The following is a 109,871-nucleotide window of genomic DNA, read 5'->3' as shown; positions in this document are numbered from 1 at the left end:
AAATGGTGTGCTTACTGTTCAAACCCATATGATTGCTTTCCTAGCTTGATTAATATCTCAATTGTTATCTACCCATGTGTGCTTGAAAAGCTGAATTAATTAGAACATTTGAGTTGAAGTTTTCAATTTTAACTAGCTCTTTGTTGCCCTTCTTTCTTTTAGTTGAACCCATTTGATAAACGTAAGATAAGTTTATTACTTGAAAGAAAATTAAGATAAAAGTTAATAAAGGCAAAAGGACATGGGTTCACCCTTTCTGTCGTTTCTAGTAATAAAGTTAAATAGTAGATAGAATAAAAAAAAATAAAAAAAAAAATCAAATAAGATTGTGAGTCATCGTAAACCTAGAATTTAGCCCACCTATAGAGAATCCATTGCAGCCAAGGGTGCAGAAGTTTCTTAACAAGCTGAAGCAGCCAATATTAATTTAAATGGGAAATGCCCTTGTAGTTGTCCAACTGGTATTTTATTACCAAATCATTTGTTTGAAACCATTAAATTAAATTTGTACAAAATTATTGATTCTAAATAAGGGGAAAAAAAACAAAAGAAAAGGGAATTTGTGGTAGTGAGTAGTCGGTTGCAACATTGTCTACACACGAGTGAATAGGAATCTTAAAGCTTTTATAAACATGACACATCTTCCAAAAGAATATGAGATGTTTCAAACTTCCTGCAAGAATTGGTTATATTCATAATAGGAAAAAGTAATTTCCTTTTTCGATCTACATGATATGTTCCTTGATTTCACTTTATTTGTCAGCGTAAATCAAAGGCAATTTTTTAATTTAAAATAGTAAAAAATTATCAAGATAAGATTTACCTGAAATAACACAAATCTGAATTAATTAAAATATCAAATTTGGATGAAAAAATCTAAGTATTTATATTTTAGACAAGATAAATTGCATATGTTACACAATTTATAGATTAAATTATTAATTTAATTTTGATAATAATAGAATTGAATCTTTAGGGGCATATTTTTGAGAATGACAAGTCGCCTCTTAGACATGTCTCGTTCACTACAAAATGAATATATAGTTTAGTTATGATATGATATTTAAATAAAAAAGTAGTTATATATATATATATATATATAATTAATATTAATTATTTCATTCACGTGGGCTTTTAGCTATGCATTTTTATTTTTTATTTTTTATTTTAGCCATGCATCTTTAAATGCTACATCCTTTTCTGGTCAAATTATACCTCGTGTCGTAATCCTTCCTTTGTATTCCGTCCCTATGAACGGTTACATTGTACATGCAATATTACAGGGATATGGTTGATCTTTATCATTTTGTGCTTTTTCTTTCATTGGAGAATAAAGAATCAGCACAAGGCCCAAGGGCCAATTACAAAATCAATCCCTAATAAATAAACACAATCAACCAAAGTCCAAAAGCAGCTGAAACCCTAGCTAGGCAATGCGTGCGTGATTGAGCCGAATGTTTCATGATCAATCCTAGAAAAAGCACAAACAGGGAGGCCTCATGGCTCATAGAGCTTATATATTTACAATCTAGACTCTATAGCTAACGAGGCCCCTGATTCAAACCATCGTCTAAATCAACACGATGTTGAACCATAAATTTAGCGTTGGAACTCAATCTCAGACACCATCATTAACCATTGGGTTCAACAGTTACCCTAATCTTTCAACAAACAAAACCTAGTATAGATCCTCCATAATATTGCCTCTTCATATACTCAACATATCTGTAAAATACACAGATCCGAGGAAACCCTACTCTCTTAGCAGTCTAATTCAGAACATGAAGATAGTACACTTTTATTAGAGATGCACGTGGTAAGGTATAAGCAAAAAAAAAAAAAAAAATCATTATGTTTAAATTTAAATTTATTAATAATTTCAAAAATTTATTAATCATATAATATAATATCTAATATAAACATGTTGAATTAATGAAATATTCATTATATACAAATGAACTCCACTCGATTAAAATAAATATTTTTTTAAAAAAACTGAATTCATCTCAAATTTCGATTTTTTAAAATCGGAATAAGACGCTTTTACATTGAAGAATTTATATTGTTCAACCTTGAATTGGAATCCGCTTCCAAGCCAATGTTGAATTTTTTTTTTTTCATTAAATTTAATCAAATTAAAACTGAAACCGAGAACCTGTGATTTCAGTTCTCGTAAAATTTGAACCGAAAGTCTGAAATAACATCCAAATCAGCTGGTAGGGCACCAACTACATTAGGTCCTCCACGATTCTTAAACTTTAAATTCCAGCCCATTTCACTTGTTGGGCCTATCTCTTATCTCCATGCAACTTTCACCTAAACATGCGGAATACATGCCCGATTATTTTGTATAATACTTGGTAATCACGGATTAAGGGAGATTATTTGGTTACTAATGCTCCTTTCTGTTTGTAAAAAATAATTTATACTTCTGAAAAATATTTTTTAATAAAATAATTTATTTTTATTATTTAATTTTAATTTAAATTTTTATTATGATTTCTATGAAAAAATATTTTTCGTATTTTTTAAAAATATTTTTAATAAGAAAATATTTTATAGAAAAATAATTTATTTTTTATTATTTAATTTTAATTTAAAAAATAAAATTTATTAATAAATTTATATAGAGAAATCTTAATTTTTAAGGCGTAAAAAATGATTTTATTTTTTTAAAAGATAAAGTTATTTTTTTTAAAACGACTTTTTTTTTTAATTAAGAAAATATTTTCATTGATTAAATTATTTAAATGTTCTACATATTATAAAATATTAAAAATATTTTCTGATAAATAAATGGAGTCTATAAAATAAAATATATTAATAAATTTAAATATAAAAATCTTATTAGATTATTGATTAAATTATCTAAATGTTCCATATATCAGAAAATATGAAAAATACTTTGTAGTAAATAAATGGAGTCTATAAAATAAAATATATTAATAAATTAAATATAAAAAACTTAATAAAATTCTTGAAAAGTAGGAAGTGGTTTTTTATTTTGAGAAAATAAATTATTATTTTTAAAATAATTTAATTTTTTTAAAATAATTTAATTTTTTTAATTAAAAAAATGTTTTTCATCTATTAAATTTTCAAAATATTTTAAACGTCAAAATATTGATAAATATTTTTTTGCTAAATTTAAAATATTAAAGCAAGTTTTGTTATGATGATATCTTAAAAAATAATTAGTTTGCACTACACCCCATTATATCTGTTTCCTATATCTCCAAAATAATTTCACTCCGCCAAATTTTGGCCACACTTGAAAGCTGCCGGGTTTAACTAGGGATGTAAACGGGTAAGGTACTCGCAAAATTGAGAGTATCCAAATTCAAACCCGATTATGTATAAAATTTTCGAACCCAATTATGTATAAAATTTCCGAACCCGTCCCAAATTCGTTTAGCATTTTAATTTTACTACCCGTACCCGTTCTAAATCCGTTTAACACTACCCGCATAATACTCGAACCCGACCGAACTCGATTTTTTATATCCTTTTTAAATGTGGAGAAGTCAATCTTATAATCAACTTTGGATTTGAGAGAGCCACAAAGGAAAATTATCTTTGAACACAGCTAACTTATGACATTATCCTCCATTTTCAGCTTATTCTTTTCCCACGCTGCCCCCACAACCCCAAACCTTGTTTTCTTCTTCTTTTTGAAGAAGAAAAAAAGACGGAAGAAAAAGTAATAGTAATAGTAATAAAAATAATAAATCACCCCATCATAACTGTAACGACCCGGAAACCGATACCCCTCTGTAACGGCCCGAACCGCCACCAGCGCTAGGATCCAGATCGGCTTAAGGCCGCCGGGACCCGTAGTAAGCCAAACATACCTCCTATCACCTGGTCAAATCCCATACATGATCAAAACTTTAACATAAAAACTCAAACATCTGATGTACATACCGAGCCTGACTTGTATGCGACATAACTGAAAACATAAAGAAACCCCCCTACTAGAGCCCTCATCAAAACTCCAGCTTGATGTTTCCATGCAGGATGGATGATCTATTGGGACAGCTAGTAGGAGCTGTTTGTTCTCCAAGATAGACCTGAAATCCGGGTACTACCTGTGAGAGTTAGAGTTAGTTTTGGGTCAGAAGTGAGAAGAAGCCAGTTAGTGAAGATGGAGAGAAAGAGTAAGGATCAGAGTAGCGCAGCGGAAGCCAGTGGAGTTCAGAAGTAGGTTGGGTACTGCTAAGGTGTTTCTTTTGGTAAGGGTGATTTCCTATGGAGAAGTCCATTCGGATTTTCGAATTCCTGTGTTATGGAAGCTCGTGTCAGATCCAAGTGAGGTTCTTAAAGAACCAAAGTTGGAGATCTCAAGGGATCTCACCTATGTTGAGCAATTAGTGCGGATCATGGACACATAAGTCAAGAATTGAGGAGCAAGGAAATCCTGATGGTGAAAAGTTTTGGAAATCACCACTGGTTGATAGTGAGTGTTTGGGAGACCCGGGAGTTTTACTCCAGCAGTGCCTGTGTCTCTCTTTCAGGAGAGAGATTTTTAGGTTTTGCTTGCTGGTTTGCTTGCTTGTTTATGTATGATTGATGCTATGATTTGAGATGCCTGTTTGTTTGTGGAACATTCGGGGACGAATGTTCTTAAAGGGGGGAAGAATGTAATACCCGGCTAGATTCCGGCATCGGAATCCCTACCTTCCGGCGGAATCTCCGTTGGAACCTAGAATTCCGAAGATGCCAGAGGCTTCTAGAGGGGTAAAATGTGTTTTCTAAAAGGTTTTTACTGATTTCATGGTTTTAAATGAAAAAGAATTGAGTTTTAAAAAAAAAAAAAAGAAAAGACCAAGGAGGCGTTTGCTAGGTTCTGCCGCCGAAAGTGAAGTTCGGCCGCCGAACATGGAAAGGCTTCGGGAGCGCCTTTGGCCTCCGAAAGTCTTGTTTGAACGAGCCAAGGTTCAGCCGCCGAAAGTCAAGTTCGGCCGCCGAACATGCATGAGTTTAGGGGGCACGTTAGGCTGCCGAAAGTCTCTGACCAGGCCACCTATAAAGGGCCCTCAGATCGAAAATGGGCGAATTTTCTCCCCTTTCTCGAGTTCAGGTGAGTTTGTGTCCTCCCTTGGCCGTTTTCATGTTTTTCTTCATCTCCCTCATGTTTTCATGAGTTTTATGGCTGTTTTGAAGAGTTTTCAAGCTTAGATCGAAGTTTTGGGAGCTTGGAGCTTTTGGGGCTTAGATTCTCCACACCTCCGAGTTAGAGATCACGCAACCCTCGATCTTCAAGAGGTAAGTGTAGATCTTTGCTTTCCTAGTGTCTTTTGAAGTTTCTGAAGGTTTTAATGGTAGAGTATGGGTAGATATGCATGTTAGGATTTATGTGGGTTTTATGCCCAATGTATGTTATGTGATGCTCATGTATGTTTATATGATGCTATGTTGAATGTTTAGGCTAGGTTATGCACGTGGGAGAGTGTATGCATGAGTGGGAAAGAGCAAGTGAGATTTTGGGTGGTTTAGTTGGTTTTGGCTTATATGGGTCATAAGCCATCTAAGTATGCTTTTTGATGTTCTTTGTTGGAGTTTAAGCTTGTTTAAACTCCATTGTGCATGGTTAAGGGTTTATGCATGTTTTGGTAAGGTTGGGTGCTTGTTTTGGGGTGTTTGGAAGGTTTGGGAGGCTTGAATGCATGAGAAGCTGAGTTCTGCCCTTCTGGGAAGAACTCAAGTTCGGCCGCCGAAGGTGGTTTCGGCCGCCGAACCTGCCTTTGGATGCATGGATTGGCCGCCTAACCTTGCCCCCAAAAGCTGAGTTTTGGCTTGAAAGCAGACTTTCGGCCGCCGAAGGAAGGATTCAGCCGCCGAAAGTGCCTGACTTTCGTCTCTGGAGTGGGACTTTCGGCCGCCGAAGGTGCAGCCGAAAGTGCCCGAGTTTCGTCTCTGGAGAGAGGGTTCGGCCGCCGAAGGTGCCGCCGAAAGTGCCCTGTCCAGCCTTTTCAAGGTTGTTTTCTATACATGTTTAAGTGATGTTTTAGAGGGTTTTATGGGTCGTTACAATAACCGTTAACAGTATTCAAATAATTAAATTAATAGTTCATAAATTTTATAAATCTTTAATAGCAACTAAAAATTCTTTAACAATATGCACATAAAAGATCTTGATTATCAAAAAATTTGATTGCAAACCTGAAGAGAGTTCCAGTCAAAAGAGATGTCGCCGACGCCGACACCGATTGGGGAGAGGCAAGGGTTGTCTCCGGCAGTCGTCAGTGAAGTAGGGTGAGAAGCGTCAATTGGAAAGAGTTGCCGACCGGGGAGAGGAAAGAGTTGTCTTCGACTGGAAAGTGGGAGATGTGGCCATTGAAGAGAAAGAATGAGATATCAAGAGAAAGAAGATTTATTGTCGACTGGGAAGAGAAGGAAATGTCACCGGTGCCTGGGCTGCCGGCAGTCGTCAGTGAAGCAGGGGAGAGAAGCGGGGGAGAGAGGTGCCAACGAAGAGAGAGAAGTATGAATCAAGTAAAATGAAAAAAAGCAAAATTAGAGATTAGGGTTAGTTTTGACATAATATAACTAATCGGGTTCGGGTAACGGGTATCTGATTATCTAATCCCGAACCCTACCCAAATTCGAGACGGGTAAAATATTTTAAACCCGAATCCACCTAAATCCATTTTATAAAAACTCAAATCCGTTCAAATAGGGTTTGGGCGAATCGGATATCCGTAAAAACCCACCCGCCTGTAAATCTTGTGGGGCCTTATGTTCAGCAGAACAGGCTTTTAGGGCCTGCAGATGAGCTGTTGTCCAATATCATTGCTTGGAGGATAGAAACTGAATTTTGAGTAATAATTTCTTTGATGGACATTTGCCACATCTGACATACTTGTCTTCATGGGAATAAGTTTGCAGGAGAGATTCCTCCAGAGCTTGGGAACACCATGCAACTTGAACACTTTGATATTTCAAGGAATATCTTATCTAGATAAAATATGTACCCTCGTTAATCTGGCAGAAAACAGTTTGCAAGGCCCTGTATCCAGAAATGGTATTTGCAAAATTTCACTCGCTGGCACGTGTCATCCCTTGCATCATCCACAGGGATATTAATATCTTGCTTACGAAGATTTTGAGCCAAAAGTTGCTGCCTTTGCTGGCCAGATTGATCATATTACTACAAAGATTGCTGGAACTTGTGTACACATTCCACCAGAGTATGGACAGATTGGGAGATCAACTGCAAGTGGAGATGTCTACAGTTTTGGTGTAATTCTGATTGAATTGGTGAATGGGGAAGAGCTGGGTGTTTCAGAAGATTAAAAAGGGCCAGGCTGCTTCAGTTATAGATCCAAGTGTTTTCAGTGAAGATTCAAAGCAGGTTTGAAGTGCTAAAGATTGCTTCTAGTTGTCTGTCCGATAGCCCTGCTGCTGCTGATAAACGTGCTATTCTTGAAGTTCTGGAATTCCTGAAAGGGATAAAAGATGAGCAGATGTGGAATTGACCCCATCCCCACTGAAATATTTAGGAAGAAATGTTAAAATCTTCTGTTCGCAAATCTAAACTGATGTAGAGTTCAAAGAGAACTTTTGATGCTTTTTGTGCAAGTATTTCACGGAGCAATAGCTGTAATAAAAGGTCTGGCGAGCGGAACTCTCCTTTTTCCATTTTTCTTTATTCCCGAGGTCTTAGGAGGCCTCAACAATCAAGACTCGTTTTTTTTTGGGTCATAATAACAGAGATCTGTAGAAAACCAGTATCCTATTTTCCGGATTGTCATTCTCCTTCAAAAGTCCACCGAGTCCTTGGCGGGGGTAAATGAAATTATCCAATGGAAACAACGTCTTTCTCCGGAGAGAGACTGACATCACGACTTCAATTATAAGTAATTCTTTTACTCGCTCGACTTAAATTTCCGGAGGGAAAAAAAAATTATATATTCCTTTTATACTATGGTTAGATATGTAGAAAATTGGATAAAACAAAAATAACTTGATAGAGAGGAGACAATTAGAGAGAGAAGAAAAATAACTTTAATTTTTTGTTTGATATTTTCTCTACATTCTTCCAAAAAACAAGAAATATACTTTATAAATTTTATTTTAAAACTATATATGGACAATAAAAAAATAAAAAATAGAGGATATAATGAGAAACTATAGAAGAAGAAATATTATTTTCCTTTTCTAGAAAGTTCTTTCACCTTGTTATTTGATTCAGTTACACCCAACAAATTTATTAAGAAATCCTTTCCTTAAATTGATTTTTATGATAGCTATCTATTGAAAATAATAATAATGATTAGACATATATTTTTTCACTCATAAAAATTGTAACTCACTAGAAGTACGCACAAGAATATTCCATAATTAAGAACCTAAAATAACAACGAAGTGATATTCACATTTTAGAGAAAAACAAAAAATTATTATAGAACTACGGAAAAGGGCACTTCCGTAAAGCAACCATGGTTGGTTTATTTCTCATCCCCAAACACACGTCACCGTCCCCTTTATCTTAATTATTAACGCAAATCACATTTGGATTCCGACGCTTTCTAGAAAGTGAGAAATGCTATTAAATCAAACGCAGAAACAAAGAGGGGACTTTTCTAAAATAAAGATTAGGACCTCCCCAGCAAAAAAAAAAAAAAAAAATAGAAAATGAAAAAGTTGTAAGAAACTTCTTGAAGTTGGTCTCGGTCCCAGCAAAGGTTCATAAAGCTCGTGACCCATTTCGCACGTGCCTCTCCTTGTCCGTGACTTTCTCATCCACTGCCTCACTACAGCCTCACCACCTCTAATTTCATGTTGTAATAAACATTTCTCTGTTTTTTTTTTCAGTTTTTAAAAAAACAAATCTAATTCTAATCCTATCAATTACATTACATAACCTTCCGATTATATTGCAGTTCAAGCCGCGGCTAGTCTTGATTCATCATCACCATTCATAGCGTTATTCTGACAATCAAGCGGCTCAACCTTCACCGAATTAGCTCTCGGTTGCTGCAGCTGCAGTTGCAGTTGCAACTGCGCATCATTATCCATCGCTGCGCCTTCCCCTTCCCTCGCCCTCTTCACACCAATCGCCACACCAAAAAGCCTCGCACTCGTGTCGTCTTCTTCACCGCCAAATTGCTTTTCCTGAAGGAAATCTACCGGCTTCACCGTCGAAAAACCTCCGCCTTCCGACGTTTGAAAACCACCTTCTGATTGACAAACCGCATAATTTGACACCAGACCAAAAATATTACTACAAAGATTCTTCATTTCCGTTAATTCTTTTGATAGCTGCACGTTCTCTTTCCTCAATCTCTCATTCTCGTCCAAAAGCTCTGTGCTTGGTCCGCTCACTTGAACTCCTCTTGATGGCGATGAGTTCGTTGATATCACTTGTCCATCACCAGAATTCGACGGAGATATCATAGGCTTAGCCGTTGGAATTGCTGACGCCGCTATTGCCACCGGCGTTGGCTGTGTCGCCGTCCCTACCGCCTGTGTCGAAATCTTCCTTCTCTGTATATCACATAATAGAATTTTCTCGCCTTTACGGAAACAGTCGTTCGAAAATTCCCATCGATCCGGTACCACCTTTCTAAATCCCTACAAAAAGGAAACGATGAAACAATAAATTAAACTTTCAGAAAAAAGAAACTGAATGAAACTTCAATTGAGACTTACATAAGTATTTAATTGGCGAACAAAGCTGGAAAAGTTGTTGTGCTTGAAGTACTTGGGAAGCAAATCTCTAGCAAACACCGTAGGGTTCCAAACAATGAAAGTAGATCCGTCATCATTCCAGGAAATCACATCGTCTATTGTTTGATCATCCACGAGTTGGTAAGTCTTTGTCAAAAAAGGAGTCGGCAAAGATCTCTGTGATTCCACGGCAGTCGTCTCTCCATTCTGCTCTACCGGCGGGGGCGCCATCGCCGACGCTTAAAAGAAAAAGTTTATTTAACCAATAAATAAAGTAGTGAGGGATTATTAGATAATCAGAAATTCGGAGAGAGCAAGGTTGAAGATTACTGGGACGAGATTTGTTATGGTAATTCTAGAAGGTTCCTACAGAATTTAAGAAAAGGAAGGAAAGGGGGAAATGGAGAAGGATGAGAGAGAGAGAGAGAGAGAGAGAGAGAGAGAGAGAGAGAGAGAAGAAACGGTAATGAAGAAAACAAGGGAATGACGAGAAAGATAGAAAACGATGAAACGACGAGAAGCTGCAGTACGTCTCTTCAAGAAACTTCTCATTTTAACCCCTTTTTGCCTCGATAAAAATAAAATAATATAACTCATTTTTGCTTCTTTTTTTTTTTTACGCAGCAGTAATTATTCGAAACTATATGGTAAAATGAATAATTTAAAAAATAAAAATAATGGACAAAATTTGTTAATACATATAAAAGATAAATAGCATTAAATTGGTTTAAATTAAACAACCATACATATATTATTCAACATTTATTGTTTTTCTAAATATGATTTATAAATGAATTATGCCTGGATAATTGTAGATTTTTCAAATTAAATTAATAAATAATAGTAACTAATAAACTAATATAAATTTAAGTAAAAATATGGTAAATTTTATATTTTATGAAAATGTAACTCTCAACTAAATATTTAAACATGGGAAAGAAATTATTTTCCTTCCATTATAAATTTATACTTTATTTCCTTTTTATATTTTCATTCCTCAATCTAAAACATATAAAAATATTGTGGAAATGCTTAACATTATCACTCGTGATATTTTTTTTATTCTAATTGAGATACTACATTAATTTACATAATAATTATTGTTTTTTATTTTTTTTAAATTATTGGTTATTTTTAGAATTTTTTATTTTTCATACATACTCTTATTTTTAAGTTATTTAATATTATTATTAAAAAATCATTTAATATTAACCTAGAAAAAGAAGTATAAAAAGTATTTTAAATAAATTATTAAATTTTTTAAAATTAAAACTATTAATTAATGTTATTAATTTAAATATACAAACCTTAGAAATAAATATTGCTACGGGAATAGTATTATTAATATTAATTAAATAATAATTAATAAAAAATTATCGTCCTAAATTTTATAATTAAAAATTATAAAAATTTTAAAATATTAAAATTTTCACTATAACTATTTTTAATATAAAATTAAGATATTAAATATAATTAAAATAATAAAATCATTATTAATAACAATCATTTAAAAAATATTAAATAAACCTTAAATTTGATTTGATATAAAGCTCGGTAACCGTTAATAACTCTAACGCGTTACAAAGTTTTATTTACATCTCATCAAATATAATTAAAATTATAGGGTTTACGGCTAATAAACACCGAGTTTTAAATTTTATATTATATTTCTATATATAAAAGCTCTTTTTTTTTTTTTGAAATAGATAAGAGCTCTTTCTTAAAATTAATCATTTACATCTGTGATAATTTCATTGCTGGACGGTATATTTGTTTTTTTATCATATAACTAGAATTACATTAAAAGCATATAGGCCAATTAAAAAAAAATATAAACTCAAATTTAAATTCAATCCAACAGACATTACAAGCCTAAATCAATAAATAAATCAAATCCATAAATAAATCACGTCATGTAAGAATCAAATAGTTTAAAAATAATTTATTAAGAATCGAATAGTTTAAAAATAATTTATTTTTATCGGTATCACTTACTGCACTGATATAATTAAATTGAAAGTCTAAATCAATAAATAGATCAAATCTGTAAATAAATCACACATCATACAAGAATTTAACAATCTAAAAATAATTTATTTTTACTGGTATCACTCATTGCACCGATCTAATTGATGATGGACCGATCAGAAGTAATAACTGAACTTGCCAAAACTCATAGTGCTCTCGTCCATAAAATAAAAAAATCAAAGAGGAAAGTAAGAATGAAAAGCGCTAAAAGACAAGACTCAAATGAAGTCGGTTGACTCCCAATGCAAGATGTCCACTCCCAATGTCTCCGCCATATTTGAAATTCAAAGAGAAGAAGATGTAGCTGAACCAAATGAACAAGCCCAAAGAATAATCACATATTATCAACTTGCAAACCTAGACATACAAACCCAAAAGTAAGACGTCTTGAGAAATAAAAGTAAAAAGAAGCAGACACCAAACTTCCAGCCATCACGAAGCAATTGCCACCAAATCAAACCAATCTTCCACTAAGAAGGCTTAACCCGTCAATCTAAGTCTAGATTTCCATATAGAACATTTCATCCCATCGAGAAAAAAAATGCGATAGAACCCACCAAGAGTCAACGTAGCGGCGCGGTCTCAAGGTGTGTCATTCTAACACATAAAAAAAAAGAGAAAAGAAAAAAAATCAGCAAGTGAAAAGAAATTCGAAGGTCGAACCCCTTTCTGCTGGCGAATAAAACAAACACCTTTACCCTTTTTGCTCTTACTCTTTTTCTTTTTAAAACTCTCTCTACATCATAAGAAAAAGTTCAATTGCTCGATGATACTCACGATTCTAGAGATATAAATTTAAAATTTTAATCTCTTGTTGCAGTCACTTTTATAATTGTTGGTGGTAAAAAAAATAAATATAAATATAAAGATGAATCTGATAACATAATAATTATGGATTCCGTTTAGATCTGACACAGTATACAAGAGAAATAGAAAAGTCACTCGCACTAGGACATCTGGTCTAACTAGGTACTAAAAGAACCTACCTGCGCAATGAACATATCAAACCTCCCATACCTTTAACTTTATCTGTACTGGCAACGAGCAAGCTGGCTTTACCTACGCTCGGAGCAAGTAAAACAGATCCCTTTAAAGCGCTCAGGATCTCGCTAGGGTCATAATTACGCATGCAGTAAAGTTGACAGAATTGACGCGTGTGATAAATAGAGTATGAGCTAAGCGGTTCAATGTTTATTAACTGACTGTCTACTATTAATGAGTCACTCGACGCATCTGCCACTACAGGTCATCATCAAATTAAAAAACTTCAATCTTCACGGCCCATAAAATTTTCAATCTTATTAATTTTTAATGACCCAATCAGAACCGTTAACTTTTCTGTAAATCAAGACGTGTCCAACCTCCTTACCTCATCAACCTCATCAAACCTCATACATATCAGAAACCAACACATAGTTAACGTCGTTTCCTTTTTTAAAATATCCAAGGTGAGCAGGCTCATGTTGTGGCTTTTATTAAAGAAAAATGTATGCTCTTTTCATTTCGTAAAAATAAATTTACTTTTTCTCTTTATCCATTTAAATTATAAATTATTTTTTAACATAGTAATTTGTCTATTATTTATTAGATTTTTAAAATAATAAAGTAACATAATTAAAAATCTATTAAAAAATAAAACTTATTCCTACTAATTATATTTTTATAATATATTTAAAAATATATAAATTTTTATGAGACAAATAAAACATTTAATTATTATTGTTCAAAATTTTTTCCGTGTCTTTTCTTTTATTGTTTGTTGTCCGTAATTAATCTCCAATAGCCAGTTTTGTCATAATCTAATAAGTGAAAAAGAAAATTTATCTAAATTCAATTTATAGACAAAATAAAATAATATGAGATCTATATGAAAATTAGATAATACTCAGTTTAGCATAGAACTGGTCCAAACAAAAATTGTCCAGGTGAAAATGGCCAAAATAGGAAGATTGTCTCGTGAATTCGAGTAGCGAAATTGTTGTAATCCAAACTTAAACTTTTAGGTCCCCCAGCAAGAAGCTAATCGACAATCAACTGAAAATTTTACGCCATGTGTACTGCTGTCTTATTTGTTTATCTCATAACAGAGGTCGGAAGAGACTGGAAAATTATCCCATCCAAGGAAAATGACATGCCTTGGTAATGTAGCTACAGGTCATTTTCCTTCAAGCAAAATTTAATCCACATATGCATTTGGATAGGAAGAACAGCCACAACCCCACGTTCACCCCTCAGTACGTTTCTTTCTATGGGTTTTTGCTATCCAGTGTTTACTACCTTGTTCCCTTTGGGGCCATTTTATTTGTTCTTATTCAGGAGTCTGCTGGTGTGGTTGTTCGCTTGACAGGGCAGTAAAACTCATCTGCTTCTGCTGGTCCTGTCTACTAAGTATAATTAGATACTACCATTGTTTATCTCTGGGAAGCACTCGCTCTTGCTAAGTAACAAGCCCTCACTATCCAGAACACTGATCTATCTCAAGTGGAAGTTTATAGATCTTGTCAGAAATACCTTTCTGGTCTGTTTCCCCGCAGCAATACAAAAGGAAATGGAAAATCAAAGGAAGAAAAATCACAATGAACTAATGAAAAAAATCCAAGCAGCAAGTAGCTTGCTTAACCAACAAAATGGTCTACAGGCAGAAGGAGAAATAAGGAATCTATCATCCCCAAGTGAAAAATACTCATCTACACTGGGTCCACAGGGACCCGTAAGGTAAATAAGCCGCAGTAAACCAAAGCATATAACCAAATCATTATTAACCAACAAAGAGTAATAACAGCCATGAAATGATTAATTACTATTTAGTATCTAACATATTTCACCAGTCATACAACTTGAAGCAAAAATGACTAAATTACCAAATTTGAACACACCCAATCTAAACGGAAAACCAGACAACAATACATCCCAATCCCATGAATGTAGTGAAAATTCATCAGGGATTTTAGGAGGAAGAAACTTGTTATAAGTTATAGAAAGTAAATATGTTAATATAGGAAGTAAATATTGATAGATGGGTCAGTTGCTTAATCTTAGAGATTGTATAATCATAGGGTTAATTTCTTTCCTATTTAGATACCGTCTCTCATGTATAAATAGGTTATAATATCTATTGTGAAATACAACAAATATTATTCTTCTACATGGTATTAGAGTCATTCTCGTAGAGATTTAATTTTTTCTCTCAAGTTTTAAAATTTTTTTTCGAGATTTAGGGCTCTGTTCATTTAGGTTACCCATAAAGAGTAACATTTGGATCTCACCATCGCCGGAGTCGCCACACCATTCCCTTGTTAGATCTGAGGTTTGTTTGCAGTTCGGGTGTTGGGTGGAGGTGTTTTAGGTACTATTCATATTCGGGGGTACTGTTCATCGGCACTGTTCACGCAGGGTACTGTTTTCTGATTCTGTGTTTCTTTTGTTGCTATCGTTTTGGGTTGGTTGTCCTTATGGCTGAAGTTAAAACTACCACCGTAATTGATGTGATTCCTATGATGACTAAAATCACGGAACACAAATTGAATGGATCTTCCGATCAAGGAATTTTGATATCTGCAGATGAATATGCACAATTCATCCAATACCAGGCATCTCTAAAATCCTCTAATTCCTCCTCTATCACTGCAATTGCCGAGTCAAGTATTTCTACTACATGTCTTGTGTCTTCATCTTCCAAATGGGTTATTGATTCTGGTGCTACCGATCATATGTCAGGTAATTCTACCCTTTTGTCTAATCTTGAGCCTCATACATCGCCTTCTTATGTTACTCTTGCTGATGGCACTAAATCTTCTGTCATAGGTTCTGGTCATGTCAACTTAACCCCTTCTCTTTCTGTATCCTCTGTGTTATGTCTCCCTAAGTTTGCATTTAATTTGCTTTCCGTGAGTAAATTCACTCATGCATTGAATTGTTGTATCTCATTCTTTCCTGATCACTGTGTTTTTCAGGATCTTTCGACGAAGCAGATTATTGGTAGAGGGAGTGAGTCAGAGGGTCTTTACATCTTGGATCAGCAACTACCTCGATCTCTGGTATGCTCCACGCGTTTAACACCTTTTGATGTTCATTGTCGTTTGGGGCATCCTTCTCTCTCGGCTTTGAAGAAGTTATATCCACAGTTTCATTCTTTGTTTATTCTAGATTGTGAGTCTTGTCAATTTGTCAAATATCATCGTTTACCTACATTGTCTCAAGTCAATAAACGGGCTTCGTCCCCCATTGAGTTAGTCCATTCAGATGTTTGGGGTCCTTGTCCTGTTGTGTCTAAGTCTGGCTTTAAGTATTTTGTTACTTTTGTTGATGATTTCTCTCGTACTACTTGGTTATTTTTAATGAAGAGTCGTTCAAAATTATTTTCTATTTTTTGTGCATTTTATGCTGAAATCCAAACCCAATTCAATACTTCCATCCGTATATTGCAAAGTGATAATGCTAAAGAGTATCTCTCTGGGGAATTTCAATCTTATTTATTACAAAAAGGGATTCTTCATCAGTCCTCTTGTGTTGCCACTCCTTCACAAAATGGAGTTGCTGAAAGAAAAAATCAACATCTTCTTAAAGTAGCCAGAGCCCTCTTATTCCAAATGAAGGTACCTAAATGTTTTTGGGCTGATACTGTATCCACTGCTTATTTTTTTATCAATCGCATGCCTTCCTCCATCCTTCATGGTGATATCCCTTATAACATTTTGTTTCCCACTAAATCTTTGTTTCCTATTGAGCCACGTATCTTTGGTTGTACTTGTTTTGTTCGTGATGTTCGTCCACAGGTTACTAAATTGGATCCCAAATCACTCAAATGTCTTCCTTGGCTACTCTCGACGTCAGAAAGGGTATCGTTGTTTTTCTCCTGATCTGAATCGGTATCTTGTGTCTGCGGATGTAACATTCTTTGAGTCTACTCCGTTTTTTCCGCCATCATCTGTTTATAACACCCAGGAGGAGGAAGATGATCTCTTGTTATACACTGTTCGCTCTCTGTCTCCTCAGACTACTCCTACACCTTTCGCTCATGTGCCAGGTCGCCCTCCCATCTTTCATGTGTATTCCAGACGCTTAGAGGACTCTGACTCCGTTCCGCTACCCGCTTCTTTGTCGACCGATCCTGCTCCCACTGATCTTTCACTGTCTGATTTGGATTTGTCCATTGCTCTTCGCAAAGGTAAACGTACTTGCACTTATCTTATTTCATCTTGTGTCTCTTATGATCAATTATCCTCCTCTTCTCGTTGTTTTGTCACTGCTTTAGATTCTATTTCAATTTCCAAAACTGTTATTGAGACTTTGTCCCATCCTGGTTGGCGTGCTGCAATGGAATACACATAAAAGATGGGAGGGCGACCTGGCACATGAGCAAAAGGTGTAAGAGTAGTCTGAGGAGACAGAGAGCGAACAGTGTATAACAAGAGGTCACTGATCCTTCACTGTCTGATTTGGATTTGTCCGTTGCTCTTCGCAAAGGTAAACGTACTTGCACTTATCCTATTTCATCTTGTGTCTCTTATGATCAATTATCCTCCTCTTCTCGTTGTTTTGTCACTGCTTTAGATTCTATTTCAATTCCCAAAACTGTTATTGAGACTTTGTCCCATCCTGGTTGACGTGCTGCAATGGAAGAGGAAATGATGGCCCTTGACACTAATGGTACTTGGGAGTTGATGTCCTTGCCCCCAGGAAAACGGGCTATTGGGTGCAAATGGGTGTTTACAGTGAAAGTAAACCCTGATGGATCTATTGCTCGCCTCAAGGCCCGTTTAGTGACCAAAGGTTATGCACAAACTTATGGAGTTGACTATTCTGATACATTCTCCCCAGTTGCCAAGCTTGCATCTGTCCGATTGTTTATTTCCTTGGCGGCTACTCATGATTGGCCTTTGCATCAAGTAGATATTAAAAATGCTTTTCTTCATGGTGATTTTCAGGAGGAGGTTTATATTGAGCAACCACCTGGTTTTGTTGCTCAGGGGGAGTCAGGTAAGGTTTGTAGACTTCGAAAATCCCTTTATGGCTTGAAACAGAGTTTTCGGGCATGGTTTGACAGGTTTAGTGAGGTGGTCCAACAATTTGGAATGAAGATGAGTAAGTATGATTACTCAGTGTTTTATAGAAATTCTGATAGTGGAGTAATTCTGCTTGTAGTATATGTGGATGATATCGTTATTACAGGAAATGACATTGCTGGCATCACATCCCTAAAAGGATTTCTTAAAACACAGTTTCATACAAAGGATTTGGGTTCCTTGAAATATTTCTTGGGAATCGAAGTCATGCGGTGTAAGAAAGGCATCTTCTTATCTCAAAGAAAATATGTTCTTGATTTGTTGGCAGAAACAGAAAAATTGAGTGCTAAGTCTTGTAGTGCCCTAATGACCCCTAACCTTCAACTTACCACAGAAGACAGTGAGCCATTTGCAGATCCTGGAAGGTATAGAAGATTAGTTGGCAAGCTGAATTATTTGATGGCGACTCGTCCTGATATTGCATATTCAGTGAGTGTGGTAAGTCAGTTTATGTCTTCTCCTACATTGTCCAGTGGGATGCTCTGGGACAGATTCTTTGTTACTTTAAAGGGGCTCCAGGTAGAGGCCTATTCTATGGTAACTATGGGCACTCAAATATTGAATGTTTTTCTGATGCTGATTGGACAGGCTCGAAAGTTGATAGGAGGTCAACTACGGGATATTATGTTTTTGTGGGAGGTAACTTGGTCTCATGGAAAAGTAAGAAGCAAAATGTGGTCTCCCGTTCTAGTGCTGAATCTGAATATCGAGCCATGGCACAAGCCGTTTGTGAAATCTTGTGGGTACGTCAACTGTTGGAAGAAGTTGGGTTCACAAATTCGGTGCCTGCTAAGTTGTGGTGTGATAATCAAGCAGTTATCCACATTGCCTCCAATCCAGTATTTCACGAGAGGACTAAACACATCGAGATTGCTTGTCATTTTGTTCGTGAAAAGGTCCAACAAAAGATAATATCAACAGGACATATCCGAACTGGAGAACAATTAGGAGATATTTTCACTAAAGCTCTAAATGGGACTCGAGTTGATTATATATGTAACAAGTTGGGCATGATTAACATTTATGATCCAACTTGAGGGGGAGTGTTATAAGTTATAGAAAGTAAATATGTTAATATAGGAAGTAAATATTGATAGATGGGTCAGTTGCTTAATCATAGGGATTGTATAATCATAGGGATTGTATAATCATAGGCTTGATTTTTCTTCTTATTTAGATATCGTCTCTCATGTATAAATAGGTTGTAATCTCTATTGTGAAATAGAACAAATATTATCCTTCTACAAAACTAATGGAAGTTGGATAGCAATGGCGAATGGGCAAATGTACCACAATCACTTGAAAGGAAAAAGTTAGTCTAAGGACTGTAAGAATAAAATCATTCAATTTATTGAGTTGTAATTGATCTTTAAAAAAAAAAAAAATCAATTCCACATGATGAAACAATATAGTATTCCACACATTCCTAGAAAACAACAATTTCAGACTCATATAGGGAATTCCGGAAGCATACAATCTAAGAAAGCTTATATAAGATCTCAGGGGAAACAAATCCATAAGTTGCATATACAATCTAAGAAAGCTTATATAAGATGAGTGGAAACAAATCCATAAGTTGCATTTAGTATGGATCAATTACTTCTATTTATTGTTTTCCCCATTCTCAATAGCAGCAGTCCTAGAAAACTTTTAAAGAGTCTCACAAGGATATGCGGGTAGTTGATTTTCTATATTAATCCAGAATGACCTCTAAAATAGCTAGAAGCAGCAGCCATCTCTAGACTGCACAGTAGATAAAATAATTATACGGAACTAAGGGGCATACAGGCAATTTCACTTACATGCACAACTGGAAATTATGTTAGGCATGGTTTACATGTGATAGATGTGAACCTTCATATTTGAGTATTCAAATATTGCAACTCTCTAACAACACAATGTTGTGGACTAAAAACTAACCTCATTGAGTTTCAAAACTTTTGATTTAGTCTCTGTATTTGCATTCAATTACTAAGAGAATTAAACAACAAGACATCTGAGCGTTGTTCTTGTCCGTGCATTGACTTGTATCAGTTAACTAGATAAGAATCTGTTACAAACAAACTCTTCACTCATAATTAGACAAAAATTGAAGTCCAAGACATAGCTTTGGAGGCCGCCAGGAAAAAGAAAGATTGAAGTCAATCAAGAAACATATAAAATACCACGGCGATATAAGAATAGACTTGCTGAAGTAAACACTGCCCATAGAAAGATAACCCACCAGGCCATAAGCAAAGTCACTTCTTTGACAAAAGCAGTACAAGGAAGTAAACTGCATAACAATTGCAATTTCTTAAACGGGATATCAATCTGAGATAAACCAAGGAAGAGAAGTGCCAGGGTTGGAGGTGCAAAAAACTGCAAGACTACAAGACATAAGTAGTGGTTGTGCAGAAAAACCTTGGCTCTGCTGAAATCCAAATCTGGAACTTTGCTGGCGTGCAACCGCTGGTACCAACACAACAATGCTTCATTCAAATACATTTGCATGTTTGGCCATAAAGCCACAATCTGCAAAAGCCCCGAGCAGAACAAGCACCAAAGTCTAAACTTTGAAAACTCTGATTGTGTAATACCGAGATTCCCTACTAACTTGTCAACATATTCGGCACTAGTATTTGAATTTGGATGTATACTTTTACTATAAACGCTTTTGTTGATAAGAATATCAGCTAATGGATTAATCCAAAGCAATGTTGTGAAAAGAGACAACAAATAATTGGCATGTAGGATGATCCTAGCAAGCCATCCACAGGAAATCATAGTCATATTAGATCTAAGCTGATCTGTTCCAAGCCAAAATGCCCGTGCATTCTTGCCCGCAGGCATGTACAGAAACCCAGCCAGGCATCCCATTAAAAATGCAACAAAAACCCTTCCATAGCCATCAACTGAACGGTAATCGAAGTCAATAACCGAATGAAAAACTCCTGAACAAATCATAAGCCCAAAAAGGAATCCCAGAACCCCCAAAAGTGCACTCAATTGTTTCTCCGACCTCTTCGAGGCAGATTTCTCGAACGATACTCTAGCTAATGATAAAAATAATTTGGATAAACCGATAAATCCCAAAATCAATGGAATTAAAGACCCAATTGCGAAGATCTCATCATGTTCAACCACATCCAAGTACTTATAAAGCAACAAGCAAGAAAGAGCAACTGATGAGTAAACAAAGGAATACCAATAATCGTGGAAGTAGAGGCGAGATTGAAGATGAGCTTCATCGAGCTTCAACCTAAAGATCTGTGCATTATTCTCATCGAACTCGAACTTTTCCTTGGATTTATTTCTCCTCTTGAAGTCAGCAGCAGACTTGGAAGACAAATTCTGATAGCCGTCAAGGCCAGAAGCTGAATCTGAGGAGGAAGAGGGTCTTCGAATAGCAGCTTTGACACCATTTTGTTGGGCAAGATTTTCAGGGTGGATGTAAGTGTGGAGGCCTTGAAGAAATAAAATGGGAACCTTGAGCAAGATAAGGAGGAGAGTGAGAAACACAGAGAGTGAAATTTGGCTGATGAGACTCTTGTAAGTTTGAAGGAATTGCAGCATGGTTGAAGTAGTTGAAGCAGTGGTTGCTAATGGTAGGGGGTTTTTGCCTTGGACGACTCTGGTCTAGGCCTCGGGCTTTGTTAGGGAAGACTGGATCCTCACTTCCTACTCCCAACGCGAATGCTTGCTTCATCAGTCATTCACGAAGGGCCAAGGTAGGGAAACTAGACGGGAAATTAGACATTGGCAGGGTACCCTTTCCAATAGTTAAGCTGCAACATCTTATATTTTTAAAATATTTTTTTTTTGTTAAAACAATTACTTTTATAAATATACAATATATTATTTTTTATCTTCGAATTTTAGAATAATATATAATTTTATTTGTTTTGAGATTAAATTTTCATTTTTTATAAAAAAATTAAAATAATGATTTTCAATTTTTAATCATAAAAATATTAATTTTATATTTTAATATTAAAAACTATTATTAATAATTAATATAATAAACTAAAGTAATAATATTCATTGTCAAATAATCTTTATAATATTAAAATATAACATCAATATTTTATTATTAAAAGATTAAATGTTATGTTTTTTTTTGGAAAAAAAAGGCAAAACTCATCTAAATAAAAAAAGTTTGGATAAATTAAGTTAAAAATTAAATTTTTTAAATTAAAAAAAAAAGGATATCGTACCAAAATTTTAGGTAAAAATGACAACTTGTTTAAAAAATTAATTTCAATTTTTATTAATTAAATTCAGAAAAAACTTAGAAATTAGGTTAGAAACTAACCTAACCTAACCAACATATATCTGCATATTTATATATAAATTCAAACAAAAATTATGAGATTATTGTCTAAATTAAACTGATAAACAAGTGGCAAATGTTTTAAATATTAGCTCATAAATAAATGTTTGAGATGCAACTATAACATAATTAAGGTATTTATATTAATAAATTATTTCGAATTTACTTGCAGACCGAACTTACTTTCTCTTGTTAATTAATTGGTTGGCAATATAATATATATTAAGAAAATTAAACATAATATGCATGGTTAATTCATTAATTAAATTATAAGAATATACTAGAATTGAGTTCACAAACTTATCCAACAAAACAGGAGTCTGCTTTATACGACTATGTTCACAGGAATGCCAACTTGCATTTCAATAGATGAGAGAAGCGAATCGTTTCGCCAATAATCACCAATATGGAATTAAACGCTAACCCTAAGCAACTACTAATGGAACTCAAAAGCCCAAGCTAGCTAGCTCTTGATTTGCCCATGTCTATACTATACGCACTAGTATATATGTACTCGTATTGCAATTCTCTGCTTCACTTGCGCTTCTTAGTCTCCCTGAAGAGTAAGAATCACTCGATCTTCACTTATTAACCATTTGCATGTGCGTTATGATGAGTGCACCAACCCTTTATCACACATATATAACTCTTTAATTAGGACGCTTTTGGTAGCTAAACGATTATTTACTCATAAAATATTAACCTATATGTTAGATTGTTTACATAGTAAGCCTATCACCTATGGATGGCAGTAGTGCTTCAGAAACTTGTTCAGCGCATGGTTAATAATGCAAGAGGCACAACAAAGTTTACCATGCACTGACCCACATTGCCAAAGATATGCAGAAATAAGGCTTTGCTATTGGTGGCCTTCCTCAACAGCTACCCCTTGCTGCAGGTATAATTATATGTTTGCAATACTTTATGAAAAGATTAAGCAACCAACTCCATCATGAAGATAAGGTTCCTGTAAAGAGACCAAGATTGACGTCTCTCCTCTTTCCTTGTCTTTATTGTCTTTATCCTCTTTATTCCTTCTCTCCTCATCCCTCTCTCTTCCTTTTATTAACCATTAAGAGTTGCAAAATCTTTGAGAATAGTCGTATGATATATTTGCAACAAAAATCTTCTCTCCCACAATTGAAATATCTTTCTTTACTATTGGAGTGTGATATTACCATTAACTTGCTTTATACTCTCTCCAACTTTGCATAGTCTCTTTGACCTTTTTGGCAGACTCTGACGAATAGTAAGAAATCTGAGGACATGGGTTTTAAGGATCTAAATCTTTTCAATCATGCCTTGTTAGCTAAACAGGTTTGGAGATTAATTCAAAATCTGAATGCTCTATGGGTACAGATTGTGAAACGTATTCACTTTCCTTTTAGAGATATTATGGATGCTAAACTTGGATTAAACCCTTCATGGGGTTGGAGTTGTCTTCTGCAAGGAAGAGATGCGTTAAGCTTGGGGTTGAGGTGGCATGTTACTAGCCCCTCATACATCAAATGTGTGGTTTGAACCGTGGATACCAACGATCAAAGGATTCAAAAGTCGTAGTGTTAGAGACTGGAATAACAATGTTTTTATGTAGCAGATCTCATTGATGTGAATACTAATAAATGGTTGGAACATGTTCTTGCAAATTCTTTCTCGCAAGAGGAGGAAGTCAAGGAAATTGTGAAAAGATTCCTCTTAGCTCTTCTCCTGCTGAGCCTAAGTGTATATGGCATTATTCAAATCTGATGAGCCTTTAGTCCTATCTATCTATTTTATCTTGAAATAATAGCAGGATAGAATCTCTACTGTCACATCAAACCTGTTTAAGAGAAGCTATGCTTCCTCCCCGATGTGCCCTCTCTGTCATTCTAAGGTGGAATCCATTGAACGTCATTTGTTTTTTGCGATCATGCCCGTGTTGCTTGGTTAGGATCGAACCAAGGTTTTATACCGAGGGAAGAGGGTTTCGGTCTTTTATCGATCGGTGAGCATCTTCGGTATCTGCTACTCTAGCTGATAAAGCTATTTTATGTTTAGCAGGTTGCATCTGTTGGCAAGTGTTGTAAGCTTGAAATAAAGTTGTTTTTAATCAACTGGTGCCCAATCCTACTCATACCATTAGTAGAACGCAGACTGTTTTTGAGGAGATACAAGCTGTGGCCACTCCACAACACCGTTCTGGGGGTCTTAATCTCGATATTTCTGATCCTATTCAATGGCATCCTCCTCCCCCTGGGGCTGTAAAGGTTAATGTTGATACAACTTTTGATCCTATTTCTCCCCATGTAGGTTCAGGTGTCATTGTTAGGAATTCTGAGGGGGTTTTGTTGGATGGATGTGTTCAATCATTCTGTGCCTAGTCTCCTCTTGTTGCTGAAATAGTTTCTCTCAGAACAGCTATGCGTTTTTGCTCTCCAGAGGTTTTGTTGGGGCTTTGTTCGAATGTGATTCTGCTATTCTTGTAAAGTTGATTTATTCGCCCCCTTCTCCAAGCTTGTGGGAGATTAATGCCTTACTGGGTGATATATATTAAGCTGCTTATATCTTCTTGTGATTTTTATGTTTATCTCTCGACAGTTAAATAGTTTTACTGATTGGGTGGCAAGGAAATTTAAGTTGAGGGAACTTCCTCTTGGTTGGGTTTCTAACCTCCCACCTCAACTGGAAGCCCTCCTCCTTAGAGACAGGTGGTAATAGCCTTTTATCAATGAATATATATATATATTTCAAAAAGAAAAAAAGACTAAATTGTTTTTTTAATAAAAAGAAATCATAGCTTGATTCTAAAACATCAACCGTTGATTAATCCAGCAGGTGCAAACTTGAAATTCACTCTTTCACTAATAGTTAATATATATAGATTTTTTTTTCAGTTCATTATGACCTCAGATACAAAATGCATGACAAGACTTTGAAGAGTTTTAAACTATGTTAAATCATATATAATCAGAGATTTTTTTTTTTTTTTTTTTTTTTTAATATGGGTAGGCTTTTTTGCTCATCAAACCTTATCTGAAACATAAGATTTTATCCTAATTTTAGCTACATTATCCGTAAAAAGAATAACAATGACAGCTAAACCATAGCAATAAACTAATTAAAGAGGTAACAAAGAAAACATAAAAAGGAGGAGGAAATGGAAAAGAAAAGAGAGAGATAAAGAATCTCTCTCAATGGGCAGATGCCACTGCTACATTAGTAGGGTCACTTTCATCTTTATCACCAGCTCTGTTGTCAATCTGCGGGACCACCTGTTTAGTAGACAAAAACGACTCCTTTTAATTTATACTTGTGAAAAGATCAACCACAGTATCAGGTACCATGTTTTCAAATTAATCAGGCACTGTACCCACCTGATCTTGAGAGAGATCGTGGCTCTGAGATGATAATCTTCTCCTTGTTCTCTTGTCGCTCCTGCCATCCCCTCTGGTTCTTGGAGTTGGACCAACCATATCTAATCCCAATACCCAAAAAGCTCAGAGCCAAAGAATATATATTTTTAAATCACAAAAGCCAAAAAGTGCATATAGAAGGAAACCCAATGCACTATCCCCACAAAAATATCTTCCAGTGGCATATTCGGCATTTTAAATGATCTTTTTGTGGTTGTTTGGACGGCTGGTCAAAAAAAAAAAAAAAAAAAGAAAGAGAGAGAAGCATTTAGCACGTTAAGTCCCAAACTAAGTAATGGGTCAAACTAACAATTCTTCTTCATTGCCATCTCTCTCGCATGATAAAATATCTTCTCAATTTTTAAAGAATTCTGATGTGGCTAAAAACCTAAAACTTGAACCTCTATCATTTTTGCAATCAATCGATCTTTAAATCGTTATAGTGAAAGTGTTAACACATTGTTAAAATTCCAAATGCCCACAACGGAAAAGCGCAGCCAACAATTTGCCTTAGCTACTCCAACAAGAACTAAACCCACCTAACAAGGAAATAAACCAAGAAAGCCAATCACGATTCAGGAGTTACACCAGAGAAACCAAGATCAGCTTGGATAGAACAACTTCAGGAAAGAAAAAAAAAATCTAATGCACCCTGGGTGTGCCCTAGCCGGCTGGGACAGAACGCCGTCATCCTATTAACATACAAGAAGATGCATAGGTGTATAGATATTTTATATACCTGAGGTGGTATGCTTTTTTCGTCGCTGTGTCTGTGATTTCAAATCTAGAGTAGACTCCGAGCTGTCCGGCAAGTAACGGTCGAGACGGAGGTGACGACCGTTATTTTCGAGCATTGTGCGGACAAAGGTGGCCTCCATTGAGTTCAAAAAGTGCAGGTGCTTCTCGTTTGTCCATGGCTCGGTTTGGTTATTAACCAAAAGAGGGTCCATTCGACCGGCAAACCGCTGTTTAAGCTCGCCGGAAAACAGCTTGATGAACTTCGATTTTGGCTTTTTTTGTTTTTTGGTTGCAATTTCCAAGTCACATTTGGAGGGTTTCAAGGCTTTACATAATAGGGAGAATTATATATATATATCATGTAGAATGCGCTGTGGGTGGCCTTCTCTTTCTTAAACTACTCTTTCGGTCGCTGACTTGAGAGTAAATTGAAGAATGTACTCGCTCATTGTATTGGACGCGTGTCCGCTAGTAGCTTTTTTCCGTTCGAACTTGTAAAGAAATTGATAAAATGAAATGAGAACTGAACATAATAACATTGCGCTTTATTTTATTAATGAGTTATGATAATTTATTTTTTTATACTTTACTAATATGAAATTTTATTTCATGCCATTTGCACTTATAAATGTTCATTTGATACTTACTAATATGAAAATGGTAAATATCATAAGATAGATTTGTTATTAAAATTATAATTTAATGTATTGAAAAAACACAACCAATAAATTTTAATAAATTCATAGTTGGAATTTTTATATTTTTAGTGTATTGAAAATAAAATCTTCACATTGTTACAAAATTATATCATGATATTATTAAGTATCTAATTGTAAAAGATAATTATGCAACTATTGTGAAAAAAATTAATTTAAGATCGTACACATTACCTTATTACATTGGGTGTTGTCAATATAAGGAGTGTTTAATATAATTTTTTATAATATAAAATATGATAATATATAAAATATAAAATTCTCTTAAACGAGTCATGTGCCCTCAATTAAATCGGTAATTGAGGAGATTTCAGCTCATTATAAATTGAATAAACTAAGTATAACATGATAAATTAGAGTAATATGTTTCTTTTTACTTGTCTTCTCGATATATCATAAAAAATATAAATATGTGTATAATAAATTAAATTGATATGATATATAATAATAAAATATTAAATTAATCGACTTCATATTTATTAATAATTATACACTATTAATAAATCATTTGAATATTAAAAATATATATACAAAGTGTTAAAAAATAATAAAAAATATATATACAATTAATCTAATTCAAAATCAAATATTCTTAACTTTCATTAAATCCATCACTATTCTATTTTCTCTTTAAAAACCTTAATATTTTCAAATTTTTTACTCGATTCATTTACTCTCATTCATTCTCGATATTAAATTTCATTTATCAATCTTAATTTTTTGATTTTCCATATCTCATTGAGATTTATAACTTTTAAATAAATATTTATATTCGCGTTTATAAATAATTAATTAGAATATGTATAAAAAGCACATGTTCGCGTTTATTAAATTTATTTTTAAATTAGATTTAACTTTGTAACAGCCCGGAAACCGATACCCCTCTGTAACGGCCCGAACCGCCACCGGCACTAGGATCCAGATCGGCTTAAGGCCGCCGGGACCCGTAGCAAGCCAACCATACCTCCTATCACCTGGTCAAATCCCATACATGATCAAAACTTTAACATACAAACTGAAACATATGATGTATAAACCGAGCTTGTCCTGTATGCAACATAACTGGAAACATAAAGAAACCCCCTTTTCTAGAGCCCTCAAAACTCTAGCCGGGTCAACATAACATACATCAAGCTGGGATACATCCAAAGAACTAGAACCTAACCTGTGCATGCATCAAACCACAAACATAAGACCTCCACTAGGGTCCTCATCCGTTACCATAGCGTGGTACACAACACATGCCACAAGATTAGTTCAACACAACTCAACATCTAAAACATTACATACATCATGTATTGAACAGGGACTAACCAAGTCTTAGAGCCAAGCACATTTCTAATCCATAAACATAACTCTTACAATACATAACATCTTACAAAAAGGATATCGAATCTTAATACATGTCCACACTAAAAGCTTACTAATCTATTACATAACCATAACCTTTACCCTTGACGTCCTCCTGGACTACTTCTAACCTGCAAAACTGGGGTTAGGGGAGAGGGGTGAGCTAAAAAGCCCAGTGAGTAGAAACAGAGAAAATAATTCATTAATTACATGCTCTCATGAAATGCGTCAGAACACAAAGAAATCACATAACCTGGTCCGTCTCGGGGCTCATGCAGATAAGTATTCCCCACGGATTGTTTTTGAGAGTTCCTTTTTGCTAGCATCCTTTACTCTCAAGGATCGGACATGACCTCAAAAATCCCTCTGTCGGTGCCCGGCTCCCCCAAAGGAGCTCACACAGGACTTTCACATACATGACAGGGTACCTAGTCCACAGAGAGCGCACAGGGACTTTCCTATATGTACTTGTCCGGCTCTCAAAGGACCTACCCAAGACTCAATGACAGAAATGGGCTATTGAAGTCGCCTTGGTCCAAACCTCCTGAATCAACATCAAATAATGCAATGCGCCATATTTGTGAACTAGTGCAATCAACCCTATTACATATAAACATGATGCATGAACATGCTTTAGGCATTTGATTTTGTATATAAAAGATTAAGTTTAGTTCTACTCACATCTGGCAGACGCTGAACTGACTCTGCAACAGCTACCACTGATGGCCTCCTCGGTCCCTCGGGTCCGATCCTACACAGGTGGACTCGAATGAGGTGCCAACACACTCTAAACAACTCATAAACAACTCCCCAAAAACCCTCTAAAACATCACATAAACATGCATAGAAAACAACCTTGAAAAGGCTGGACAGGGCACTTTCGGCGGCACCTTCGGCGGCCGAACCCTTCCTCCAGAGACGAAACTCGGGTACCTTCGGCGGCACCTTCGGCGGCCGAAAGTCCCACTCCAGAGACGAAAGTCAGGCACTTTCGGCGGCCGAATCCTTCCTTCGGCGGCCGAAAGTCTGCTTTCAAGCCAAAACTCAGCTTTCGGGGGCAAGGTTAGGCGGCCAATCCATGCATCCAAAGGCAGGTTCGGCGGCCGAAGCCACTTTCGGCGGCCGAACCTGAGTTCTTCCCAGAAGGGCAGAACTCAGCTCCACATGCATTCAAGCCTCCCAAACCTTCCAAACACCCCAAAACAAGCACCCAACTTTACCAAAACATGCATAAACCTTAAACCATGCATAAAGGAGCTTAACAACTAGATTAAACTCCAAAAACAACATCAAAACATACATAGATAGCTTATGACCCACATAGGCCAAAACCATCAAAACAACCCATAATCTCACATACTCTTTCCCACTCATGCATACACTCTCCCACAAGCATAAACTAGCTTAAAACTTCTTCATAACATCACATAAACATACATTGGGCATAAAACCCACATAACTCCTAACATGCATATCTACCCATACTCAACCATTAAAACTTCATAGAACCTCATTAAAACACAAGGAAAGCAAGGATCTACACTTACCTCTTGAAGATCGAGGGTTGATGCGACCCAAAGCTTAAGGTGTGGAGAATCTAAGCTCCAAAAGCTCCAAGCTCTCCAAACCTTGATCCAAGCTTTAAAACTCTTCAAAATAGCCATAAAACTCATGAAAACACGAAGGAGATGAAGAAAGAACATGAAAACGGCCAAGGGATGACAAAAACTCACCTGAGCTCGAGAATGGGGAGAAAACTCGCCCATTTCCGATCTGAGGGCCTTTTATAGGCGGCCAGCTAAACCTCCTTCGGCGGCCTAACGTGCCCTCTAAACTCATGCATGTTCGGCGGCCGAACTTGACTTTCGGCGGCCGAACCTTGGCTCGTTCAAACAAGACTTTCGGAGGCCAAAGGCGCTCCCGAAGCCTTTCCATGTTCGGCGACCGAGCTTCACTTTCGGCGGCCGAACCTGGCAAACGCCTCCTTGGTCTTTTCTTTTCAAAACTCAATTCTTTTTCATTTAAAACCATGAAATCAGTAAAAACCTTTTAAAAAACACATTTTACCCCTCTAGAAACCTCTAGCATATTCAGAAATTCTAGATTCCAACGGAGATTCCGCCGGAAGGTAGAGATTCCGATGCTGGAATCTAGCCGGGTATTACAAACTTATAATAGAAACACTTAGTTGTATATGAAAATAGGAGGTTATATTAAGTATTTATATTAATATCTGTATTTATTATTTTAGTTAGTGTAGGCAATATTAGTTTGATTTTAAATAAAGTGAGTTTAATTATTTTTAAATTGAATATTTATATCAAAAGTATGTATATATGTATATAAATTAATGTGTCTACATAATTAAAGTGATAAATATATTAATTTCAATTTAAGAGTTATTAAATCCCATTTTCTACAAAAATTATAAATTTTAAATTTAACATATCACTTATCATTTATTAAATTCATTATTATATTATGTAATGTTTTATTAATTAAATTATTTTACATTTAATATATTTCCAATTATTTAATTTAATTTCATATTGAAAAAATATCCATCAACTAAAATTGAAAGCAGTTATTACAATTATATAATCAGTTTTAAAAATAAAAATAAATAAATAAAACGTGGAAGCGATAACGGAGCGAGTATGCAAAATAAAAGATACTCGAGCAGATAGCGAAGAACAGAGAAGGGGTGAAAATATCTGAAGACACGCAATATTAAATTTAGAATAGAAAAGGCTTGCCAAAAAAAATAATAAAAAATAAAAAATAAAAAGAAAGGAAAGATATTTTGGGATGAACGAAAAATCCTCCCTTCCACGAATTAGAAAGAAAATAGAAAGAAAAATCTTTTGGAAGAGCCTTTGCGGGATGCTGACCCTTATCCAGTTGGCTTAATTATTATTTTTTAATATTTTTAACAATAATAATTAATATAACTATTTTATATTTTTTTAACTGCTAAAATAAGTACATTTTATTTTATTTTATATTTTATTTTCATTTAGAACAAGTTATATTATAAGAAAATTTTAAATGATTCTTATACAATATTGCATGATAAATATTTTTTAAAAATAAAAAATATTTAAATAGAAAAAAATAAAATTATATCATTTAAAAGAATTGGCATATGAAATTGAAATAATATAAAATCCTTGATTTTTTTTTAAATATTTGAATTCTCAGTTTTTTCTTCTCTTATTTTTTATGGCTAAAATTAGAAAACCAAAATTAAATGCAAGTTTTTATTATTTTATTTTATTTTCAGTTATATCTGAATTTGTTCAATTAAATTAAAATAATTTTAAATAATAATTTAATGTGATATGAATTCAATTGAAATTAAAAAAATTAATTGATTTTAATTAAAAATAAATAAAATTTTAAAATGAAGTGGTGAAGAAGATGTTGGAGATTGAGGCAACCCCACATGTCCTAAGTTTCTGCTTTCGGCGCATTTTGGGCCTCTCTCTTCCTTTTTTAACATGCATGAAGGAGTAATTTAATTCCCACTCCTTCTAACATGCATGAAGGAGATTGAATAAAAAAAGCTGAATAAAAGCAAAACATTCTTGACCAAATCACCAATGCAAAATCAAAATATTCAAAGAATCTCTTTCAATTATATATTTTATAATTAGTTTATTTTAAATGTGACTTTAATATCTTATTAAATTAGTTTTTATAAAATTATTAACATAAAAATAAATAGCAATAAACTAACTATAACATTATAAAAAGAGAACGATTTTAGTATCGCAAATGGTTAAGATAGGCAACAAGCATCACATCCCAAGGAGGACTAATTTGGTCTGGAAATGAAACGTTGGGAGCTTATTTTATTAAAAAACTGATTGCTATGGGCTAAATCAACCATTTATTTTAACTTTAAGCTTGTTTCGTATGATTTTTATTAATAAAATTTAAATAAGAATATAAAATTAAAAATAATACTTTTAAATTTTTTATATTTAAATTAAAATTGAAATAAGTATATAAAATAATAATAAAATTTTAAAAAATAATATTATAAATTATTTATTTGCAATCAATTTAAATATAGTAAATTCAATTACACTATTTTCTATTAAATAAATTAATAATAAATTCAAAATAATTTAATTTATTCATCATTCTTATTATTTTTAAACTAAATATAAATATTTATTTTTATAAATAAGAATGATTTTTTTTACATTGATTAAAAACCATTATTAATATTCTTATAATATTTAAAATGTGAACTTTACATAATTTTTTATCATTAAAAATTAAATTTTTTTAAATTAATAAAATAATATAATAACTTTTTTAGTATTAATTATAAATGCATTAAATATTAATATTTAATATTTAATTAAATTAATTTTTCAAAGATAATTATTAATTAAAAAATAAAAAATAAATTTAAAATTAAAATAAAACAAAAAAATAAAAAAAAGATTTCAAGGACTAATTAAGTAATTTCTGAAATAATTTCATGTAAAATTCTAATAATTTTACCACGATTTATTTTTAATTTAAAATCAATTATCACAATAATTTAAGATAATTAAATTCTTACGATACTAGTTTTATCAAATATAAAAATTTAAAATAAAAAGTATTTATTATAATTTTTTTTTAAAATTAATTATTCCAAAACAAAGGTTTAGAGATTGTTTTAACAATTTAGCTTGAAGAATTATCATGAGTCTCAAATAAAACGATATTTAAAATGAGATGATGCATCCAATTAATAATTTTATTAAAATTAATTAAAAAAATAATTTTATTAAAATATAAAGCTTAATAAATTTAAATCTAAATTAAGTTGTTTATGCACGCTCTAGTAATGTATTGGTTTGTAGCTTATTTTGAATTATGTAATGATTTATTTGATTATCATTGATCGGACATATCAATAGTATTTGATGAGATAGTATTATAGAATATGTAATAATTTTATATCTAAGTTAAAATAGATTGAGACTTGCATATAATTACGATTATAGCCCTTCTCGTTCCTCCCCACTCCATAGAGGAATTGAAGACACAGTGACAGTGCCAGGTCTAAAGGAGGTGGATAGGGATCAATGTGAGGCTAAAGAGAACATTAAAGCGGCTTCCGCTGCCATCCGCGTTGGAGGGGTTTCTTTTCTTTTTCCTTTTGATTGAATAATGTTTGCAATTTATAGGCGGACCAGAGGAAATGGAACTTCTGTACATATAGATACTTTTCTCCTGTGTAATCAAATTCAATTCTTCTAGAAATAAAATGCTTCCCTCATTTTCTCTCACAGCTCAGTTTCACACGTACAGACTAACAATTGCAGGTAAGCGCATGTCGCAACTCAATCAATGGGCAGTTGCAGGTTAATCAAGCTATTCAAAAAGGCTTCCCCTTTTCAAAAGCAGAAAGATTGCGCGACATCTTCCCTCTGATCAGTCATATGACTCATTTTAGGTCACTAAAAAATAGCGTGAGATATCCCAAAAAAACTAAACATAACCCAAGTTAACTAGTGCCCGAAAACACGGGTGAAGGTTATGACAAATGTTTGTCACCAATTTGCGCTTCCAAATTATTTACACAACAGCACATAGAAGCATGCAGTTCTTTCCTTGGATCGTTATACACCAAAATCCCATGAAAGTTTCAGGAAATGGCGCCAAACAAGTTGGTGTTTTAGATTTATATCGACTCAACAAATTCTAAGCTCCATTAGCTGGAGGCAAAGAAGACTCTTGACATGAAGCTGCTGAACCCTCTTCAATGTCTATATCTTTCACACCAGCACTTAACGATGAAGATGAGTCACATCTCTCATCCCTTCGCTTATTAACACCATTTTCATCATCTTCATCCTCAAAGAAAGAACCTTTCCGCCGAAATTCCTTTACTTTCCGAAACTCGTCATAGTGTGCTCGTCTTTGCTCCCTAAAACTTGCATTCCTATCTGATTCAGAATCTGATAATAGCGAAGCAAAAAGAATCCATCAGCCATATTAAGACAAGTACATTGAAACAATATCAACAACAAAAAGGAAAAAAAAGAAATAAATGGGGATATCAAAGGAGCAATCTTGTTTATTTCATGGCCAAGCATGTGGAGCTCTGATCCAGTTGCTTGGCAAGAGAAGCTTAATAAGATCATTTATAAAAAAGGTTGCTGGTACCAAGTAGGGCAAGTAAGGTGCAAACAACACCACCCTTCCATCATAAGAAACAGGAAATAAACCTTAAAGGGATAAAACGCACAAATAATAGTGATACAGCAAATGAAGGTGAAATCTGAATCATATTTGAGGGCAAAATTAAGAATTCTTTTTCCAATTGCTGCTAAAAATAATTGGTTGCTATTACGTATCTCCAGGAGCAGAAGCGTAATGCAACTCCAAAGCAGTCACACATCATTGCACCAGGAACCATTTAAATCATCTGCTCCTTTTCATATTCTTCCATAAATATTTGATTAGAATCACCATATCTAATTAGTTGCAATGCAGTGGCACAAGGAATAAGCTTGCAACCACAAAGGTGTAGGTCAAGTCTGGAAAGAAAAACCCTTGAAATTATGCTCAAGGGAAAGAATAACTAAGGAATGAAGCTTTGTTGAAATAACAACCTTCATCTTGTTCCATAGGATCAGCCTCATCCTCAGATGATGTCCAGCCACCAGACCGCCTACCAGCATTTCTACTGGAGGAAGCCACTGTATCCAGTGCAGTCCTTAACTCTTCTGCACGCATTGCTTCACCAACAACATCATCAAAGCTGCCCCGCCTAGGAGACAGAGACCCTATGACAATCAACAAATTCAGATTATTTCCAGTGGCAGTTCAGAATTTTTAATCACAAAATTCAAAAGTAAGGGTGACAAATGAAATAAATGGTTATCTTTATCCAAAAAACAATTCAGTGATCCAATAGCAACTAATGAAAAAATAAAGCCAAATTTCAGAAATGCTAGACAAAAATTAAACTAATCAAGGGCTTGTTCCAAAATACAGTCTCAGCTGCAAGTTAATGGTAGAGAAACACCACTATGTAATGCATATACACATACAAACAAATGTTCAACTGACTTCTCCACAAGGAAAAACAACATACAGATTAACTTACCATCATCATCAATCATTGGGTGATAAGGTGTCTTGGGTTCAGTTATTTTCTGCCTCACAGGTTTATTTGCTTCGATTTCCCCTATATTTGCCTCATCCCACCTTACACGAGACCTATTACCTCTATTAAATATGAGGAAATCAGCACAGACTTCAAATAATAAATCATGTTATTATAAACCAGAAAAATAATGTACTAGCAATAAATTCATAAAAGAATTAGAACGCTGAAATGGAAGAATAAACCATAATACTAGAACAAATTGGAAAAGGACAAACAGACAGCCACAAGGTTGTACCAGGAATTGCTAAACTAATTTCTGACATAGGCAATTCAATATTGTCTTCTTTCCTTTGGCCTCTGGCACCAGGACAACCAATCAAATATTTTGAGCTGAATAGCAACATTACCTATCAAGCTCTCATGCATGTGAAAAAAAAAAGGTTGGTGAAATGATTGAGTACAACTATTCACAAACTAATTCAGTTCCCTGTTGCACAGTGCACACAACTGCATTCATACATTTCTAAGATCATTTCAAGGTTTCCTGTTAGAAATGTAAAATTCTGCAAATACTCTCTAATAGATTTCTCTGAACTAAATGTCAACAATGAATGAAAATATTGAACTTCTCCATGAATAGGTATATAAAGGTTTAATCTCTTAACTTTAACTCTACTGACATTCATGTACCAAAAGTTACAGGTAATAATTTCCTAGGGGTATTGTTCAGTAAAGCAGCATAATGCCTGACGTAGCAGCAATCTTTTCTTCGTACATAATATTTAGTAAACAATCAGAAAATGAAGATGAAAAGAAAAGATCTGGAGCAGAAAGTTTGAAGTACTTCATTTTTATGAACTCCTTGCAATCTCCTCGGTGACCAATAAACACCAAGCAGCAGCTGAATGATCTGATTCCACTGAGATGATAGAAAAAGAACTTCTTTAAACTATTGATGTCAAAGAACAAAAACCAAATGCTGCATAATGAGATAGATGTTAACTGGCATGAAAAGTAATGTGGTGTGTGTTATAGCTAGAAAGCCCATCTTGGATAGTGTTTGTGTGAACTATGGGGCATAAAAGAGGTAATGAAACAGGGATAAATGAAATCAAACTAATTGAAACAAAGTGAAAGAAAACAAGTCAGAGGTACATTGTGCAAATTTAAGAAATGTGTTTCCACAATGTGGAAATGAAAAAAAAAAGATTAATATTAGTAAAGAGAATGCCTATGGGAGTTAAGAGAAAGTCATCTTGCAGTAAAGTAAATGACAAAACATTCAAGAAACTTCAGAATTCGAAAACAGCTGCAAGACTTTGAAAAGTATTGGGGACAGACAAGAATGCCGTGGCACCCATAAGCTTACATATATGTTCCTTGGAGTTGTGTTCTCACCCACCAAATTCCAACTTGAAACAATTACAGAATTTAGGGCTCATAGTTATAGATTTGCAGACCAAAACTATGCATTAAGAGTAATAAATAAGAGATGAATCATGGAAGTAGGGAAAAAATGAAGAATGCATTTCGAAGTCTTGTATTTGCTAATATAAGCCTAGACATTTTCCCAAAGACACATGATAACAACAGGAAATAAAACAGAAGAGACCTTCCAGCCAAACAACAATCTAAATTTAAAGGCTAACATAAGAGATGTCGTCAAGCATTGAAACAGAAAAGTATTTGGCTCAACTTGCTTGTAGAAGCTCCATTTTGCACTTATGTCATGTACATTAGAATACGTCCAAATTCTTGGATTTAGATTCAGCAAATTGTAAGTAAACCCTAATTTTGTGCAGGAAACTTAAACAAGCAAAGAAAGGAATCCATCTCTACAACCAACCAACTAAAAAGGAAATTACAACCATATCTCCATAAATCACACGGAGAAGTTGGATAATCCATAAATTTTAAGTAATTAATCAATCAAATTCATGAACATAGATGCAAAACGCGAGCATATAATAAGGTCACCAGAATCTAACAAATCCAGGATATTTGTTCCTTTTTTTTCTATGTTCTTCAAACAGTTTCTCTAGAATCAAACAAGAAAGGTAAATAGTAACGGAGACGCAAATGGATCAGAGAACTTTTTACCTGCGATTGTTCTTCCTGATGGCAATGTTTTGGAATCGACCCTTCCGTTTTTCTACCGTTCTTATTAACTAATGTGTTATTTTCCAATGCTACCCCTTATTTCTATGCGCAATGAATCCGATGGCCATGGGGCCCCTGATCCGGTACATAAGAGCAATGCGATCGAGTGATTACAACCGTTCACGTCCCACCGAACAAGTCAGAAACGAAAATTTTAACATTTTATTAATATTAGTTTTTTTTCAAACGTGCTTTGCAGTTATTTCTATTTATAATATATTATTTATTTTTTATTAATAAAATTTCATATTTTATTATAATAATAAATTATTATTAATTAATTTTATATAAAAAACTATTCATAATATTAATAAAAATAATAAAGTATTATTAAATTAAATTTATTATAATTTTTTTAATAAAGCACCTATCTAAAAATTTAATGATTAATATAATAATTAAAAAATTAATCAAATATCACTAAAATAATAAAATAAAATTCTAACGATGTATTAGAATATTAATATAAATAATAGTAAAATTTTTTAAATTTGAACTCTCTATATATATATTTAATGTCATCTGTATAAATTAAATAAATTTATTGTTAAATTTTTTTAATGTTTTATTAATATCTTTTAATAAATTGAATCGTATTCTTAATTATTTTTAATAAATATGATCATCATTTTAAATTTTATTTAAAATTATTAAAATTATTTAAGAAGTAAAATAAATAAGTTATTATTACGTGATAAAAAATAAAAAAATTTTGGTTTTTACGATAGAAAGTTTATGTTATTTTTTAAAATTAAAATTATTATCTAATAATTTAATAGTGTTAAAATTACATTTTATTTTAATAAATTATGTTAAAATTTTAATTTTTTAATATATATAAATAAAAATACAAATATTCATTTACTAACTTTAAAATTTAAATATATTTATATAATTATGAAAATTATATGTATAATATATTATCTAATAATTTTATAATATTTTTAATATTTATTTAATATTTAATTTAAAATTTAAAAATACAATTCTTACTATCTCGTGATTTATATAATTAAAATTATTTTTAAAAAAATATTTAAATATATTATTTAGTACCATTATGTCAAAAAACTATTTGTTAATATATATATATATATATATATATATATATATATATATATATATATATATATATATTCAAATAATTTTTATTTTAAATAATAAAATTATTTCATACTTTAAAATTATAAAATATCATCTACCTTCAAATGTAAATAAACTTTTAAAATTAATTTAAATAATAAAATCATCTTCTACTTTAAAATTTAAAATCAAAAATATATTAAGTAAACTGTCCCTTAAATAATATAAAAATATATTAAAAAATTCCATTATTACTTATAATTAAAATTTTCAATTACATCAACTCAAAATTTAATTTAAAAAAAAAAACCTAAAAATCAAACGTATAAAATTTCGTCAGATATATTAATGGAAAGAAAACTTACTCAATTTACATGAGAATAAAATTTAATAACTTATAGAATTCAGCTCACCACCACAATTCATAACCATAGAAAATAATAATAGTAACACCATATAAAATTTAACTGTAAAAAAAATAATATGACAAAAAAAATTAGTTGAAATAAAATTTATTTAAAATTAAAATTTTAAATATTAAAATATAATAAAAAATATAAATTTACAGATCGTTTATCAAATAAAAATATTTGAACAGAAAAAATATTTGAACTGAGCATTCTACTCGATAAATATTAACATTAATTATTATCATAAATTTTATAATTATTTAATATTAATGCATTTGTAAAGAATACATCAATTAATTAGTCATATAATTTTCGCATAGGAAATAGATTGAACCTATCTCTGGAAAATAAATATTAAAAAATAAATAAATAATTAAATTAAAATAAAAAATATCAATATAAAAAACTTAATATAATTACTATTAAAATATATTTAAGTATTTATTAATTACTAAATAAAATTAATTAAACTCAAAAATTGAAAATTAAAATGTAATAAATTAATAATGTGAAATTATTTTAATATTTAATATTTTAATATTTTTATTAATATTTCAATTTATTATTTTAATGTTTTTATTAATATTTAAATTTATTATTTCAATAATTTTACCTCAAATTTTTTTATTAAAATTTGAATATTATAAAAAATAATTAAGTTTTAATAATTATACTAAGAAAAATATCTAAAATTATTTTAGATGATATTTAAAATAATTTATTAATTTAAATTATTTAAATAATAAAATTATTATCTATTTTTAAATTTAAAATATATTAAATAAATAAACACATAGTGATATAATCAGCCATATAATCAGCCATCTCAATATTTTTATTTTCACTTTTATATATAATATAGATAAATAAATTATATATAAAATAAAAAATAATAAAAAAATAAATTTATCATTAATAATAATAATTCAATTAAATCAATATTAAAATTATTAATTTATTTATAAATATAATATATCATACAAAATTTGGATTCTTAAGATAGACTACTTATTGTTATTTTTATATACGAATCTTTTTTAATTCATTATTTTTTAAAAAATATAATTTAACTTACAATAAAAATTTAATAAATAAAATTTTAAAAATTAAAAAATATATTTTATAAATAAAATTTAATCAAGCACTTCTTCAATTAATTTAAATTTAAATAGATTAATAATATAATAAAATTATAATGAATAAAAATAAATAGGGGTATTCCTCCCTCCTCCCACCTTGATATAGTATGAATAAAATTACCAGTAGAACTCCAATAAGATCATGTCACGTCAGCATAATGATTTCAGATCACGGGTCTAAGTTACGTGGCGGGAGGATCTGATGCTTGACAGTATTGAATCATCACAGAAGGGGCAAAATGGGGAATGAATGACAAAAGAAAAGCAAAAACTTTGAAAACCTTGCCTAAAAGGACCGTGCTGTAAATAAGAGGTCTGATTCGCAGGCTTAACCGGAAAACTGACCTGGCAAAAGCTCTCCGCTTCCATTTCTCTCATCGCAGGCATCAATAGTAAGAATAAGTACTATAGTGAATTTGATTTCTAGAGCAATATGTTGATTTTGCTTTACATACATGCTATGGTGTCCCATTTTTTTTCCTTGTATATGTAGCAGCTGTTGTTATCACTTTTATTCTTGATCTGCAAAGTTCTGTTATGACTATCGCTATTCATGGTTGAATGTTGACAAACAAGGTCCTCTCAATTTTCACGATTGTCTTCAATTTATCGCGGTTTCATATATCTTGGGTTTTCTCTTAGACTTTTCTGATTAAATCTAATTCCTTTACTTGTTTGTAAGCTTCGCCTACTTTCTAAAATCAACAAATGTATAGAGGGAGTAAGAGAGAATTTGTTCATAAAAGGCAAAGAAGAAAGATGTGTTATTATTATTTTTTTTAATCATACAATCAATTGTGGCTTCTTGCTTTTTTTTTTCGTCTGCCTTTTAAATTCTTAAGAAGCTAGACAGAGAGTTAAATAAACTAGTCCAAAGCGTGAGTTAATTGCAAATCAATATGTTGTTATTTTTTGTGAGTGACTGAGTTTAAAAAAATCAAAATCGTGGTGCTATAGCCAGCCTGAGGATGTGAGAATAGGGTAGTAGGCATATAGTAATTGTAAACTCTAAAATTGGTATCTCTTGGGTAGGCATAATGAGAATACAAGAAAATTAAAAATGGATTGTGTCAGATGGTAAAGTGGGTAAGCTAAACATTGAGCATTGAGCGACAGTCAGGCTGCAGCTGAGGTCATTGAAAACGGAGAGAGAACATTTTGAATGGAACTATGGAAGCTGTTTTCTCCAGTTTTGTCTGTGTTTTACTTATTTCTCATGTATCATTCTCGTCAGTTTCAGGATTGTCAAGGAATGGGCATGATGGAGATCAAATTAGAATTATGAAATTCTCTCTCCTACACCTAAAGTTTTGAAGGAGCAAGTATTAATTAAGATTAGAAGTAACAGAAATGTTCTCATTGTTCTATGGTCTTTGGAAGTATATATTCAGTAAGACAGAGTTTCATATACTCATTCTTGGAATTGACAAGGCGGGGAAAACAGTAATGCTTCTTTGAGCCCTAAATTGATGAACTTTTTTCATGGCTTTGCAGAATGTTTTTCTTCTTATAGCCACAATAATTGTGAATTTTGTTTTTGTCATTTAGAACATAATTGCCATGTACTTCACTTTTCTTTTTCATATGTGAATTTGTAGACCTTTATGGAGAAATTGAAATCATTGTTCTCAAATTTAGAAGGCATCCCTCCTGATCGAATTGTTCCTACTGTTGGACTTAACATTGGTCGTGTTGAAGTATCAAACTCAAAACTTGTATTCTGGGATCTGGGTGGTCAGGTATGTAAAATTCATGTATGGAAATTGTCTTAGTTTCAGAAAATATTTGCATGGGTGGGTCTTTTCCTTTAATTAGGCAACACTCTAGTCTCATGTATATAACATTTTTGGCTAGATATCAATCCCATTCCATTGTTTGCCTGGAAAAAATTAGTTGGATTTAAGCTGCAATGGTAATCCTGCTTATGTAGGACACCACATTAATTAACAAAAAGAATAAGGAAATGATAGAAAGCTAAAAATGGGAAATTGTAAAAAAAGGTTGTACCAAATTTCGGTGGTCTCGAACAGCGACGGGGAGAAGATGATATAGCAGTCAAAGAACCCGCCTTTGGCTATACAGACATGCTATAGCGCTAGTAGTATACAAAAGTTTGAGGCCTGGTAAAGAGCCTAGGCTGAGGTCGAGTCTAGCAGGCACTTCACTTGCTAGAGCCTAAAGGCCAATTTTAACATGGCTCTAGATGACGCAAAATACATCATCTTATGAGTCATGCGTTGCCATTGTTTATCATGATAGAAAATCATATGCAGACTCTTTGTAGCCGCACATGGTGCAATGTTTGAATTAGATCATATGATCCAATTATTAGTGCAATTTGCAAAGTTCAGCAATTGAAACATTTTTTTCAAATGTTTCTGCCAGCCTGGTCTTCGCTCAATTTGGGAGAAGTATTATGAAGAGGCTCATGCTGTTATTTATTTAATTGATGCCACTTGTCCTTCACGTTTTGAAGATTCAAAGTCTGCATTAGGTGAGTGGTGTTCAGTTGTTAATATTGAGAAACAAAAAACTGCTGTAAGATTGACTAATGCTTCAAACTTGGGTTACAGAAAAAATTCTAAGGCATGAGGATTTGCAAGGAGCCCCCTTTTTGATATTAGCAAACAAGGAGGTAAGAATATTTCGATCCTTGACTTGGAATTATTATGATTTGATCCTTACTGTAGCATGTAGCTAGATCTTGCATATGATTGAGCTTAACAAGAAACTGTTCACTTAGTAGGCATCATTCTAATGCAGGATCTTTCTGAAGCGGTATCAGCTGAAGAAGTTGCTCGATATTTAGATCTTAAAAAGCTGGACGAGAGGGAGAGGGTGTACATGTTTGAAGCAGTTTCAGCATATAACGGGTAAGTGGATTTGAGAATGTAGGTACATGTCCTTTTTTCAATAGAGGTGTTGAGAAGAATATATGGAATCTGACTGTTCTATCTTCTTAACACCCAAAAGTAGTATTTTATATATGGAAGTGAAAATTTAATTGCAGGATGGGAATTAAAGAAAGCGTGGAGTGGCTTGTGGAGGTAATGGAGCGAAGCAAGAGAACAGAAATGTTGAGAGTTCGGGCAGGTGGAACACCAGGCCCTAGTGCCTAGAAGAAATTATATCAACTTACAGTTGTTTGCCTGACTGTAGTTTGTGTAAATAAACAGGTTTACATTATATTCTACATGGCCAAAAGATAATCCTTTTTTTGATTTTTTCACATATGCAGAAGTTCAGCCGAGTGGACAATATTAGCTGATATTTTTAATTTAAATTATTAGGAAAGAAGAGTGAGAGGGGAAGCCATTCAATCTGTGGCAAGAAGATAACGCATTTGTTGGTGTCATACTTTATGCATTTGTTGAATTATGCTACTTAGACCTCTGGTTTTTGAAGATTGCAAGTTTACTAACCTTCAACAGAATACTAAACACGGTCCAGCTTTTTTACCACTATCTAAATTCAAAGGATGCTAAAATCGTCCATAACACAACTTGAATTCTTTAAAGGACAATTATACATGTTATGGTTCCTATGTGGAATTCCCTTTAATGTTTTAAGATTGTGTATAAGTTCAAACGTGTGCTTGGACAGTTGTACATGTTATGGTTCTCCAATTCAAAATGCTAATATTGCATTAGCTTAACATGTAGACAAGCTAGAAAGGGATTCACAAAATAAACGATGCTTTAAGCTGGCATCTTAGGACAAAACATATTATTAAGTTCACTTTACAAAGCATGTGTTGGGAAAATCTAGTCCGGAAACTGAGAGAAAAGAAGAAGAAAATAAGAAATTGATGATTTAAGTTTGTGTTTGTGAGGTAATGGCTACGTGCAGGTGAATGCCTCTTTTACAAAATGGAACCAACCTACTTAAAAATATAATCATGAACAAGTAAGTTGCTTCATCAAGTTTTTAATCATACATCTGTAATATAATCCGGAAAATGGTAATACGCATTCCAATAATTCATTATAGTTGTCGAAATATAGGAGCCAAAATGGCCCAAATAAGGCGGGAAATCTAATATGCTGGAATGTAATGAACCTGTTTGATTATCTAAGTTGGTTTGGGGTACTAATGAGCTACAGCCTACAGGGGCAAAGGGAAGTATGTGGTCGCAGCCTTACAGGCGCATTGACTTTGCCTACACTAAACAATTCAGAAATACAAACAATATGAGCCATAGGACATTAACAATAATCATTCTTATGAAATGCAAAGGACAAGGTAGTGATCTGTGAAAGCCGAGACAAACAAGCTAAGAGATGCCGAATTATATCGACAAGCTAAAATATGAAGTTTATGGCCAGTGGAAATACAAGTAAAGGATAGAAATAGGTCTAGAAAAAAGATGTTATAAGATGAAGCAAAAGTGACAATACAGCTGCAGCATCCCAACTTGACTGTCAGAATTGTCCCAGACTTCACCAGCTAGTGGCGTGCATTTATGATTCCATTGGCAATTTGGATACTGGAAAAGGGAAAGAAACACTCGTTTCCTTCCCTTTTACGAGTCGTTTAAGGTTTTTATCCAGTGATTAAAAAAATAATTGACTATGGTCACATTATTTTTATATTTTTTTTAATCTCAAAATTATTGTTAATATATAAATAAATTATTATAATTTATTTAATTTTTATCTTATTTCTAAAATAACTTTATTATTTTTTAAATGAATATTTAAAATATATATGAGTATTTAATGAAATTTAATATTTTTAAAATGAATATTATTGAAAAATAAATAAAAAATTATCTTTTTTAATATGTAAAAAAATAAAATGAAAAAAAATGAAATAAAAAGAGTAATAAAATAACCTTTAATTTCATTAATTTTTCTCTTCTCATTTAGTTATTTTAATTTCAATAATTCTTATTCCATTAATCAATCAATAAAAAAATGAGATAATTAAAAGACATCAGCAGATTAGAAAGGAGTTTTTAAAAAATTATAAAAATAATTATTGCATTTAGTTGAGCTAAGGTAAAATTGAAAAAGAATTAATTAACGTTCTTTATTTTTTTTTTTTTTTTAAAACACAGATAATTTTGGAAAAAAAAAGAACTTTTCAAAAGTAATAGATGAGAATGAATAGAGGGAAATATATGAGACCACAAGGAATTAATTTGGAAAAGTGCAGGTGCATTGATGATCTCATAGGCGCATGCATTTTCTCCACCTAATTGTTTATAGAAATGAAATTACATAAAGACCAGAAGGAATTAATTTGGGAAATTGATTCCCATATGCTTAATTTGGGAACTATTCACGTGTAATAATTTCTCTATTACAAAGGCACTTTTGCCGCTACGCAAGATATATTTTGAAATCCGATCAAGTAGTACCTACAATAAAAAAATTAAACAAAAAAAAAAAAAAAAAAAAAAAAAAGGCTCTTTTGCTTTCTACAAGTTCAGGCACCAGAACAGGAATACTAGTTTGCATCGTGTGGTGTTATAAGCTGGTGGTGAGAGGTCCGCACGAAGCTCAGCCGCTGAGGCACAAGCACACTGCACAAGCTACGTGGATCCTCAAATTTTCTGTCTTATGGTGCTGGGAAAAAGCAACTGGATAACTAAGCAAACTAAGAGAGGAGCAACTCAAAATCACAAAAGACCTGATGTTCAAATATCTTTCCCTCAAATGAATGAGAATAAATTATCTGATTACAGAAACATCAATAGGTGAACTTTCAAGTTAACTAGAGAATTACAGATGATTTCATCCCGAAAAATAATAATGTCCAGAATGAAGTCCCCTAAACTGTACATTGAATGTACGATTATAACCGGATTTCCTACCTCTTATATTCTTTGCTTCTCTCTTCACTAAGTTGATGGTGAATGGCTCCACCCATGTATCCTAACTCCATGTCTTTTGCGTGTGGTAATGAAGGCTCCATCAAACCCCCTTGATTGTAGGAAGGCTTCTCTGAAATGCCAAACTGCGGGCAAAAAAATTCCGTTTGACCGGGCTCACCTACATTCTGCAAGGTCAAACCACTACTTTCTTGTGACTGCGATGAACTTGCTTTCTGTGGAAGACAATCCTGAATGACCATATCATAGTCTAACGGAATTGCACCTGTGAGAGTTTTTATAGCAAATTCAATGCAGGGGTCTGCCCACGCATCTGCAAAAGGCAAGCTGAGAGGGGATCCTGGCTTCTCATCTCCTTTATCACCAATGTCAAGCTCTCCAGGATGTTCTTCTGAAGCAACTATATTACCCAGAGGTTGATGAACAGTGCATCCCTGCTTCCTACGACCATCTTCTTTTATAGTATGGTCTTCCAGAGCAGCTGAGCTCCCAAATTCACTATTGTTTGACCCTGATGAGACTTGTACAATTCCAGAATTGTCGAATGATATTCCAGTGAGAGTTTTTATTGCAAATGCAATGCATGGATCTTGCCATAACTCCCCGAGTGGCAAGTCAATAGGCGGTACTGACTTCTCATCTGCACTATTGTCATTTAGAATCATTCCAGCATGTTCCTCTGTAATAGCCAGATTCCTAGCAGGTGAAACAATAGCTTGTTCATGCTTCTTATTATCCCCATTTTCTGTTTTTACTAGATTCCCTACAGGTGAAACAACAGCATGTCCAGGCTTCCCATCACCCTTTTCTCAGTTTCTACCTTCCCCACATGTTCCCTTGGAGCAGCCGCATGTCCAATAGGATGCTTGCTCTTATTTGACTGAAATGAACATTCTGTGCTTTTGGAGAGCTCAGTAGCAAGCTCCGTATGGGAAAAACCTCCACCTCTACAAGCAACAGTATCATCGGACTGTTTAACTGAAGCTTGACGGGCTCGGTTTGTTGTTTTCAATTCAGGTGTAGGATCAAGCGGAAGGCCAGCAAGTCGCTTTGAAGCCCTGCGGGGCAGGTCGAGATTCTTTTTCTTGTACTTTTGAGGTGCATTTTTAATTTCCTCCTTCATCACCCTACCTTCAACTGGGGGTTCATTTGGGACGACACCAACTGCAGTAGCTATTACACTTCCAGCAGGATCACTCCTCCCTACCGTTTGGTTTGAACCTTTGCCCTCTGGCACTTCTGAGCTGTTAGACTGAGCACCTACTCCACCTGCATCATTAAACAAATTCAAATTAGTTACAGATATCCCCTTAAACCAAATGGGATGCATCAATAAACCCCAACAGTCCCAAAAGAAATAGTCAAATATCCCTAACCAATCACGTCCTATAGCAATTTGTCAAGTCTAATACAATTCCAGTAATAACATAAAATTTTCCACTTCTTGTCCCCTTCACTTAGCTCCCATAAAATGAGCAAGGAGAAAAAAGAAAATCATGTATGTGCATATGCAGAAAGACACATTGCTCAGTGAAAAAGAAATTTATAAGTATACATTATGAAAAGACCATTACCATGCTCAGAGACGGGCATGAATTCTCCTGTAGTAGCCAAACTAAGTACTTGTTCATCCTTCTCAACTTCAAACGGCTTTGAGCTATTCTCACTTGCAATTGGGCTTGTTGTTCCACTGATTGCCAACATTTGTTTCTTTGCTGCAGCTGGTGACTGGGGATAGAGGAAAATTGTGGAAAAGTGAAAACATTGATAATTATTAAATCTGGGCCAAAGAATCATTTGAACAGGCATTTATGGACCAACGGAAACAAAGCAGAGCATTTATCATTGCTGCAAAAACACAGATTTCCTCGACATAATATAAACAACAAATGGTTTGTTTAAGTTTTCTGCTCTCGGTGTACTGTTTCTGAACTTCGGTTGATTTTACTGTGGTTCAGAATGAAGAAGACACACCCAGTAATTAAACATTTAAATGTGTGAGATGCTAATACAATTTCAATAACAGGTGCAACTGATAACAGCAACTTGCCTAAATAAAAATGCATAAGTTGCAATTGCAGATGGCTACCCAACAGTAAGCAACCATTTAGACATTAAAAATTATGTAGACCAAATATATTCTAAGAGTTATCCACACTCACGTGCAAAAGCACACACTTTTAAGTTTTGAAGAAAGAAAGCTGTTTGCAGATCACGCACATTCAAAAGGAATAGTTAAGTACAGAAGACAAAACTACAGAAAGAATTGCCCAAATTTACAGTTCAAAAGCCCACTGAACATGCGTGAGGAAAGGTACTCATCAAGCGTCAAGGCTAGTAAGACAATTTACACCTTGTCCCACTATTAATATTATCAATGATTTTCAGCTAAGGTTTCCTTGATATTCTTCACTCTATTTGTGTTAACACGGTTCAGCTCAATCATCTTATGGATAGAAATGCCTATGATTGAACTGAAGAAAAAGAGACCTTAAGCAACCTATAACAAATTTCAATCCCTTACTTGATAAAGTAATAAAATGAGCTGGGAAGAAGCATCATTTCTTATTAATGGATAAAATAAAGATATAAACTTGCAGAATTGTAGATGCACATACACAGGCTTTGTCATCTTCCAACTCAACGTCATAGTTGCCTTTGTCTTTTGGCTTGAATGCTTGTTTTCCTAACTCCCCAGTTTCAAGATAGCGAAGTGCATCCTTCATTGAGCGGAATACATATCCACTTACAGGATCAGTGTAATACTGCAGAAAGTAAGATTGACAAAGAATGTAAGAATCTTCAACAAATAAGCTGCATGAACAATATATTAAATTTAGAGTTCAAATAATTTGGAAATCATTATTAATGCAAGTAACCAAATATAGAATGAAACAATATCTGACAGAAATTAACATTGAAGCTGAAAACTGAGAAATATTCAAGAAGCTCATGAAGAAGAAAAATGTGATAAAAACTAAGACAATGATTTTTAAAGTCAAAACTAAGAATATTCAAGAAAGTGTACAAAACAATTTAAATGCCAAAAGAAGTAGCAGAGGTTGAGTACCGAGTCCCTTCTGATTTTACGAGCTTTCTTTGTCACTTTGATTTCTTTGGTCCATCCTGGAGGTAACCCTTTTGGCTCAGCCTTCTCAACTACAACCTGGATTGCTTAGCTAATCAAAACCTTCTTCTATATATTGAGCAAAACAAATAATGGAAATAAAAGTAAACAAAAGCCAAAAAGAGCAGAGTTTTTCATCAGACATTTTCTGAGTCCTGATCAGTGCTCTTGTCCTTCTCTTCAGATTTAGGACGGCTGTTGTTAAGATAGCGAACCACCTCTAGTTTGGAGTAGAATTTACCTTCACCTGAGGGAGGAAAGTAGCACTGCAATAAACCCAGATCATTATAAAAATTCGATTGCCTTTTAAGTGAAAGATAAATTGGAGTTCATTATTCCCTTTAACATATTTTTGGACTTGGATTCTTTTACCATAACTTTATACTTTTATTCAAATTTTAGTAGAACCATATCCTGAAAGACCAATTATGCCACATTAACGAAAGATACAAGAAATTTAGCATACAAAGCTGCATTTGTACACGTATAAAAGTCCATTACCTAGTTATGTTCCATCAAAACAGGGTCATGTGAAGAGAATTCTGGAGATGGTGGTTGTTGTGAAGTCTTGAACCTGCTACCTAGAGGTTGCAAGCCCAAGACATTTCCTACTGCACTAGACAAAGGCCCTTTTTATTACAGTAATAACAGATAAAGAATGTTCAAGGATTAAGCATAAGCATAACCATAATAAGGCTGTCACAACTGGATCTAGGAAGTCATGCGAACAAAACTGCTTAATATAACCTCAAATAATCTTTTCCTATAATCTTAAACAGCATGATATAACTAAATAGGCATCTTTCAAGTTGGGTTTCATCTTTGAGTTACCGAGGAGTAAATAAAACAGCAAAAACAAAAATAAAAATCATAGTCATAGTCTAATAATTATTTGTGCTAAGTACTGAAGAACATGATAGTGAAAAAATGGATTTACCATATCAATCAATCCAAGGTATTAGAGTAAAAAAAAAAAAAGAAAAAGAAAAAGAAAGAAAGAAAGAAAAGCTTAGAATTTGAGTCGCTCTTTAGATTTACGTAATAAACTAGACAATAACGGATTCATGACCTCTTCAAGACAGATTTTGAAACGTTCAAACTTTAAAGTGTAATTCATAGTTTCACACAAACCTACAAATCTCAGTACTGATGATCATAGCATTCTCTAACCATTAAATTAGTTTTAGTTTAATCAGAAAATGACTTCCATAAAACACTTAGCAGGAAAAAAAAAAAAGGAACTCAAATATTCGAGAGATTGCAGAATCACAAGCAGCAGCCGAACAATAGAATAACCTAAAAGTGAAAACGGTAACTTTAACAAACCGGAAGCAAATAATATTTTACCAAGTACCTTGTCTTTTTTACCGTTGCTTCTGACTTTGACTTGAACTGTCCAGCCCGCCGGTAGTGGGTCATCGGACTTCCAGTTGTCGTCGGAAACTCCTGTTTTCATCACCCCGAAAGTCTCTCTGTCTCTCTATCTCTCTGAATCTCTTCCTCCGTATGTGTAACCGTGAAGCTGAAAGAAAGGGTAGGCGGATTTGGACAAAAACAAAAGAGCGTGGGAGCAGAAAGCACGTGTTGCCAAACTTCTCGTGCTGCGTTTAAATAAGTAGGTGAATTACGAAATAGACCTCAGATTTCAGTTAAAATTCCATTATCCAAATAGCGTGTCAAGGAGAGTGAAGGAGAAGACTAACCAACAAGTGGTTAAAATTAAGAAACCAACCAACTAACCGACCCTACCCTTTCTTCCAGTTTGGAGGAATTTCCTCCTTTTAATTTTTTTTTTAAATAATAATAAATTATTGCGGTGGAATGGGAATCGGAATCTTCGGCTTTTTTGCAATGGCCACGTGGCACCTGAGATCTGATTTAGTTCCATTATGGACTTTTTGCTTTCAGCCCTAAACTAGGTTTATGTGTTCGATAAAAAGCCCATTACCGGCGGACCACATCCATGCTTTAGCTTCATCACCTTCCTAGTCATGAGCACTGAGCAAACAGACCTTAGAAGTTGTTGAAAATCTAGACAGTCTTGCTAGAGTAACAATATCATATTTAGCCTCCTATTTTCAGAAACAATTCACTGCTGATTCAACAGAACTCAATTCATCCATGTATTCACTAAAGTTTACAAATATCATATACGTTTAAACAAAAAATATATATTATCTCCAGAAACATCACACGGCTATAGTGTGCTCACTATATATATATTCTACAAAAATCAAAGAGAAACAGCGTATATGCCACCAGTGAAAACATATTAGAATTTGGTTTAAAAGTTAAAACAATCAGTTGTGGAGTGGGTTTGGTCCGCCGGGGACAAGTCGGCGAGAGACGGTATGCATAGAGTTGATCTTGCCGTTGCTGGACTTTATAGCCTTCTGTATGGCAGCAGTACCTCGTAGAAACATGTCAGAATACTTGGTTTTGGATTCCTGTTGTGTTTCTTCCTTGATAGGAACTTGGTAGGTGTAGTAGCGGCCACTGCTACCATGCACAAGTGCGATCATTATCAGGAGAATAAGGAAGAGTTGAGACTTTTTAATTCTCATGATACAAAAGGTGGCTTAAGACAACTAAAGAGCCCAAGGCTGTTTGGCTGTTTGTAATGAGTTGGGTAGATTGACAAGCTTATTTATAAGGGGGATCAAGGCCGGCTCCACCTATTGGAGAATTCTGACTTCTGAAATATAAAAATTTTGTTATATTTAATTGGTTGCAGTCACATTCCTCTGTGTCTAACAAATGACAAAGGTTGACTTTTTGAAGTTGGAATGAGGATGAAATATATATGTACACCTTGTCATCTTAGTGGCATCCTGAAGCTGACTTCTCCTTCATCTTCTAAGAAATTAATATCAGTGCGTGGAGGCCTTGAATCTCTATAAATATTGAATTTTTTTGTTGGATAGCAATAGCACTATGGATGGACTTGGCTCAGTTCTGAATTGTTGCTATCTCATAATTCAAGGGCATTGTATAGCATTAGATATGACATCTGAATATGAAGTCCCTTGAAACATTGTTTTTTTCAGAACGAACATAAGAGATCCCAGGATTTATTAGTATAGTATTTGCAGGTACAGTCGGTGTATACTCGTATAAAGTCTGCACTTCTACTTGTGATCCTATCTGATGAATTCATATCATTGTATTTGTTTTATCAGAGAAAGTCTGCAATGTTCACACAGTGCTGACTAGGCATTAATACATTGCATTTGTACTAAAATATATAGGCTGACTACCTGTGCAAATAAATTGTTTAATCAGTAGGTTATGGAAGCGAAAGAGAGAGAGAAGGTGTTGACCCTTCGGAGGCCTTTGGGGATCTGTTATTGCTGATACATGATTTAAACCTAGAAATCGGGGAGACAAAATTTGATTTAATTAACACAAATATGACATAACGATTGATAAAAATAAATTTTTTCAAAAAAAAAACTTCATATTTAATTTGCCTTGGTAGTGAGTTGACCTGTTGCAATCTTCTACTACTCTAACCTAGTCTTTTGTCATTCCTCAATCCTGACCTATTGCTCTCGTTATCTTGATGAAGAAAAGATAACATACAACCCCAACTCCATTATTCTATTCAAAATTTGGAAAGAACTGCATTGGATGTTTATGGGAAAAGCTTGAATAATTGATAGTTAAGGGAGAAGCACTCATCCATTACAAGTAACGTTATTGGTCTGTGATCAGTTATCCATCTCAACCATATGGGTTTCAGACAAGTAAACTGCATATCAATTCCTCTAATTGCTATGAAGCAGAGTTTATCACAAGTCTCCAAGGTTTTATGGTCGTCCCTATAGACACTCCAATGGCCAATGAGCATTCATTATTTGATAGCCTTATGAGCTATACTTGTTCTTCCGACACATTTGATCGTTGGTGCTAGCTAGGTGTCTGAAAATAATTGTTAATTAATTATAATTATATATTATAGTTGACAGATAAGAATGGTTGAATACATGCAGCATTCATTAATTTTATTGGCTGAAAAAGGATAGGAAAATGTTGGAATCTTACAACTCTCAGGTCAACCAAGCTTATGGATGTTAACGGTTTCCAGTGTCCATTGTTTCTTACTCTGTTCTCTTCATTGATTAATCATTAATCGCTGACGACAGCTCTAAATGCAAATTTTGCTGGTGATGGAATCGTATGTTTTGATGCAGTCCTCAAATACAAATGCAACATAATCATGGGACACAAAAATCAACTTGCACTTTCCTCAAGATTTTAGTTTAAATAGTAAATAAATTGATGCTCTTTACAATGGTAACGCAAATAGAATTCTACAAATCCGAACAAGTTGGTTCGTGGAAAGAATGAAGGAAAGAACTGAGAAGTACATTGAACAAGTCCTATGGAAGGAGGCCATTTTTTGAGCATCTTTCTCTCGTTTTCCTTCCCTTATCATTCTTTTCAAGAACCAACTACAAAAGACAACTGTGGAATTTTTTCTTTCTTTCTTTCTTTTCTATACGTAGCTATAAAAGAAACCTGTGGATTCTTCCCGCCGAAACGAGATGGTTAAATGGAAAATTCCATCAATTGTGAAGTGGATTTGGTCCGCCTGGAACAAGTTTATGCGATACACCATACACTGTACTGGCCTTGTCATCTCCGGATTGCAGAAAGCGAGAAATAGCAGAGAGATGATGAGGAAATGGAAAAGAAAACTTTGTGCTCATTGTTTGATCTGTTTGTTGATGGGTAGCCCAGCTGATATGCCTGCAACTACAGAGATGGAGAGTACACAAAATGATTGTGAAAACTACAAGTAAAGGGAGGCTATAATTTCTCATGATGATTTCAGAAAGAGACTTCAAAGAGGAGTTTGAAGTTAGAAGCAGAGAAGAAAGGACCTTTTGATCTGTTAAGAGTAGTTCTGGGGTCTATTTATAAGGGGTAGAGGACCAATGGGAGTGTATATATTTGAATGAATTGAATGCACATTTCCTAACCTTAACTAGCTCTGAGCCTTTCAACAAATAAAATAATTTGACTATAACTGCTAAACAATAAAAGGCTGATGTATGCATGCACGTTGTTGACAACCTTTTCAATACAATTGACTTTTCATTGTTAATTGATGTTTGGCAATTAAGATTTCTCGCTTGAAAATGCTTTTATTTTTTGTGGTATGTGTGTGTGTTTCAATATTTAGTAGGATGAAAAAGATGAGAGGACAAATGCTGAAATGCAGAAGAAGATGCAGAGGCATTAAATAGAAGGGTTTGGCATTTTTATATACGTACATTTTTTGATAAGATAGATCAATCATCAATGCCCCGATTCAACAGCCAGCCTATGAAAAAAATAAATCTGTGCCCTTAAGCAACCGTCTTTAGCATTGTGGAGTTGTCACTTGTGGTCAGGAAGCTGTCCTGCCAAACCTTCATTTATTAGGCTTGGGTTTCAATAACTCATTATTATTATTATTATTATTGCTTCCAAACCCAAAATGGAGAATCGTTTCTCAATGCTTGCTCTGCCCTGGCGACTGGGCTTCCTCCAACTTTATTCATGTTAAGTTGCTTTTGGAACCTTTTTTTCCCTTATAACTTTTCTTATTGCGCAGCCAATTTCTCTGTATGCATTAGCATTTTTAATATATATATTCGATAATATTTTGATCGTAGATAAAGAAGCCATAACTCATATATGCGTTATTTAATTATAAAGACTGAAATGCCCTCTGATATTAACTTCACTATGCATCACCGGATATGGACAAAATTGAAAAGGCAACCATTGCTTGAGCTTGGTCGGTCTGGCCATGGTAGGGAGGATTTGCTCGGATTTAAATGAATTGAAAATTAAAACTGTAGTATTTATAAAAATTTAAATTAATTTTAAATATAAATTAATTTAAATTAAATCAGTTTAATTCGGATAATTTCATCAATTAAATATTTTAATTTATTTTTTATATTTTTATATTTTATTTTTAATATTTTAAAATTTAATTAAAGTCTTTCAATTTTAATTAGAATTTAATCTATTTATTATTAAAAATAATATATTATTATTATTAATCGGTTTAGTTTAATTTTATTTATTTTTTATTAAAATTAAAATGAAATAATTAAAATTTTTAAAAATAAAAATTAAATCAAATTGATAAAAATAAAAATTAAAACTAAAATTTTAAATTAATTTAATTCGATCGATGTTTTCAATTTTACAATAAAATAGATGATGCACTTTGCAAGAAAACCATACAATAAAAAAAAATTAAATAAACTCTTACATTTTATATAAATATAAAAAAATAAACTACATAAAAATAAACTCTTACATTTTATATAAATATAAAAAAATAAACTACATAAAGTTCAACCCATGTAAATAATAACAATAATAATAATAATGTTTTTTTAGTTTGATTTTTTTTAATCATGTTTATTTTTTTTAAATTCAATTTTTTAAATACTTTTATGTGGAAAAAAACCTTAATTATCAAGAATTTTCGAACATATCTTACCAATATCCGGTGGATTGTAAAGAAGTTTGATTCTATAATATTAACCCTTGCTATGTTTACATTATTATATTAACTTTACGAGAATTATGACTTGATCATCTCACTTCAACAAGCAATGGGCATAATAATACACATTCCGAACATTGAGATAAATGGAAAATCACTTTGATAATCACATTGATTCTGAATTTTAGTTGGATAGACAAAGCCAGAGGCTCCCTTTTACAAGGAAAATATGCTTCCACTTTCTACGGACAACGTATCCACACTCAAATAGTATGTCGGCTTTGCTCAGAATATAACTTCATTTATTTTTTAAGATAATGATTTTCACTGGTTTATCATAAAGATTTATTAAATATTAAAGCAAGTCCGTCACAGAACCATGCCACTACATTGAGGAAAGTAAAACTAAAATGGAAGATAATGATTTGAACAAACACCAATCGTCCTCGGAATATCCGCAAGTATATCTATGCACCTATACCTTAGTATTACTCCTTGGCTTCAGCACCAGGAGCTTCCACAGCTCCATCAGCTGATGCACCATCTTCGGCAGGCTTGGCAATGTCAGCTTCTTTAGTTTCTGCAGGTTCACCAGCAGAAGTAGCTTCATCAGTTACAGGAACAGGCTTCTTAATAGTTCCGACCTTGACATACTTGCTCATGAACTTGTACTCCCAATCCTGCAAGGACTCCAACTCGAAAGGACCAAGACCAGAGATATCACCGGTCAAATCTTTGTCTTCAAAGGACATCTTTGCAAGAGCTCTGCTGGCATCCTTTCCAGCAAATAATGCATAAGGTCCACCAGGTCCATAAAACATCCTGCAATAATGGAAACAGAAGACACGATGTAAATTTCTGCAAATTGTATAACAAAAGAAATGATGAATTGGTCGGAAAAGTACACAAAGCCCTTCAGATAATTGATACTGACAGAAGAAGCAAACTCTCAGCTAAAATTGTTACGGAAATTAATCAAATGAAAGAGCACGCACAAAAGTTTTCTGTCTCAACGTGATATACACAGCATGATGCACAATGTTACATTCTCAATTAGATATTTTATCATCGATTCATCACATAAGTTATGATCCATGCCATGCAATTCAAATGCTTATGAATAGACAGAATCTAGTTGTTCATGACTACACAATATAATTACAAAACAGCAACGAATTATATTTTGCTTGTATTCAGCACTGGTTTACCGAAATGAAGCCAAATCAATCAAGGAGGAGAAAGGAAGAGAAGAGGGCTGGAAATATGATTCACAATAATCATGACCCATAAAACCCAGCTACATTTTGCTACTCGCATAAAACAAAATAAACATCTGATTGCAGTCACAGAATCATAAAACATTTGCTACAACAAACTAGTAACCTTCCAGCGGAAGGTGAATCAACTCCTAGACTAAGTTATAGGACTCGTAGTGAGTGCAAAATTGAATACCGTTTGATTTGCTCCAACAGATTAAGTATGCAAATCATAGGAAGTCATATCTATACCATGCACACTGGTAAACACATGAAATTTTCCCATTCTAAAAGATATACTAGCATGTAATATGGAGATGGTAAAGATACTCTAATTACAAACTAGAACCTCTGTATATAGAAATCCCCCAAAAAATATACACATTTCTCTATGTACTTAAAAGTTTGAATAAGATATTTAGCATGAGTTGCTAAATGCTCAAATTTTAAAGTGTCTCATTAATCTTGCTTCACAGAATCTCCATATTTTAACACCATTTACACATCACGAGCGCAGTGGGCAGAAAGATGAGGAAGGCAGGTAATCAGTCAAATAATTCAAATAAAAGTACTCAAAATAAATCAATTCATTACGAGAAACAAAGTTGAAGATTTGGAACACTCATATGCTAGAATCAACAGAAATCCCAGAAAAATTATTGCTGAAAATTACAAGCGCTACAATTTTTTAAAAAAATATTTAAAATTCTCCACTTGTAAACCATAAAAAGAACTAAGAAACTTGCAAAATTTTCAATTGTTGAACTTCCAAAAGTAGCACTTTTTATCAGAGACCAAAAAGCAAGCAAAAGGTAGTTTCAGCAACTAGAAACTGAAGTATAAAGTGTAGTAGTGGCAAAAACGGATTGACTGAGAAAATGTAGAGAAAACAGAAATGTTCAACTCTAAAAGATTGGAAATCAATCTTTCATCTAACAAGAAACCAAAATTTTGCCGACCAAGTAATTAATTTTCCATAACTTTCTATTAGACGGCGGTTAAAACATCCAAAAGATTGGAACCTGAAAAAAGGAAATCCACAAAATTCACAAACCGAAAACCCAAAAGCACCATCCACCTCCCCAAGAAAAAGTTGATTTTGTACCTGCTCTGGGAGATGTCATAGATCTGACCCTTAATAGCCATGAGCAAAGGCTTCTTAGGATCAGTTCCATCATATTGCTTGAGCTCCTCCTCAGTAATCTCACCAAGCTGAACAGGAGGAGGCAGAGGCTGTATCTGCTCCTCAACGCTTCTAGGCCTGGGATGATCATTAGAGGATCCAAAAAACTCCGATATCACATAGTAGACGGCCAAACCCAAAGCCAGGACGGTGAAGAAGGTGGCTGGAGAGAGACCAGTGTAAGCGGTGATTGCTTCCTTGAGGGTCTCCCACAACTGCAACGCCATTTTCAGTTTTTATTGGTTTTTGCTCAGTAAGAGAGAATGAAAGGGGAGAATATACGAAAGATAGTGATCGGCTGAGAGCCTCAAAGGCGTTGTTTGCCCTGAGATTCCATCCAAGCTTGATGCGGAAGGATATTTATTAGAATTATTGTCCTCTTCTTGATTTATGAAGTTACTTAATTAGCCCTAGGTAGGTGGACCAATAATCGATTACATTTCATCTACCCTTACTAATTTTTTTAAATATTTTCTCAATTTTCTAATGAAATGTCTTGATTACCCTTTAGACGTCCTTACAAATCCAAACGCCCACCAAATCAGAAAATAATACAGCATTTCCGTGATTCATGCGCACCTGCTTTGTGACCTCAACGCCGCTGTCGCTCTTGGTGATATTACAGACAAGACCGGCGGTGCGGCCCCGGTGGAGCTTGTGAGGCGTTCGCAAGAGGAAACCACCGTTCACCTTGCTGTCCACGTACTCACCTTGATCGGCGATCACCAAGGGTATGTAACCCTTTGTTCTGAATGGCCTTGAGAAGAAATCGTGAGTTTGAGTTTGGGCACGAAGACCATGTCCAGCCAGTACTTTCACTCGCTCCTGAACTCTCCGAGGGGCGGTGGCGGAGGCTTCAAAGAATAAACATGTATACGAAGAAACAAAGCCTTGTCTGCACAAGACCAATTGTTCCATTTTTGGACTGAGAGAGTTTGGTTGCAGTTTATAAAATGAAGACCTTTTTGTTTGCAGCGTCTGGGAGCTCTGGACTTAGGGATTCCATTCTCATTATATTTTTTTAATAAAAATCAAGAATAATATATATAAAAAAAAAAAACTAATTTTAAGACACTGTCGACGAGGTGATCAGCGTAGATAGCATATTTTAATTAATTTAATCATTCAAAAAAGAGATTAATGTATAGCTGAATATAGAAATATAAATAATAATGATAAAATTTAAAAACTAAATATTAATTTATGGTAAACATGTGCAGGGCTAACAAGGTCTTTCCGCTTTAGAAACGTGTCAAATATGATATGTAGAGGATCAAATGTGAGTAACGCTCGCTGGTGAAATAGACATTACACAATTTAGGTGTGGCCGTGGCATTAAAACGCGTCTCTTTATTTATATATTTATTTATTCCAAAAGCATTTAACCCTTCTTTTCCTTCGCAATTGGAAACGTATTATTATGGATTTATATAAAACTCGTGTAAAAGTGTTCAATAATCATGCGAGGTCTCACCATGAAAGCTGTTTTATCTGCCCTCTTGCCCAAGAAGATTTTGATTCTGCGATTAGGCTGACCTAATTCTCCCATGCAGCATATTCGATCTGTTCCCTGGTGGGTGGCGCCTCCTTCCAATGTCAAATTGAACTTTGATGCTTCGATTGACGTTGCTATGGTGCCTCAGGACCATCAAGGGACAATTATCGATTAGTATTGTTGTGTGAGCTTCCGTCTTCAACCCTTAATTTTTAAATTTTCTAACTTATCGAAAAAAACCCTTTGTTTTTTTTTTTTCAAATATATGATGTATTAAGGCCCTATGAGGAGGACAAGACTGAGATTACTAAATTGATGTGTCAATAGCTTTTCAATGAAATTTATTATTTATTTTTCTTAAAAATAAAAGAATTTGATTAGTGGAGAAAAAAAATAGTACAGCTCATAGAAAAAATATTAAAACTCTAGACTTATAAAAGAAAATATAATCAAAATAAATATACAAATCCATACTAAGAAAATTAATACAAAAGATACTAAGGTTTATAAGAAAAGTTGAAGAAGATAAAATCCTAGCACCTTAGATTCATCAAGATCCAATTCCAACTTGGCTGAAGGAATAATAACTATCGGTGCCTAACTCTGGAGGAAAACCACTCATTATTGTTGAAAGAGAATTCAGTTAGCATACCGGTAAAATCAATCCAATTGAATAAAAATTCTTAAAGTCGTCGTGAAGGCCATACAAATCTTATTGAGGCATATGAAGAGAAAACAAACTCAACCCACAAGCTCCAACTTTCAAACCTAAAAGAGAAAGAAGGTGAGCGTCTGAAGATCATGAACACAGAAAGAGCCCCGTCCTAAGAGGGAGGATCTCATCCTCAATCACACCACCACCTCTTTATTTGGATTATTGGAGAATAATTTTAAAAAATAAATAAATAAAAAAAAATTAAAAGTGTACTCATTCATAATATTGATGAGCAATCAATAAAATAATTCGCAATTCAAAACTCAAAATTAATGAAAAATAAGAGATAATACAAACAAACAACGACTAAAAATAGAAAATAATTGTAAAGACAACTTATGAAAATTTCCATAATCAAATTGTTGTTATCCAAAAGAAAAAATAATATATATATTCATTTAGTAGAAGAGTCGAACCCACGAGGTTACCTCCGCCCAAAAAGCATAAAAAATCTCCAACTGAGCCTCAAACGTCAACTAAACCCAAAAAACAAAAAGGAAGATTGGAACCTTACGAGAAGAAAGCTCTTTTCCCAAACTAAAGAGTTAACAATTTCATTAGGCTCTCTTTAGTTGAGTGATGTCAGTGTTTTTTAACAAAAAATAATTATAATAAAATCACAACTATAATCTAAGACTATTTATTTTGTGAAAATATTTAAAATAGTGGTAGATAACTTGTTTTAGACTTATTTTTATATTATTTAATTGTAATATTAAAAAAATAAAAAAGTATTAATAATTTTATATATACAATCTGTAATAATTTATAATTTCTATATATAAAAATGGGAAGAGGAGATAATAATAAATTTCCTATAATGCCCTTAACTCTTTAAATTATTTAAAAATTAATTAATTTAATTATTTAAGTAGTTGATAATTTTATTATTTAAAATTTAATTTTTAAAATAAATTATAATTGTATTTTAAAATTAATTTGAGTTAATTAAGAAAATCTTAAAAGATATATATATTATATTATAATTTTATTATTTTAAATTAATTTTAGAGTTTATTAAGAAAATCTAAATTAATTTAAATACTATTAAATTAATTTTAAAATAAAAATTATTAAAATAATATATTTAAATATTAAATAAATATTAAGAATATTATTAAAATAATAAATTTATATTTTTAAAGTATAAATTAAATAAGAAGTTAAATTTAATTAATGAATATTAAAAATATTAATGAAATAAAAAAAATTAAAATAAGAACCACATAAAATCACTAATTTATAGTGAATTAATAATTACAAATTATTTTACTTTAGTATCTCTAATTTTTAAGTAAAATAATTTGTAATTATTAATTCACTATAAATTAGTGATTTTATGTGGTTCTTATTTTAATTTTTTTATTTTATCTATACTATGTATTGGAATGAGAATTTTTTTTATTTTTAAATTAGTTTTAAAAATTAATTAAGAAAATAATAAGATATATAAATTTATTAATATTTAAAAACTTTAAATTAAATTGATTATCCTTCATTTGAATTTAAAATCTATTATATTATAAAAAATTAACAATATATAAAATTAAAATTATGTTATTAATTGTAAAAAAAATTATGATTTAAATTTTATGTGATAAATTTCATAATTACTTTATTATGATTGATTAAAAATAAAAAAATAAAATTACTATTATTTAATATTTTAATTTAATTAAATTTTTATTTAAATTTAATTATAAATTATGATAAATTTATTAATCGTATATTTAAATTAGAATAATAGATTATATTAACCCTAATGATTAGAGTTGTTTCTATTAATTTTAATTTTTATATGTTCGAGTATATAAATACTCATATAACAACTATTTTACATAATATCTTACTTTATTATTTAAGTGTTTTAAAGTGATTGGTGAATTATAAGTGATAAAATATCAAAAGAGTTATGAATCGCTACAAGAAATGAGTTTATATATAGCTACAAGAAGAAAAGAAATGAGTTGTATATTGCAATAAAATCAATAAAAATATTTTATTTTTTAAATCATCTGAATATATAACATTATATTTTTCTTTATTTTTTCTGTAAATTATTTTTTATTTATATTTTTTAATTTTTATTATTATAAATTTATTTATTATGCATAAGTAATAAATTAAAAATTAATTGAGTTAATTTTATATAATTTTTTTATATATAAAATTATATATTATTAAAAAAAAAGAATGTTAAGAGTGTAGAGTTGTAATATCCGGCTAGACTCCGGTATCGGAATTCCTACCGTCCGGTGGAATCTCGGATGTCGGAGACCTTTAGAAGGGTAAGACCATGTTTTCATAAAATGTTTTAATGTGTTTTATGGTTTTAAGTAAAAAGGAAATGAGTTTTTGCATGAAAACAACCTTGGAGGAAAACCCAGGTTCGGCCGCCGAACATGCAGGCATTTCGGGTGTGCCTTAGGCCCCCGAAGGCATGAGTGAGGGAAGTCCAGGTTCGGCTGCCGAACCTCAAGTTCGGCCGCCGAACATGGCATGCATGCGGAGGCACGTTCGGCCCCCGAACGTGGCCTGGCCAGCCACTATAAAAGGGTCCCTTAGCCAAAAACGGGTGAGCTTTTCTCCCCATTGTCGGCCAAGGTGAGCTCTCCGCCGTCCCTCACCAATCTTTGAGTTCTTCCTTCAAATCTTTCACGATTTTCACAAGTTTTCATCTTATTTTGAAGATTTTCAAGTTTTGAGCAAGTTTTGAGCTTGGAGACCCAAGGAAGTTGTAAATCTCCCATCTCCGAGTTTAGGTCGTCTCTCTCTCGATCTTCACGAGGTAAGAGCCGATCTTAAGCTCAATGCATGTTTTAAGTAAGTTTTATGAAGATCTATGGGGTAGAATGCATGTTTAGCTTATAGTTAGGTTTTTGAGTTATTGTTGTGTTTTGAGCAATGTGGCTTGCCAATGTATGTTTGATGTGTTGTAGATGGGGTTTTAGGTAGTTTGAAGCCCCTAGGAGCTTGTATGCTTGTATATGTGTGTTGTAGAATAGGTTTATGCATGATTGGAAAGTTTTGGAGGCAAATGTGCATAGAGGAGCTGAGTTTCTGCCACTATGGGAGAAACCAGGTTCGGCAGCCGAAGGAACTTTCGGCCGCCGAACATGCTTGTGGAGGCAGCCTTCGGCTGCCGAAGCTTGCCCCCGAAAGGAGACTTTCGTCTCTGTCTGGGAGTTTTGGTCGCCGAAAGTGCCGCCGAACATGCATGAGTTTCGCCTCTGTCTGGGAGTTTCGGCCGCCGAAGGTGCCGCCAAACCTGCCTGACTTTCGGCTCTGGAGGGACTTTCGGCCGCCGAACCTGCTGCCGAAAGTGCCCTGTCCAGCCCTCTTTTGCATGTTTTTCTATGATTGTTTCATGATGTTCTAAGGGGTTTTTGGGGGATGTTTTTAGAGTTATGTTTTAGTTGTTTGGTCCCTCATTTGAGTCCACCTGTGTAGGTTCGGACCCGAGGAACTGAGGACCCCAGCAGTGAGTTCAGCTGCTCCTGAGTCAGTAGAACTTTAGCCAGAGGTGAGTGGAATAAACCTTATGCTTTTACATAAGTAAATCAGTTTTAGCATGATTCACGCATCATGAATGCCATGAGATATAATAGGGTGTGTGCATTAGACTCACGAATATGTTGCATTGCATAATATGTTGATGATGTGGATGAATGTTGAATGATCCTTTAGTCCCCATATGTTATGATGATGATGATACGGTACGGAAGACCAGTGAGACCCATTCTACGCCCCTGGCACCATGTAAGAGAAAGACCAGTGAGGCCCATTCTACGCCCCTGGCACAGTTGGACCATGTTATGTTATGTTATGTAAGAGAAAGACCAGCGAGGCCCATTCTACGCCCCTGGCACAGTTGGACCATGTAGGGGACTATTGGTGACAAATTCATCATTGATGTGATTAGCTGTGATGTGATGCATTTCATGTTATCATATGTTTTAAATGTTTTATTATTCTGCTCACTGGGCTATTGTAGCTCACCCCTCTCCCTTAACCCCCCAGGCTTGCAGGTACAGGGTAGACCAGGAGGTCAGCAAGAGTAATGAAGTCTTGTGTATGTAATAGCTAGAATGTGGACATGACAAATTGTATAATGATGTATAGATATGCTATGTAATGATGATATTGAGGTTAGAAGTGTGCTTGACCATAGTATATTGTAATCCCTTTTTAATACATGATCTCAAATGTTTTATGATGTATATGTGAACCAACTCAACGCATGTTATGTAGCCCATTGGGGTTTTGATGAGATCCCACAGAGGGGTCAATATTTATAGTTATGTTTATGTTCAGTGCATGCACAGGTTGAGGTTGGTACTTGAGAAATGCATGAAAGAAAAGTTTTAATTTTTATGTATGTTGTTGATCATGTATGGGATTAAACAGGTTTTCAGGTTATATGTCAGGCTTGCTACAGGTCCCGGTGGCCTTAAGCCGATCTGGATCCTAGCGCCGGTAGCGGTCCGATTTTTGGGTCGTTACAGAATGGTATCAAAGCCCTAGGTTCATATGGTCGGACCTAGAGTGTCGGGCTCATAGATGTTATAGAAGGTCAAGCACAATAGGAAAATCATGTCCACTAGGATAGGATGTGGAGTCCTGTCTTATATGATGATGTGAAATGCCATGATTGTATGCATGTGCATTAATGATATGTGATGTATGTGATGCGGGTTCATGTGTGCTCACATGAACCATATGATGCTAATGTTTATGTGATGTGCACTGTTTTTCAGAAAACAGGATGAGAGGAACTCGTCGATCTGCACGATTGACTGGAGTGCCACCTCAGGACGAGGGCACGAGCGCCCGTCCTCCTGCATTGCCTAGGGCAATGTCAAGCAGGTCTAGCAGAGAAAGAGCAGTAAGAGACCCTAGAAGGTCTTTGGATCTGGGTAGAAGCAGATCAGTGAGGGGAACAGTTCAGGGAGGAATGTCAGAGGACATGGGGGATGATATGGATGTAGAGCAGAGGAGGGATGGCAGTCTGGGAGTTAGCATGTCAGAAGAAGGAATGGGAGAGTCCCAAGGAGGCACTCAGGCCTCGGGATTTGTTCAGCCACCTTACTACCCACCCTTCTCACAAAACCCTGGGTATTCGATGGGAGGCACATCGGATTACCATAGCTTTAGCCCTTATCCCACACAGATGCCATACCCACCTTATTATCCACCATACTCACAGTACCCAATGTATCCACCTCCACCTTACTATCCAAATCTGGCAAACCCTACCTCAGAAAATATTGCACCTCCTCCACCAGCAGAACCCACAGTTCCAGAAAACCCAGTACCGAAGCCTAGCTCATCTGGTGGGAGCAAGGTCAAGATGACCGACTACATGAAGCTGGGTGCTCCTCAGTATGAGAAAGGGGATGACCCGTTTGTGTATCTTGAGAGGGTCAAGGTGATCACAGATGAGATTGGGGCTGATGATAGTAGAGCCATTCAGATGGCTGGGTTCACACTTAAGTGCAAGAAGGCACGAGAGTGGTTCAAGAATTATGTGAACCCGAGAGTAGACAGCATGTCTTGGGAAGAGTTTGCAAATGAGTTTGCAGGATGGGCTTTCCCTGACAGCTCAAGGGAATTGAAGATGATAGAGTTTGAACAGTTGAGGCAGACGGATGATTTGAGTATAGATGTGTTCACGGACAGATTCTTGGAGCTGTTGCCATTTGTAGGGCAAAATCTTGACTCAGACCAGAAAAGGTCAAGGAGGTATATCATGAAACTCCACTCCAGGTATTCCTCCTTGATCCAGTCAGCAGATAGGGAGAGCTTCCATGCCATAGTGGATATGGCCCGGAAAATGGAGGCCAGTGCCATCATTCAGGGGACAGTTAAGCAGTCAGTGGCACAGCCTTCTGGTTCTAAGACCCCAGGCTCTTCTTCTTTCAATGCAGCAGCTTCAGGCAGCAAGAGGTGGAGCAGTACCACCAAGAAGCCAAAGAAGAACAAGTTTTGGAACAAGGTCAAGTCTAGTCTGGGACTAGGAAGTGGCTCAAGCTCTGGTGCGGATAATGCAGTTTGTGCAAAGTGTGGTAGGCCACACAAGGGAGTTTGCCGGGCTGGGACAGCAGCCTGCTTCAGATGCGGGCAAGAGGGACACATGGCTCGGGAGTGTCCTAGGGCAGCTTTTGGAGCACAGTCCCAGCAGACAGCTTCAGGTAGTGTAGCGCAGCCAGCAGCTCCAGCCACGACTCAGGCCAGTGGCAGAGGTAGAGGGAGAGGAGCAGCCTCTTCTTCAGCGGGTTTCAGAGGTGAAGGTCCATCAGCTCCAGCACGGATCTTCACCATGACTCAGCAAGAGGCAGATGCATCTAACACCGTGGTGGCAGGTAACTTAGTCATTGGTTGTTCAGATATGTATGCCTTGATGGACCCTGGTGCATCTCATTCTTTTATTGCTCCGAGAGCCGTTGAGAGGTTGGGTCTGATGATCTCTGGGTTAGAGTGTCCTCTCTGGGTCAGTGGACCCAAGTGTGATCCATCAATGGCAGAGTCAACCTGCCAGTGCAGGCCAGTCTTTGTTGAGGGAAGATGCCTTTCAGCCGACCTTGTGGTTCTAGACTTGACAGATTTTGACGTCATTCTAGGGATGGACTGGTTATCTACCCATGGTGCTACCTTGGACTGCAGAGACAAGGTAGTCAGGTTCAGAGGTCAGGATGGGTCAGAGGTTGTCTTCAGGGGAGACAGGAGGGTACACCTAGAGGTCTGATATCAGCTCTTCAGGCTCGTAGGTTGCTTAGGAAGGGATGTCAGGGGTATTTGGCTCATGTGAGAGAGCTTAGCAGTCAGGTTAGAGAGCCCGCCCCGGTGCCAGTGGTTAGAGAGTTTCTAGACGTCTTTCCAGATGAGCTGCCAGGTTTACCACCTGCTAGGGAGATAGAGTTCGAGATAGAATTGATGCCTAGAATCAGACCGATCTCTATCCCTCCCTACAGGATGGCTCCAGCTGAGTTGAAGGAATTGAAAGAACAGTTGCAAGAACTGGTGGAAAAGGGCTTCATCCGACCGAGTACCTCACCCTGGGGTGCTCCAGTCTTGTTTGTCAGAAAGAAGGATGGATCCCTTAGACTTTGTATCGACTACAGGCAGTTGAACAAAGTCACTACCAAGAATAGATACCCATTGCCAAGGATCGATGATCTATTCGACCAGCTAGCAGGGGCGGGTTGTTTCTCCAAAATAGATCTGAGATCGAGGTATCATCAGCTGAGGATCAGAGAAGAAGATGTGCCAAAGACAGCTTTCAGGACCAGATATGGGCATTTTGAGTTCCTTGTAATGCCGTTCGGGTTAACCAACGCCCCTGCAGCATTCATGGATCTCATGAACAGAGTGTTTAGCCAATACCTGGATCACTTTGTTATTGTCTTCATAGATGATATCTTAGTGTATTCCAGGAATGCAGAGGAGCATGCCCATCATCTGAGGTTGGTTCTGCAGATCTTGAGGGAACATGGCTTGTATGCCAAGTTCTCCAAGTGTGAGTTCTGGCTGAGGAGCATTTCATTCTTGGGGCATGTAGTGTCAGAGAACGGGATAGAGGTGGACCCCAAGAAGATAGAACCTGTGGCTAACTGGCCTAGACCCACTTCAGTGACAGAGATCAGGAGTTTCTTGGGTTTGGCAGGTTACTACAGGAGGTTCGTTCAGGACTTCTCGAAAATTGCAGCCCCTCTAACCAGGTTAACCAGGAAGAATCAAAAGTTTGTGTGGACCGACCAGTGCGAAGAGAGTTTTGAAGAGCTTAAGAAGAGGTTGACTTCAGCACCAGTGTTAGCCCTGCCATCTAGTGATGAAGACTTTACAGTCTTTTGTGATGCGTCCCGAGTGGGACTGGGTTGTGTACTAATGTAGAATGAAAGGGTAATTGCTTATGCTTCTAGACAGCTGAAGAAGCACGAGTTAAATTACCCCACACATGACCTAGAGATGGCAGCAGTAATCTTTGCACTCAAGATGTGGAGGCACTACCTCTATGGGGTAAAATGTGAGATCTTCACAGATCATAAGAGCTTGCAGTACATCCTGAGTCAAAGAGATTTGAACTTGAGACAGAGAAGATGGGTAGAGCTGCTGAGTGATTACGATTGCAAGATTCAGTATCATCCGGGTAAGGCGAATGTCGTGGCAGACGCCCTAAGCCGGAAGTCACTAGGCAGTCTATCCCACATCATGGCAGAGAGGAGACCAGTGGTGAAGGAGTTTTACAAGCTCATTGATGAGGGTCTACAGATAGAGTTGTCTGGTACAGGTGCTTTAGTGGCCCAAATGAGAGTGGCACCCGTGTTTCTGGAGCAGGTGGCTCAGAAACAGCATGAGGATCCCGAGTTAGTGAAGTTTGCCAGGACTGTTCAGTCAGGCAAAGACAGTGAGTTCAGATTCGACAGTAAGGGGATCCTCCGCTATGGGAGTCGATTGTGTGTACCAGATGTCATAGGGCTAAAAGGAGACATTATGAGGGAGGCTCATAATGCAAGATACAGCGTTCACCCCGGAGCCACCAAGATGTATCAAGATCTGAAGAAGGTTTATTGGTGGCCAGCTATGAAGAAAGAAGTGGCACAGTTTGTGTCAGCCTGCGAAGTGTGTCAGAGGGTGAAGCTGGAACATCAGAAGCCGGCTGAAATGCTTAACCCGCTACCTATTCCAGAATGGAAATGGGAGAATATAGCTATGGACTTCGTAGTGGGGTTACCGGCGACGTCCAACAGATTGGACTCCATATGGGTGATTGTGGACAGACTCACCAAATCTGCTCACTTCATCCCTGTCAGGAGTGGCTATTCTGTGGATAAGTTGGTGCAGGTGTATGTTGATGAGATTGTCAGACTGCATGGGGTTCCCATTTCAATAGTGTCCGATAGAGGGCCCCAGTTCACCTCCAGGTTTTGGCGAAGTCTGCAGAATGCCATGGGTACCAGGTTGGATTTTAGCACTGCTTTCCATCCACAGACGGACGGACAATCAGAAAGGACCATCCAGACAATAGAGGATATGCTTAGAATGTGTGTGCTGGATTTTGGCGGTTCTTGGAGGCAGCATCTACCTCTGGTGGAGTTTGCCTACAATAACAGCCATCATGCTAGCATCGGGATGGCTCCATATGAAACTTTGTATGGGAGGAAGTGCAGATCACCTGTTTGCTGGGAAGAAGTTGGAGAAAAGGCCTTGGCAGGGCCTGAGCTAGTAGAGATTACCAGCAGGGTAGTACCCATAATCAGAGAGAGGATCAAGACTGCTGCGAGCAGACAGAAGAGTTATGCAGATGTCCGCAGAAGGCAAGTAGAGTTTCAAGAGGGGGACCTGGTATTGCTCAAGGTGTCTCCAATGAAAGGAGTGGTTCGCTTTGGGAAGAAAGGTAAACTAGCCCCACGATACATCGGACCCTTTGAAATCTTACAAAAGATTGGGAATGTTTCGTACAAACTAGATTTGCCTGCTTCAATGGCAAGAATCCATCCGGTTTTCCACGTTTCCATGTTAAGAAAGTTTGTGTCAGATCCGGACAAGGTTCTTAGTGAGCCTGATGTGGAGATCCAAGAAGATCTCACCTATGTCGAGCAGCCAGTACGGATCGTAGACACCCAGATCAGAAAGCTGAGAAACAAGGAAATCCCGATGGTGAAAGTCCTGTGGAACCACCACAATATGGAAGAATGCACTTGGGAGACACGGGAGTCCATGCTCCGGCAATACCCTTATCTTTTCTGAGGTTAGTTCCTTGTGAGTTTTATGTGCTTTGTATGTATGATATGTGTATGCCATGCTATGTGCTAGTTGAGGAACATTCGGGGACGAATGTTCTTAAGGGGAGAGAATGTAATACCCGGCTAGACTCCGGTATCGGAATTCCTACCGTCCGGTGGAATCTCGGATGTCGGAGACCTCTAGAAGGGTAAGACCAGGTTTTCATAACATGTTTTAATGTGTTTTATGGTTTTAAGTAAAAAGGAAATGAGTTTTTGCATAAAAACAACCTTGGAGGAAAACCCAGGTTCGGCCGCCGAACATGCAGGCATTTCGGGTGTGCCTTAGGCCCCCGAAGGCATGAGTGAGGGAAGTCCAGGTTCGGCCGCCGAACCTCAAGTTCGGCCGCCGAACATGGCATGCATGGGGAGGCACGTTCGGCCCCCGAACGTGGCCTGGCCAGCCACTATAAAAGGGTCCCTTAGCCGAAAACGGGTGAGCTTTTCTCCCCATTGTCGGCCAAGGTGAGCTCTCCGCCGTCCCTCACCAATCTTTGAGTTATTCCTTCAAATCTTTCACGATTTTCACAAGTTTTCATCTTGTTTTGAAGATTTTCAAGTTTTGAGCAAGTTTTGAGCTTGGAGACCCAAGGAAGTTATAAATCTCCCATCTCCGAGTTTAGGTCGTCTCTCTCTCGATCTTCACGAGGTAAGAGCCGATCTTAAGCTCAATGCATATTTTAAGTAAGTTTTATGAAGATCTATGGGGTAGAATGCATGTTTAGCTTATAGTTAGGTTTTTGAGTTATTGTTGTGTTTTGAGCAATGTGGCTTGCCAATGTATGTTTGATGTGTTGTAGATGGGGTTTTAGGTAGTTTGAAGCCCCTAGGAGCTTGTATGCTTGTATATGTGTGTTGTAGAATAGGTTTATGCATGATTGGAAAGTTTTGGAGGCAAATGTGCATAGAGGAGCTGAGTTTCTGCCACTATGGGAGAAACCAGGTTCGGCAGCCGAAGGAACTTTCGGCCGCCGAACATGCTTGTGGAGGCAGCCTTCAGCTGCCGAAGCTTGCCCCCGAAAGGAGACTTTCGTCTCTGTCTGGGAGTTTTGGCCGCCGAAAGTGCCGCCGAACATGCATGAGTTTCGCCTCTGTCTGGGAGTTTCGGCCGCCGAAGGTGCCGCCGAACCTGCCTAACTTTCGGCTCTGGAGGGACTTTCGGCCGCCGAACCTGCCGCCGAAAGTGCCCTGTCCAGCCCTCTTTTGCATGTTTTTCTATGATTGTTTCATGATGTTCTAAGGGGTTTTTGGGGGATGTTTTTAGAGTTATATTTTAGTTGTTTGGTCCCTCATTTGAGTCCACCTGTGTAGGTTCGGACCCGAGGAACTGAGGACCCCAGCAGTGAGTTCAGCTGCTCCTGAGTCAGTAGAACTTCAGCCAGAGGTGAGTGGAATAAACCTTATGCTTTTAAATAAATAAATCAGTTTTAGCATGATTCACGCATCATGAATGCCATGAGATATAATAGTGTGTGTGCATTAGACTCACGAATATGTTGCATTGCATAATATGTTGATGATGTGGATGAATGTTGAATGATCCTTTAGTCCCCATATGTTATGATGATGATGATACGGTACGGAAGACCAGTGAGACCCATTCTGTAACGACCCGGAAACCGGTACCCCTCAGTAACGGTCCGAACCATCACTGGCACTAGGATCCAGATCGGCTTAAGGCCGCCGGGACCCGTAGTCAGCCAACTATACTCTCTGTGTACCTGATAAATCCCAAACATGATACAAAACGACTCAACAATCCTGTAAAACTCTGTAGGCTTAACTGCTGCTACTCAGATATGTCAATCTGAAATGGCCCTCAGGGCCTATACCAGGGACTACTATCTGCTGTGGGTCAAGGGATTGAAACCCTTTTAAGCTGTAACACATCCCATTGGTATCTCATCAAAGCCATACGTTAAGCCCAACTCACACATTGCTCATCAAGAAACGTAAAACAGGATGCATGTACCAAGGGATTAATCATACATCACACTATGGCAAAGACACTAGAGAAAGCACAAGTCTATCCAGTAAATGACAACTAATCTTTAATTACATCATGTCCACTATGCTATTACAAACATACATTCATGCATCACTGTTCTATGTACTCTTGCTGACTTTGACTTCCCATAACTAGCTATCTCAGAACCTGCAAAACTGGGGTAAGGGAGTGGGATGAGCTACTACAGCCCAGTGAGAAGGAACAGGCAAAACAGTTCATTAATTACATGTTCTCATGAAATGTATCACATCACAAACATATCACCTCAAGGATGAACTTGTCACCATAGCCCTCTACATACATACTGGTATGTCCAACTGTGCCAGGGGCGATTAGGCCTCACCTGGACTACTCTGAAATAACTCATATCATAACATGTCCAACTGTGCCAGGGGCGATTAGGCCTCACCTGGACTACTCTGATCTCTGATCTGACAGACTGTCTGTCTAACTCATAGTACCAGGAGCGACCTGGCCTATCCAGGAGCGACCTGGTATGGCTACCTCATGCCATAACTCTGTATCTGTACTCTGTGCTCTATCAAGGGCTAAGGATCCTCCAACATTCATCCATACAAATATCATCTTATGCAATGCATCAAATTCGTGAAACGAATGCAATACAACCTAATATAAAACATGGCATTTTATGATGCATGGAACATGCTAGAAGTATGTCATTTCTGAATTTAAAATTATAAAGTGTAGTTCCACTCACCTGTAGCCTCTGCTTGGCTAACTCTGGGCTAACTAGCTCTGGACCAACTCTAACTCTGAAGCAGCTACTACTGCTAAATACCTCGTTTTCTCGGGTCCAATCCTACAATGGAGGACTTAAATGAGGTACCAAACATACTCTATACAACTGATAAACATCTCTTATACACCTTCCCAAAACCCCTCTAAAACACCTCAAAACATGCATGCAAAACAAGCAAAGGAAAGCTGGACAGGGCACCTTCGGCAGCACCTTCGGCGGCCGAATGTCTCCTCCAGAGACGAAAGTCAGGCATGTTCGGCGGCCTAACTTGGACTTTCGGCGGCCGAACCTGAGTTCATCCAGAACTCAGTTTCGTGCACAAGGACGCCTGCCAGTCCCTCCATCACCTGCTCAATCCTCAATACATGCATTTAACCCCTCTAAAACATGCATAAACACTTTAACAAGCATAAAGGAGCTTAAAACAACTTAAACTCCAACAAAACAAGCTCACAAGGCACACATCAAACATAAAGGATTCATCAACCCTATATGCCCATCTCATGCAAACTCATGCCTAGCTCCCTTTTCCCTTTACAAAACTCATATAAAACATCATAAAAACCATGGATCAACACTTACCTCTTGAAGAACAAAGGCTAGTATGATTCAAACGCAAAGATATGGAGAAACCAAGCTTCAAACGCATCAAACTCTAAAACCTTGTTTACAGCTCCTACCTTTTCAAAACAAGGGGCAAACTCATTAAAACCTTGAAAGAGTTGAAAAAAAACCATGAAAACACTTCAAGGAGATCAAGAACTTACCTAGGCCAGAAGGAGAGAAGAAGTCTCCCCTTTTTTCTGCCACTCGGTGCCCTTATAGATGAGCAACCGCCTCAGGTTCGGCGGCCAAACCTGCATGCAAAACCATGCAACGTTCGGTGGCCAAACATTGCTTTCGGGGGCCGAAACTAGGGGACTTTCGGCGGCCGAACTTTAACTTTCGGGGGCCGAACCTGCATTCTGCCTCTTTGGCCTTTGCTCTTCAAAACTCAATCATTTTCACTCTAAACCTAGAAAACCTTTCTCTTACCCTTCTAGAAACCTCTGACATCCTTGAATTCCACCGGACGGTAGAAATTCCGATGTCTGAATCTGCCGGGTATTACATTCTTCCCCCCTTTAAGAACATTCGTCCTCGAATGTTCACACAATAAACACACATGCAAATAAGAAAGTAAGGAAAGCCTAACACCTTCCTCTGCAAAGAGACACAGATATTACTGACGGAAACCCTCTCGGGTTCTCTATACTTCCTAACTCTGTTGACCCTTCACTGCTTAATCTGTGTTCACACTTTACACTGATTGCTAACGTTTCTTTCTCTTTGACTCTTCTTCGCTGTCTTCATACTCTTCTGTCCTTGCCTCTAGCTTTACCTGTCTATCTATTTTAGATTCAAACAGACATGCCCTAAAACCGAACTCGTCTGCTAGCACTTGGCCTCGATGCCGTGTTCTCGTAAATGCTACACTACATCATAGATAATGGGCATGCTTCTCTTTGGACTATCTCTAGCGCTCTCGCTCTCTAGCTTTCGAGCTATCTGTTTCTATAGGATAAACTGATAAACGACTTCTGACTGAGGGCAGCTAACATCTCATCTGCCTCACTCAGTAATATCTGTCTTGTATACTCAGAGTCGCTGAACAGTTTATTATACCCTTTTACCTCTGGTATAGATTCTTTATTACAACTCTGATCTCAGCTCTATTCAATTGCTTTTCTCTCACTCTCAACACATAGTTTCTGAATCTCAGATCTTTCCTTGGTAGTGATTTTGCCTCAACTGCTCACAATCGTTACAAAATCTCAAGGTTTCATCCTTCGTTTCTCACACCAACACTGGAACATTTCAGGGTGAGGTACTAGGTCGGATAGAACCTTTATCTACCAAGCTTTTCTATACTACTCTGACTATGCTCTCTCTGCAGGTGCCATCCTGTAGGGTAGAAGGAAAGAAATAGTTCCGCGTCCAGACACCATTTCTATTCCACACTCTGACTCCCTGACAGATGGTAAACCTGACAGCTCGTCTGGGAAAAACCATCGAGCATTTACTCGCAACGGGCATTGAGACTGATTCCCTGACCTGACTCCTACACATGCGCACAAGAGCTAGAACCCTTTGACAACCTTTCCTGTGTAAACGATGAGCCTAATGGGCTGACATTAACTTCTAGGCACCCCTATACTGTCCCTCTAACGGACTGCCTCAGATCCATCTTAGCCTCTGAACTCTGAACTCTCCTACCTTGTCTCTGCAGACACAGGTAGTACTATGAGTAGTTAGCCAATCCGCCCTAGTTTGACATCACCAGTCAACTCTAGAACCATAAGGTCAGCTGGATTGCATCTACTCACCACAAACTCTAAGCTGAACTGACTGACGCTGCCGCAGATGGATCATACTCGGGTCCACTAACCCAGAGAAAACACTCGAAGCCCAGAAGTCATCAAACCCCCCTCTATCTAAGGCTCTCAAGACAACAGGGAAAGAAACATCAGGGTCCACGGTAACCTACACATCTGAACACCCTCACGTGAACGTATCTGACGTCACCGTGTTCGATGTGTGAGCCTCCTACTGAGTCAGGATGAAGATCCAAGCGAAAGCTAACGAATCTTCCCTCAGGAATCTACTGAAGAAAAGACGGACTCTTTTCTCTGCCTCACCTACTACCTAATCCCAGATTAAACTGAAAGCTCCTCCTAAACTTACACGTATTCTTCCTCTTTTCTTTTTCTGTTCTCTTCTAGTTTACTTACTCTTCTCTTTCTTACTTTGTTCTCTGACTTATTGATTATCCTTGAGGGCTGCACTCGGAGATGAGAGATCATTCTCCCTATACCTGGATAAAATCCAAGGCCAGAGCATCTCATAGCAACACTCTCAAGCAGCTTTCCAGGCTTACTAACTCTAGTTACTTACTCGTTTGGCTTTTTCTATCTCCCTCACTCTACTGGTGTCATCCTGCAGAGAAGACGAAGAATGGTTCTGGGTTTAGACATCAGTCCTATATCCCATTCTCGTCTCTTAGCAGGTGGTAAACCTGACGGCTTGTTTGGAACAACATCTAAAACTTTTCTATGGCTGCGGGCACGCAACCTGGTTCCCCTCCTAATCTAACGAACTGCTATACTCTCTGACAGAAGCACGAAACCTCTGATAACCTCTCTTAACCAGTTTACGAGCTTAGAGGGCTAATATTACATTTCAGGCATCTCTACACTGTCCCCTCAACATACCACTTGTGAGCCACCCTAATCTCTAAGCCTGACGACTCTGTCTCTGCTATCTCAAGCAAGACTATGAGTAGCTAGCCCATCCACCCCTAGAATGATGTCAATCAATCACTCTAGAACCACTAGGTCAGTTAGAAGGCACCTACTCACAACTAACACTGAACTAGCACTGAACTCAACTGGCAGACTACCTCTGCTGCTGATGGATCACACTTGGGTCTATTGACCTAAAGAGGACAGTCTAATCCCTCAAGCACGAAGGAAAACAAAGCATCAAAGTCTCTACGAGTAGACACATCAAAACATATGGAAGTGAAAAGTACCTGTTACCGCCCTGTCCGATGTGTCAGCCTCCTGCTGCGTCAAAGCGAAGATCCGTGCTGGTACTGACGGACCTTCACCTGGGGAACCTATGGAAGAAGGAGTGATCTCGCTCCCTCTGCCTCTGCCCAACGCCAAGGCTAAAGCTCCTAGCTGAGTCACTCTGTCTGAGGCTGTCTGCTGGGACTGTGTTATCAAAGTCGCGGTGGAACACTCACGTGCTATGTGCCCCTCCTGTCCGCACCTGAAACATGCTGTTGTCCCTACTAAACAGACTCCCTTGTGCGGCCTACCGCACCACGGACATTTGGAGTTGTTCAAACCAGAGCTCGATCCCTCACCTAGTCCCAGACCAGACTTGATCTGCTTCCAGAACTTGTTCTTCTTTGATCGTCTGAGGCCTCTACCTCCCTTCTTCCTTTCTATACCAGCCTCGTGCAGAGGGGAGAGATTCACATCACTTGTCCCTGCAAGTTTGGCACTAGCTTCTCTCTTCTGTGCCTTATCTACTATATCATGGAACCTCTTCCTTGCGCTATCTGGAAAAGCCCCTTCAGCAAACTCTGTTGCAAACTGTTCCCAGGATAAGCTTTCTACCCTCGGGTTCACATACTGGTTGAACCATTCCCTTGCCTTTTCACATTTCAATGTGACCCCTGCCATCTGAATGGCTCTACGCTCACTGGCTCCCAACTCATCAGTTATCATCTTGACCATTCTGAGATACTCAAAAGGGTCATCACCAGTCTCAAACTTGGGAACATCTAACCGCAAATAGTCTGTCATCTGTACCCTACTTCCTCCAGGTGAACTAGGCTGAGGTATTTGGACAACTGGGGCTACTGGTTCTATTGGTGGTGGAGGAGGTGTAACATTCCCTGAGGTAGGGTTTGCTAAACTTGGATAACCAAAGAAGAGTGGAAACATGGTATACTGTGGATGTGGCGGTGGATATGGCGGATAAAAGGAAGGATAGGGCATAAAGGTGGGATATGGGTGATAACTAGGAAACTCTGATGTACCTCTCATCGGGTACTCTGCCCCCCACTGGTAGGGTGGATACTGAGGTGGAACAAATCTCGAGGCCTGAGTGCCTCCTTGAGACTCACCCATAGCTCCTCCTAACCTGCTCCTGCCAAAGCTACCATCTCTGCTCTGCACATCCTCCTCTAGGACTCTCCTAAACCCTGACATACCACTCTGCACAACTCCCCTTCTACTCTCATCACTAGACCTTCTAGGGTCCCTTGATGTACCTTCTCTGCTTAAACTATCTGATGTTGCCTTTTGCAGAACAGGGAGTTGGGCATCCATGTCCTCATCCTCCGACGGAGCTCCAGTCAATCTAGCAGATCGACGAGTTCCTCTCATCCTGCCTCTGACAAGCACAACATCACACAAAAATATCATCAAATGATCCATGTGAGAACACATGAATCCACAGCACATATCAAACATATCAATAATGCACATGCAGCTCATCATGGCATTTCACATCATCATGCAAGACAGAACTCCACATCCTATCCTAGTGGACATGATTGTACCTATTGTGCTTTCCCTCCTATATAAGACAACACCTCTTTCCGATGTGGGAATCTGATCCTTGAGCATCTTCGCTCAACACACCGTACTCGAAGATCTACACGTCTGACATCTTAACCTCTTTCCGATGTGAGATACGACTCAGCACATCGTACTCTAGAGGCCCTATGCTCTGATACCAATCTGTAACGACCCGGAAACCGGTACCCCTCAGTAACGGTCCGAACCATCACTGGCACTAGGATCCAGATCGGCTTAAGGCCGCCGGGACCCGTAGTCAGCCAACTATACTCTCTGTGTACCTGATAAATCCCAAACATGATACAAAACGACTCAACAATCCTGTAAAACTCTGTAGGCTTAACTGCTGCTACTCAGATATGTCAATCTGAAATGGCCCTCAGGGCCTATACCAGGGACTACTATCTGCTGTGGGTTAAGGGATTGAAACCCTTTTAAGCTGTAACACATCCCATTGGTATCTCATCAAAGCCATACGTTAAGCCCAACTCACACATTTCTCATCAAGAAACGTAAAACAGGATGCATGTACCAAGGGATTAATCATACATCACACTATGGCAAAGACACTAGAGAAAGCACAAGTCTATCCAGTAAATGACAACTAATCTTTAATTACATCATGTCCACTATGCTATTACAAACATACATTCATGCATCACTGTTCTCTGTACTCTTGCTGACTTTGACTTCCCATAACTAGCTATCTCAGAACCTGCAAAACTGGGGTAAGGGAGTGGGATGAGCTACTACAGCCCAGTGAGAAGGAACAGGCAAAACAGTTCATTAATTACATGTTCTCATGAAATGTATCACATCACAAACATATCACCTCAAGGATGAACTTGTCACCATAGCCCTCTACATACATACTGGTATGTCCAACTGTGCCAGGGGCGATTAGGCCTCACCTGGACTACTCTGAAATAACTCATATCATAACATGTCCAACTGTGCCAGGAGCGATTAGGCCTCACCTGGACTACTCTGATCTCTGATCTGACAGACTGTCTGTCTAACTCATAGTACCAGGAGCGACCTGGCCTATCCAGGAGCGACCTGGTATGGCTACCTCATGCCATAACTCTGTATCTGTACTCTGTGCTCTATCAAGGGCTAAGGATCCTCCAACATTCATCCATACAAATATCATCTTATGCAATGCATCAAATTCGTGAAACGAATGCAATACAACCTAATATAAAACATGGCATTTTATGATGCATGGAACATGCTAGAAGTATGTCATTTCTGAATTTAAAATTATAAAGTGTAGTTCCACTCACCTGTAGCCTCTGCTTGGCTAACTCTGGGCTAACTAGCTCTGGACCAACTCTAACTCTGAAGCAGCTACTACTGCTAAATACCTCGTTTTCTCGGGTCCAATCCTACAATGGAGGACTTAAATGAGGTACCAAACATACTCTATACAACTGATAAACATCTCTTATACACCTTCCCAAAACCCCTCTAAAACACCTCAAAACATGCATGCAAAACAAGCAAAGGAAAGCTGGACAGGGCACCTTCGGCAGCACCTTCGGCGGCCGAATGTCTCCTCCAGAGACGAAAGTCAGGCATGTTCGGCGGCCTAACTTGGACTTTCGGCGGCCGAACCTGAGTTCATCCAGAACTCAGTTTCGTGCACAAGGACGCCTGCCAGTCCCTCCATCACCTGCTCAATCCTCAATACATGCATTTAACCCCTCTAAAACATGCATAAACACTTTAACAAGCATAAAGGAGCTTAAAACAACTTAAACTCCAACAAAACAAGCTCACAAGGCACACATCAAACATAAAGGATTCATCAACCCTATATGCCCATCTCATGCAAACTCATGCCTAGCTCCCTTTTCCCTTTACAAAACTCATATAAAACATCATAAAAACCATGGATCAACACTTACCTCTTGAAGAACAAAGGCTAGTATGATTCAAACGCAAAGATATGGAGAAACCAAGCTTCAAACGCATCAAACTCTAAAACCTTGTTTACAGCTCCTACCTTTTCAAAACAAGGGGCAAACTCATTAAAACCTTGAAAGAGTTGAAAAAAAACCATGAAAACACTTCAAGGAGATCAAGAACTTACCTAGGCCAGAAGGAGAGAAGAAGTCTCCCCTTTTTTCTGCCACTCGGTGCCCTTATAGATGAGCAACCGCCTCAGGTTCGGCGGCCAAACCTGCATGCAAAACCATGCAACGTTCGGCGGCCAAACATTGCCTTCGGGGGCCGAAACTAGGGGACTTTCGGCGGCCGAACTTTAACTTTCGGGGGCCGAACCTGCATTCTGCCTCCTTGGCCTTTGCTCTTCAAAACTCAATCATTTTCACTCTAAACCTAGAAAACCTTTCTCTTACCCTTCTAGAAACCTCTGACATCCTTGAATTCCACCGGACGGTAGAAATTCCGATGTCTGAATCTGCCGGGTATTACACATTCTACGCCCCTGGCACCATGTAAGAGAAAGACCAGTGAGGCCCATTCTACGCCCCTGGCACAGTTGGACCATGTTATGTTATGTTATGTAAGAGAAAGACCAGCGAGGCCCATTCTACGCCCCTGGCACAGTTGGACCATGTAGGGGACTATTGGTGACAAATTCATCCTTGATGTGATTAGATGTGATGTGATGCATTTCATGTTATCATATGTTTTAAATGTTTTATTATTCTGCTCACTGGGCTATTGTAGCTCACCCCTCTCCCTTAACCCCCCAGGCTTGCAGGTACAGGGTAGACCAGGAGGTCAGCAAGAGTAATGAAGTCTTGTGTATGTAATAGCTAGAATGTGGACATGACAAATTGTATAATGATGTATAGATATGCTATGTAATGATGATATTGAGGTTAGAAGTGTGCTTGACCATAGTATATTGTAATCCCTTTTTAATGCATGATCTCAAATGTTTTATGATGTATATGTGAACCAACTCAACGCATATTATGTAGCCCATTGGGGTTTTGATGAGATCCCACAGAGGGGTCAATGTTTATAGTTATGTTTATGTTTAGTACATGCACAGGTTGAGGTTGGTACTTGAGAAATGCATGAAAGAAAAGTTTTAATTTTTATGTATGTTGTTGATCATGTATGGGATTAAACAGGTTTTCAGGTTATATGTCAGGCTTGCTACGGGTCCCAGCGGCCTTAATCCGATCTGGATCCTAGCGCCGGTAGCGGTCCGATTTTTGGGTCGTTACAAGAGTTATTAATGATAAGAGAAAAATAATGAAAAGTGCAATTCATAGGTCAAGTTTTAAGAAATGATATTGTATAATTTCCATTCATTATCCTTAGTCGGCTTATTTTAGGAATGACAAAATTTAGAGAACATCAAAATTATAATTAGATAATTCTTTATAATTTTATATATGTTTTTTCTTAATTTTTTTAAAATTTATAAATAAAAATTACTAATTTATAAAAATTTCTTAACTATACTTTAGTTGTTGAACAGAGTTAGTATAGAATTAATTTTTCTTAATAGCATGTGTTTTTGTTATATATAATATACATTATGTATTTTATTTTATTTATCTCATAAATTAATTTGTTTCTTTTTTAAATCATTTTTTCATGATATTATTGTTTTAATTAATAATTTATATTATATATAAAAGTGAGAATAAAAAAAAAAGAGAATTTCTAAACTATTCTTATTTAAATTTAATAATTACTAATTTCTCTCTATTTTTATTGGTTAAAAAATAATATAAAATTTTTATTATTTTAAAATTTAATTTATTTAAAGATTGATTTGTATTTAAATTGAAACTATATTTTTATCTATAATTAAAATTTATATAAATCTAAAGTCTTTCTCCTACTTATTATATTTAAATTCAACTTTGAAAAATTTTGTTATATAATTTAAAATAAAATTTATAAAAAAGCTAAAATTATTAAAAAATATTTCACTAAAAAATATGATTTAGTAATAATAAATTTATTATTAATATATATTAAATTATTATTAATAAACGTTAAATAATAAAAAATTATGTAAAATCTTATATTTGTATTGTTAATAATTAATATTAAATAAAAGTTAAAATTATTTTAATAATAATTCTAATTATACTAAAATCTCTATTATAATTTATAATTTAAAATTTAAATAATTTTATTATCTAAATTTAATAAATAATACTAATTAATTTAAATTATTTTATCTATTAGAATAAAACAAAATTATATATGTATATATAAAAGTTAAAAAAGATGAAATAATTAAATTATTAAAAGAAATTATTATGATAAAACTAATTTTAGTTAAAAATTAATATAAATTTACTATTTAAGATTAAAAAAAATTAAAACTATTATTCATATACTTTAATTTTAATTTTATTATATTTTTTATATGGAGGTTAGATAAAAATTAGTCTTAATAAAATTATAAAACTTTAGAAAATTACTTTTTTGAAAAAAAAAATCTTTATTGAAAATAACTTAATTTTTGTAGTAAAAAAATATTTGTTAGTAGAGATTTCTGTGTATTCCAAACATAAAAAATTGTAAAATATATTTTTCGTAAATAAATAAGCATAAAATTGCTTCCATTTTTTTTTTCACTTTTTCGGACTTTTAGTCTAGCAAAGCAATGCCAGAAAACAAAAGCTCCTCCAATTACAATTCGTCTTTAGAGCTGTGTTTGGGCTAACGTAATTAAATCCACAGTGGAACCCTTGTTATATTATGTATTTAATTGAAAAAAATTCATTCCACGGTCAACTTAGAATTTATAGCTACCCTTACGCTGCACGGGAAAGACAAACCACTGCTATGTTGCGTAAAATATTAATGAAAAAAAGGTTAAATATAATTTCAGATACAGCATTCGTATTAAATGAGATTTCACGCCAACCTTCAAAATTTCTATGCTTCAGAATTTCAAAATACAGAAAAGAAATCCCAAAAATAGTCAAGGTAATCTGCCTGAGATCGCCGTTTCTGGTAGATAAAATATTAAAACTCAGATATTAGAAAGTCTGGTCCTCGTCGAGATTATTCCAAAAAAAAAAAAAAAAACAGCGATAATCAAGTATTGTCTACATGCCTGATTTGAATGGTTGACCAGCACAACCCTCAAATGTTCTATGCTTGTTAAACACTTGCGCAGCCTCGGCGACAAAATTGCCAAAGCCTTAATTAGTTCCTGCACAGGATAATGACAGCTAAAAGCAAATGCTTGCTACGAAGTAGATTAATTTCCACCAGATTTTGCTATCAATGATTCAAGATCTATCCATTAAGCAAACAGCATAATTGAAGACTACTGTTCAAAATTGGTGCAAATAGATCTGCTAAGTAAACTGTTCATCGCTTAAATAGACACACTGAAGTGGAAAATGGATGATGCTCCTGCATTTCCCCGGCTGAGATTCGGGGATATTATCTTTTAAAGGTAAATTATTTTTCTATAATTTAAATTATATATTTATCCTTCCACTTTTTCAAAATTAGTGGTTTAATCGTTATATTTCTTATTTTATTAATGTTAAAAAATTATTATTATTTTTGAAATGGTAATGTTAAAAAATTATTATTTTCAGCTTTCAGTTTAATGAATTTAAAATATAAGAATTAAATTATTGAGTTTAAAATAAATTAAGAGATATATGTATAAATTTTTAACAAAACTATGTGATTAATTTAAAATTCAATAATTAAATATACTAACAAAGTTTATAATTCTATAAAAATATTATTAGAATATAATATTTCAAATTTATAAATAAAATACCAAAAAATATATGTTTTAATTATCTTTGAAAATAATATATGTTTAATATTTAATCAACAAAAATAAAATATTAAATAATAAATATTTGTTGATTAAATGTGTTTTAATATCTAATCAACAAATACATAATATATCCTCTAAAAAAAACAAATACATAATGTATAAAATCTAAATTAAATTTAAACTCAATAAAATACCAATTGAAACTCGACAACTCGTTGTATTCGAGTCGGATTCTGCAAAACGACATCGTAATTCTTCTTGCTGCTGTATCCAGCAGGACTTCTGAAGAAAAAAAAAAAAAAAAGAAATTTCAAATTCGCGATTTTCAAATGCAACCAGACGAGAGCCTTTTCCCTCTTTGAAGCTTCTGTAACATATCGGAGAGAGAGTGATGGGGGTGAAGAATTTATGGGATATCGTAGAATCATGTAAGAAAACTCTGCCACTTCATTATCTCCAGTAAGTAACCACTTTACTTCCTCTTCCCATTTGACACAACCATGTTTTCTCCTGCCTTACAATTTTCTTTCTTTCCTTTCTTTTTTTTCCCAGAAACAAAAGAATATGCATCGATCTGTCTTGTTGGATGGTTCAACTTCAAAGGGTTAATAAATCACATTGCTCTATCCAAGACAAGCTCTATCTCAAGAGTCTATTTCACCGTCTCAGAGCTCTCATTGCTTTGAATTGTAGTCTTATTTTTGTTACTGGTATTTTCTCTCTCTCTCTCTCTCTCTCTCTCTCTCTCTCTCTCTCTCTCTGTCTCAGTAGTTTACAATTTACAGCTTAATCTTTAAATTTAAGACCCTTCTGTTCAGCATATAGTGAAGGGGATCACCCATAGTTATTTTATTGCTCTATCTTAATTGAATTGGGTGTTGAATTATGATTTTGACTCGTGGTCGTGTTCATACTGGGACTTGGTACTTATTCTTGTGAATACGAGCATTAGGGCATAATTCTGGTGAAAAAAGGCTACAGGTAATATTCATAATGATGAAAGTTTTCAGTTTTATGGAAGTTCAGAAAAGTTTCCCCGACTTTGCATTCCGACACTTAAGAAACTATGTTTTAAGATTCAGTTTTAGTAATACGAGTTTGGGTCTATGGTCATTTTAATATCATTTGACTGGTGAGATTTTGTTGCCTTGTAGATGGATCAATTCCTGCTATCAAACTTGCCACCTACAGAAAACGGTTAAATTCTGGATTTGAGGTAGGTAACATTATGCTGCACTATGTCTATTTATCTTTTACCCCTATACATATTATTGTCTTTTTCTCCTTCCCTTATTTTCTTTCATTTCATTTGTTAATTGGATATGGTTTCTTTATACTGCAGGTTGCTGAGGATGAAACAAATTCAACAAAAACTTGCTCACTTCGGAGAAACATGGGATCTGAGTTCTCACGCATGATAAAGGAAGCAAAAAGCATTGGATTAGCACTTGGGATCCCTTGCTTAGATGGGTAATTATGAATCTTTTTTTAAAAGTCCCCCCCCCCCTAGTTTGTAGCTAGTAATGCTGAAGATGAGAACAGCAATAAAGTTTTTCATAATGTTTGTCTAGTTTACGATTACTACTTAGATGTCTTGTTTGTATGCGAAGGCTGAGTATAGGATTGCTGGCTTTATTCTAATGAAAACCATGGTTCAAGAAATATAGGAATCTGCTAAGACATCAACAATTAGGCAGGGAGATTATTGCTTATGCCAAAGCTTAAGTTAGTTTCTGTCCTCCTTTCTTTATTGGGAACCTTGACAAATTCTTTGACTTTTTCCAAATTCAGAATTGAGGAAGCTGAAGCACAGTGTGCACTACTAAATTCAGAATCATTATGTGTGAGTTGTAATTTTTTACTCTAAAATTTGGTCAAGTTGAAATTGATGAATGTGCACCATCATTTTGCTTATCTGTTTTATGATGATCTTTAGGATGGGTGTTTCACTTCAGATTCAGATGTCTTCCTTTTTGGTGCAAGAACAGTGTACAGAGACATATGCCTTGGTGAGCCTATGAAGATTCATTACTCGTTGATCTGTTTAATGATGGATTTCAATTGAGCATTAATGTAGCTAACTGTTATTAATGTAGCTAACCATTTTTCTGATGCACTAGGGGAAGGTGGTCATGTAGTTTGTTATGAAATGGTTGACATAGAGAGCAAACTTGGATTTGGGAGGAACTCGCTGGTAAGTTATTATCAACTTCTATCTGCCTTTTGACATTTTACATGTAATTATCAAATGCAGAGCTTATTAATTCATTATCTTATTGATTTAGATTGTGCTGGCCCTTCTTCTTGGAAGTGACTACTCTCATGGAGTTCATGGATTGGGTCCAGTATGTCTTATTCATTCTGCTGCTTCTAAATTTGATTAGATATATACTTTCTCCTTTTTGCCCAAATTCCTACCATTATTTCAGTAAGCAGGTAAGTAAGTGTTCATGTGACAGCACATTTTCTCCTTGCCTACAGGAGTCAGCATGCCAGATTGTTAAGTCAGTTGGAGACAATAACATTCTTCAACGAATTGCATCCGAAGGATTATCTTTTGCAAAGAAGACTAAGAGTTCAAGGAAACAAACACAGCGAAACTCGTTTCATCCTGAAGTCAATGCTTATGGTAATGAAAGAAAACAGACCCAATTAAACTTATTGAATCCTGAATATTGATTGTTATATCTTATTTCTTGCCTTCTGTGTCTGGTTTTATTCAGTTGCATTCAGAGTATAGATAAGATTTAAAGGGAATGGTTGTTTAAATGCTCACTGAAACTTGAGATTTTCTTGTTCAATGCTTTCGCTTGTTAAATTCGTAAACTAAACATAATTTAGTATTTTGAAAAACAGTTATTCATTGAATTAAAAAGTTTCAATTGTTTTTGTTTCCAAAGAATGTAACTTGACTTTTTCTTTAAATTCTTGATGCTTCTGGTAGGAACTGATAACAATTTAGATAGGGAGAATCAAGTTTTGCACGTAATTGATGCATATTTGAAGCCCGAATGTCACACAGCAGATTCAGATGCGGTCTACAGGTAATATTGTTTGCCTCACTCCTGTTATGTAAATTATCTATGCAAGTTAATGCATGGGATATAACATCAAAGAAATGCATAAGAACTCATATATTTTCACCTTTCTTTTACACCGACACCGAACTAGTCAAACTGTCAATTTCCCTCTCCTATCTCTGAATAGGATGTCCAATTGTACAAGATTTATGCATTTTGGGCTTTGGGGAAAATCTAATGTGGCACTTCCCTTGCATTCTAAAGGGGCTTTTTTGTTTTTGCTTCTTTTCATTTGAATCTACAAATGAAGCATTATTACCTTTCGTTCAGAATTCAAAAGGAAAAAAGTTTCTCTTGCTTGAATATAAAGTTGAAGACCATGCTAATGCTTCATTTAGTTGATGTTGTGTGATTAATTGAGTATACCAGTTAAAAAGAATTTGAGGGAAAAATCAACCCATTCTTATTGAGAAAGGACCTTAATTTGTAAGTTCAGAGTAATCTAAATAGAACAGTAAAAGTTGTCAGACTACCCTATGCTGACTAGGAATTGAATTTCTTAAGTGTCCCCTCTTGTTTATAATCTTCTTTTTTAACTATTTTTTATCTTGCATAGGGTTCTTGCTCAGCTGCCATTCCAACGAGTCAAACTTCAAGAAATATGTGTTCAGTTCTTTGGTTGGCCACCCGAAAAAACAGGTACCGTATGTCCTTTGCTCCTTAATTGACAGCACACTGACGCACATCCAGATTTGTGCTCATCTATGCAATATGCCTTCCTACTGTACACATGGAACCGGATGCAAGGTTCTTATGTTGGCATAATTTGGATGTGTATGTGAAGATTTTGTAATCCCATGATTAACAAAAGCTTAGCTTTTCTCCTCTTATTCATTTGTATTTTGTGTTTTGTGCAAATTGTTAGTTATTTTCTTGACGCGAAATATGTTTATGGCTGCCTTGGTCTCATGGAGGCTGGTTTAAACATAGTGTTTTAATCAAGTCAATACAGATTTAGAATGGTTCAGAATGATGGGTTTCCTTGCGTGCCCAAGCTTTTAATTTTTATTGCAATTTGTATTAGCTCTGAAATTCAAAATGTTAATGGGTATCTTTTTGTATTATGTAGTGAGGTGTTCGTCTAGTTGATTCTCATTTATTTATTTGCATTTTAGCCCCTTCTTCCCTACTGTTGGCCATTTGACTGAGAGTGAGAGGAGAGGTTTTGCATCATTTTGATTAACTTTAGATTTTTTCCCCTTTTTGTCCCATTTCCTTGGCTTAGATGAGTATATTCTTCCAAAAATTGCTGAAAGAGATTTGCGGAGATTTGCCAATTTGCGTTCAACTTCATCAGAAGTGGGAGTAAATCCTCCTTTATGCAAGGTATTCTTGTTCTAGAAATTTACATTGCCAATAATTGATCTTCTTAAATTTATTTTCCCTTTCAGCTGTTAGACTGTTAAATGTCCTCTTTAGCCACTTATGTTAATCAAATGTCACAGTGATCAGTGTTCAGGAGATGTTTACATTGCCAAGTTGATGAGAGTGTGGCTTCAAAATTCAAAGCCCGTACTTTTGTATGAGAACCTTTTTCAGCATTGATGATTAAAACCTGGAGTATCATACATCTTATAAAATGCCTGCAATTGTGGAATGCATTTGTTTCAGTCATTGTAGAAACAATGTTTACTTCTTTTAAACATTATATACCGTATGATGATTTCCTCCCCTAATTGCTAAGTTTGAACATAATCATTTAAAAACATATTGATATGTAAATCATACAATTTGGTCTCCTGTTCTGTACTAATCTCCGGAGCACTGATTGTGCTCTTTCATCATGTTTATGTTGTTGATCTGTAAACTAGGTCTGCTCTCTCTTACATAATTACATTACTTATAGAAAGACCTTATGCTTTGCAGATGCCAGTTAAATGCCCTGTATCTGCCATTGTTAAACAGAGAAAAGTTCAGGGAAGAGAATGCTTTGAGGTTTTGTGGGAAGGAGTTTATGGACTTGAAACTTCCATAGTTCCTGCTGATCTCATAGAAAGGTAATCTTATAATTATTAACTTTCCATGCATGTGTTATTTATAGGCTGGGGTAGTTACCAATTCATAGTTTCAACTTAAAAACATAATTTGGACAGATTTTTGAAATCATGCATCAAGATAAAGATGCGTATAAGGCTAATAAATATTCAAGTTTTGAACCAGTGAAAAAGAAAAACTTCATTCTTTTCTTTTCCATCACTTGGTCAAAGTATAGAATACTCCCTATTTTTCTGCGGTTTTTATCAGCATTCTCAAAGTTATAAATCTAATACTATATTAAGTTGGGATTTTTAAAGATAAGCTTTCATGTCTTGTCCCTATCTAGGGCTTGTCCTGAAAAGATTGTTGAGTTCGAGGAGAAAAGAGCTCTGGGGAAGAAACAAAATCACAGGAAACCAAGGACAAAGAAATCAGAAAACAGATCAAGTTCAACTGTGGCTGAAGTTGATCTAAGGCTCCAAACTTTGTTGCTTGACATTGAATCAGGAAGTAATGACGGTTTTAAGTTCTCCTATCCTTCAACAGCAGTGACATCAGAGGATAACAAAACTGCAACTGCAACCGCAGTCCAATCTGAAAACCAAGACCCTCTTTTTGCAGAGATACAAGGTGATAATTACTGTAATGCTGCCCTGCCTTGTGATATTGATACAGGTCTTGCAAAAAAACATGAGATCATTGATCTCTTGAGCCCTTCTCCACCAGTAATTACCCGTAAGCTCTCAAGTTGCAATGTCATCAGTGATCAACGTAATCTTGTGATAGATTTGAGTGAATCAGAAACTGAAATGTCGCCTGAGCATGTGAGGAAGTCGAGGGAGCTTAGGTTGTTTTTAGCCAGCATTAGAGACGACATTTCTTGAAGATCATGAATGGAGATTATTAGGTGGCGAAGAAATATCAACGTGTTATGATTTATAATGATGAAGTAATCTTTTTTTTTTTTCAATCGGATCTCTTCTATCAATTCCTAGTAAATAATCATATCATTTGGGTAGTGAAGAACTAGAGAGAGAAAAGTAGTAAATAAATAAACAAAACATCATGTGATTAAATTTTCTCTATACAAAAATTTAAATAGCGTACAACTCCACCCCTTTTAAATACATGGGTATTGTATATTTACATTTTGAATCCAGAAGAGTCTAAACAAAAATTTCCTGCCAACTCTAGCCGTCATTGATCTCCTTATCTCGAAAGCTGCTTGACACATGATACTATTCAAAGCAAATCCGAGGTAAATCCAGACGCGACCAAAATTAGCAAATTAATCAAGACCATATGTTTTCAATTTCACCCTTTCAATAATGCCTTACCTATGGTTATAGCTTTCTCCAAAAACTGCAAGCTTTTAGCAGGATCTCCATTAACTACTGCAAACTTCAAGTTCATAAATAATTTCTGATAAGCATTACTTAATACTTCGTTATTGTCCATACTTCCAGTAGGGAAGGAGTCAGAAGATTCTGAAATGCAGTCCCGGGTTTCATGTTCCAAATCACTTCTCAGTACCTCCAGCAACTGCCTTTTATCCAATTTGCTTCCCATTCTGCGGCTTACAGCCAATTCTAGCTTTGCAGCCATGATGGTGGCCCGTCTGATACATGATGAAGGTAACTGCAACCGAATTTAGTGTGTTATCAGTCATCTTTATGCGCATATATGTTTTCATCTCTACAATTGCACCCATATTGAGTTCAACAAAAGTCTAATGCAACTGAGCTTTCAGATAAATCTTAAGGGAGCACTATGTTAATCACGTGACAGTGCACTTAATTCATTAATGTGGCTAAAACAAAAGTAATCAGCTTGGAGATGTTAAATGGAGATTAGTACATACTAAAAATCATAAATATACAACTCCAAACACCCGAGACCACCGAAAAAAGAAAAAAATAATACAGCCAACAGACATAACTTACCTGTGCCAGCTGCGCAACCTTAAATCCAAAACTCCTCTCCGACACACCAGGCACCAGCTTGTAAAGGTAAGTGACATTTTCATCACAGAATTTTGAGTCCATTGCATCTGTATTTTTCTCTGAAGTCAGGTACGAAACGTGGTATGTCCCCACAGAGCCTGGGAATTCAGTTTTGATATCAGCGATCTTAGGATAGTGGGTTACAAAGAGTACCATGCATCTCTTATCTTCCAGTAGATGGTGTAACGTAGCATAAGCAATCGCTTCACCATCATGTGTACTTGTGCCTCTACCAAGCTCATCCATGATAACCAGTGAACGTGCTGTGCATTTGTGGAGTATATCAGAAGCTTCACTCAGCTCTTCTAAAAAGGTACTTCTCCCTTGTTGGATGCTGTCAGAAGCTCCCATTCGAGTGTAGATCCCATCTAGCACATGCAATTTTACTGATGATGCTGGTACAAAGGACCCAACCTAGATGAATCAGAGTGCAACTTCGAATGAAGCAGCCGTAATCATATATATTTTGTCAATTAAAATTTGAAAGCAAGAGACAAATTTTGGAGTTTGAAGAATCACTATTAGGAAAAGACATTAAGAAAATATCAATAAACATCAGAGAATACACAAAAATTTGAATTGATTGATTTAAAATAATACCCTATAAGGTGCATATTTTTAATATAGTATTTTAATTTTTAACCTGCTGTAGATATATCGGGTATTCTATGCAAGGTTCCTAGAAGAAAACAACCCTCTTGAACATATTGCATAGAAATTAACAGGGCTTTATTCGATAGTCCTAGTATGACCATTGCCCAGAACATTATATAAACGAAAATGAGTTGATCATAATCCCATCTTACCTGAGCCATCATTGCAATGAGACCAACTTGACGAATATAGCAACTTTTTCCCCCCATGTTGGGTCCAGTGACTATCTGACAATGCTCTCCATCTGCATGCAAATGGGTATCATTTGGGACAAAACTGTCTTGTAATATGGTCTCCAAAACCTGATCAAAGTTTGTATGAAGTAAACAAACAGACCCCCAACAAAATACAAATTCCAATATTATAAATTCACAAGTGAGAATAAATACACTTGTAAATTTCAACAACACAGAGTGAATGGACTTGGAAATGTTTTAGTAAAGGTAACTTATTCTAGATCCAGGTCCACCAACATCTTTGGGCTTGTCTGAATAACGAAAAAGTGAACTTGTTGAATTATCTCATCATATAAAGTTTGATGAGTGATCCTGGTTTTATTATAAATATCCAACAAATAGGACAACAGTTTAAACTGTCACTTGGTCCATTCTCATTTTTATAACACAAGATATTAACACATTCCTTGCAAGTCCAACAACCACACACTGTCTTCAGGTTTTGGAATGAAAAATATGTACCGGGTGGTGACCAGAAGAAATGTGTATCTGAACAGGTTCACTGTCATCCACAAACACTGGACGGACATAATTCTGCAAAGAAATTACAGAAATGGTCATATAGCATCCCAATTAGGCAGAAATTTTCCTGATTCTTCCAAGGGTATACCTTGTTTTTTGAAAGACAGGCAAGTGAATGCAAACAATCCAAAGCAGCAAGTGCTTGAACAACAGCTTGGAACTCCGCATAATATTTCTCAAAACCCCTTAGGAAATTATCCCATGCTGCTCGGGAGATGACCATGAGCTCCTCATTGGCCAGTGATAACTGGTCTAAGGCAGTCAAAACTTCAGGCGGGTGATAGCGAGTTGTCTTCTTAGTACTGTTTACCTTCACCCAATTTACAGGTACTCTGACATCTGCAGGCAACTGCAATCAATGCTAGTCAAATTAGGTGTGAAATAATTTAGTAAATCCAGAAGGTAATTGTTACCCATTTAATTGAGAAGTTAGCAACTCCACAACCTCATTAGGGACATAATGTACTTGCCCAATATAGGCTAGACAAGTTCATGCCTAATAACAAGGAATAAACACTGATACACATAAACAAGATATTCAGCATTATCATACATCATTTAGGTCAAATTTTGTTAGCCTGTGTCTCGAATTGTGGCCTTTTCTCTTCAACCCATTGGATAGGAAGCTTCTTGGAAGAATATTATTATTTGAGTTTGGGCCAGCTGGCCAGCAAAACAGTATAATTAATTAATTGTGCTCACACTTAGCAATTTGGGGACTGAGTCAAGGAATTAAAAGGCAAAGCTCTGCTTGTGTATTGAGAACGAGTGCGCTAGCGAGAGTTACCGAGAATGATGTGGGTGCAACAATTTTAGTGGTCTTTGATCTGCTATTTAATCAGTGGACCTTTCTTTGATTGCTTTCACCCGTGCATGTGGACCTTATAGCCAAACCACATTGTTCCTATTGGTTCTTAAATTTTTCTGTTTGTTTTATTTTTCCCAAGTTAACTAGGTGAAGTCCTGGGGATTGTGACAAAAAGAATTCTCAGATGATGATTCTAACTAAATAATAGAATCTCAGCATGAAAACTATACTGAGAAATATTTCATGACTAGCATTAACAAAATGCAAATGCACTTCACTAATTGCAGATATGTTGACTGGTTTACCTACCTCTATCAAATGTGTGTTTCCAGATACACTCATAAATTCCAAATTGTGCATTTTTAGCTGCTTGCGATACAAGCATATTAACGAATCCAACTTCTCCTTTGCCAATTGAACTGCTTTCCGGGAACTTGCAACCTGCTCATAATAAAACATGGTAAAATGTTTAGGGAGAATTTACTAGATAAAATATAAACACTTCAACGTGAAACACAAACAGGAAGAATAAGAGAATTTCATGTAATGTACAAACCCCTTGAAATTGGTCATTATGAATGACAATTAAGTTTGCCAGATCCCCGCGCTCAGCTGCTTCTTTATTCAGGGTGGACAAAAGTTTTACAGCATTACCAACTACACTAGATGACGACACAGTAAATATCAGTTTTTTTAATAGAACTGAGCGCACAGTCTTTGCTCGAACTTTCTTATTGTTGTGCTCATCTTCAGCATGAAGTTGCTGAAATTGTTTTCCAGCATGCAATATAGCTTGAATAACTGAAATGAACTGCCATTCAACAGTTTAAATCTGTTAGCATTCAGTGCAGAAAGCACAACACATAGGCACCAGCAGTTGGTGGCTGTTAAAAAGATGTACTCTTCAATTGAACTTATTAGTTTCAGTACCCAGCTAAAGGGCTACTCCAGTCTGGATGGCTCAGAATATGTAGGACAGAAAAACCAGTTTGAAGGATTAATTCTAACAGAATGGATAAATACAGAACACTAGGTCTTTTCTTATAGATCATAATTAAACTGAATAGCTACATTGCAGAAAATCACATAAAGCACATGGGACCACTCAATAACCAAGTCTAAATTATATTGAGGTAGAAAAGACACAACTGATCTAATGGCACAAATATTAGACAATTACGAGTTATGGTGCAGCAAAATTGTTACTATGAATTATAAAATATAAAAGGTAGCACCAGCTACCTTTTACCTGCAGCCCACAAAAGCACAAGGTTGAAGGGTTGACGATGAGGAAAGATATACAACGCAAAATATTAGGATTAACAAACAGAAAGATGAGGTGCAAAACATTGACATAATATGGGCATATATGTGAGCAATCTCAAAAACAAGCCAAAATTTACCTCAGAAGCAGTGGCAGTCCGATGAAAAATTCTTGTTATTCCACGTTGAATGTCTGGTGACCTTCCCAAGTTAGTCAAAACAGTAGAAAGCAAAGAATAGAAGTCAGGTTGTACAATTGCTACATCAGAATTTTCTTCATCAATGCTTCCAACATTTTGAGAAGCTCTGTAAGATCCCACGGATTCTGCAATCTCAGAAACAGCATCAAGACGGGCAGATATCATATTTCTATCACATAAAGGATGGGTCACCTGTATCACATAGTAACACTTGCATATTGAGACTTTGAAATGGACAAAGTTGCCATAAAATATATTAGAGTCAAGATCATCCCATACCCAGTGGCGCAGTAGCCTAGAACCAGAAACAGTTAGAGTATAATTCATGACATGCAGCAATGAGCCGGACTCCAACCCATTTGAGTTATTCCTCAAAACCTGATGCAGTGACAACTCAACTTAGAATACACACAAGTTCTGCGGAAACAAGATAATTAATTACCTCTAACTGTTGAAGCGTGTTGGCTGAAAGATTCATCTCCATGTTGCTTGAGAACGTCCGAAATGAAGCACCAAGGCACAAAATTTTTTCTAATCTGAACTGTTTTAGATGACGGATAGTTAATGCCAACGCTTGCATAGCCAAATCTGGCATGTTCATAATTCCCTTCATAATCCAAAAAGGATGAAATACATGAATTCAAAATGAAGAAAGGAAAATAAACAAATAAGGATGCAAGAAAATATTTATTTTACAACTCATCTCAGAAAAGAGAGCAGAAAAAAGTGTTGTTTCTTTCTTAGATATAGTTTTATAAGCTTTGATGGGAAAGGGAAATAACAAATATCAGACCTCAATATCCAGATGATTATTGCCATGTTCTGTCCACCCCACCTCCTTTTCACTGTCTTCTGCCTTAGCTTCAGCCATATTCTCATATAAAGACATCACCTCAGCAAGTGCTCCACCATCATTAAAGCAATCTCGTGAGGCACGCTCCACGCGGACATTTGAATAGTGTCCAGCATATGTCAGTAGCAACTGATAATAAAAGAGTCCCATGTGATCAAGGCTAAATTTATTTTGATGCACATCTCCTAGGAGTTATACAACTCTTTAACACTTTTTTCCATCTTTGGTTTTAACAAATATTTTCGCTCATTCTTGATAATATCTACCATTTTAGTATTGGCAGGAGTTTGTCAATAGGAATAGAGGCACCTCTTATGCAGAATAAAGCAGAACTTGATCCCACAATCTATAACTATGAACTATAATATACTGGGAATAAATGATGCATTATGTTGGCTTTGCAAACAATAAGAACATAATCTCTATAATCTAAGACTAAATAGACACCTCGATTGATTCCACTGGAGGTTTGCATCCATCCCTTTGCATTAAGGAACATTTCAATTAAAAACAACCCATTCAATCATCTTTCCCTGTTCTTTATGGTGTTATACCTGACACTGATGACTAGCATCTAACCTGATATCCATTCACTGATCATGCATAACAAATTATTTACATGTGCACGCTTCAAGTTAATAATAAACAATCTGACATATTAAATCACATCTTATAATGAATTTTAAAATTGCATACTATTTACATTGGAAATAAAGATTCCCATTGTTTCTTTACTTTCTTTTAACCCCAAAAAATACATCATATTCTAAAGTTAAGTAAAACTACCTTCTCAGTTTGTTTAGAAAGTGGGTCCCCAAGAAGCAACTCAGCTGGAGATAAGCTCAAAACTACAGCCTCAAGCCCACTCCTTAAAAAAACATCATCAAACTCACTATAAACAACGTCCCCAGTAGAAATCTCAACACCTATAAACCCAATCCTTGTATCAAAACCACGATCAGCATTCTCCAACAAAACACTCTTGTCCACGACACAGCAGAGATAATTGCTCTCTCCACCACAACCCTCCTCCCTTCCACCAACATCCTGCGCTGCCTCCATTGTCGCCTTCGTATACAAGGCCGATAACCCTCTGCAAAATGGGCCTGTCTTGTTATCCCCGTGAGCCTTAATAGCCGCGGTCTCAGTCTGCTTAACAACTCCAACCTTATACCCTGCGCTGACCAATCTTCTGACATGGACATTTAATCGAAAAGTTGGCACACTAGCCGTCATAAAATTGTGATCCATGTGGGCATAAATCCTCAGCACTCTGGCCGCAATCTCCGCATCCTCCCCAAAGAATCGATACTTGTAACCAACTTCAATCATCAAAAGGACATCTGGATACTTATTCTTTAGGTCCAGCACTTGCTGTTCTAATGGGGTGTACTTTTTGGGAATTGAAGATTGAGTGGAGGACGGCTGTGGGATTCCAGGGGAGGGTTCTAAAAGTTTTTCGAGGAACTTCTGGTGGACAGAGGGAGTGGGAATGGGATTTTGGGTGTGAGGGGAAAGTTTGGGCCTTTTGGGGGAGGAGGTGAGGTGGGATGATAGGAGTTTTCTTTTGGCGGGTGAGAAAGAGACAGTGGCAGAGATTTTGGGGCTTGAAATCGGAGACGAAGAAGATGGAGGGGCTGTTGGTGGAGTTGATGAATCGTTGATTTTAGGTTTGGGAGCAAAGAAGCGGGAAATCACCTGCTGCTTTTGCTTGCCCATGCTATTGCTAGGGAGGTTTTTGGGTCGGCAATTTGGTTGTCACCGGCAGCCCGATTTATTGTATACTACACTAGAGTGGTATACTGATTTGGCGCGCTTTGCTGTTGTGTTTTCTGAACAAGTACAATTACGCTATTACCTCGCAATTTCAACCCAGCTAAATTAACTCGCTATTTAAAACTTGAATTAAATTATTTTTTTAAAAAATATCTTTATGGTTAAAAAGAAATTTAAGTATTAAAAAATTAAAAAAAAAACACTTTTTATATTTTGATATTTTATTAGTATACTACAATAGATTTTTTAATATTAATTAATTTTTAAATAATAACTAAACAAATGAACAATTAGTTTTTCATTCTTAAAAATATTTTTCACATAAAACTTTTAACATATTTACATATTGAAATCATTTTGCTTAAACGAATTAAAAGTAACATATCAGCTTAAAATTTATAATTATTTTTGTGCATATTCGAATATTTTACACATTAACACAATTCTCCTCTCCCTAATATATATAAAAAAAAGGGTTTTGGACGAGAAAAACGAGGATGAGAAGAAAACGAAGAGGAGTAATCACATTGATCAACAAATAGGTTTATCACCGTAGACTCAAAGTTTAAGACATTTATCCGAATATAAATTTATTTAATATTTTATATTTTTTTTAAAAAATTTAATTCTTTTTCTTTTACTTTCATTTAAAACTCGTATAATTTAAAATAATTTATTTTTCAAAAAATTCAATTATCAAAAATATATTTTTAAAAAAATATTATTTAATTTGTTTAGTTAATACGTTAACTTTTTAAAAAGTCAAAATATATTAGTGATAAATTATAATAAAAATGATATAAATATTTCTGTTTTAATGCAAAATATTTATTAATTTAATATAATATATTTTATAATATTTAATCTCAAATCACATAATAATTAATACATAATTTTCTAATGATATAATTACCAATAAAAAAATTATATATTTATATTTTTATTTATTTATATTTGCAAGTATATATATAAAAAGTGAAAAAAAAAACCACAAAATAAAATTTTTTTTCCCAAAAGTTAGCAAATATGGTCATCAAATAAGATTTATTTTTAACACTTCTCATAAATTTCAATATCCTTAGTTAAGTTTTCAAAATAAATAAGATCTTAATATAATATTATATTTTAATAATAAAATATTATTTTTTAATTATAAAAATAAATTTTAAGACTATAAAAATAAAATTTTATTAAAAAATATTTTTATTATTAAAAACTTATACAACATTATATTGTTATTAATTGATAAAAAAAATTAAATTGACTTAGCAATTTAATTGGATTTATTTTCCAAATTTATTTAGTTAGATCGGACGGTCATAACGAGGTAGTTTCGAAAAGTTTACGGAAGTCCTGGTACTTGAGAAACATCCCAATTAGAAGTAATTGGCAGATCACTGGGTTTATTTAAATCCCTAGTTCCTCCGTTCTCCCCGCCCTTCTTCCGTTTTGGCTCTTGCTGCTGAGCATTTTACAGGACTTTCCTTCAATTTAGACAGGAAGAAGATAGACCAGTCCTTCCTTGATCTCGTTTAGGGGCGGAGGTCGAGTAGGAGAAAAATATGGTGAACTCAGCGGTGGTGAACACCTATCCTCTGTCGAGCTACACATTCGGCACCAAAGAGCCGAAAATGGAGAAAGATACCTCCGTCGCTGATCGTCTTGCTCGCATGAAAGTCAAGTAAGCGCTCTCTCACTCTCTCTGCAACTTGTGGCTATAGACCAATTGAAAACCCTAGATAAACCTCACCTCGGCCTACTTATTGATTCCGGAGAAAGATCATTGAATGATAAATTTAAATGTGGTTTTTCTGTTGGGTTTGTGTATGTATTTTTTTTATCTAATAGTGAAAGGAATATCCTACCTTCATATGATTTATGCGGTAGTCGATTTGTGATTCAAAACCCTATTTTTCTCCCCCTATGTCGGATTTTTACCTGGAAATCGGAAAAATTCCGCGTCATCTTCAATGCAGAGCTAAAAGCTGCGTGTTTTTGGTCCAGAAATATTTGAAACTCTCGCAAACTGTCTTACATATGGCTTAGAGTCCCAGTCGTGGACCATGACAAGTGAAACTTGTGAATGTGTTGATTCCTTTGGCGTTTCTGGCTTTCTGCATAAACCTGCTAGAGTTTGATTATTTCTGTTCATTCTGTCTTACAGCTACATGAAAGAAGGGATGAGGACAAGTGTCGAAGCAATTTTGCTAGTATGTTCAGATTTCTTTTTCAATTATGTCTCTTGGTTAATTGCAAATGAACTCATTAGTGTTCTTCTTTGCAGTTTTTCATCCTGAGATTTGCTTAGTTTAGTGTGTGTGTGTATGTGTATATATATATATATATATATATAAATATTTTAAATTATTATTTTATTTAAAAAATTATGCATGATAGATAATAAACTCAGCTTAGTTGTCGGCAAACCATCTCTCTATCTTTTTATGTTACTGTTTCGGCTGCTAGAAAATCAATTTATGTTCTTTTTGGCTCTCTTTCAAGGAGAGTTAGAATATATATATACCATGTGCATCCTTCTGCTGATAGTTGTTGGCAGTCAGGAATTCCTTGTAAACTGAAAGAACAAATTGAGGTGTGTGTTCTGTCATAGCTTTATATGTTGACCATGGAATAAAAGTTGATAGATACTGTCACTTGCAAGTTGAGCCATCTTTAGGTGGAATTGGATATTTAATATCAAAGCTGGAATCTTCACTCTTCAATAACAAAATTCTCTTGTATTTGAAATTTGGATATCTGTCCTTTTGTGCTCGCTAAAACTGCAAATATTATTGACAATTAAAGTTGGGCAGTCTAGAATATTGTTATGGTTAAGCCTTTATGTTTCTATCATGAAGTGCATGCATTCTAGTTTAATTTTCCCAAGCCTATAGGATAGCTTCTTGAGTTGCTAATTTTGATCCTAAGAGTTCAGATCAACAATGACTTATTTTGAAAAGCACTGCTTATCCTCAACAATCTTTCCACGAAGGCATTTATTGGCAAGGTCCTCAATGTCTCTCTTCCCTTATTTTCTCCTTCTATCTTTATGTATTATTGGCCTAAATTGTTTCTAGCCTCATCTCAGATGAGTTATGTGCATCACATCTTTGAGGTTTGGCCTAAAAAAAATTTTAAATTTGGGTTAGGTTTAACTCATTCCAAAAACTAGTTCAAAGGAGGAGTAGATTAGGGGAGGAGTGGCTAAGGGCCTTAGCCACTCCTTTTAAGGGCTCTTGGCCACTCTTTTTAAAGGCACATTATCCTATTCTAAATCAATATGGATTCTAACACTTTCCCTTCACATTCAAGACTACTCTGGAGTGTGAAATATTTATGGAAGGCTCAACATTGACGGGAGGCTATGATACTATGTTAAATTTGGGTCAGACCTAATTCACTCAAAAACTAGCTCAAGGATGAGGACGAGTCCCTAAAACCCTTATAAGAGCACATTTATTCCCAAATTAATATGGATTCAACACACCACTCATGCACAGAACTAAACTAGAGTGTGAAATACTTAAGGAAGGTTCAACATTGGACTTAAGGAAGGTTCAACATTGGATGGGAGGCTCTGACACATGTTAAATTTGGGTCGGTCCTAACTCATCTCAAAAACTAATCACTATCTCAAACCGATGTGGGATTGAACTAAAAAAAAAAAACTTTCTCGCAAAAATGAGGGAAAAAAAAAGAATAGAAAAGTGATTGGGACAGCCTATTACAATTTCACAATCTTTTGAGGTTCTCTAGCCTGTCCAATGTTTTGTGCACCAAGTCAAACTTAATCTATTCAATTTTCCCTCAAGATCTCGTGGCATTTATTTATTTATTTATTGTTTGGGGGGGGGGGGAGCATGATAACATTTTTCATCATAAACATCTAGAAGCTCTCACCTCGCTTGTCTCGTTGAATAATTGATGTTGCAGGTACAAGAGCATAATCATCCTCACATACTTCTTCTGCAAATTGGGAACACGTTCTGCAAACTGCCAGGCGGACGTCTAAAGCCAGGAGAGAATGGTATAGATCAACTGCTGTGCATTTATTTTCCGTTGCTGCTATGTGTCTTAACTTCATTAAGATTGTAGCAGAACGTCTTGTTTTTTATTTATATTTGTCCACTTATTTTGTGTTTCTTAAAATTTACATGTTCATGTGACAGAAATTGAGGGTTTGAAAAGAAAATTGACTAGCAAGCTTGGTGCTAATTCAGCCGCTCTGGTGCCAGATTGGCAGGTATTCCTTTCCTCTTTACTTAAGTTCTGAGTGTGGGCTTAAACCAAAGATGGAGGAGATTCATTTGAAAATATTTCTAAAAGGGAGTGGGCAGGAACAGTGAGAACCGATAAAAGAGAGATGTAGAGAACACTTGCTTATTGTTGAATTGCATGTTTCCTCTGCTTTCTCTGAACTAACTAGGTTGATTAGAATTTTAAACATCAGAAATTATCTGATGTGTAATTTTGTTACTTGGCATCTTTGTGCAGATTGGTGAATGTGTGGCCATATGGTGGAGGCCTAACTTTGAGACCATCATGTACCCATATTGCCCACCTCACATAACAAAGCCTAAGGTCACAAACTCAGGAACATGTGCATGTTTCTGTTTTATTTTGTTTTACTTATTCCTTGTTCTCGCTTGGTATACCAGGTTGTGTGGATTGTACTCATCTTCTTTTCTCCCCATTCTTGGTAACACAGGAGTGCAAGAAGCTTTTCCTTGTTCACTTGTCTGAAAGAGAGTACTTTGCAGTACCCAAAAATTTGAAACTTCTTGCTGTCCCATTGTTTGAACTCTATGACAATGTGCAGGTATGGCCATGTTGGATTGTCTGCTAAAGTTGAATCAATATTTGCTCTTTCACAGTTTTAAATGCTAGATTGAATTTACATACTTGATGAGTTGAGAATTGAAATTTTGTCTAAGCCTGGTAAAGGATAACTGATGAATAAGGATCCAACTAGAGCAAACCGGTGCATAGGTTTGTTTCTTATTTTTCTTTGGTAACTGATTCAGTGCATGTGCTTAGGCATGCACACAAGTTACCAGCCGTTGGATTGGAATCCTTCATCTCATCTCTCAGTTGCCAATTCAGTGCACATGACATGTGACTATCATTTTCTTTAATCTTTAGCCCCATCCCCCTTCTTTTCCACTGAAAGCATATCAAACTGTGCACCAGATTGCTTCATCCTTGATTCTTGAATTTTTGATTTTCTCTTAACTCACTTACCCTAGTTGCTTGTTTTAAGATGGCAGACATGACCTTAGTCCACAGATGTAGTTGGTTTGCTTAAATAAAAAAATAGCAATTTATTTTTCAATGTTATTTTCATAACACAAATTGCTTTGGGGCAGAGATATGGGCCAGTCATATCCACCATTCCTCAACAGCTTTCCAGATTCCAGTTCAATATGATCACGACATGATTTTAGCCGGGATTTCTGGAGTTACACCTTCTATCTTTTGCTTGGATTCATGGAGGCAACTGACAATGTCACGGATCTGAATGCTGATACTAAGATGCACTTCGTCACTGATTTTTCAAGTTATTGGTATTCAACTTAGCTAGATTGAGTTATGTATGTGTATCAACTAATTTAGTATCTTTATAGTTTCAAACTCAGTGTGCTAGTGTAAGGATGTTGTGATGCTTTTGTGCTTTGCATTTCCTGGTGGAAATGTCTCTACGGATATGATGCTGCTGCCGCTGTTATCTATAGAGAAAAAGACATAGGATTGTTTTTGTCTACCTAGTTTGTTTTCATTTTTTTGTCTGGAACATAAATTTTGGTTAAATAGGGTCCATGTGCTTGGATTTTAGGGAAAAGTATACTGTGCATTTGTTGGTAAGAAAAATGATGTATTCTAAGAAGGTGGACTGGTACAATTTGTGTTGCACTTGAAAGTGAGTAAAGATTGTGTGATTGAACGGCAATTTCGTGGAGATTGCTAATACATTTTGCAGCAATTGAGTACCATCAGATAAATAATGCAGTTTGAAATAGCTTCAGCTTGAATCAGCTCAACTCATTTGCGGTCTTCAGGTGGTAAAAAAAGAATTATTTGGTAAAAATAATCTCTTTAAAAAATTCCTACACTTCATACAATCATCACCCAAGGATGCTGCAACTCGGGTTGAATGATGCCTTTCAATTTTATTTCCATGATTTCAACGAGGAATAAACATCCTAGAAAACCAGACTAGTTCCTGTTTCCTTCCTCATCTTCTTTTGTTCCATCTTCCCTCTGGCATCTAGAGCCTCCGGCCACTGACCCACTGAAGCGTAAATATTTGACAAGAGCACGTAGACTCCTGATTCTTCTATTTCCAAGTCAGTAGCTCTCTCTGCCACCTCTTTTGCAAACTTCAAGTCATTTCTTGTGCTGCAACCCCCAAGCAAAGCTCCCCATATAGCAATGTCAGGTTTATAGGGCATATTATTCACTACAAGCATTGCTTCTTCAAGCTGACCGTTCCGGCTAAGCAAGTCAATAAAACAACCGAAGTGCTCAATCTTCGGACTTATGTTATATTGTTTCTCCATACTATAGAAGATTCTGCGACCTTGTTCTACCATACCTCCATGGCTACAAGCAAATAAAACACTAGTAAATGTGAAATGATTTGGCTTCAATTGTGACTTCTGCATCAGATGGAAAATCTTCACAGCGTCTTTGGTTCTACCATTGATAGCTAAAGATTTGATCATAACATTCCAGCAAAAAACGTCCTTATTTGCTATCTTAAAGAAAACCACGAAACTTCTATTAACGTCTCCACAACGAGCATACATTTCTATGAGGGCAGTCCCTACCATGACTTCCCATTGAAAGAAATCTCCAATTAAAGAGTGTATATATTTCCCATACTCCAGATCTCCTAAGTTTGAACATGCTGACAGAACAGCAACAAAGGTATATCCATCTGGTATCACACCTTCTGAGTACATTTGGACAAAAAGATTCGTTGCTTCCACAAATTTCCCATGCTTGGTATAGCTGGAAATCACCGAATTCCAAGAAACCACGTTCCTGTGCGGCATTTTCTCAAAAATCGACCTTGCTGTTTCAAGGTCGCCTGTATCAGCGTACACTCCTATCATCATAGTCCAAGAAATAACGTTCTTCTCTGGCATCCATTCAAACAATTCTCTTGCAGTTTCTACTGCTCCATTTTTGACATAACCCGAAATCATAGAATTCCACGAAACGACATCCCTTTCTGGCATAGCTTCGAACAACTCTCTCGCGGACCTCACATCACCGAAACTTACATATTCGGATATCATTCTGTTCCATACTTCTTTCGGCCTCATACACATATCATCGAAAACCTTGCGGGCATCAATCAATTTGTAGTCGTCGGCCAACCCCATGTCAATAGAGGCAGGCATTTTTGTGTACATGTTGAAAAGGGAGTAGGCGACTGCGAAGCTGGACTCAAATCCAGACTTCATAATCTGACAATGCACTTTCTTTCCTTTTCTATTACGCCCCAGTTCACAACAGGAGTTCAACACATATGGATACGTATAGTTATCCGGTTTTAGCTCTATCCGAGGCATTTCATCGAACATTGATATACATTTCTCAACAGGACCGTTGAATGCGTATCCTCTAATCATGGCATTCCAGAGCAAGGTTTCTCTGATCAAATCACGACCCATTTGATAGAAAATGAGATTTGAATAATCCATGGAGCCAAATTCGGTGCATCGACGAAGAAATCTGGAGAAGAATTGGGTGTTTTGAATGAGCGAAGCTGCGATGATGACGGCATGGATTTGTTTCAGATGCTGGAATGTGCATTTTGGCAATACCTTTGAGATTTTGAGTTGCAGGTGACAAGGCATACGTCGGATTTTTGGATTTTTGAACTTCCAACGGACAGCGGGAAATTCCGATATTGAGTAACGATTTACGTCTAATTTTTTTTCCAGAGGTGGAACGGCGCCGCTTTCACGCACTTTTGTTCCTTGTTTTTTTCAACGTAACTAATATGTTAAAAGTTTTTTTTATTAGAGTACTTTTTATATATTTTATTATAATTTAACCTTTACAAAAAATATATTTTATTTTAATTTTATCCTTTTCAACAATATATTATAATGTAGTAATGCATTTATTGATAATTAATGATAAAATAAAATTAATTTTGTAAAAAATTTTGTTCTTTTATTAATATATTAAAAAAAATATTATCAAAATTTTTCTAACATAAAATTTATTTTATCTATAATTTTAATAAAATTCCTTATGACAGTTGGGTCTTGGATATCCAGATCATAGGTAAGCCCATAAGGGAAGATCATATTACAGTTCTATGAAAACTCAACGCGTCGGTTCACCCTTGTAAGCACAGTCCAGACCCCCCGCTAGCAGAATGGACAGAGCAGGACTTGGACCCAACTGAAAAGAATCCAGTTCAACTGACTTGATGTATCAGTGGGACAATAGACCCCTACACATTCAACATCATATTAATACAGGTGCTAGAGAGAATTAAATGACCGCCTGACGATAGAGAAAGATACAGTACGTCCATACATACGGTTCTGCGTGACAATGATATGTTCTATTGTAATAGGGTGACGGTTACACGTCACTAAAGGACAGAAGGGAAAAAAGAATAAAGGAAGGGAGGCCTAAGTCATTCGGGCTAAGTTCACACACACATATCCTAATCCAACTTTCTATTGGATATCAGGATATTAAGTGGTGCCGTATGTGGGAACAAAGGAGATCTTTTTGTCACTAGAGTTCTTATCCTCATCATACCCATTAAGATCCACATGGTCAATCACAGCGAAAATCACACCGGAAACATCCCAAATGACGTAGACTCTGCTCAAGAAGAACCACAATTTTCATTTTTCAGCCCTATCGCCCCACTAAACCAACCACCTATGTTGTTGAACCCCTCGTCAAGCTCAATAAGGATCATGCCTCGAACTGCCCTATCTGACCAGGAGGTATAAAACATGGCTCTCCAACTCCAAAACACTACTCATTGGCTAGGGCAGATGCTGCAGCAAAGGGGACTCAATACCCCATTGAGTATACCCCCAGTAGCTGAATGATTCAATGTTAACAAGCCTCAACCCATATTGAACCACCAAATCCCTCAACAAAGCAGCAGGAGGACGGGTGATGGAGACGGAGAGGCCAGCAGGAGAAAAGAGCCTATGGCCAAAATAAGAGGTCGGGTAGTAAGGAAGCTCATCGAGAATGTTAGGACTGAAAGCTATTATTCTGAGCCAGCAGAAAGGTCAGAAAGCAAAGAGCTGGAAAGAAACTACCGCTTGAGAAAAAGTCCAAGGAGAGAAGAGGCAGATGTAGATTAGAAGCTAGAGAGACTGAAGGAGCAACTCCTAGCAGAGCTGGGGCACGGGACAATAGCAACTCCCTACTACTAACCTCATTCCCGTTCGTGAGATGGGTACAGCAGGAAACTCCCCAAAAAGTTCATGATGCTGATAATGGATGCATATGATGATACGAGGAATCCCTGTGAGTATGTTTTGAACTACAAGACGTTCGTGGAGCTTCAAACTCACTCGGACACCCTGATGTGTAAAGTCTTTCCCACCACCCTTGCTGGACCGGCCCGAGCATGGTTCAATAGTCTAGAGGGAGGAAGCATAAAAAACTTTATAGACATAGCCAGTGTGTTTATCAGCAGGTTCATCACTAAGGTCCCAGTGAAAAGAAAAACAAGCTACATGGAAATGGTACGACAGAGGAGGAATGAGTCCCTGAAGGAATATGTAGCTAGGTTCAACTCGAAGGCTCTGCAAATCCCCGAGCTCGATGAAATGAAGGCAGTAGAAGCCATGCAAAAGGCGACCACCTCCTCGAAGTTTTTTAGATCGTTATGCAGAAAGCCACCTATTACCCTGGCAGAGCTTATGAAGAGAGCAGAAAAATAAATAAGGCAAGATGATGCTTTAACGACTAGTAGATTTTCCAGGGAAGCAAGAGATAAGGGAAAGGCTGTGGAGGACAAACAGTCAGACAAACAAGAGAGGAGACAAAACCAGGGGCTTGAAGCATTAAACAGACACTAGTGTCCAAAGCCGAGGAAGGAGCAGAGACCCTACCAACCCCGGATTCTTGAGGTGATTCTCCCCTAAACGTGTCCAGAGCTGAGATGCTCATAGTTGTCCAAGACAAGGACTTTATACAGTGGCCCAAGCCAATGAGGGCAGACACGAATAGGAGGGACCCAGATAAGTACTGCCAATACCATCGGACTCATGGCTACGATACCAACAACTGTTATCAGTTAATAAATGGGATAGAAAGGCTCATCAAGTGGGGACACCTCAGAAATTTTGTAAAAAATCCAAAAGGCCAGAGACCAAAGCAAAACGCAGCGGCGGAAAGGCCCTAGAGACAAATAGGAGAACCAATGAATGACAGCTCCAGTAGGACAATCAACATGATCGTGGGAGGAATTGGGGGCCGTATGAGCAGAAGGGGAAAGAAGAGAAATAAGAATGGGGAAAAGAGCGATGTTGAAGTCATGCAGATAGTTAAGCATTCCCCAGTAACCATCTCCTTCTCTCTGGAGGACGCCTAGGGAGTGCAAATGCCCCACGATGACGTTCTAGTCGTAAAGACCATCATTCACAACTTCAGGGTCTAAAAAGTTCTAGTAGATGATGGCAGCAAGGTGAACCTACTGCCCTACTAGGTCTTTCAACAGATGAACATACGAGAGGAACAACTAGTCAGGGATCAAGCTCTAGTTAAGGGAATAGGAGGGACTCTAGTTGCAGTGGAGGGGAAGGTAAAGGTAGCCCTCACCCTGGGAGAACCACCCTTATCTCGAAGCCCTCACCCTGGGAGAACCACCCCTATCTCGAAGCCTTCACCCTGGGAGAACCACCCCTATCTCAAACTCACTACACAGTGTTCCTTGTGGTGAAGTTGTCCCTGAACTATAATGTCATCTTGGGAAAATCGATACTGTATAACTTTGAAGCAGTGACCTGCATCTAGTATCTGACCATGAAATTCTCGAAAGAAGCAGGGGTGGAGGTAGTTCGGGAAAGACAGGAGGAAGCTAGAGCTATATACCTGGCCACGATAGAGGAGCCAAGCACCCAGCCAGAAGAGAAAACCCTAAAGTCCTGGAGATCTGGGATATAAAGGAGGCTAGGATTGAACCAGTAGATAAGCTGGAGACCTTCCATAATGCCATCTTGGGAAAATCGATATTGTATAACTTTGAAGCAGTGACCTGCATCTAGTATCTGACCATGAAATTCTCGAAAGAAGCAGGGGTGGAGGTAGTTCGAAAAAGACAGGAGGAAGCTAGAGCTGTATACCTGGCCACGATAGAGGAGCCAAGCACCCAGCCAGAAGAGAAAACCCTAAATTCATAGAGATCTGGGATATAAAGAAGGAGGCTAGGATTGAACCAGTAGATAAGCTGGAGACATTCCCACTGCTCGAGAAAGAAAACGATAATATTTTCAGCATCAACTCAGGCCTTGAAAAGGACCAAAAGGAGGCAGTGATGGCTCTGATAAGAGGACATGCCTCAAGCTTTGCTTAGAAGCCTTTAGACATGCTAGGGTTAAATCCTGAGGTGATGACCCACAAATTGAACATTCTCCCTAGGGCCAAGCCGGTAAAGTAGAAGAGAGTGTTTGGAAAGGAGAAGCAATAAGTCATGAGGGAAGAGGTGCAGAAACTAGAGGAGGTTGAGTTTATTAGAGAAGTCATGTACCCACAGTGTTTAGCCAATCTTGTGCTAGTAAAAAAGGCTAATGAGAAATATAGAATGTGTATAGACTTCACTGATTTAAATCAGGTCTGCTCAAAAGATTATTATCTGTAATACCCGGCTAGAGTCCGGCATCGGAATTCTATTTTCCGATGGAGTTTCGGATGTCGGAAGTCTCTAGAAGGGTTAGAGTGATATTTTTCTACCATGTTTTGGTATGTTTTATAGTTTTAAAGCATAAGGAAATGAGTTTTTGATTGAAATGAACCAAGGCAGAAAAGCCAGGTTCGGCCGCCGAAGTTGAGGTTCGGCCGCCGAACATGCATGGCTTTCGGTTTCACGTGTGGCCGCCGAAGGTGGTCTGGCCAGCCACCTATAAATGGCCCTCAGTCGGTTGAAAGGATAAACATCACCGTTTCTTTCACGTTCTGAGGTGAGACCCTGTCCTTTGTGAGTATTCTTTCATGTTTTCATCCAATCTTGCAAAGATTTGATTAGTTTTTATGGTATTTTGAAGGTTTTAAGCTAAAAACTCAAAGTTGTGAAGTTTGGAGAGTTTGAAGGAGAGTTGCTCCAAAACTCCACGTTAGGATCGTTCATTTTCTTGGTTTCAAGAGGTAAGTGAAGATCCTGAGCTTGTTTTTATGTTTTCTGACGGTTTTATGTGGTTTTGGGGGAGAGTTGCATGAATAGGGTTATTTGTGAGGTTTTAATGATTTTGTGAGTAAAGCTTGTTTCTGTGTTGTTTGTGTTGTGTGTTTGGGGTTGTTAGGTAGGTTTTGACCCCTTTGAGCATATACTTGGGTATATGCAAGTTGAGGAATTGAGGTGGTTGAGATTGAGAGGGTTTTGGTGCTTTTGGCGAGAGGCAGAGCAAGTTTCTGCCTTGCGGATGAACTCAGGTTCGGCCGCCGAAGGTACATTCGGCCGCCGAAGGTACATTCGGCTGCCGAACCCATGAGGAGGTGGCTTCGGCTGCCCAAGCTTGCCCCCGAGCTT

General features: G+C 36.0%; 11 protein-coding genes and 1 long non-coding RNA gene across 22 annotated transcripts; 3 read left to right on the top strand and 9 right to left on the bottom strand.

Moving 5' to 3' along the window:
• Nucleotides 1-8,405: 8,405 nt before the first annotated feature.
• On the bottom strand, nucleotides 8,406-10,098 carry LOC110630776 (heat stress transcription factor B-2b). Its single transcript, XM_021778350.2, has 2 exons — nucleotides 9,655-10,098; nucleotides 8,406-9,576 (listed from the first exon to the last, which is right to left on the bottom strand). Exons 1-2 carry the CDS (start codon nucleotides 9,901-9,903, stop codon nucleotides 8,887-8,889), a joined length of 939 nt encoding a protein of 312 aa, XP_021634042.1. The 5' UTR covers nucleotides 9,904-10,098; the 3' UTR covers nucleotides 8,406-8,886.
• A 9,591-nt stretch (nucleotides 10,099-19,689) lies between these two features.
• On the bottom strand, nucleotides 19,690-21,512 carry LOC110630713. Its single transcript, XM_021778261.2, has one exon. The coding sequence runs from the start codon at nucleotides 21,318-21,320 to the stop codon at nucleotides 19,911-19,913; it is 1,410 nt and encodes a 469-aa protein (XP_021633953.1). The 5' UTR covers nucleotides 21,321-21,512; the 3' UTR covers nucleotides 19,690-19,910.
• A 3,634-nt stretch (nucleotides 21,513-25,146) lies between these two features.
• Nucleotides 25,147-26,547, bottom strand: LOC110631137. The gene is made up of 3 exons (XM_021778862.2): nucleotides 26,209-26,547; nucleotides 25,431-25,531; nucleotides 25,147-25,328 (listed from the first exon to the last, which is right to left on the bottom strand). The coding sequence occupies exons 1-3, from the start codon at nucleotides 26,417-26,419 to the stop codon at nucleotides 25,248-25,250; spliced, it is 393 nt and encodes a 130-aa protein (XP_021634554.1). The 5' UTR covers nucleotides 26,420-26,547; the 3' UTR covers nucleotides 25,147-25,247.
• Nucleotides 26,548-33,756: 7,209 nt separating this feature from the next.
• Nucleotides 33,757-37,636, bottom strand: LOC110600205 (protein phosphatase inhibitor 2). The gene is made up of 5 exons (XM_021737000.2): nucleotides 37,497-37,636; nucleotides 36,241-36,315; nucleotides 35,394-35,515; nucleotides 34,897-35,070; nucleotides 33,757-34,239 (listed from the first exon to the last, which is right to left on the bottom strand). Exons 2-5 carry the CDS (start codon nucleotides 36,243-36,245, stop codon nucleotides 33,983-33,985), a joined length of 558 nt encoding a protein of 185 aa, XP_021592692.1. The 5' UTR covers nucleotides 36,246-36,315; nucleotides 37,497-37,636; the 3' UTR covers nucleotides 33,757-33,982.
• Nucleotides 37,637-40,446: 2,810 nt separating this feature from the next.
• On the top strand, nucleotides 40,447-43,592 carry LOC110630888 (ADP-ribosylation factor-related protein 1). Of its 8 annotated transcripts, none has more exons than XM_021778524.2 (8): nucleotides 40,483-40,580; nucleotides 40,682-40,764; nucleotides 41,429-41,631; nucleotides 41,787-41,927; nucleotides 42,574-42,682; nucleotides 42,762-42,823; nucleotides 42,952-43,061; nucleotides 43,199-43,592. In XM_021778524.2, the coding sequence occupies exons 3-8, from the start codon at nucleotides 41,539-41,541 to the stop codon at nucleotides 43,305-43,307; spliced, it is 624 nt and encodes a 207-aa protein (XP_021634216.1). In that variant the 5' UTR covers nucleotides 40,483-40,580; nucleotides 40,682-40,764; nucleotides 41,429-41,538; the 3' UTR covers nucleotides 43,308-43,592. The 8 variants fall into 8 exon arrangements, with proteins under 8 accessions (XP_021634213.1, XP_021634218.1, XP_021634216.1 ...); XM_021778522.2 differs by having other exon boundaries at nucleotides 41,423-41,631; XM_043950107.1 differs by having other exon boundaries at nucleotides 40,487-40,580; nucleotides 40,685-40,764.
• Nucleotides 43,593-45,805: 2,213 nt separating this feature from the next.
• On the bottom strand, nucleotides 45,806-50,738 carry LOC110600039 (methyl-CpG-binding domain-containing protein 13). Its single transcript, XM_043950379.1, has 7 exons — nucleotides 50,506-50,738; nucleotides 49,295-49,417; nucleotides 49,095-49,190; nucleotides 48,643-48,789; nucleotides 47,599-47,752; nucleotides 46,792-47,293; nucleotides 45,806-46,759 (listed from the first exon to the last, which is right to left on the bottom strand). The coding sequence occupies exons 1-7, from the start codon at nucleotides 50,605-50,607 to the stop codon at nucleotides 46,003-46,005; spliced, it is 1,881 nt and encodes a 626-aa protein (XP_043806314.1). The 5' UTR covers nucleotides 50,608-50,738; the 3' UTR covers nucleotides 45,806-46,002.
• A 2,661-nt stretch (nucleotides 50,739-53,399) lies between these two features.
• Nucleotides 53,400-54,922, bottom strand: LOC122721822. Its single transcript, XR_006348599.1, has 2 exons — nucleotides 54,431-54,922; nucleotides 53,400-53,909 (listed from the first exon to the last, which is right to left on the bottom strand). It is a non-coding gene; the product is annotated as an uncharacterized LOC122721822 (long non-coding RNA).
• Nucleotides 54,923-55,808: 886 nt separating this feature from the next.
• On the bottom strand, nucleotides 55,809-58,423 carry LOC110600105 (membrane steroid-binding protein 2). The gene is made up of 2 exons (XM_021736838.2): nucleotides 58,027-58,423; nucleotides 55,809-56,487 (listed from the first exon to the last, which is right to left on the bottom strand). The coding sequence occupies exons 1-2, from the start codon at nucleotides 58,329-58,331 to the stop codon at nucleotides 56,154-56,156; spliced, it is 639 nt and encodes a 212-aa protein (XP_021592530.1). The 5' UTR covers nucleotides 58,332-58,423; the 3' UTR covers nucleotides 55,809-56,153.
• A 25,621-nt stretch (nucleotides 58,424-84,044) lies between these two features.
• On the top strand, nucleotides 84,045-89,781 carry LOC110600079 (single-strand DNA endonuclease 1). 3 transcript variants are annotated; one of them, XM_043950459.1, is made up of 14 exons: nucleotides 84,045-84,213; nucleotides 84,307-84,464; nucleotides 84,909-84,970; nucleotides 85,097-85,224; nucleotides 85,546-85,597; nucleotides 85,691-85,763; nucleotides 85,875-85,948; nucleotides 86,040-86,099; nucleotides 86,236-86,383; nucleotides 86,699-86,798; nucleotides 87,391-87,473; nucleotides 88,024-88,160; nucleotides 88,701-88,831; nucleotides 89,158-89,781. In XM_043950459.1, the coding sequence occupies exons 1-14, from the start codon at nucleotides 84,146-84,148 to the stop codon at nucleotides 89,693-89,695; spliced, it is 1,812 nt and encodes a 603-aa protein (XP_043806394.1). In that variant the 5' UTR covers nucleotides 84,045-84,145; the 3' UTR covers nucleotides 89,696-89,781. The 3 variants fall into 3 exon arrangements, with proteins under 3 accessions (XP_043806394.1, XP_021592484.1, XP_043806395.1); XM_021736792.2 differs by having other exon boundaries at nucleotides 84,046-84,213; nucleotides 88,060-88,160; XM_043950460.1 differs by having other exon boundaries at nucleotides 84,056-84,182.
• Nucleotides 89,782-89,838: 57 nt separating this feature from the next.
• Nucleotides 89,839-97,192, bottom strand: LOC110600078 (DNA mismatch repair protein MSH3). 2 transcript variants are annotated; one of them, XM_021736790.2, is made up of 13 exons: nucleotides 96,137-97,192; nucleotides 95,291-95,479; nucleotides 94,940-95,104; nucleotides 94,777-94,875; nucleotides 94,438-94,689; nucleotides 93,591-93,845; nucleotides 93,344-93,475; nucleotides 92,315-92,575; nucleotides 92,167-92,238; nucleotides 91,621-91,770; nucleotides 90,755-91,228; nucleotides 90,149-90,449; nucleotides 89,839-90,032 (listed from the first exon to the last, which is right to left on the bottom strand). In XM_021736790.2, exons 1-13 carry the CDS (start codon nucleotides 97,067-97,069, stop codon nucleotides 89,932-89,934), a joined length of 3,384 nt encoding a protein of 1,127 aa, XP_021592482.1. In that variant the 5' UTR covers nucleotides 97,070-97,192; the 3' UTR covers nucleotides 89,839-89,931. The 2 variants fall into 2 exon arrangements, with proteins under 2 accessions (XP_021592482.1, XP_021592483.1); XM_021736791.2 differs by having other exon boundaries at nucleotides 89,839-90,049; nucleotides 96,137-97,191.
• A 1,268-nt stretch (nucleotides 97,193-98,460) lies between these two features.
• Nucleotides 98,461-103,073, top strand: LOC110600052 (pre-mRNA cleavage factor Im 25 kDa subunit 2). The gene is made up of 7 exons (XM_021736746.2): nucleotides 98,461-98,807; nucleotides 99,291-99,336; nucleotides 101,060-101,153; nucleotides 101,296-101,369; nucleotides 101,621-101,707; nucleotides 101,835-101,945; nucleotides 102,493-103,073. Exons 1-7 carry the CDS (start codon nucleotides 98,689-98,691, stop codon nucleotides 102,562-102,564), a joined length of 603 nt encoding a protein of 200 aa, XP_021592438.1. The 5' UTR covers nucleotides 98,461-98,688; the 3' UTR covers nucleotides 102,565-103,073.
• Nucleotides 103,074-103,172: 99 nt separating this feature from the next.
• LOC110600051 (pentatricopeptide repeat-containing protein At3g29230) lies at nucleotides 103,173-105,107 on the bottom strand. Its single transcript, XM_021736745.2, has one exon. The coding sequence runs from the start codon at nucleotides 104,989-104,991 to the stop codon at nucleotides 103,327-103,329; it is 1,665 nt and encodes a 554-aa protein (XP_021592437.1). The 5' UTR covers nucleotides 104,992-105,107; the 3' UTR covers nucleotides 103,173-103,326.
• Nucleotides 105,108-109,871: the final 4,764 nt, after the last annotated feature.

This window comes from Manihot esculenta, chromosome 14, assembly GCF_001659605.2.
Source record: "Manihot esculenta cultivar AM560-2 chromosome 14, M.esculenta_v8, whole genome shotgun sequence".
NCBI lineage: Eukaryota > Viridiplantae > Streptophyta > Magnoliopsida > Malpighiales > Euphorbiaceae > Manihot > Manihot esculenta.
The sequence above is the reverse complement of the archived record's forward strand: the minus strand, read 5'-3'. Positions and strand labels throughout refer to the sequence as shown.

Coding starts and splice junctions, on each gene's coding strand:
- LOC110630776 (XM_021778350.2), bottom strand. CDS start 9,903: ATGGCGCCCCCGCCGGTAGAGCAGAATGGAGAGACGACTGCCGTGGAA. Junction 9,577..9,654: donor TTCGCCAATTAAATACTTAT/GTAAGTCTCAAT, acceptor TCCTTTTTGTAG/GGATTTAGAAAGGTGGTACC.
- LOC110630713 (XM_021778261.2), bottom strand. CDS start 21,320: ATGCTGCAATTCCTTCAAACTTACAAGAGTCTCATCAGCCAAATTTCA.
- LOC110631137 (XM_021778862.2), bottom strand. CDS start 26,419: ATGGACCCTCTTTTGGTTAATAACCAAACCGAGCCATGGACAAACGAG. Junction 25,532..26,208: donor AAAAAAGCATACCACCTCAG/GTATATAAAATA, acceptor TATTGGGATTAG/ATATGGTTGGTCCAACTCCA. Junction 25,329..25,430: donor ACGATCTCTCTCAAGATCAG/GTGGGTACAGTG, acceptor TCTACTAAACAG/GTGGTCCCGCAGATTGACAA.
- LOC110600205 (XM_021737000.2), bottom strand. Junction 35,071..35,393: donor CCCAATGATTGATGATGATG/GTAAGTTAATCT, acceptor TGATTGTCATAG/GGTCTCTGTCTCCTAGGCGG. Junction 34,240..34,896: donor TCCTATGGAACAAGATGAAG/GTTGTTATTTCA, acceptor CGCTATTATCAG/ATTCTGAATCAGATAGGAAT.
- LOC110630888 (XM_021778521.2), top strand. CDS start 41,539: ATGTTCTCATTGTTCTATGGTCTTTGGAAGTATATATTCAGTAAGACA. Junction 42,683..42,761: donor AGATTCAAAGTCTGCATTAG/GTGAGTGGTGTT, acceptor CTTGGGTTACAG/AAAAAATTCTAAGGCATGAG. Junction 42,824..42,951: donor TGATATTAGCAAACAAGGAG/GTAAGAATATTT, acceptor ATTCTAATGCAG/GATCTTTCTGAAGCGGTATC.
- LOC110600039 (XM_043950379.1), bottom strand. CDS start 50,607: ATGAAAACAGGAGTTTCCGACGACAACTGGAAGTCCGATGACCCACTA. Junction 49,418..50,505: donor GCAACGGTAAAAAAGACAAG/GTACTTGGTAAA, acceptor GGTTTATTGCAG/TGCTACTTTCCTCCCTCAGG. Junction 46,760..46,791: donor GACATGCTGTTGTTTCACCT/GTAGGGAATCTA, acceptor AGAAAATGGGGA/TAATAAGAAGCATGAACAAG.
- LOC110600105 (XM_021736838.2), bottom strand. CDS start 58,331: ATGGCGTTGCAGTTGTGGGAGACCCTCAAGGAAGCAATCACCGCTTAC. Junction 56,488..58,026: donor TATGACATCTCCCAGAGCAG/GTACAAAATCAA, acceptor CCATTATTGCAG/GATGTTTTATGGACCTGGTG.
- LOC110600079 (XM_043950459.1), top strand. CDS start 84,146: ATGGGGGTGAAGAATTTATGGGATATCGTAGAATCATGTAAGAAAACT. Junction 85,949..86,039: donor GATTTGGGAGGAACTCGCTG/GTAAGTTATTAT, acceptor TTATTGATTTAG/ATTGTGCTGGCCCTTCTTCT. Junction 88,161..88,700: donor TAAATCCTCCTTTATGCAAG/GTATTCTTGTTC, acceptor TATGCTTTGCAG/ATGCCAGTTAAATGCCCTGT.
- LOC110600078 (XM_021736790.2), bottom strand. CDS start 97,069: ATGGGCAAGCAAAAGCAGCAGGTGATTTCCCGCTTCTTTGCTCCCAAA. Junction 93,846..94,437: donor GGACTGCCACTGCTTCTGAG/GTAAATTTTGGC, acceptor GTTGAATGGCAG/TTCATTTCAGTTATTCAAGC. Junction 90,033..90,148: donor GGAGAAAGCTATAACCATAG/GTAAGGCATTAT, acceptor TGTGTCAAGCAG/CTTTCGAGATAAGGAGATCA.
- LOC110600052 (XM_021736746.2), top strand. CDS start 98,689: ATGGTGAACTCAGCGGTGGTGAACACCTATCCTCTGTCGAGCTACACA. Junction 98,808..99,290: donor CTTGCTCGCATGAAAGTCAA/GTAAGCGCTCTC, acceptor TCTGTCTTACAG/CTACATGAAAGAAGGGATGA. Junction 101,946..102,492: donor AACTCTATGACAATGTGCAG/GTATGGCCATGT, acceptor GCTTTGGGGCAG/AGATATGGGCCAGTCATATC.
- LOC110600051 (XM_021736745.2), bottom strand. CDS start 104,991: ATGCCTTGTCACCTGCAACTCAAAATCTCAAAGGTATTGCCAAAATGC.